Source organism: Thunnus maccoyii, chromosome 4, assembly GCF_910596095.1.
Source record: "Thunnus maccoyii chromosome 4, fThuMac1.1, whole genome shotgun sequence".
In the NCBI taxonomy this organism is placed as follows: Eukaryota; Metazoa; Chordata; class Actinopteri; order Scombriformes; family Scombridae; genus Thunnus; species Thunnus maccoyii.
Genome location: NC_056536.1, coordinates 7,511,083 through 7,638,325, shown reverse-complemented (window position 1 = coordinate 7,638,325; position 127,243 = coordinate 7,511,083). Strand labels below are relative to the sequence as shown.

At 40.1% G+C, this 127,243-nt stretch overlaps 6 protein-coding genes across 11 annotated transcripts in view; 1 reads left to right on the top strand and 5 right to left on the bottom strand.

The window, feature by feature from the left end:
* The window catches only part of htr6 (5-hydroxytryptamine (serotonin) receptor 6), a 6,550-nt gene extending 2,123 nt beyond the window's left edge, over nucleotides 1-4,427 (bottom strand). Inside the window, exons 1-2 of the mRNA XM_042410219.1 lie at nucleotides 3,436-4,427; nucleotides 522-656 (exon numbers count right to left, since the gene is read on the bottom strand). Of these exons, the coding sequence (XP_042266153.1) occupies nucleotides 522-656; nucleotides 3,436-4,350 (1,050 nt within the window). The 5' untranslated portion in view covers nucleotides 4,351-4,427. The remainder of the gene's footprint in view (nucleotides 1-521; nucleotides 657-3,435) is intronic.
* A 2,545-nt stretch (nucleotides 4,428-6,972) lies between these two features.
* micos10 (mitochondrial contact site and cristae organizing system subunit 10) lies at nucleotides 6,973-9,362 on the bottom strand. Its single transcript, XM_042410096.1, has 4 exons — nucleotides 9,063-9,362; nucleotides 7,838-7,885; nucleotides 7,310-7,416; nucleotides 6,973-7,194 (listed from the first exon to the last, which is right to left on the bottom strand). The coding sequence occupies exons 1-4, from the start codon at nucleotides 9,133-9,135 to the stop codon at nucleotides 7,186-7,188; spliced, it is 237 nt and encodes a 78-aa protein (XP_042266030.1). The 5' UTR covers nucleotides 9,136-9,362; the 3' UTR covers nucleotides 6,973-7,185.
* A 175-nt stretch (nucleotides 9,363-9,537) lies between these two features.
* On the bottom strand, nucleotides 9,538-12,624 carry sike1 (suppressor of IKBKE 1). The gene is made up of 5 exons (XM_042410095.1): nucleotides 12,193-12,624; nucleotides 11,596-11,701; nucleotides 11,346-11,488; nucleotides 11,099-11,212; nucleotides 9,538-10,683 (listed from the first exon to the last, which is right to left on the bottom strand). The coding sequence occupies exons 1-5, from the start codon at nucleotides 12,349-12,351 to the stop codon at nucleotides 10,537-10,539; spliced, it is 669 nt and encodes a 222-aa protein (XP_042266029.1). The 5' UTR covers nucleotides 12,352-12,624; the 3' UTR covers nucleotides 9,538-10,536.
* A 15,084-nt stretch (nucleotides 12,625-27,708) lies between these two features.
* Nucleotides 27,709-33,437, top strand: tmem106c (transmembrane protein 106C). Its single transcript, XM_042410139.1, has 8 exons — nucleotides 27,709-28,186; nucleotides 28,428-28,689; nucleotides 29,814-29,877; nucleotides 30,002-30,161; nucleotides 30,390-30,530; nucleotides 31,109-31,158; nucleotides 31,316-31,369; nucleotides 31,705-33,437. The coding sequence occupies exons 2-8, from the start codon at nucleotides 28,476-28,478 to the stop codon at nucleotides 31,811-31,813; spliced, it is 792 nt and encodes a 263-aa protein (XP_042266073.1). The 5' UTR covers nucleotides 27,709-28,186; nucleotides 28,428-28,475; the 3' UTR covers nucleotides 31,814-33,437.
* Nucleotides 33,438-33,500: 63 nt separating this feature from the next.
* Nucleotides 33,501-88,685, bottom strand: tns2a (tensin 2a). 6 transcript variants are annotated; one of them, XM_042408874.1, is made up of 28 exons: nucleotides 87,337-88,685; nucleotides 72,483-72,588; nucleotides 71,934-71,971; nucleotides 55,885-55,923; nucleotides 55,330-55,371; nucleotides 54,086-54,135; nucleotides 53,397-53,580; nucleotides 53,006-53,056; nucleotides 52,770-52,892; nucleotides 51,353-51,417; nucleotides 50,817-50,900; nucleotides 48,946-49,058; nucleotides 47,046-47,106; nucleotides 46,429-46,504; nucleotides 45,859-45,988; nucleotides 43,100-43,165; nucleotides 42,788-42,904; nucleotides 40,371-41,945; nucleotides 39,923-40,088; nucleotides 38,490-39,685; nucleotides 38,224-38,355; nucleotides 37,953-38,048; nucleotides 37,725-37,802; nucleotides 37,449-37,526; nucleotides 36,831-36,999; nucleotides 36,582-36,650; nucleotides 36,232-36,261; nucleotides 33,501-35,883 (listed from the first exon to the last, which is right to left on the bottom strand). In XM_042408874.1, the coding sequence occupies exons 1-28, from the start codon at nucleotides 87,463-87,465 to the stop codon at nucleotides 35,745-35,747; spliced, it is 5,202 nt and encodes a 1,733-aa protein (XP_042264808.1). In that variant the 5' UTR covers nucleotides 87,466-88,685; the 3' UTR covers nucleotides 33,501-35,744. The 6 variants fall into 6 exon arrangements, with proteins under 6 accessions (XP_042264808.1, XP_042264809.1, XP_042264813.1 ...); XM_042408875.1 differs by having other exon boundaries at nucleotides 55,330-55,368; XM_042408879.1 differs by lacking the exon at nucleotides 87,337-88,685 and adding an exon at nucleotides 81,149-81,270.
* A 34,157-nt stretch (nucleotides 88,686-122,842) lies between these two features.
* Nucleotides 122,843-127,243, bottom strand: part of LOC121895813 (keratin, type I cytoskeletal 18-like) — a 5,142-nt gene continuing 741 nt past the window's right edge. Inside the window, exons 2-7 of the mRNA XM_042409274.1 lie at nucleotides 126,575-126,657; nucleotides 126,258-126,414; nucleotides 124,349-124,510; nucleotides 124,130-124,255; nucleotides 123,374-123,597; nucleotides 122,843-123,001 (exon numbers count right to left, since the gene is read on the bottom strand). Of these exons, the coding sequence (XP_042265208.1) occupies nucleotides 122,884-123,001; nucleotides 123,374-123,597; nucleotides 124,130-124,255; nucleotides 124,349-124,510; nucleotides 126,258-126,414; nucleotides 126,575-126,657 (870 nt within the window). The 3' untranslated portion in view covers nucleotides 122,843-122,883. The remainder of the gene's footprint in view (nucleotides 123,002-123,373; nucleotides 123,598-124,129; nucleotides 124,256-124,348; nucleotides 124,511-126,257; nucleotides 126,415-126,574; nucleotides 126,658-127,243) is intronic.

Sequence of the window (127,243 nt, the reverse complement as noted above, 5' to 3'; positions counted from 1 at the left end):
GAACTTAAAAAGAATATCAATTATAAATGGTACTTTGGTGTGTTCTTTTCTTGGTTTTGGAATGAGTCAGTTGTACCAAGCTGAAATGCCAGTCTATTTCCTCATTGGATAGCTTAGCAAGGCTTTGACGCCAAGACTGGCCAATACAAAAATAGATCGGTATCCAAGTGTTTTTTTTTTTTCTCTTTCTTTTGCATTTATTTCACACTGTTTCAGTGCCCACCACCCATATAAATTTGTGAGAAAATTGACAAAACAACCTCTGAATCACTGGGATAAATGAAATAGGAGAGCTGTTCCAAATAAGACACATAACAACATCAGACTTTTTAAATGGTGAGGAAAATGGTTGCAAATGTTTATGGTGAAGAAAGCACACTGGCATGAGGGTTTACTGAAGGTGAAGGCAACCTGGATGAGGCTGTTCACCCCTTCCAGCTCATCTACCATGTATCTCAATTATAAACAAAGTTACAAGTGTTAAAAGTATATCTCTGGTAGTGTCTGGTACCTTTACTGACCTGAGCCATGTTGGTGATGAAAAAGGGTAGCCAAGCGCTGAAGAAGAGTCCCAGGAGGACTCCCAGTGTCAGACTGGCCTTCAGTGCCCTCCGACCCTGCCTGTGAGCCAGACGACGCTCACTGTTCACTGACGGCTGTGGACAACAGTAGAGTGAGAGAGAAAATCCCAGAATTATAGATAGAATATCAATCTCCCTCACCTGCATTTGTATTTTTGGAAAAGCTTCTCCGGGTACATCAATGTGGCCTCTTTGACAAGCTAGTTAATGGACAGGTTCAAAGTTTTTTCTAGTCGGTCTTAAAACAGATCAGGTGGCCATGTAAACACTGGAAGAGGTTTTCCTCGCTGTAATCATTCCTCCTGTTCATACTGGCTATTAAAAGATCCCCTTCAAATGTGCTTTCAATGTAAGTGATGGGGGCCAAAATCCACAGTGTGTCCACACAGTCATTTGTGCAAAAAAGCATTTAAAAGTTGATCTGAATCTTATATGAGGCTTCAGCAGTCTGAGTTAGTCATATCAAGTTGATATCTGCCACATTTAGTCTTTTTAGCATCAAATTCCCTTTTTGTGTTTCCTCAGACAGTGTTTCCCTGTAGAGCTGTGGTGGAAGTCTATAAACAAAAAAAGGGACTTTGGCACTAAAAAGACTGTAACGTTGAAATATATCTACTTGATTTGACTCATTTGAATGGCTGAAGCTTCATATTAGCTTCAGATAAACTTTTAAATACATTATTCCACAGGAGGACTGTGGATTCCCCCCCATCACTTACATTGTAAGTGCATCATGAAGAGATCTTCTAATGGTCATTATGAACAGGAGGAATGATTACAGCAAGAAAAACCTGTTTCACTGTTCATTTGGGCTCCTGACTGTTGTTTTAAGACAGACTTGAAGAATTGTGAACCCATCTTTTAATAGTCAATTTTGACTTCCTTTATGGATTCGCGTATAATTTCAAGCTAGTTTAAAAAAAAAATCAAGTTAATGAATTAAAGTATAAGAGTTAGATGAGAAGATCAATACCACTGTCGCTAAATGTCAAATTGGGGCTAGCAGGTGATTAGCTTAGCTTAGCACAAAGTCTGCAAGCAGGGGGAAACTGCTAACTTGGCTGTATCCAAAGGTTAAAAAAATCCACTTACAAGCACCTCTAATTATATCTGGTTTGTTTAATCCATACAACCAGTGTAAAAACAAAAAAGTTTGGTTGAAACAATTTCTTGGCTGTAAAACCAAACTCTTAGTTTTTACATTTCTTAAACAAATGAGATATAACATGTTAATTAGAGGTGCTAGTAGGCAGATTTTTCTTACCTTTGGACAGAGCCAGGCTAGCTGTTTCCCCTGCTTCCAGTCTTAATGCTAAGCTAGGCTAATTGTTGCCAACTGGCTCCAGCTCCATATTTAGTGTACAAACATCAGAGCGCTATTATCTGATTTAACTCTCAGCAAATGAGTGTATTCCCCCAAAATGTCAAACTATTCCTTTAGAAATTTTATTAAATACAAGTATTTTCATTCCTTTTCTTTTTCATTTCTCAAGAATATTTATAGTAAAAAAAATATTAACCCCTATTACACTTGTTAGGCTAAATGTAGTTTCAATGAAGAGTTGGAACGAGGTACTACATGTTACCTGTTAATACATGATGCTATGAGACAGAATAAGATGATTTTAAAGCTACTTAGGGGGGAAATTTTAAAAACTGTATGTTAATTCACCAAACATATGTGTGTGTGGGGGTTTTACTGCAGGAAAATGTGGCTATGAGGCTGTGATCCTTGCAGACAGGGGAAGCACATCTGACACTATACTTTTCTCACCATGATTTCTGGGCAGGTTTTACACCTCTTCCCTTTTACTGGGTCAAATGACAAACTGGGTTAAAATGACTAAAGAACAAAACATCTCCAGCTTTACATCATGTGCTGTGGTGTTATATCTACATGGAGACTGCATCTCTTCATTATTCTTCATGATTCTTTTTATAGCCTGATGATGATGAATACAGTTTTAAATTCATATGAGCACACATTTGTGCAGCATTCCCTCTATTGGTCCTTACCAATAGAGGGAATGCTCTACCTTTGTTCTGTAAATTTTCCTTTGCTCTCTATGGGTTCATGTTCAGTGACATCTGATGCATTATAATATCAGCCTTTAATATCATCACAAGCTCTTTGCCATATTGACATGTCAACATGTCTTTATTAGTAAAAAGCCTCAGTGGAAAAGCTGTAAGCCTCCACTCTGGTCATGTTCATTGCTAAACTCAAAGGTGGGTCAAGAATCTGTATGTCTGTATGCAATTGTGCATCTTTCTAATTGCAGAAAACAGCTATCTGCTTTTCTTTTTTTTTCCTGGTAAAAAATATTATAATTTTACAGGAATTTACTCTTAAATGTAAATCTGGCTGCCTTAAATTCTTTCTAACAGCATATTTTAAGATGTTCATGTTTGTTCATATGGTGGCCTTTAATACTAACCATAACCATCTCAATGTGCATAATCGCTGCACTTTGATGATGATGCTGATGAATTTAGGAGTACATTTCAACAGTATAAATGGAAAGGTATGAGATGTAGGTATGAGCAGTATTATGTCAAAATTTTAAAATGTCAAGAAAAAGTCAAGCATGACAATTCTTACAATAAATTAATAACTGTAATTTGGTTATTATCTTTGTGCTTCCTTTTCCACTCACATAATCAATCTTTTTAACTCCTACTCTCGTGAATGGCTGCTCCACTTAAGGGGCAGTCCACTATTTTAGAATCACTGATGATTTTTATCAGACATTTCATTTAGTAATTGTCCACTAGTTTATTCAATGTCTTGGGTAGGAGACCTGTATGACTGGCACTCATACACTTGCTTTACTGTCTGGTCTCTCTGTCTTACCGGTACATTTTGTGACACAGGAGGCTCCTGATGACTGCAGTCATCTCCGTCCTGGTGAGCTTGCCCTGCTGCACCCCCAGGTGAAGGAGGCCGGGAAGGTTCCCCGAGAGAAGGATGAGGGTGTGGTGGGTGGCTCAGTGCTGCGACCCTCTTCGCCTGCCTACGTGCTGCCAGAAGAATCCGACAGTAGGTGAAGCAAATGGCACTGGAGGGCAAAAAGAATGTGAGTACAGATGCCACAAGAGCAAAGGGCAGGGTGACCCGCAGACGGCACTGGAAGGAAAGGCCTCCAGATGGTGAATGCTGAAAGTAGGATGCTGGGTACAGTGTGTCAGAGTAGGAGCTGATGTTAGAACTGCTGACCCCAGGGACCGATGAGTGTCCACTACCATGACCTAAGCTGTGCCATTTCATCTCAATGGGCAGGAAGGAAGCCAGTGCTGCCAACCCCCAAGCAGCTCCTACCAGGAGCAACGCCCGAGGGAGGGTCATCCTCTGCTTGTAGCGTAGTGGTGAGATGATGAAGAGGTAACGGTCCAGGCTGATCACACATAGGTTGAGAATGGATGCGCTACAGCACATGACGTCAAAGCAAAGCCAGACCGGGCAAAAGGCTGGCCACAGCACCCAGGCACCACACAGCACATTGAGCATGGCTGGGGGCATGACCACCAGTGCCACCATTAGATCAGACAGGAACAGTGACACCAAGAAACAGTTTGAGGTGCAACGCAAAGAGCGATGGGCGAACACCAAAGCGATAAGCAACATGTTGCCACACACTGTCATGAGGATGATGACAGTCAGCATGAAGGACAGCAACCATGGGCCGCTGCCAGTAATGTTCCAAGCACTGGTGGTAGGAGAGCTGCTATTGTAGCTTCCTACGGAGCCAGACAAGTGAGCGTCAGCCATTGTGTTGGCTGGCAACAATCAATGTACCAGCCCCTGATGCTCCTCTTCAGGCACCACTCAATGATACAGACCTTAACCAGTTTGTCTGTGCAGCCAAAGTTCTCACTTCAGGGACACGCCACCGAGGTCTTGTGCTGACGAGCCATCCAACCCTCTCCCTGTCAAGGCTGAGTGGACTGTGCTCCACTGGTAAATATCTCCATCTCTCTTTGGCAGGAATTCGTCCTGGTGCTCTGTGCTTACTCCCACTGTCACCAGTACATTCATCAAAATTACCAACAGTTCCACTCATCTCTCCATCCTGGCTTGCATGTCCCTGCCTCATCCACAGCTAAGAGCCAGACTGAGCCATTCAATGCCTGCCAGAGGGTTTCGAAGCAGCATGTCACAATGATGACAGTCACTGGAGGAGGGCACACAGAGAGATAAGCTTCGACTAGGCATATGAGAGCAGTGTCGGTGACAGGAACTACTGAAGTTGAACACAACAAGGACCAATTCTCAGAATTATACGTCACCTCACAGAAGTGGAGAAGCGCAGCTTTCACAAGTCCTTTGCCGTGCTGGAGCTCTGCTGCTTTTTACAAGTCCTTTTATTCAGGGAAACAGCAAAATAGAGCAGAAACCAACACAAAATCATGCAGCTGTCATTTGTAAGCAAGGCTCTGTTTATGAGTGGTGTACAGGTATCATGGTCCTTGTAACGCTGCCTTTGTATCCCCCGCTCCTGTTAATCCCTGTGTCGGCCACTCCAGCGCGCCTCCCAGCCACAGCTTCTGAGAAGGAGCGTGTCAAAGCATTGAGCTGTTAATGCATAACCATGCACAATCACAGCCAAGAAATGCTAATTCTACATCATAGAACTGGTGTGGGTGGTCTTTTTCCATGTTTGGTCATGGAGTTTTTAAACTACTGAGATAAAACTTTTATTACATTTTTAGAATAAATAATCATAAAGACTTCATGTAATTGCTTCATCCTCAAAGTTAGATCTACAGCACCAGTCAAAAATTTGGACAAAGCGTCCAAACTTTTGACTGGTGCTGTATTTGAAAAAGAGTTTTCTCTGAAATTGTACAATTGACTTGAATTTAGATCTCATGGTATATGTATAATTAAAGACCTAATATTTATTATAGGAGTCATATTTCATGTTTTTTGCAGCCAAGTCCAGTATCAATAAAATGAATACACCATCTTGGATTTTTTCATGCTTTAATTATTTTCACGATTGAATCATACTAGAATTAATTAAGCTTTAATTACATCAGATCCGTGGAAATATTATTTTATTCTTCCCGATTCAATAAACTTGCATTTTTTATTTTTATTTCTGACACGTTGTTTTTGACAGATGTATTTATCCTCAAATCAGTTGTCACACCTGTGATTTCTGAAACAATTGGCGGCACCAGTTGACTTAGGTGTGTCGTTGTGAAGGGCGTATTAAAGGAGCACTTCACCAACTTTACACACAAAGTCCAGTTTACTCGTCATGGGTAGAACTACATTTCTCAGCCTGTGAAACCAGTTGAATAATATCATCTGTTGCTTTCTGTGACAATTTTCTAAAGATTAAAAAAACAAAAAACCCTGATGATGTCAGGTACTGTAGGAAATGTAGGATGTGTGTTTTGGGAGCTTGACCACATAGGGATTAAACATCGGGATGGCTCTACCTCTGCTGATTTGATTTTAACCTTTTTTTTTTTTTTAATCCCTTTTGAGTCCAACAACTTTATGGAAGTGCAATACCAAAATGCTGTAATACACCTTTTTGCAATCAATTATTTTGTATTTTGTAATTGTACTTAATTTACATCAATTGTGGACATTTGGAGATCAATCTTTTTTTTCTGTTATCAGTGTTAAAAAAAAGTCATTGCATCCAATGTTTTAAAACAATAAAACATGACAACTGGTTGAATAGTTTACTACAGGTACAATTTGAATGGACAGTGTAGGTGCCATAAATGGTTAATTAATAGTAGATCAAGGTTAACTTCATGAAATATTTTTCAGTGACTCATACATTTACCATTAGTGTTTAAAGTTACTCACTCTGCATTATTCTCAGTCCAAATAACAAGAAAGCATGATGATAATACTTCCCAATGGGAGCACTTGAATACTAAATGACAAAAACAAAAGCTTTTGTGGGTAAAATCCTGTACACTCCAGCATTTCAATAGCCTTGTCAAATACCAAACATAATATGCAAAGCTCTTACTTTTCATGCCCCCTCAGAACTGACTAATCTCATCCATCACTACTACGCCCGTCATCTGCCACATCAGATCGGCTGCTGCCAAACCTCTGACCCCCTTTCACCCACACTAAGCCCACCACCTTATGGGACAGCGCTTGCGTTGCAGCCCCCACTTTCCTCCCCAACACGTTTCAGAAAAATCACTCCCACTCACATTCAGAAATAAACTGAAAACCCACCTTCTCAAAGCCGCATCAACACTTGACTCCTATTACCACCATTACATCTGGAGTGTTCATTGTGTGAAGTATAATATGAGGTTGTTGTTTTTTTACTACACAGTAAAATTTTTTTACATGGTTTTCATCCCTTAAAAGGCATCTGAGGAAAAAAATAAACATTTGAAATCAGCATAATTTTTTTGTTGTTATGATGATTTTATTAAATAAACACAGACTGTCCTGATTAGGCACATACAAATCATACAGAGTCATACAAGGGAAGGATCGTCCAACAAAGAGACAAAAAATCTAACTGCAGAGCAGTGCAAATAGTGACTCTCCTACAGACAAAACAAAACAAAAATATCCCAAAAATTAAAAAGACAGTCCCTCGATGACTTGTAGTTATTGTTCCTGTTGAAGAAAATGAAAATCAGTTACATAAATCTTGATTTACATGGACAGTGACACAGGATTGTTGCTGTGAGTTAGAAATAGGGAATGATTTCAGTTTGTTTCACAGACTAACCTTTACGCCTCTGTGCAGCATATAATGTGACCTCAGGTCATTCTGACAGTTGGCATAAGCCATGCCAAGTCCCGCTCCTGAGCCGAATGAAATCGGCCATGTGTGCCCTACAAACCAAACAGGTACATTATTTCTTCTCGTGCACAACATCACAATGTGGTTAACAACAAAACAGAGATGTTGCTGAAGTTCTCTACATACTCTAGTCTATTTTACATTTTTTACATTACTGGATTTTACTATTCACAAGCTCCTTTGTGTGCATTTTGGGTGGATGAGTGTTGTTTGTGGTCTTCTCACAACAAAAGCAACAAACAGACCAGATTCAAATTTTGCATAGAATAATGTGTTGAGTTGGAAAATACAGCTGCTGTTGCATAAAAGAAAACGCTTTTTAGCTGCTAGCAGTAGCTGACAACTACTTGTACATGCTGGGATGGAGCATCACTCTTAGCTATGCTCCTCCTGTCAAGGATCTGTTAAAGGTTCAAGATGCAGTACAGAATCAAATCCAATGAAACTACTTACGTTTGAAGAACAGAACAGAAAACACGATTCCTAACCCGAGCCCAGTGCCTGAAAAAAAAAAAGAGTAAACATTTAGAAATACATAGATGACAATGTACAGCTGTTGCTTTATTTCCATTTATTCAAAGTTTGCGTATCATGTTGGTAATTGTGTCATTCTTTCTCTGAATCATATAATATGCACTTATATTGTGTATTATATGTTTTTCATGTTATACATGACTGGGACATAACCAGAGAACAAGCCTTTTTTGTTGCTTAGGAATGCAATACTTTCTAATACACACGACATTAAACTTTCACACTTGAACTTGTACTCTCATTCATACAATAGGATGGTGGGAAGCACAGTATCCCCAAGCCCCACCCCAATATTTTTCTCTGAAACTGGTAAATAAGGAGATGTTATTTCCTTTAACTGTTCCAAAGATCATCTGTAGTCTTAATAATACACCGACTCCCTTAAATGAAAATGTGCCAGTCACCTCTCTCCAATAGCTGATACACTCAACAACATCACACCAAACTCCATTCAAACATCTGGCAATTTTATGATCGTTAGTTTATCGGGAGTATATACATGACTATGGATTTTTTTTGCGATATAACAGGATCCACAGTTCTTAATACCAGTGATTCATCAAGTAATATCGAATTAATAATTAATAAATGAACTCAACTTTCCGCAGCTCCCTGCCGCCGTCATTTCTATCTAGTGTTATCAGCCGAGACAATTAAAGGCTTAACGTTACATGGCTTTAAAATTATGTTCATCGGTATTTTTAATGTATGCCGAATTCAAGGGTGGACATGCTGTCTCCAAAAAAGTCTTACTTAGTGTCCTAGTAAAGATGAACGTATCGATAAATTAAAAAAAAATCTATATTAACATTTTCTGAGTGGTGTTTCCCCTTCGCTTCTTTCCAACAGAGAAATCTAAGCTAAACGCGGCGTTAATTTTGAGTATCATTCAGGCAAATGTATTAGTGTTTCCCTTTATTGATGCAACTGTACAATGAACCCTAATTTTACTAAATAAAAAGATCAAGTCATGGATGTCTGACTGGTCACTGAGTTGTCCTTTACGACACCCTTTATGGCTAGCTAGTTAGCCTCTCGTCCAGTCAATGACAGCTGTGGACGACAGTAAAAACTCCTGCTTTTTGTTGCTATTGTTCTTGGACATTACAATGCCGTTACACAGAGAGGACTTTGGGATATTTACCGAATTTAATGGCACCGTCTGCCAGGCATCGATCCCACTTTTTCCCCAGCTCCTTCTCAGACATGCTGAACATTAGCTTGAGGCAAAGCTAGAAGTGTCAAATCCAGCCCTGCTGATGCCTTCACGGTCTGTCGGAAATGCTATGCAGTGTCGTCTTGAACGCAGAGGAAGAACAAAATGACAGAGAGCGGGAGGTTTGTTGAAGTCCAAGGTTTAAAAATGGTACTTTGTAACGGGAGGATATGGATAAAATAATTTATATCCGAAATAAGCGCTGAACTAAGTGAAAGGCCGTATGTGCCTCGTCACTTGAACGCCGCATTATGACTATCATTCTTGCAAACCTCGCGATGCGTTCAGTCCAACGCGGCTCAATGTCGCCATCGTGCGTTTAGAAATAGAAGAGCCCAGTCTGTTATTCATCCTCCTACATACAGTATGTTATCTCAGAAACAAACATTCACAGACGCACAACTATTTATTGCAAATTTATTTTAAAGTTTCTGAATGAAATTTCGTTTGACACGAATCAGTACACTGTCATGAAGTCATTACAGCATGTTCACCCTAGTAACACTGATTTCCTGAGATGACAATGTACAATTTCAGTGCCCAAACATTTGATATCCGTTACACAAAAAGTTGGCATATTTTGAAATTGTTACCATAAAATAAAGATGTGCCATCAACTGGGACACGTGATTACTCTGCACACAAATCTGAAACTAGAAAACTGGTGTCGAACACACAGAATCAAAATACTAAACATGGAAATTGTGTCATATATGAATTCTATGAACAGACAAACGTATCAAATTCATATAATGATAGATAATCACATACAAATGATCCATCACCACTACTCAGCAGGCAAACTGTGTGAAACAGCCAAAAGTCATCTTGTTGGCAAAGGGATTATCAAACACAGCCTCTTAAAATGATGCGACCTACGAGCGAGCTGCTTAATAGACTTCAAGTGAACTCATAGCAGGGGTGGTTATGAGCATTTTAAATATATTGTGAGCGTGCGTGAACAGCAAAGGGGCACCAAAGAGGTAGAAACTGTGTCCTTGAAGACTAAATGTATCTTTGGCCAAAAACAAACAAACAAAAAAAACAACCTTTTACTGCTTTTACTGCCTTTTACTCCAATACATGTGTTTTACATTTATCTGGAATTCACTCCAACACGACTGCAGTGACAACACACATACTGTACATATGAAAATATACAACAGCTACCATCCATATATACCTGCTGGTAAATGCTTCTTTGAGCCAGTTAGATTATTGAGTTTAAGTGGCCTTCACTACAAAAAAATATGTTGTGGTTTGACTGAATTCCAGCTTATGTAAAAAAAAAAAAAAAAAAAAAAATAACGTAGTGAACCTAGGTGAAGACACCATCAACCCTGTCTACTGTTCTTTAAGGACTTTTTGTTACCCCAACCACAGTTTACACTGAGGCTGCTGATCACTTGTTAGACCCTGGCTGGGGGGTCTGTTCTTGTGCTGCTGCTGCTGCTGCTACTGCTACTGCTGGCTGGTTGGTTTCCTCTCTCGCCGCCTTCACGGAGCTTTTGCTGATGCTCAGGAGGTCTCGCAGCTCCTTGTTCTCAATCTGAACAGGATAGCAGATTGAATTTTTATATTATTTTATATTTTCTCACTTACTGTACCTTTAGTGGTATCTAGTCATGCACAGTTGTGATTTAAGTAGAAAAATTTAACCAAAGAAATAATTACTTTTTTGTGGGGTTTTTTCAATGCTGCAAGATCCACAAATGAAATTAATTTCATTGTGATTGTATTAGATGGCAACAGACCTGAGCAAATAAAACCAAAACTATCTGTATTCCTAGATGTTTGTTTTGCAACACACCTATTATTCAGTTACAGTACATCTCCTTCTCTACATACATTGCCACATATATAAACCATATCTACAAAGAGAGTATCAAAGAGCAAAGATGATTTTCAGTAATAGCTACCCAGAAATAACTAGAATTTGAACCAGACAGTATGTTCTTGCTCACCTCCAGTTGAGCGAGCCTCTCTCGAACAGAACAGTAGTGCTGATCATCCACCTGCACTGCTCTTCTCATCACCTGGCCCATCTCGCATATCCGCTCTACCTGGCTCTGCACTTCCTAGATAAAAATAAGACCACAAAATTCCCCAAAATCCCAAAATGAATGGATTTTTAGCTCTACGTCTATCACTGTGAAATCCTATTGTACACATGACTGAGAATTTTAAAACATTAAGAAAAAGCCACTGTACTTTTGCGTGGTCCTCGTGGAGGCTGAGCACAGGTTTGGTGTCCAGCTCTTTCTTCGCCATCATCAGCTGGAGCATCTGTTTGCGGTACCGACCCATAATCAACTCTAGCGCGTACTGATGCTCTTCAAGAGACAACCATAGTTCTGTAAAGACAGTCATGAAGACACCTCAGCGGATTGGCACATATATAAAACACTAGCAACATAAACAACAGAATAGTGTTAATAGAGGTTGTTTTGTTTTTTTAAACCTTTATTCTCCCGCTGTAGTTCCTTGATTTGAGTGTTTTCCTGAGTCAGAAGGACATGAGGCTTGTATTTGGTCAGCTCCTGAATCTCTGAAGTGTCTTCTGTGTGCTGAGAGAAGAGAGAAGTAAAAGGCAGCTGAAATAAATTATAAAGTATAGAGTCTATGACAATATGCATTTAACACCCTACATCAAAGAATAATGAGGCTACAACAATGAGTGTGATGGTACAAAGCCATTGTTTAAGTTGATTTTTTATTTTATTTTAAGAGACAACATTATGTCATTATGAAAAGGTTAAGTACAAGAACATTATTCGGCTACAGAGGAATATTTCCATGACATGTTACTGAAAAATAAGTTAATTTAACATTGTTGTTATTACCTCAAACGTACCAATTTTACTGATTTTTTCATACATACACATTTTGAAAGTGATAAGTATCTTCGGGTAAACTGGAAACTGAACTGACCCAGCAGGTAGCACTTTGATTTCAATATCATCTCTGCTTTTGGTTCAAATGTGCTGTGCTTTGATGGGATGAGACGAGACATTATCACTGAGCTGGTTTGATGTGTTGTTGACATGTCTGTCCTTACCTTGTCTGGAAGGGCATTTCCCACCTCTTTCATGCCCTGCACCCTCTGGCTGAGGGCCCCGGACTGCTCTATCAGCCCCTCGGCGGCCGTGTCGTGCTCTTTCAGCCTCTCCAGAAGGGTCCGAGCATCGCCCAACACTTTTTCTAAAGTGCAGGCCATTTACTGGAAAACTGACAACTGTATGTAACGTCAACAAACTACTTCACACCAAAATTACCTCGCGGGCTACGTAGGCTTAGTTAGCCGCAGCAGCTACAATGCATTTACAGCAACGAGTGCAAACTATTAAGGTTACGGGTATCTGGAAGTACTTGTCAGTAGACAGAGTGAGTGCAGTAGGTACAAATAAAAAATGAACTACTCTGTGTTGTTGTCAAGTCAGCCGTTTCCGTGTGAGGCACAACGACAACGTCACGTCCTCATTTCTTCTTCTTCTTTGGTTTAGCTGGCGGACTACACACCAACGTTAAAGATGAATGCCGCCACCTACTGTATCTGAGTGTATAACATCATGACTTTAAACAAAAACTAACAAACAGACGAAAAAAGACTTTATCAAGAAGTTATTTTCTGGATATTAAACCTGTTTCGTTTAAATATTTAAATAAAGCTCTTTGAACCTGTAAATGTTTCTCCCCTGTCTCTATGTTGCCCTTTGTTGTTAGTTATCAATAAGTGCGTTTACATGCACACTAATATCCTGGTTATGATCAGGTTTTTGGAGTATCCTGGTTATGTATGTAAACAGCTTATCCCGGTTTCAGAAACATGGATAAGACCTTTTCCTGATTTTGATAAACCTAGATATACTTCCTGGAGTACCCCGATAGAAACCAGAATACTGTAGCACGTAAACGCCTCATCCAGGTTTCTGAACCATCTCATAGTGGCTAAGATGATGAAAAATCAAGACACACCTGCAGGCAGACCATCAGAAACCTGGATACTGTTATGATCATGTATACAGGGATATGAATAACCAGGTTCTTCATGTTCCATATCCCGAATATAATTAAAAACAGGATAAGACTCAAAACCAGGATACTAATGCACATGTAAACACACTCAGTCTGTAAAAACAAAATATGTATTTCCATGGCTGTTGTTGTGGATGAATTAGTAATCTACTTCTGTCCCAGTCCAAATTAACTTAAACTGCCATGTTTAGCAAATCAAATTAAATTAGTCTGATAGATGTTTTTGTACTGATAGAACCTGGTGGAACCTAATTTTCGCTTTATGATTTTCATAGTATTTAAAGAAAACTATCTGGATGTTGTATAGCATAAGCAAAACTAGTGAATGTCCAGAAAGTACGAGTCCACAGTGAATATATGACATTGAGGCTGGCAGCTGGGACTAAAGTGTCAGTTATTTGGAGGGTAGAGTGGTCTCGACCAGCATGTTGGATTCTGATGTAGGCTGGTCATGTCAGAGTTATGGCTTCTGTGGGAGTCAGGGTTGAGGTTGTTGGTTACAAGGGCGTGTGCAATACTATACCAGCTGCGAACAGCTGCAAGAAGTGAAATAAGTCTACATCTGGCTCTAGAAATGTACAACAATGTTTTGCATATAGTCTACAGTTGTGAACACAGGCTTTGGAATAAAACTTACATTGTAAAATCAATATTTGTGGAGGAGCCAGTCCATCTATCTATCTGGAATGGTGTCTGCTGTTTTATCCTCTTTGCTTGACATGCTACTCTGACTGATTACACTGATTACTGACTACAGTTATATGATTAGGTGATTTAAGTGATTTACCTTTTCTACTGTTTGCTTAATTTCAATGTTCATTTGTGCGTATGTTTTGTGTTTAGTCCTCTAAAGAAAGACAAAAAACAACACAGAAATGGATGTGACAGAACACAAGACAAGTGAGACAAGCATTCAGGTAATTCACTTAATTTAATAATTTTCAAAAATCAGTTTATTTTTGTTCCACATAATCCATGTAAGAACAGACAGACAGAAACATGCTTTATTAACATGCTTTATTTCCATACAGGAGCCTTGTATTTATCTTTATCTTCTGTGTCAGTTGCTCAACACGCTGTTTAAAAGTCAGACTGCTATCAAGCCAAATTCCCAAGTATTTATAAGTTCAGACAAGTTAATTTCAATATTTTAATAATTTCATATGAGGAACTGATTTATTTTAATTTAGTTGTAGTCACTTTGACTGGATTCAGTTCAATTCAGTTCAGCTCTGTTATGACCTGGTTTAAGTTGCCACAACAAAAGAGAGTGATGGATGTGTGTGTGTGTGTGTGTGGGGGGGGGGGGGGGGGGGGGGGGGGTGTTGTAAGGTGCAAAACCAGGCATAAAAATAAATTTAAAGCAACATAATAACATAATAAACCAAATGAACAGCTATTTTTTAAATATCTGAATGATACAGAAACCCTGAAACTCTAAAATGAAACACAAATATTACACAAGCTCCATTAAGCTCATTACGATGTCTTAATAACTGCTTGTTAAATTATATCTAAAATACAACAACATAGCATCAAAGTGACTATTTGCATGAATGACTGTGCTGATTGGGGTTAACAAGGTTTGGGGCTGGTAGGAGAATTGCATTCAACATTATTGTTCCCTCTGAGTTCAGTGTTTCCCGTCTGTAGACATTTAAATGTCTTCATTCTTTCTGCTATTTTCTGCCAAATGCTCTAATCTTTTATTGAGAATTCACTGTTAAAAATATGTCATTTAGCCTATATAAATTTTGTCTAACTTCTCATTTTTTATTTTGTTCTCTGTTTGTCTTGTGTTTGTGCTGTTTAGTTGCTCTTTGTCCCAACTGTGTTCTCGTGTAATCGTTCTAAACTGAGTCAGGCTCCACTGTTAAAATAAAATGAAATTATTGATATATTTTCTTTTCAAAATGATTGAATACTAAATGTGTCTAATTTTAGATTTCATCTTACTTTTTGTGTTGAGTTATAATGAGTTCACCTGTATTGAACTCTTTGTAACAGAGGTACAGATCTTTAGGAGGGTCTAACCCTCCCAAACCCATTTGACAATGTTTCACCCAAATATATGTTTCCTGTTCTTCATTTAGTGATGTTGTTTAACAGTCTTATCAGAGGGAAATAGCGTCTACTGCTCATCAGTTAACATACTGAGATATGACCAAATTAAAAATAAGTTATCAATAATGATTATAGGATTTTTCTCTCTGTTTTTACTAATGATCTATAAACAACAATAAAGAAAATTCAAATGGAACATTGTCTACAGACCCTCTTAAAGATCTTTCCTTCTCACACAAAATCAAACATACAAGGAATTTGAAGTTATTAACAAGTTACAAAATGATTTAATCAAATTAAATTACTTTTACACTTTAACAGCTACTACTAATCCATCTATGACCTGTTTTATCACTCCTGACCGATAGAATTGCTGCTACTGTTATTATCAATACTCTTAATACTTTCTACATGACTTTTTAATGTCTTTATTAGATTCTTTTTTTAGATTATTGATACATTTTAAAGTTTCCCTTTCAAAAGGTATTTCAGTACTGCTGTTGCTATTGCAGCTACCAAAGTTATAAAATCTGATACAAATATTACAATAATATTATTATATTAAACTACTGCTGCTCATTAATGAATTAAATGTTCCATTTAAACTTGTTGCGTTATAACAACTTAACCTGTGTTGAACCCTTTGTTACAGAAGGAAAGATCTTAAAGAGGGTCTAACCCTCCCTAACCCTAACCCTCTGACAATGTTCCATCCAAATATATGTTTCTTCATATTGCAATGTCATGACCTAACAAGACACTTGTTAAATAAGCTATCAAACACCGGCCTATTTTCTGGCAAAATTTTAAATTGCTCATCATTCAATATATTCAATCATAAACAAAAAAGTAGTTATTATTTAGAATTAGTATGAATGAACATTTTTCTACTTCTTTTGTCATTAAATGCTGAGCTGTGCACAGTAAAAAGATTTGAATGGAACACCGTCTACAGACCCTCTTAAAGATCTTTCCTTCTTTTACAAAGTTATTATGACCAGTTCACCACAACAGAGAAAACAATATGGACAAAACTTAGTTATTACAAACACTTTAAGTGCTACTACTGCACTAGTCCATCTATTAGTTGTCAGTAATGTTATCACTTCTGATTCTGAGGAGCCAACAAGACGTCCATCACAGCTACTAATACTGTTTACAGTCTCTTACTACTACAGAGAAAACAGCTGAAATGTCTCTAATACTACTGATACAGCTGCTGCTACTGATAACATCACCACTCTCATACTTTTCATGACTTTTTGAAATCATTTTTTAAAATTGTAGAAATGCTACTCATCAGTGAAATAAATGTTTATATTTTTAAGCTGTATCAACCTAAATTCATTTGAGGATTTCATCAGACTTTGCACAAGTTCCTCTGGAACCACAAAAGGCTTATACAACTTTTTTAAACATATGCAGTAGTATTCCCCAATACCTGTAAAGATGCTCTATGTGTAAATTTCAATTTCCTCTTTCAACTGTAATTCTGGGTAAAATTATCTAGTATAATATATCTATATAATAATAGTAATAATAATAATTATATATTAATATAATAATATGTAATTATCTATATAATAAACAGCAACATTATCAGATAATGTTTTTCACTTCTAAAGTCATTAAATACTGACCTGTGCACAACAGCAACAAAAGACTTGAATGAAACATTGTCTACAGATCCTCTTAAAGAGTTTTCCTTCTTTTCACCACAAGACAGAAAAAATATGGACAAAACTATAAAGCATGTTTGACTTATCATTACTTCTTTTGTTTTTCAAAGAATGTGTAGAAGCTATCAGAGACTTAAGACTTAATACTTATCTACATGCTAAAAAAAATGAAATAGTTAAAAAGAAAAATCTGTATGTATACTAAAAACAAATGAAATCATTAAAAAATCATCTATATAAGACAAAGAAATGTATGTAAACTGTGAACATACTGAGGTTATTATTTCTAAAATGTTTTTGTAGAATTTGTGGAGTTTTTTTGTTTTTTTTTTAAACTTTAGAGGTAAGTGAAAGTTTGAAGAAAATGAAAGAGTTAAAACTTATTTACATACTAAACATGTATAAAACAATTCAAATCTAAATACTAAAAAGGCATAAAAGAATTAAAAGAATTAAAACTTTTTTTTGTTTTCGTTTTTTTTTTTTTTGTTTTTAGGAATCGTAGAAGGAAGTGAAAGTAGAGTTGGTGTGTGTGTTTATGCACTAAAAGAAATGAAATATTTCAAATTTATCTACATACTAAAAAAAAGGTATGTCAACAAATATACTGTCATACTAAGAGTGAATGAACTTGTATAGTGTATATAGTGAGGTTATTATTTTGTGTGTTTTTTTATTTTTTACTTTTAAAGGTTAGATTAACTAAAAGTTTGAAGGAAAGAGTTGGAACATGTCTGTGTGTAAAGACTTACCATCACATCACCATCACCATTTCAAACAAATCGTAGAACATATCAGTCAAAGAGTTAAACAGACTAGCAAAACTTATCTACATGCTGAAAAGGAATGAAAGAGTTAAAACTTATCCACATACTGAAAATGTAAAAAAGAGTTAAACCATATCTACATACTAAACATGTATGAAAGAGTTAAAACTTATCTACATACTAAAATTGTATAAAAGAGTTAAAACTTATCTAAGGGTAATATTTTTTTTTAAAAGGGAGAAAGAGGGAATAAAAGGTTTGCACAACGTGTGCAGTGTGTGTGTGTGTGTGTGTGTGTGTGTGTGTGTTACATCTCTGGGTCGTACGGAGAGGAAGTCATCCATGCCATGACCATCTCTGCCACTGCATTAAAAGCAGAGGGTGGGAGTCCACCGGGCTGGGGTCCGTAAGGGCCGGGCCAGAGGGGCGTGGCCGTGACATCATCATGCTGAATGTCATCTACGGGCTCCTGGAGGACTCTGGGCTGGATCTCCTGCTGCCTTCCTCCTGCCGTCCTTCCCTGAACCTTTTAAGCACACAGAGAGGAGGAATCAGTTCAGACTAGTTCAGCTACACCCTTTAGACTGATGCAGTTTTGCTGTTGAACCAGATGGATCATGGATCAGGATAGAATGGTTTGGACCACCGGGGGCACGTTCGGACTGCTCACCTCCAGCTGGACACCCTCCAGGCTAGCCTGTGGGGCAGAGGTGGAGGGCTGGGGGCTGGGGCTCCTCTCTGACAGGACAGCAGCATTCTCACGGAGTCTTCTCTGCGGAGGCTCCTCCAGGGCTCTGGAGGTGCTCTCCTGCTCCCTCCGTCTCTTCCTGCTCGCACCAGCCTGTTAGTTACACAGATAGACAGAGTTGACTCAAACTGGATGATTAGACTATTAATAATTAAAGGAATACTACAGGCCTATATATCATGGCAGAGACTTCATGTAACAAGTAGGCTTACTCAGTACGTTACATGTAATTAAGTGATTACAAATAATTGTCATTCAAACGTATTGGATTCATATTTTCGAGTAAATATCTGAAATCAGCTACATTAAGTGAGACTAACTTTTGCTGAACAACGGCTACTGTGGCTACAAGTGGTAATTACAGGGTAATGGGGAATGATAAACATACAGTAGAATAAGTAGAGAATACTCATGAATGAGCAGACTCAGTAGTTAGTTATGCAGCAACATTTATCTAAAGGTTGTCCAAGTGAAAAAATAATATATTTGAGTGTATTTAAAATGTATTGAAATGTTGTATGTTTCAAGAACATTTACATAAATGAGTACTTATTCTAAATAGATTGAAAGTATATGAATATTATGCTATCATGAAATACTACAAAGTATATTTCTACCTCACTTAAGTTAAATTGAAATATACTGTACTTGTAATAAATTTTTAGTAAAATTTGAGTACAAAATTAGTTGTTCCATTTTAAATACACTATTTACTAGTCTGGACACAAGTACACTTTAGTGTGCCGTAGCATGCTAACATTTAGTTTACTTTAGTGTATGATTTTATCATTAGGGTGCTGACATTAGCTGGCAGTGATGGCAGGCACCACATTTCTTTATGCAATCTTTTGTTGTAAAATGATAATAAATAAATCTTGAATCTTGATCTTGATCTCTTCAAAGTAAATATCACCCAACAATGTTTTATATCCAGCTAAGAAATGTTTTTGATCCACAAGATGAAAATGGAAAATCCCCCAAAATAGAATATGAATTAACAACCACAGAGACACTTGAGGATGAGATACAATTTCTTGTCCTTTGTCTGTCCTTTGATTTAAGGTAGAGAGGGATAAACTTTTGCTTACATTTGTTTTCCAGACTGTGCTTTAAACAAATAAATTTAAACAATATAGCAAGTAGCTTATATTTCATATTAAATTTGATTAGGCATCAGCATCATGACTTCAGTCTGATCTGACTCAGAATAACTGAGTATAGAAGAAATAAAAAGTCATTAAGGCGATACTTCACAGGATTTGAAATTTGTCTCTTAGCAACAGTAGGAGCCACTGTGGCACATCCCATAATAATCTAATTAACAGATTAGTGCCACCTGCTTGACATTTAAGAGCTTCAAGGTTTCCTTCTGTGTTTTATAGTAGATCTGAATCACAAGACTTCCTCTGCTAACATCATAAACATGAAAAAACACTTTCATGGGCTAAAACATGAACCACTGAGGAAAAATAGCAGAGCTGCTGTTTCACACAGCAAATGTCACATATTTCATGAATGTGTCTGTTGTTAAAGGCACTTAGTACGAACTCAATTGTAACAATTTTTAAAGAGGGTTCAGTTATGTAGTCATGAGTGATCTGGTGCTTGTTGTTTTATGAAACTTTTATGGTATCGTTTGTGTTTTGTGCTGCTCTGTATGTACTTTCTTGTTGAGTTTTGTGCTTTAACTTATGTATTTGTATTGTCGAGTCTTGCACAGTTCCATATATATTTTAATGTTGAGTTTTATGTATTTTAAAGGCCCATCTAGGGATAGGCATTGCAAATTAGCTTAGGATATAAATGCTGTGGTATATGGCATTAGTTCATGCTACATACTTGTGCCTATACAAATAAACGTTAAATGAACAAAACTGATCTTGAGGCCAGATGTGTGAGGATCTTACCACCCCAACTAAACTATTTCCTGCTGGACCTGCTAGAGCCCAATCTACAAGCCCCCACTGACTGCAGTCATAAAGGAAATCAGACTTGTAACACTCCAGCACATTCGGAGATATCAGACAACCACTCCCACTGGTCTCTGAAGCAGCAGCGACACATCAAACTTACTGATGACTTAAAGCATAGACCGAGGTGGAACCAAACGCATCGTCAGCGGTACAATACGTCATCGTCCAGGCGGCGCATGAAGACCTGCAGGAGGACAAACAATCAGTGGGTCAGCTGCTTGTAGTGCAAACAACTGCTGCTGCCAGGAGAAGGAGAGGGGACAATACGATACCTCGAGCAGAACCGGGCTCTAGGTTGGTTGGTTGGTACATTTACTCAAGTACTGTACCTAAGTACAAAATTTGAGGTACTTGTACTTTACTTGAGTATTTCCATTTGATGAAACGTTACACTTCCACTCAACTACATTTCAGAGGGAAATATTGTACTTTCTACTCCACTACATTTATTTGACAGCTTTAGTTACTTTTCAGATGAAGATTTGACACAATGGATAATATAACAAGCTTTTAAAATACAACACATTGTTAAAGATGAAACCAGTGGTTTCCGTTTTTGGCTTTTGACGTCTTACAAAAAGCAGTGTGTAGTCGGGGTCACATTTCATTTCAGATGTCTATGAGTTGTTAACAGCTCCACCAAATAGTGATTTTTCCCTCTAAACTTCTCACATGGTTTCATTTCAATAAATGTTCAAATGATCCAATATTTCACCAAAAATCAATGATTAGAGAAAAAGTCGGGAACCACTGGACTAAACTAGCTAACTGTATATAAAGTAGTTGAAACCAGCTACACCTTCAGCAGCTACAACAGTAACATGCTGCTCTAACACTTATGCTTCAGTGTTAATAATCTAATGATGTCATATATAATAATATATCAGTCAGAGGGACCAAACCACTACTTTTACTACAATACTTTAACTACATCAAGCTGATACTACATATGTACTTTTACTTAGGTAGGATTTTTCATGCAGGACTTTTACTTGTAAAGGAGTATTTTTACATTGCTGTATTGGTACTGTTACTTAAGTAAAGGATCTGAATACTTCTTCCACCACTAGATGTCATCAAAAAGACAGTTTCAGTGTCTACATGGTTTCATGCTTGTCTCAATGTTATCAACATGACACCCCGTGTGACTGAATGTTGATTTCCCTCAATCCTACATTACACAATATCTAGCCTGCATATATTCACTGATGTTATGGACAATAACACTTATAGTCACTGTTTTAAAGTATTACACAAAAAACTAAAGAAACATTCAAAATTATATTTCAAATGAGCACAAGCTCCTGAAAAATCTAACAGGATACACACTTTTACAGTCTGTTTTACCTTGTTGGTGTTGGTGCTCGTCTGGCTCCTGCTGGGCTCTCTCCTCCAGTAGATGTGATCATGGAGGTGAGTTGGCACATCACACATCTGTAACCATTAATGTACAGTTTAGGATGGGACTCTACTTAACACAACTGAACTGAACTGAACATTGAATAAATTAGTTCATCTCTTGAACCTGCTGAGCACACTCATGCTTCCCTTAAAGGATAGAGGTTTTACAGTTTTTCACTAGAAGAGGTTTTCCTCGCTGTAATCATTCCTCCTGTTCATATTGGCTATTAAAAGATCCCCTTCAAATGTGCTTTTAGTGTAAGTGATGGGGGCCAAAATCCACAGTGTGTCCACACAGACATTTTGTGCAGAGATGCATTTAAAAGTTGATGTGAAGCTTATATGAGGCTTCAACAGTCTGAGTTAGTCATATCAAGTGGATATCTGCCACATTTACAGTCTTTTTAGCATCAAATTCCCTCCTTGTGTTTCCTCGGACAGAGTTTCCCACTAAAAAGACTGTAATATTGAAAGATATCTACTTGATTTGACTCATTTGGACGGCTGAAGCTTCATACAAGCTTCAGATAAACTTTACACATACATTACAATACATTTTTGCACAGGAGGACTGTGGATTTTGTCCCCCATCACTTACATTGTAAGTGCATTATGAAGTGATCTTTTAACAGCCAATATGAACAGGAGGAATGATTATGGCAAGAGACACCTGTTTCAGTGTTTATTTGGGCACCTAATTGTTGTTTTAAGACAGATTTGAACATTTGCGAACTCGTCCTTGAAATAAACAAGCTATTTTCTACTCTGCATGCACATATGCATAACAGCTTTTCTGTTTTTGCTGCGATAGCACAGAAAGTAGACATTACTACAAAAAAATATCAATCACTCATGAATTGTTTAATTGAGTAATGAATGAGGGCTATATCTTGATAAAATATCTGGTTCAAAGTAGAAACTTTGGCATCTTTAAACCAACAATTTGCAAATTGCTGTTACACTGAGTTGTTCAGTGTTTCAGCAGTTTACTGAAGGTGGTTAAATGCATCACTGTGTAATAAGCAATATTTTATTTTTGTGAAGAAGTTTGAACAGTTACTGCAATCTGTATCAGTTTGCTTGCAAATCAGCAGTCAGTTCAGGATTTTGCAGTTAACGTTACTTCTGCCTTCACATTTCAGCAATGTATACACTGAAGATTTTACTTTAACATTGTATTTATGTTTTACTGAACAAACTTCCCACTGTATGAAAGTCAGTTGCTTTTGTCGTAACTTATATTCGACGCCTCAAGGCTTCAATACAGCAGAGGCGTCGAATAAAACGGCCTGAAAAAAGTCTTTGAATGATTTTAAACTCCCTAAACTCTCACATTTTCCATGATGAAACAGTAATAGGGTTGAGTTGAGGTCAGTGCGGGTCCGTATTTCGCTGGTCACTTGTACAATTTTTCAGAAATCGTCGAGTGAAGTTTCTCCTTCAGTGTCTGAAAGTGAAATGGTGACTTTGGAACGAGTGTCTCGAATATAGACGCTCCATAGCAACCAGCATCCTACGTCAGCACCAACATCAAACTGGTTTAACTGGCAATTTACAGTATTGTTTTTTTATTGACATTTTGAAATTATAGAAAATAAAATATTTTTAAATGAATTCCTTCAACACGGATTAAACAACGTTTTATAGAGGCGCAGTGCATACACTACTTTTTAGTCGGCATCCATTTCATCAGTTATACAGCAACATTTTGGCAATTTTGGTTTATTTTATGTCAATTTAAGCTTCAGACGAATTAGAGCAGAGTCAATAAACGTGGTCAATATTGTTATTGAAGGCCCAGCAACAAATATCTAGTCTGTCACTAGTTGAAAGGCATGTGAAAATCCAAAAAACTTCTTAAAATGTAATTAGCCTAAAAGTTAGCTGTAGCGGTTGTTAAATAGGACTCTGTTGTGTTTGTTAACCATATTTAAATATTTTCCTGTCAGTTGCCAGGTGCACCTCACTGAGGAGTGATCAGATGAAGACCTAGACGGAGCAAGAGACGAGAGAGGAAAAAGGACAAACAGCATAGGTAACACATACAGTTGTAACACCATGGATAAAAATCAGAAAAGCTGCAATCTGGAGAGTACCAGCCCAGGTAAAGTAACACTTACAAGGGGAGTCGGGCTCGCACTTTAGGCTGTACGAACCTGAGTTGACCCAGTTTGACAATCTAATAATTTTACACGTATCATATTGTGAAACTATTGTTAAACTAGTGCATATGCATGATCAGTGAATGGAGAATACATAAATGTGAATGTTTTACTGTTCTGCAACTTGGGCTTGCATTGGCGCTGCATTAGAAGGATTAAATAGACATAACATCTAAATATTTTATTTGTGGAGCCGCACTAAAAAAGTGCAAATAACATTGTGCAATCACTGAAAATTTTATAATCCAATAGAATCTCCAATATGAATATGAATTAAAGGACCAGTGTGTAAGATTTAATGAGATCAACTAGCAGAAATATTGGCAGAAAAGGAATATAATATTCATAAGTATGTTTTAATTAGTGTATAATCACCTGGAACTGTGAATTGTGTTTTTGTTACCTTAGACTGAGCGCTTTATATCTACTTTATATCCTGCCCACCTGCCTCACGCACCCAGCCCCTAGTCCACTTTTTAGCATTTTTCAAAATGATGCAGTGGCTGCAGTTAGGATCAGACCTTGGGGTGAAGTTAATTAACAGAAAACTGCAAAAACAAAATATGTATTTCCATGGCTGTTGTTGTGGATGAATTAGTAATCTACTTCTGTCCCAGTATAAATTAACTTAAGTTGCCTTGTTTAGCAAATCAAATTAAATTAGTCTGATAGATGTTTTTGTACTGATTGAACCTGGTGGAACCTAATTTTCACTTTATGATTTTCATAGTGTTTAAAGAAAACTATCTGGATGTTGTATAGCATAAGCAAAACAAGAAGAAGAAGAAGAAGAAGAAGAAGAAGAAGCCATGCCCCCGAGAGCCTTGCAGGTTCTCAACGTCCTGTCAAGCTCCCTGCGGGGCCCCAGCTGTGCCCCACTTTTGAAAGTGTGGATGGTGCCCTTAACAGGCCAGAACTCTTCAATGCTAAATTGGATTGCAACCAAATTTAGGAATGTTGTACATAAATTCACAAGTGCACAAGTGTGTAACATTTGATGTAATTCTGCCCACAGTAAAGTAACATTATAACATATTTCTGCAATTCTAATGTCTTTAATAAAATGAAACTTGGTACACAAGTTCTTCATTAGAATCTGCATGATATACTGAATCATGGCACCAATAGCCCCACCCTGTGGTCATGAGTAAAATATCTCTTAAATGCCATATCTCTTAAATGTAAAATACCAGGGTAACCAAAATCTGCAAAGTTGTGCAGACGGGGATGCTGAACAAGTGTGTTCTATTTTCAGCAATGCTTTGCAAGTTATTTCAGCTGTCAGCATTCACACGCATTTTCCGCAGGAAATGCATTTCTGGTATTGCTCAATGATGTTAAGCAAATATTTCAAATGCTGACAGAAAAGAGTGATAGGATGTAAGCAGTGGGGGCTATTGTGCTTGAGAATGTCCTACACAGATGACAATGATGATGGCATTATTAACAGTGGTGTAGTAATGTCAAGGAAAATCTACAAAAGTGCAATACATACCATGTCATGATAGCTGTAATATACTGGCAGCACATCAACAAATATGTTGGCAGCATCTTTGACATACATGTGATCAATTAAATTCCCCTTGTCAGTTGTATTTTGTACATACTGGGTGTAATTATGTTCAGCAAAAAAGCTGAGCAGTGTACCGTTCTCCAGCGTGTTTTCATTGCAGTCTCCCATGATGATTTTCTTGCCAGGACATTGGTCAATGACGTCAGTTGTTTTTGACAAAAAATGGTAACAGGATAAATTGCGGGTCTCTAAAGAGCTGCAGCAGTCAAGTAAATACTGTTCACTTGAAATATCAAACATTCAATATTGTAGCACTTTTTAGGCCACATTAGAACATCTTTTGTTAGTGAATGGTATATTCCTATTCCACCATGAGAGTCTTTATTGAGGTGTTGTAACTGTGGATGTGTGTTGTCATAACTATTCCCACAAGAAAGATGTGTGAACTAGAAGCTTGTGAGACAAGGTTGCTGCAATGGATCATCAACCCCTAACCATGTTTCTATAAGTCAAATGCAATCAGCATCATTCATGTGAGCATTAGCTTGAACATCTGGAAAGTGACCCTGAGTGACACTTCAGAAGATGACAATGAAATACTGATTCTGATTTTTGAGGGTAAGAAATCTCATAGTGAATTTGGAAAACTAGGTAAGAGGTGAGATACTTATACTTCCAGCTGAACATTATATGTACTTGAGTTTTTCATGTAATTTGCTGAACTTGTAGTAACCTAAATCAAAATTTCCAGACCCCTATGTATTTTGTGGTAAAGAATGGCAGCTTTTCTGTCATGTCAGTGCTGTCTTTTGTCTTTGCCTTGTTTAAAACACTGTTCTCCATTTTGCTTCATGAGTGGTTCTTTCTCTAAATTGTAGTTCCTTGGGTGAGTGAAGGTGGTCCGCCCTGATGGATTACAGATCCTGGATGAAGCAGCTCAAAGCCTCAAGGTCAGCAGTTACTGTAACAACCACATCCTATATTAGCTGCTGCAACCAAAGCTGTAGCAGATGTGTGCAAGCTAAGGTATACTGGCACAGTTGCAATGAAGTTTTCTTATTGTGTTTGTGCAGTTTTTCCTAGAATGAATGTGTTGTAAGCTAAAATTCCAAAATGTAGTTTAAGATGCTGGGATTCTTCTGCACATGGGGAATCAGAGTCAGGTTTATTGCTGAGTAGGTTTGCCCATATAAGGAATTTGCTTTGATGTTGTGGTGCATTACAATCAAAACGTACAAGACAGAGTACCAATACAAAGTAAGAAGAGAATACAAGTAATCATAAATAATATAAAACAGATTTATGATAAAAATATATAAACATATTCTAAATTGAGAAGAGCTATGAGAGTTTAACATGAATGGAATTCATTGTTTAACAATGGAATATATATATATATATATATATTCACCAGGAATGTGCAAATATTCATTGTGTACAAATATATGCAATGTGCAAATAATAATAAACATAGAATTGTGTTAATGTAAGGTGCCATGTTATATGTGGCTGGTATTATATTCTAGTGGGAAACCAAGTTATCCTCAGTTATTGTTGTACTCGTGCCCTCTCTCTATTATTTCCATCTGCACCATCCTGCCGTCTTCACCCAAAGTCTTTGGCTTTGTGGCCAAACATCCTGCAGCAGACACGTACCACTGTTATCTGTTCCAGAGCAACAAGTTTGAGACTATTCCCAGTACAGCATTCACAAAAACATATTCACACAGTTGAATGGTGACAGTTCCTTAAAGGAACAATTTAGTGGTTTATTCAGGTTTCCAAAGTCTCTTCAAAAAAGGAGTAGAGCACCAGAGGGGGACGAGGCCTGATCAAATCAAATGTTTGTAATGTCCAGTAGTGCATTTTCACTGTTTCTGTCTCCTCTTTCTTGTTCTTCTTTGGAATAAAATGCTGCAGAGGGAGAATACTGAACTGAAAAGGAGGCTTGCAGGACAATTTCACCAACAATAACTCTGTACATTGTTAATTAAACCCAGTCCCTTTGTTTTGTGGATTTTCAAATAAGTGCTCTCCCTCAGGAAAATCTTCAAGCAGATTGGTGGAACACAGAAAAAAAAAGGACTGGAGGGATAAAATGAAGAGTGAAGTGACTGCTTAATGTTGAATCCACTGCAGGTGTGTTTCCTGCATCCACAACAGTAGAGGGCAGCAGCCGTTCACCCACTCAACAAGGCAGCTGCGTTAAAATGCTGCCTTCTCGTACTCGGGAAAATTGAGTATCATTTTTTCTTGCCGATATGAGGAACCAAAGAAAGTTTTAAATACACAAAGGAAGGTGGGATTTGATATGGCTGCTGAATTACTGTGTTACTTGAGTAAATTGTAGGGACTGTCTCGTAAGAACTAATAATCCTTTCAAGGTCAAATACTGGTAGAAGAATTGTTTGTAATGGTACAACAGCTGGATAATAAATATAACTTGCCAAAGTTAGCCAAAGTTCCCGACATACTGCGCTTTGTTGTTTGACTCTAGAAATATGACGTAATGAAGCTACTAGATGCTATAAATATACCTGGATGCGCCAAGGAGTCGTTTTTGATTATTGGATATTGGATAGCGAAGGTACACAGGGCACGTGAACGCAACACAATGTGAACGTTAACTCTGGTGTGACAGAAGACTGAGTATGTCCGCTGGTGTAAACATGTTTTTGTGATGGCAGCTTTGACACTTTCAGTTTGAAAGGTAAGCAAAGTTGGCTTAAGTAACATTAGAGACGGTTACAGTCTGTGGTAGTTAACGGGTAACTCTTAGAACACCTCTGTTAGCTCGTCAGCTAGCTCACGGACAGCTGATTTAACGTTATTACGTTAAGTTACTGGCTTTATTAGCAACCACAAGGCCAGTCTCTGTAAATCAGAGCTGCCATTTTGCTCCTGAGTCAGTTTGCTCACATATCACATATTTTGTTCTCATCAACCTGCAGGCGGGCAGTAGTCGGTGGGGAACTCCGGCTTGACCGTCTACAGACGCCATGGGGAACCGGTGGTCTCGCAGCGGCAGTACCCTGTCGCTCCTGCCGGAGAGGCACAGCTCTGGGCGGCGGGGAGAGGATAAAGATTCCGATAATGACTCTTTGGATGGGCTCGGCAGACGGGAGGACATAGCCGAGTTCCCATACGTGGAGTTCACCGGCAGAGACAGCATAACATGCCCAACATGTCAAGGCACTGGACGCATACCCTCAGGTGAGAAGAAACCGCTCAAAAGCAATGAGGACGTCAAAGTTTAGCGCTAAAACTTAACCAACAGTAGCGTTAAAAGACACTTTTACCTGACTTACAGTAAGAGATATGCAATTCTGGATACGTTAATTACACTTATTTACAGAGGGCGTGTAGACTTACAAATTTAAGGCCTAAAATTCACTTTCAGACCTGTTGAAAAAAGTGACGTGATGTGCAGCTTGTCTGCAGAGCTCCATGCACTCACCGGTTGATTATGTGCAAGTAGCTAATACAGTGAATAGCACACAGCTCTACTGCCGTTTGCATTTTATGTTTACTGTAATGATCTTTCATTCAAACTAATTCTGTCTCAAAACAACAGTCAGGAGCCCAAATAAACATTGAAATAAGTTTTCCTTGCTGTAGTCATCCCTTCTGTTCATACTGACCATTAGAAGACCCCTTCATAATGCACTTACAATGTAGGCCTAAGTGATGGAGGCCAGTTTCCACAGTCCTCCTTCTGTGCAATAATGTATTTAAAAGTTTATCCAAAACTAATGTGAAGCTTCAACCGTCCCAATGAGTCAAGTCAAGTAGATATCTTTCAACGTTAGTCTTTTTAGTGCCAGAATCCCTCTTTTTGTTACTATACTTCCACCTCAGCTCAACAGGGAAACACTGTCTGAGGAAACACAAAGAGGGAATTTGATGCTAAAAAGACTAAATGTGTCAGATATCCACTTGATATGACTAACTCAGACTGCTGAAGCCTCATATAAGCTTCAGATAAACTTTAAATGCATTTTTGCACAAAATGACTGTGTGGACACATTGTAGATTTTGGCCCCCATCACTTACATTGAAAGCACATTTGAAGGGGATCTTTTAACAGTCAGTATGAACAGGAGGAATGATTACAGTGAGGAAAACCTCTTTCAGTGTTCATATGGGCACCTGAGTGATGTCGTAAAACTGACTTGAAATGTAACATGATGAATAGATGCTATGATAAGTTGAACAAACCTTCTCTTACAGATATAGTATTCTATGTGTGTTACAGGCTTTGCCGTGTGTCCAAAAATCTATTTTAAGGGGAAACACTAATCAACATGTTACACAACCTGTTATCTCTTTCCTGACAGATCAAGTGAATGAACTGGTTGCATTGATCCCATACAGTGACCAAAGGCTGCAGCCCCAAAGAACGTAAGTAACCATTTACAACATATACTGTGATATGTATCAGGCTTCCTCTGTTTTCAAGCCATTTACAAACTTAATTAAAAGGGTTTTTTTTGTAAACGTTGAACCTACATGTTCTTTATTCTAGGAAACTATATGTTGTCCTGTCAGTTGTGCTGTGCCTCCTGGCTTCTTCGCTCGTGGCCTTCTTCCTCTTCCCTCGCTCAGTGATCGTGGTGGATGATGGGATACGCTCGGTGACTGTGCGCTTTGACCACTCCAACATGAAGGTCCTAATGAACATGACGGTAGGTTTTCTTTCGCACTCAGTGCAAACAACAAATTCCACTGACTTACAGTTTGATATGTATGGTGTAAGAAAACCTAATTTTAGCTGTTCCCTTTGTGTCATTTCCTAACACCAGAATGTCATTTTGAGCAAATAGGGCGGACGTACTGTCACAAAAACATGTTGCATAATATTTATTTTAATTTCATCATGCACCATTCAGACTTATTTACTTTCTTTTTCTCAGAGCACACTAAACTTCAGCAATCCGAACTTCTTCTCGGTGCTGGTGCAGAGTGTCAGCTGCCAGGTTCTCTACATGAAGATGGTGATTGGGACTCAACAGCTGGACAATGCCACAACCATCCTACCACTCAGTGAGAGTCAGGTACAGTGATGGAAGAAGTATTCAGATCCTTTACTTCTGTAAAATTACCAATACAGCAATATAAAAATACTCCATTTCAAGTAAAAGTCCTGCATGAAAGTATAAGTACATAAATATTATGAGTTTGATGTAGTTAAAGTATTTCAGTAAAAGTAGTGGTTTGGTCCCTCTGGTACTTAAGTACAGTACTTGAATTAATGTACTTAGTTGCTTTCTACCACTGGTCAGGTACAGGAACACAGTGAATATTGTGTATTTGTGTACGTAATGAACAGTATCACTGGGTTCTCCAGATACAGTCGAACTTCCTGGTACAGAGTGCAGTATGCAAACAAAGGTGTCAACACTGTTAAGCACACTGTCGGTGTGTCAGCTACAGGATGTGGTCTCTGTTATAACCAATTGAAGACACTGATGTAAAAACAGTAACAAACTGTCACTGACTAAAACTGGAACTGTACACATGACCTCATGCCCTTGTCTCACCGGTCATCTCTATGTTAGTCATATGGTTATTCCCTTTTCAGCTCAAGATAACACAGGAGAGCTCTGTTGTGTAAATTATCAATCTTCTGCAGGTAAACTACACCGTCAGCGTGGAGATCGGCAGCAACGCTCCCTACGTCTAGTAAGTGCCTCTGTTTAAACTGTAAACAGCTGATAATCAGTGTAATGTAGAAACACAGAATCTTCCAACTGTCTACAGAGTTTGGCATGAAGAGAAAATGAGTCAAAAGTCTTCCAGTGTAACCATCTAAAAGTTTTCTGCTTTGTGTCTTTTTCAGTGCTTTCTGCACCATGCCCAGCATTAAGGTCCACAACATTGTGGTTTTTATGCAGTAAGTATCTCTTTACTTTTTTAAAATCATTTTGTTCTTTTCGTCTTGTTACTCCTGTTGTTTTCTTTACTTTTATCATCATAATCTTTGTTAATCAGCCCACAGCCAAGATGTCATCTTGTTAACACCAAGAGACAATGTTATCACACAAACCACTTCCTTAAGGTTATTGCTCGTGTGAAATTATGATCACTTCTTACTATTTTTTTTAACAACCCTGTTGGTTGTTACTGAATATTACAGTAGAGAGGTTTGGGGGGAAAGGCCCCCTTCAGATCATTTCTCATCATTTTTACCCGTGGTCTTCATCTCTGTATCGTCCTGTGTGTTTTCAGAACTGCGGTGAAAACCTCTTACATGGTGCGAACATCCCAGAACAGCCTGGAAGCCTATCGCTACATAGACTGCGGTTCCAACACCACATACCACCAGAAAACCCATTAGCACTGGCACCTCTCCCCAAGCCGCTCCCCAGCCACATCCTTCAGCCCCCCCCCCCCTCTGCTGTGAGTGCACCAGTCCTGGAGGGGATGGATCTTTTTCTCTGGAGGAGGCGGGAGATGTCAGCACACACTCTCAAAGATGGATTTTGCTCTTCCTCGCAGACAAAACCACCACCAGCAGCAGCAAAATACCAAATGGTGCTTTTTTTTTTTCTAAGCTTGCACAGAACAGTAACAGTATGTTGCTGTCATATTGTGCCATTGAATTAAGCTGTTACCTAAAAAAACACAAGTGTGTGTGAAGGGAAGGGAATTGGATATTTCTTGCCACATGGAATGAGGGCAGCTTAGTAACATACTACTTTCCTACGATTGCCTGAGCTAACTCGTCATGTCTAAAACAGAACTATTTCAATCTTGCTGACATCATGAGTCACATGCTCTCTTGGCAAATAGAATGAGTCATCGGAAAAGTGGGAGTCATTGGCAAAGGGCTCTCTAAGGCTTTGTTTCAGTAGCAGGGCAAATGTCAGAGAAAGCTCTTGTCTTAAAGGGATCACGGCTGGCATTCCCAGCTGATTAATGAAGTTCCAGCGATGGCGAGCTTCAATTAACGCTACAGAGCTCTGTCTGTGTCTGCTGCATTCTTCAGCACAGCTGGAATGTCTTGAGACACTGTAACAATGTGTAGACTGGAAGCTGCTGACTTTTTGTTAACAATAAGGGAGAAGAGACGGAGCTGGCCTGCTGTTTCCAATTTGTGTTTAATGCAACCGCAGGAGGGATCATTTAGGGATTGTGTTGATGTATCTCGAAAAATGGTACACATCGATGAATTTATTGCTTTTGCTGTGTTATTTAACTATTTCTGAAGTTGAGACTGGTTTAAACAATTTAACATATGGTGGATGTTTTAAATGAGTGAAGAAGTTATTTTTGAGTACCTCTCAGCAAGTCTAAACACACTGATTTTTTATATTCAGGATGTGGGTCCATATTTGTCCAGATTTGCTTTAAGGCATCAGCAAAGCTTGTGTGTTGATGTGAGAGTATTCTGGTTAGTATGTTTTTAATCATTTACACTCCTAGTTAAGTTACTGAAAAGGGCTTTAATATATTATCCCACATATGTACCTCATATAATATGTTCTGTTGAGCATCTGTGTTACAAAATCTTCTCCACCATGGCCTTAACAGTCCAGATGTGCTAACAGCATTTTAACATCCCATCTGATGGAAGAATCTAGACTGTAATCGATCTGTCAGACTGGGTAGAACACAATAGATTTACACTGTTAATTCCTTTGCCTTATCCAAATTTGTTAACTCATCTCCTCAGTAGCTTATCAAACCTGAAACACCTCTGCAGAGTATTTCAGACATCTGCTCTGTATAGATTTATAAGGTTGACTTCCAACACAGAAACACAGTAACTGAAAGCAATAGTGATTTGACATTTTTTTAAAGGGATGGTTCTTTTGATGGTTTCTAAATTTTTGTTTCATAAAATGAACGATTTTACCAGATTTTTTTTTTTTTTTTTTAAAGTGTAGCATATATTTTTGTGCTTGATTCTAGTTCTCAAAAAGGCAATTTTGAATAAATAAAATGAATAATGAACACCAGTATTTGTTTCAGTTGTTTTTTTTTTTTTGTTTTTTCAACTCAAAATAATAAACCCAAAAGCATTTTAGGTACCACATCATTTCAGTTTAATTCTATTCTTCATTTTTGCATACAAAATAGCATAATATCCTTTTCAAAACAAATGTTTCCTTTTTATGTCTCATACGCGTTCCTATAGCTGCATGTGAAAATATATTACTACATAATATAGAGATCAACAAGAAAACAGACCACAATATATTATCGCTGTAATACAAGTAGTGTTTTTCTAGGTTTTACCAAACAAGGCAACACACTAAATAAATGCGTAGTAAAAATACAAGAAGCAATAAGTACAAAAATATAGCTGGATAAAAAGCTTATTAATACAAGAGTGCTTCGTCTTTGGTTAAGTACGTCTGTCTTTGAGCCACTGCTTTGCTTGTGTGTGTCTCTTGTTAACTTGATACATCGATACGTGACAGTTCTACACTGATGTGTGCATGTGAATAATAATGTGGTCACAAAGTGTGACTCAGTGAACGAACACCAAACATTTCACGGCAATGGTGCGCTTTAACACTGTACGCCCTTCCTCGTCTAGCTTTTTCCCCGTTTCACTTACGTTTCTTTAAGAGCGGACGTAACGATACTCTACCTGACATATTTACCTGATTACCCTCAACACACCAAAACCTTCAAAACACACGCACACACACACGCCTCTCCCTCTCACACACACACAGCGGTTAAAGTTAAAAACCTCACATTCGTTTTTACTTTCATTAGAGAGTTATTTCTCTCGCTCGCTCTGATTATTAAAGTGTGAACGGAAAAAAAAAAACAACCCATGATTGTCAATTGTGATTAAATGTGTTGTATGTTACACTGGTAAAGGTGCTGCAGAGTGGCTGTAAATATGCTGTACATACATCTGAATACCTGAACACCTCTACATATAGAAACTAAATTACATCATCAGGGCTTTGGTCACTTTTTAACAAAGAAAAATAAGGCATTTTGTAACAACACAAAATATAAACACCTGCTGTTTTTTTTTTGTTTTTTTGTTTTTTTAAGGCAGTTATTATGTGTGAAATGTTGAACCTGTAGGGCTTTGCTGCCCTGAAACAGTGCAAGGAAAGATCCTCTTTGTAAGCGCTCCACACAGCCTGCTCTGTGTGTCCGTAAGGCTCCTTTCAGTATTTCTATCATTGTTCAACTGGACACCAGTCTGACCAAGAGGATGAAAAGCTGCATTTAACCATCATTTAACCAGGAGCCTGTATCATGAAGCAAGTTCGGCTTAGTGTTGCTTTCTTTGAGCTACATGGCTTCAATGAGCCTCACATCGGTGACCCTGGATTACTGGTGTCACGAAGCTGCTTAGCAACTCTGGATTTTCCTATCCACCTACCTGCAAGGAAAGTAGGTATTACCAGAAAAAAATCATGTTCAATGAGGTAAAAGATCAATTCTTATCATACGACCAGAAAAAAATGAGAGGCTGCTGAAAGAAAAGGAACCAAATAGATAAATCCCTGATAACGTCTATCTGACTGAAACATTCCACTTATAATTTACTGTGCTAATTAACAGCATGAGATATTAATATGAAACTGAAGCTGTTAGTCTGTTAGTGTGTAGTTTTAAACTCGGAATGGACACAAAAATGTTTCCTCTATTTCTGATATAATTATTGTGGCAGATAAAGTGATTCTACTGATCTATAAAAATGTCTCTACTGCTCTTTCATACTTGTCACTTGTAAAGTCGGTACTTTTTGTCCATGTCTGGATCTTATACAAATGTTTACTCAATTTTCCCAGTGGGCGTATTGTTGATGGCTTTTGATTTGATCGTCTGAACTGAATCTGCTCCAAAGCACGTTAGCTTTACAGCATAGGTTACCATGGTGATCTACCTCGGTTTAAAGTGAACCAGCTTCATGATACAGGTCCATGGCAGATGTAGAAGATGGATTGTTGAATTTTCTCCTGAAGCCTCCTCATCCTTGGAGGAGTTGTAACATTTTATGTCATGGCTTTGTCTGTACACTGTGTTTTATTTAGTCTTTTTCATCCAACAATACTTAAATATAAAACTGAAATGTACTGTAATATTTTCAACCAAACATTTAGGAAAAGGGGGACTGCTGGAGCAGTAATTCCTAACAAGTAAATTATAAAATTTGTGTTGTTGCCCAAAGTCAGAAAAACAAGCACCAGCACACACAGGTGCATTCATGTACAGTAAATGCCTTGTCACTATATGCTGCATGCCACTGCTTGTATGCTCTGAGTTTGGTTTCCTGTCTTTGTCCCCATCTATCGGCGTTGTGACAACATGACCTTGTTGATAAAGTTGACGATGGCAGAGGCAGGTTGTTCGGGGTCCAGCTCGGCAAACAGGTGGCAAACGTTTTCTGCCAAGCTGCCCGGCTTCTTGGCCACGAAACCAAACACCCTAAAGAGAGGCGAGAAAGCAGATGTGAGGAAAAAGGAAGACACAAGAAGATGTAGGTTACTGAGATTACACCAATAGTGAATTTGTCTTGTCAGTAAGGCAATACCATACTGTCACTTTGTCACTACGATGATGGAATTAGTATTATGTATCATGGGGTCATGTAGGACTTGATTTTCATTATTAAATGTAAATAAAATGTTTGCTGGAAGGATTTTGCCAAGCCTCACACGCAAACTGACGCCATGCAGAGGCTCTAATTTCTCTAGCGCGCCTACACAGCCTCTTGGAAATACACACATACATACACACTCGCTTTCTCTCAGTCACCAAACACAGAGCACTTACTTAACAGTGGTGTTGTCTGTGTTAGTCCACCTAAAGCAGAGAGAGAGAGAGAGAGAGAGAGAGAGACCAGACTCAGACATACACATGCAGGCAGAGCTGCCAAACAAGCTGATGCAGCTGCAGCCTCAGCCACAGCTGGCATGCTCACAAACATTCACACGCACTAACAAATGAGCGATACATATCCATGCGAGGGCTCACAGCAACCAATGCATTAACTGATCATGGGTGCGATGAATGAATGGATGGTTGCAGTGGCGTGTCTATGATTTCTGCTGATTTTAGGTTAGTTGTACTGCTACACAGCTATAAAACCCAAACAAGATGCTTCTTTTCTCTTAATCACCTACCTCCTGTCCTTAGGGTCGATGCTGCTGAAGGTTACGCTGTTCACTGGGTAATGTCTCCTGAAGAAAACCCTAGAAGAAGAAAGATACAGTACAGATAGAGCAAGATGTAAGAGGCCTGTTGTCTGTGAGGCCTTTAGTTGCAGCAGCAGTGTTGTCCATCATCAATAATAAACTAGTGGGTGTTGAATGGTAAAACAATCAATGACTGAAAGAAAGAATTAGAATATTAATTGGTGGGATGTCTCTTACCTGCGCTGGCTGTCGGTCAGCGTGATGCCCTGCGATGTCACCTTGAACTGAACCACAGTGGCGGCGGGGCGCGGGTTACGACCCAGGGTAGCGTCTGTTGCCTTGGCGATGGCCTGGGGGCCGGTCAGAGACTCAGTTTCCACAGAGTTCAGGTAGAGGACATTACAGGCTGAAGGAAGAGGGAAGAAAATGATAAATGAATTGTCAGAGAGCTGTCCTGGCTGGCATCTTCAATCCACCGTCAATCCTGGTATTTTATGTAAAAAAGTCAAGTGTAGATGAAGTTATGTCTATTACAGGTTTAAATTGCAGTTTTCTTTCCATCTTTTCTTTTTATGATATTGATATTTGTAGTAATAGTGGTCGAGGTGATTGATACATTTACTGTATACTGTATGAGCAGTGTGTGCTTAATATCCTTTCATTTGATCTGTTTTGTAATTGTCAGATGTCCTTCAACTGATACTGCAACAGAGTCAGTATAAGAAATTACAGCTATACCTGAGACTGTAGAGAGTAATAATGGGCCTAATAATAATTACCTCCAACTGTGTAAAGTATATACTGTACATAATAATGTAACATGAGTGGAGATAGAAGGAAGGATGGTGAACTCACCTGCTCCTTGTTTCAGCAGGTCAGCAGCCGTGCTGATGTTGCTCACTGGTTGAACTTCCTGCACCTCTCCTATCAGATCTGACAACATGGACATCTGACTCAGTTATATCAGATAAAAGTGCATCTCCTGCCACTTTGAGGTTTTTACTGTAAGGTTTGTGTTTAAAGAAACATTTCATGCCTTGTTTGAGATGTCAAAAATGCATTTAAGGATATTATAACATTAACTTATCTTAGCTGTCGTGCAAAAAACTACCAGTGTTTAGGAGTACCAACCTTTTTCTGTGATCTTCAGAGCGCAAGGCAAAGAGATGGGTGTGATGGAGTGTTGGTAGACTAATGCAGACAGACTCCCTGTGGATACAGATAAACATCGAGTGGCTGATTAAATCACAGTCAACTGCATTCCCTATAGGCAACATGATTTATGTAAAAAATATCCTCCCTCCTTAAGTTGTCCCATTAGTACTAATGGACCTGGAAAGTCAGGGAAGGGCAACTTACCAAAGTAAGGCTCATTCTGACATCCTTTAATCTTAACTCCGCGAGGGCCTGTTTCTATGAGGAAATGTCTGACCAGCTGTTCCAGAGGGTCGCTCACTGTAACAGCAGTGATTTACTGTTAAGTTTGATACATCATTGTCAACCAAGGACAAAGCAACTTCTGAGTAAGTCAAATGTCATAAAATAGCCTGAATGGCTAAATTCTGCTGCTGAACATTAGGAAAAAAATATGAAAATGAGATATCTAAATAATGTAAACAATCATTTGTACCTTTGCTGCTGTGGTTGTTGACATTGGGAGGAGGTGTAGCCACCTTCAGTGCCAGACCGTAGGCCCCCTGGAAAGAGTTACTGTCCCTGATCAGGAAGGTTCCTGGCTCTCTTTCCTTCAGAGCTGCAATTGCTATAGTCAAACACAATCAATGTTAGGAATGCTTCATTTTATAAACTGTAATTCCAGGAAAAAACAAGATATTTCATTAAAGTTACTGAAAAGTACATCAAAGGAAATAAAGAGCTTTACCCTTTCAGACCTACCTTGCTCTCTGGAGATGCCAGGCTTGTACCAGAACTTTGAACTGTCCTGGACAAACTTCACACTGACCCTATTTTCAGCCTCCACCGATGACACTACATCATTTTGGCCTGCAGGGGGCGCAATTTCCCCCACTGTGGGAGAGAATGTGACATGGTGCTGATGCTGGGTGGTGCTGGTGGTGGAGGTAGGAGGCACATGGCCCATGGCTGGCCTCAGAGTCCCCACCCCATCGTTGGCTGAATCTTGCTGGGCGGGTGGGTGACGCTTCTCCGGCAAAGGCGGCTGTGGATGAGGAAGGGGTATGGAGATGGTGGAGTAGTTGGAAAAGGAGGACTGGTGGAGCTGCGGGGTGTGTGCCGTGTAGCAGTGCTTCTTGTTAGTGTCCAGAGCAGGAGCGTGTCCCTCCATGCCTGGGTAGTGGTGATGTGGGGGTCCCTGTTGCTGGATGTGGTTCGGATGGTGAGGATCTGACCCGCCCAACATCAACCTCCTGCCCAAGGTGGCAAAGCCGGGAACAGGGGCATCAGAGATGGGGGAGCCCTCCATGCTGCTGGATGTGGGCTGAGGGGATGACGATGAAGCTGTGGCAGGAGATGCAAGGGCAGCTGTGGAGTTGGGGGTGGGTTTTGGGACTTCTGGGTGAGAAGATCCGTTGACCTGCGCTGCGGTCGGTCCTACAGAGCCGATGGCCTGGCTCTGGCTCTGAGGCTGGGACACTGCTTGTGTCACACTGGAAGGCAGAGCAGCAGCCTCTGAAGGATGGGGAGTCTGCATAGTGAGAGGGCAGGGTTGGGGGTGTGTATCTGGCACAGAAGAAGTATGGACGGGGGATGAAGGGGCCTGGCAGTGTCCCTGGTTTGATGTGGTTGGTGTCACAGAGTCAAAAGAAGAAGTGTTCTGCGTTGACAAAGGTGAGGGTGCATCTGAGCTACAGTGCTGCTGTTGGGGCGTGGCAGGGGACGGGTCTGTTGGTGCAGTGCAGTGGTTGTGGGGTTCTGTTTGAACAGGTGTGGTTGTGTGTGGCTGTGTGTTTTTGGCGGCCTGCGGCAGGGATGACGGGTCTGTGTTGCTTCTTTGGCTTTCCTGGACGATATTATCTGCACGGTAGTGTCCATCCTGGGGCTGGGATGCCTCATAGTCACTGCTGATGATGTCTGTGGTCCGGATCTCATACTCTCTCCCTCCTGGACTGGGACTTAAACAGACAGACATGAATATTACTGTCACAGGCCTGCTTGTGATCTAGTGAACTAACTACCCCCTGTATGTTTATGGTCATCAAGTGACAAACACCTAGTCGGTAGCATTGCCCTTGGCTTGGATGTTTTAAGCACAGACTAGCTCTTAAAAGACCATAATTTATTTACAATTCAACTGAAACGTTCTTGCTGACACTACTCTCTCACCTAGTAAAAGAATAAAAGTGGAATACCTTTCCTGTGTACGTAGAGGGCTGCTGGTGTGCACGGGAGTGGGTGGTCCAGACATGTCAGATGGCGTAGAGCATGCGCCATGGCCCTCTCTGTGGACCCTCTTAAAGGAACCATGGGTAATGTGATCCCTCCAGCCCATACTTTCACCAGAGCTACGAAGGCCATCTGAGAAAGGAAGGGAACAATGCACAACATTTACAAAAAGTAACCTCAGTTAATTTGATCTCATAGTTACTAAAAATTTAGATTCTTGATTTGAACATATTAAGCCTGTAAAACCCAAGAAAAGGTGATTGTGAGAAATGTGAGTAATGCGTAAGGCATCCGTCTATTTATGCACAAATGTTTGCTGCATGCTGTTGTTGATTACGGATAATTCAGCTCCTCCCAATTCTCGCTGCTGAAAGAAAACACATTTCTGAGTGTTTCTGTTTTAACATGACTCACCAGTGTGTGAGTCAGAGCTGTATGACTGCTGAGAGTCAGGGTGGTGATGGTGGTGGTTATGGTTATGCTCGGCAGGTCCATTGCTATGACTGCAGGGCCCCGTCATGGAGGAAGCAGGGGGCAGTGGGGATGTGGACTCAGACTGGTAGCCCGAGGCGTAGCCCCTGCTTTCAGACGGCGAGGGCTGGTAAGGTGAGCAGGGGCACACCTGGCGAGGCGTTTGGTAACCGCTGCTGCTGCTGCTGTATTTTAGGTCCAAGTGGGAATGAGCATGGGACCTCGACGCCTCTGGATAAGCTGGATGACCTGATGGCAAGGGGTCGAAGGTGAAGGCTGGGAGATCATGACCGTGTGGGCCGTAGGAGGCTACAGTGGCCCTTCTGTGCCAATATTCAGCCTCTCTCTCCCTCTCCCACTGCAGCTCAGCCTCCCTGTCTCGCTCCCAGTGGAGGGACAATTCTCTGCCTCGCCTCAGTCCAGGATCCCTCTCCCAGTGAAGCTCTGACCCTCCTCTGGGTATCTCTGGCTCCCTGGCTCTCCTAAGCCCCAGCTCCCTCTGTTGAAGCTCTGCCTCTCTGTCCCAGTGGAAGCTGTCGCCTCGGTCCAGCCTCAGGCTGTGATAGGCTGCTGAGTCTTCCCTCCTGATGCTGCAGTCCCGACAAGGGCAGCCAGCGGGCGGCATACCATCCATTAGCATTATGTCATGGTATGTTGGGCTGGTGGACGGTTTGGGGTGGTGTGGGTGGGGATGGTGGTGGCTGTGAGGTGGAGGAGGGTGGTGGTAGGGGCCGTAGTCGTCCTCTCGACAGCAGAGGCGACCTGATGCAGACAGAGAGTGGTGGTGGGGGTGGTTGTGAGAGTGAGGGGTAAGGTCTGGCGATGGGTAGGGGCAGAGATGGCGAGATGAGGGAGCCTCTGAGCAGGAGCGGTGCATGTGGTGTTGCGGGCCACTCTGGCGGTCCCACACCAGATCTGGAGGTGGAAGGGACTGGTGGGGGTTGTAGTGCTGGCACAGATCCATATGTGATGGAGGAGCAGCTGAGTTGGGGCTGGCAGAAGGGGTTGCCCCGTGGTGCCCATTGGTGCCGGGAGCCCGATCGAGGCAGTAACCATTAGGCATGAGGAGGGTGCGGTCACAGCCAGGCTCAGCACAGCGTTGGGACCGATAACCATCCCGGCAGGAACATGACCGACTGAGCCTCAGTGTCCCAGTTCGCTCTGAGGGCAAGGAATCGCCATCATCCAAGATGGCAGTCTCCCGCTCTCCATCCCGGTTTCCCTCTATGCCTCCGAGAAGGCGTTCAAGCTCCTCTCGTTCCTGTCTGGTTGGAGGTGGCGGACGAACGGGCTCCTCCTGGCGGTCAGAATGGTGTGATGATTGGTTTAAAAGGCTGGAATGGGCTGAGAGGGCGGAGTCAGAATGGTGAGAGATGACATGATCAGGCCTATCTTCTGCAAGGCCTGGCCCGGGGCTGCTGCCATTGGTTGAGGTGAGAGAACCTGAGCCGGGACCCCGGCGTTTCTTTATCTGAGCATAGAGACTGCCATCTAGAGGACCTCTGGTGTGGGCAATATCTAAGACAAAAGAACAAAGATAATCCGTTTTCAAACTGACAGTACACATTAGCTATGTATAGTGGGAATTAAAAGCCTTTTTAATTTTATTTAACAGCTACTGTGCTTGGTTTTTGACTGCAGCTGGTTCAAAATGCTGCAGCGCAACTCTTCACTGGTACCAAAAACCACATCACTCCTGTATTGGCCTCTCTTCTCTGGTTCCCAGTCAAATGCAGCATTGATTTTAAGATTCTCTTATTTGTTTTTAAAGCACTGCATGGACTGACACCTGCTTATCTTTCTGACCTCCTCACCCCCTACTCTACCACCAGACACCTCAGATCTGCTGACCAAGCACTGCTCGTCATTCCACGCTCTCAGTTAAAATCCAGAGGTGATCAGGCATTTTCCATTGTTGGCCCTAAACTGTGGAACACTTTGCCTCTCATTATTAGATCCTCCCCCTCAATTGATATTTTTACAACCTGTCTTAAGACCCACCTCTTTTCTTCAGCGTTATAATAGTCATCATGAAGACATGAATGGTCACACACTAAATTACTTTATTTATTCTCTATCTATTCTCTATTAATTATTTGTTCTCTGTGCAATGCTATTGTATTTTTAGGATTTAAATCCAATTTTGATTTATTTTATTCTACACTTTTATTAATTTTCCCTTTGATCCTCATAGCTTTGTCCGTGTTTTCATTTGATTGTATTACTCAGTCTCTGTAAAGCACTGTGGTCAATTTTTGTTGCTCTATAAATAAATGGACTTGACTTGGTTTTCAGTTCCACAACAATTGCACTCAAAATTGAGCTAAGATGGGATATAAAGAGAACAGCTGGTGTGTTACCCTCAAGGCTGTCTTGGTATCGCTGGTTAAAGTTCTCATAGGAATCCCAGCGAACCACTGGGTCAGCAGTGTTGTAGTCTACTGTGACAGCTGGGTCGTTCTTCTGGTACTCGCGGCCTGAGGAAAGAAAAACACATTTAATTTCCATTCATTTGCATTTGTTTCCTTCCTTAACCCAAAGCATTTTTGATTACAAGCTTTTAGATTCCAGTTCAGCATTTGCATCAATTTCTATTCTACCCCTTTGGCAAAGATAAACTGAAATTTCAAACTATAACAGATATGAAGAGGACTTCGAAGTAATGAACCGACCTTTGATCTTCTCAGGTCCGGAGGAAAAGACAAACTCTACTGTAGCGTCAGATGGAAAACGCTCATCTGGGGAGAAGAAAAGAAAAAAATGTTCAACAAAACAAAAGCGGGAATGTTACACATCAATATGTTTAAGTTCTCAAAGATCATGGTGAATCGCTGTCTCTTTCTCTTAAGCCGTGTTTTGACTACAGGAACTTTCCCCTAAGAACCTTTTGAGGAACTCAGTTCCTCCACCTGTGTTTCCACCAAAGGGACCAGGGTCTAAATTAAGTTCCAGGGAGTTTGTTTTATCCCCCCAAAAAGTCCCTGCTCAGGGGGTAGCACTTTCCAAAAGTACGGGAACTTTGGGGGTGGGGTTTGCAGGGATGACTGTTGCTGATTCATTCGTAAAAAGAAGAAGTACTTTAGTATCGATTTAGGACCAGTATAGGACAAATTGGGGGTGGGGGGGAGGGGGGCATTTCTCTTTGCTTGTTAACGTTAAAAGTGAAGTAAGGCATTGTTGTTGGCTTCCTGATTCATTCTAAAAAGAGCAAGAGAAAAAAAGAGAGATAACACCAGTGAGCTGAGAGCATGAGTGAGCGTACGAGAGAGAGAGACAGCATGGCGGTGGTCGAGCAAGCTGGAGAGTGAATGAAGAGAGGGAGCAGCGGTGGCGAGAACAAAGCCATGAATGAGAGAAATAAAATATTATTTTCTGATTGTTAGCGGTTACATTTTAAAGCAAAAATAAAACCAACGCTCTTAGTTTCTGATTCATTTTCCTTCTCTGCATTTCTTCCTTTCATTCATTCATTACATCCATCTCATGCAGCACTTAATACAAAGAACAGTGCGAATCTGTGTTGTTGTTTCCTCATCATGTGTTAATACTGCTTGTCTAAATGCTGCCATCATTTTTAAACTCCTCATGGGTCTGATTTGCATGATCTACCCGGTTCCTCAGATGCGGTGGAAATGCGAACAGGACTGTACAACAGGGACTTTAAAGTTCCAAGTTTAGTCCCTGAGATTAGTTCCTCTAGGTCCAAAGCACCTGGAACTTTTGGTGGAAATGGGGCTTTATACATTACATCCTCCAAATGTAAATGTAATCTCCTCATGAGACCTAGATTTATGAAAGTGTACAAGTGCTTCAGTGATGCGGGGGACACCCAGAAAGGAATCAAACAGTGTTTCAGCTCTAAACATACTAATATATTCCACAGATGTGTTTGAGTTACATGAACCCACAATGGTGTGCTTATGTACATTTATTATGCTTCATTTAGTGTAATGGATTGACCATCACGCTTTTACATGCATGCCTCTCAGCTACATGTAGTCTGTCATTTCAGAGAAAGTGAAACCAAGGAGGAAATGAAGTAATGATCATGTTCACTATGGACTCATGCAATAGACACCAGTGCTCACCTCCTTTACGCTCACAGGGATAGTTAGAGAAACCCTCTCCCTCCCTACAGTGCAACTCATTCTCACTCTACTCGCCTCCAGAGAGCTGTTATTATTTCTAGGATGGGGATTAAGCTACTACTATTTAGGGATTTATTCAATCACGGTATTATGAGGCCAGACCACTGTGAATACATTTCCACAATGCAAGTCAATTACTTGAACGTGGTGATTATCCTAGCAGTATAAACAAATTGTGCCTAAATGACAATTTAAGACTCTCCAAGGAAGGAAAATCAGGCAAAATTCACACTGGTCTTTAGGAAGCTATATTATTTGTTCTTGTACATCTAAAGTGAAACTATGTAACTTCTGAAACAAGAAACAACACATTCTTAAAAGTTGAACTTCTAAAAATAAAAAGCTTCCTTTCTCACTTCTGCACACTGAGGGATTTTGCAGCTAAAGACTTACTTAGTCTGGTATGACCAGTTAGCCTATTGTGGCTAATATCAGCTAACTTTGGATAGATGTTTCTGTGTAACTGACATTACTGGGTCAGTTTGGTGACTTCAAGACTCCTCTTTACTTGTGCTACTGTTACTCTGTTTTAGGATTCATCATAATTGTTACTTCAGGTCACAGTGGTTCAACAAATGTTACATGGTCATACTTTAAATATGCACTAACTGGTTGTTTGGAGCAGAAGCTAGTTGTAAACACGATAATGACATTTTATGACCTTATAAACTTGTTAGCCAACAGTTGTCTATTTATTAAGACATCCAGCAGATAACCTTAGTATTCATTTGGAGTTGTTTCACCTGAAACAACCTAATGAATAAGCACAACATTCGCTCTTGTTTTAGCTCTGTTTTGGTCTCTACCAACTCCACTGTAACTTTGTCTTTCTAACATTTGGTGCTGTGCAAGTAGTGTTCAGTGGGTTTGTCAAAGATTTTCTCAGAAAATAGCTGCCTGATGAGAGCGGTGAGAGTGAACCAAAACAGTAAAGTTGTGGGCCATAAAACCAAAACAATGAGTTTAAAGATGCTGTACCTTAAAGAGAAACTGTAAATTGGGGTGATAATTAAAAAGATGAATTACAGCTCATTTAAAAGGATGCAGATGCAATTGTAGTCATTGTCCATGGCCCATGCCACACAGAATAACTGCTCTACTGCAGGACTTCCAGAGGATGATTTTATCTAATATTGTAGTACCAATGCCAAATAGGTACAGGGTTAAAAGAGCTGTGACTTGCTTTGTCTTGAGTAAAAGTATCCTTCAGCCCTATAGTCAATCCCCTGTGATTTCTAATCTTTGACCAGTCGCTTCCTTTTCTACCACCTACATAAACGTACCAGTACAAGCTTCATCCAGCTCCCCTTTGCCAAACCAGAGCTGAGATCCGTGGATGGTGCAGGTGTGGAACTGCAGCCTGAACACCGTGTCTCTGTCAGCACTCTGGGCTTGCCTGTGGTAGCATTTTACCTGCAGAGGGCAGCAGAGGGGGGGAGTAGAAGCACAGATCAAACTACATGCTGGATAATGTGGGTTAGGAACAGTAAATTTAGGGTTTTGTGTTCCAACACCCACACTGCACAAAACAGACAAATTATGATTCCCTGTGGTTGATAAAGATGTGTGGTAACAAAGTGACAAATACTTATTCAGATTTGATCATTTATATTTTAGAAATGAGTTATGAATTTCAGTTAATTATTATTAGGTTTTCATTAAGATCTTGAGAGCAATGATAAGGACTGCCAGCTTCTCATTATTGTTCTTTTTTTGGCCTCTGAAATGTTGAAACACTTACAAAAAACTGAAAAAACCCAACTTAACTAAAGTATTTATGTGTTTGAAGAGTCACAATTACAACCCCACTCATATCTGGGGTCCTCTGCCATTTCCTTCCCATGTGAACTCACCATGATGTCACCCTTCAGCAGCAGTGCTGGTTCAATGGTCACACACAGTCGCCTTCCTCCAGTGCCTTGAAGGTCACTGTAGACAACACAGAGTACACAAACAAGCCTGTTAGATAACTAAAAGAAATCACAAGGGACACAAGCAGATAGACTTTGTGACCAAACAGGGACAAAGTGAAACAGATTGATTCACTTGTTTGTTTGCTGCCACAGACGACTGATCTTTTCATGATCACAACTTGTGACTGTATAATCATGATGATTTTGTTTAAATGATTGATTTAAGCATTATTTTGATTATGTTTAAATTTGAAAAAACCTAAATTCAAGGTGCTGGGTCACATATTTTGGTATTATTGAGGTGATGATGGCTACACTCCCATTTATTAACATAGAAAGGCATAAACATGTTAAAACAATAAAGCTGCAAGATAAGAGTTAAAAGCTGGATTGAAAAACATGATTTCTTTTGGGTAATTCTCTTCACTCTTGTCTCTTTAATAACACTGTGATGATGTTGAAACCTCAGCTCATGAAAGAAAACACCCTTAAGCCAACAAATACGCTCTGGCTTATCTGTGCAATCATTTGGCCATATGACAGCAAGAGAGACTCACTATATGCCTGAAGTGTAGACCAACTGCATGGACTGGTAGATCTTCAGGAAAGGGTAGTAACCTGAGGAGAGAGAGACGAGGGAGAAATTTAGACATAGCGAGCATTATCAACATGAAGACAGAGGAATGTGCTGACTGCCACCCCTCCTTCTGGACTTGATCATTAGATTAAAAATAAACACATGAGTGTGTGTGTGGGTGGAGGGTGAATGTGACCGTCTATGAGTTGTGCAGTGGGTAAAACTGCTGTGATTCAGGAGGAAAGCATGTTAGAGCATCACATCAACACAAATATCACATCACACACAGTGTACAGACGCAGTCTTTGGCCCAGACTTCTGTACAAGTTTCCCTCCCACTAAAGACGCAAGTGAGGGACAACTTAAGGAATCATGTTTTTCATGAATGAGGATAGACTGTATTTGCACATTGTGACATTTTGTGGTGTAATGCCCAATAATATTATAATATTGATAATAAAAGTACAGTTACTACAGCCACCGCTATAAGTTTTTTTAAATTGATGCTTCCCCTTAAAATAAACTTTTTGACAGACATCCACATGTTATTTTTACTGTGTACACATCCGTCTGGCCACAGTTTGTACGTGGACTTATAACTATTTATTTATAAATATTTAGTTTGTAAATTAATTATTTAATAATTCAGGTTATGATGAGAATGCCTCATGATTTGTAGAAACCATTTAGGATCCTAAATGTTTTAGATAAAGCGGACATTCTTTAAATATTTTTCAGCATCACATAAGATTAAAGGAAATTATGCTGACAGATGATTAAAATATATGAAGGACAACAGACTCTGCCGGATAAAAGAGGGAAATATTACTAATCCACTATTTTTCAATGAGATGTTGATGCAGAAACTAATGAAATCGAAAACTTGGGTGTGATATCAAACCTATGTTGGTTCTGTTATTTCTCTCAGTATTAAACTACAGTGTCCAATCACTTACAGATTTCTAGTAAAGGTGTCTGTCTGTCTGATAAAAGACTTCAGCAAAGGCTGGTCAGGAGTATCCTTGTAGGGTTGATGGGCCTCATGCAAGAACATTTTCATATTCTTATCCTAAAAATCCTAAAGACTTTTATCTGTGAGCTTTATTTCTGTACTGTGACAGAAATAAAGAGGGAATGCTTTGGCATGAAGTTAGATGCTAAAAAAATGAATGTCTTTCTAAAACAAATTGGTCCGTGATGGCAGACAGTCATATGACAGTCACAGAGATATTAGAGGAGACAATATTACAGGTGATGTTACACTGTCAGCTGCAATAGAAGATGATACTGGACAGAGACATGCAGAGAGACACAGAAGCAGCTGTCGGAGTGAGTTTCATAACAACTACTGAAATGTAGAAGTTGCTGTGCCAAAATATGATCATAAAAGTTATAAAATCTAAAAAATCTCGCAGGATATGATAATGTAAAAATGTTTGTTTTAGTTATATATTTTATTTTTGTTAATTTCAGTATCATATTTAAACTCCAAATTTATTCAAATGAGGCCGTTATAATCGTAAGTAAGAGAAGTGTTTCTCCCCTGTGAAGACATGCAGAGATGATCTATTCATGACTTGTACGACAGGTCTGGACCACTCGTAAATTTCATACGTACCCAAGAGAAAATTCTCAGTATGAGAAAATTGATGAATGCCACAAATGTTCTTAAATCACTCATACATGCCTCTTAAGAACACATCTGTTCGTACAACTGCTTCTTGCATGAGGCCCAGTGAGAGCATTGGAACATCCTTCATAATGGTGGATCAGATCAAGGATCAATCAGATAAGGGAATTGAGATGTACCCATGGAGACGCACACATTAGCAACAGGCCGATAAATGTGATGAGCCTAAAAACAAGTAACACACACACACCTCCTTCACCCTGGAAGTTGGGGAGTGACGGGATGAGAACTTGGTGGAGGAAAAGTGGGCTGCTGTTCATCTTGATCGCCCCAGACAGAAGGCCCCCAAAGTAATAGATATACCTGAGAGAGAGAGAGAGAGAAGGGAGAACGAAAGTGGGAAAGATGCTTATGATATGAGTGTGATAAAAATGGCGAATAAGAATAACAGATGGAGACTGAGATCATGTACAAACATCTTTAAAAGAGAGAAGAAAAATGCAAACAGCCCTGGAACAGACGATGCTGTTGCCAGATAGCCAGCAACAATGGTTTCTTCAAAAAAGGACAGAGAGGGACGGATGAAGAAAGCAAAAATTATCTTGTTTACCTAAAATATCTTCCCGTCAGGTGACTTAATATTTCATGTGTTTGTCACAGCTTAAGTTGATTTAGGACAATTCTCAAATCTTTTTCTTTACACTAGTTTTATGTCGTTAATCACAGTATAAGATTACTGTAAATAAGTGAGTCTGAATTTTCTGAAAGTATATTTCTGTTAAATAGAAGAGCAATCAAAAGAAATTGTTCGATATTTTGGGGAATGAGAAAACTTGCTTTCTTTCCAAGAGTTAGATGAGACGATTGACACCACACTCATGCTTGTACACTAAATATGAAGCTTGGTCAAGCAGGCAATTAGCTTAGCTTAGCATGAAGACTGGAAGCAGGGGGGAAGCAGCTAGCTTGGCTCTGTCCAGTTTAAAAAATATGTCTACTAGTACCTATTTTTACTGATTAACACATTATATCTCATTTGTTTAATCCCTACACAAACACAAGTGTGAAAAAGTCAAGTTGTGGTTTTACAGGGAGTTACATTATTGGCTGGGTCAGTGACTTCCTTCTGAGTCACTGTGAGATTGGAGTGGAAATTTGTAACTGTTTGTGTACGGACATAACAAACTAGATATAACGTGTTAATTAGTCAAATTTAAAAGTAATGATAGGTTTTTTTTAAAAATTGACAGAGCTGAGCTAACCGTTTCCCCTGCTTCTAGTCTTTATGCTAAGCTAAGATAATCATCTCCTGATGTAACTTGATTTTAGCATATGAGACTGGCATCTATCTTTTCGACTAATTCTCGGCAAATAAGTGTTTATCCTAAAATGTTGAAATATTTCTTTAACTATTATCTTTGACATTTTAAATGTATTGTTGCGTAACATTCTCTTTTCTATTTCAACTGGACATTTTTTGCAATGAACAAAAAGATGATGACATGCAGTTAAACTAGCCCACTGCATTTCATCTTATGGCTTTTTCTTAACTAATGGAATTTGTTGTAATTGTTTTAAATTATTTTATTGCTTATGTTTGGGATTTTATTCACTGTTAATTCTTTGTTTTCTGTTATTTCACTTTATCATCATCATTTTATCATTACTTTAATTTTATTGATTGTATTCAAGGACCAGCATCTTTGCATTTATTGAGACTGTTCCATAAGCCTTTTTTCAAAGCAGAGATCTTGACTAGCAGGAACTGCGGCGATATTATATTGGATATTCTATCCCCGTAAACCATGTTTACCATGTGACAGTGAGCCAGCATACACAATACCAAGACCTTGAAACTGAAGCAGCTAAATGGGATTCAGCAAATTTATTATTTACACCTGTGCTTTTCCTACTTTGACATGACAAATTTCTTACCTGAGGTTAAACATTAATCAAATCCAGTTGTTTTACAAATGAAGCGCTTCAAGCTAAAAGCTGTTTTCTCTTTCTTCTCCCTTTAACAGGATGCAGGAAGGATGCATTTATGTGGGATACCCTCACCCAGCCCTTCATCCCTTTACCCCCTCCCAGTTGCCCCTCAGATCATCGGGTGGCCTCTACCTGTTTTGGGACGGCTGGAGGGAAGAGGACACCTTATCTTCACAGAACTTCCTCATGGCGAGAGTACTGAGAGCCTGGTCCGCCCTGCACATAAATGCATGCAAACACACAGACACACACATGCTTTCAGCCATCAATTCCCATCATGGGACTTGCACCAGACTCTCTAGATCCCAGAAAGTACATGGAGAGGATACAGCTGGCACTGGCCACAGGATAGACCAGTTTCCACTGTTCCTGTGCAAAATCCACAGGGCTTAATTTATCAAATGACTTATCAACAAAGTCTGAATGGAAATCATTGTGCAGCATATACTTGAACTAGCACACATCAGCCACTAGACATACTGCTGTAATATTTGGCATGCACATTGAAGTATTTGCAGTAAAATCCAATATGTTTCTGCACGTCCATTCATTAACCTTTAATGTCTTCCATGTGCAGATATTCTGATGAAAAGGAAAATGTCAAACTGTGGCTTTGGACGCTTCATACACACACACACACACACATACACACACACACACACACTCACCCTGCAGAGATCTTGCTGTAGTGCATGTAGGCTGCAATGATCACGCCTGTTTTACCTTTGTTGCCCTGTAGGAGGGAGACAGAACAACAGCAAAGTGGTGTAAGACCATGAAGTCGTAATGTGCTGATTTCATCCCCAGGCACTGTGGTTTGTATGGAGACAGCTGATTTTCACAGTTTTCAAGACCTGACAGTTTTGACTGCGGGGGGGGGGGGGGATTTTTGATAGAGAGACAGGAAGATAGACAGAAAGCGAGAGAGCAAGAGAGATGGAGACTAGGCAGGGACATAGAGGGATGTGGACAGGCAGTGTGAGTTCAAATTAAAAAGCTCCCTGTGGTTTTTTTTTTTTTCTCACACCGGGTGCTCCGCACTTCCTGACACATTCCAAAGACATTCCAGCTTCAAATTCCTAATGTGACCCCTCCAGATACCAGTAAACAGGCTGCAACTCCACACAGTGAGCACAAATTAAAGCTTGTTTAGCAGAGTGCGTCTCTAAATGGAAGATTCTTCATTGACATAAACTTGTTTATTCCCGTCTCTGGCGTGATCTGCAGCTGGGAAAGAGTTGCCTGTAGCTGGAATGTCCTGGAAAGTCAGCAGACCACAGAAGTAGTCTGGTTTTAGTATTTAAATTCTCCTGACCAAAACCAATAAATAAAACATCCAGACAAGCCGTGGGAGCTCGGTCGCCCTCAGTGTTAGCTGGTCACTGTTTGGCAGCTGGGAAAAGTTAATTTTGAGTTGACATAAATGATCACTAAATGATGCATTACAGTGTGGATGTTTATTTTTATAAAACGTTTATTGAATTATATGGTGAACTCTGAAACTTTATTAAAGTTATGTTTTACCTGTAATAATTAGGCAAATTTATTGCATTTTAAATGGCGTTCAATGTGCCTTGAGCTCTCCATTAGCTTTGGCTGAGAAACTGGTCGCTGACACACTTCTCCTGCATTAATATTGTACAAGCAAGAGGAAGTTTTTATAAGTTGTGAATATAAGCTGTCAATGAAAAAAAATGTTGGGTAACCTGCTTGTGAAAAATCCCTTTGACCAGTGTTTATCATTTTTCTTTATATAATAATTAATAATATGGTGGGTTGGTAATCCAACCAACTGCATTCATGCTAATTCATTAATAAATGCTTATTAATGCTGCTTTACAGCAATAGGAATATCAGTGGTAATGTTATTGATTAACAGGTCTGTTTCAAGAGTAATGACATGAATCATGTTTTTAAACTGCTCACAATATTCTCTAAAAACTTGCAATACTACATCATTTTGCCGTTTTGCTACATCCTCCAAAATGTGCTCATTACTATATTCTGATACATCTGCTCGTTTTAGAGCCTGGGAAACAGACGGGCTTCCGTCTGAAAAACCCCGGCGGCCCCCTGAACTCTGACCTTGCAGTGCAGGACCACCACGTGCTGGGGGTCAGAGGTCAGCCATGTCTCCATGGCCTTACATATGGCACAGATCTTATCCAGCGGTGGGGCGTGGAGGTCGGGCCAGCCAAAGTCATGAACCTGTTGGTGGACAGAGACAGAGGAAAGGATCATGTGATTTCAGGAGATTTAATTAAAGGCTGCAAACTGAATTCTCAACACCAAGTTACGAGAATTACGAGAAGAAGTTATACCTTTGGATTTAATCGGGTGATATCGTGGCGCCTTTCGGAGAGATTCAAGAGCTGGAACAGAAAAGAAGTTTAATATCACTGCATCTCATCCACCCATACAGTGTATCCAGCCGGTTATCATTTCAGATATTTTGTCATGGGTGTGACAAAAAACAAAACAAATAGACCGCTAATATTCAGGTTTCTAATTGTATTTTGTGGCTTCAAATTTTCTGTGACTATATTGTTGTCTATTGTGCAAGAAGCATCTGGAGCTGAAGTCAACCAAATACTCTGAGGAGGGAGGCAAGATCACAGCTGCACGAAATACCACAAACAAACTATGTGACTTCTTGTGAAAGCCACTATAATTATTGTACTGTACTGTACTACTGTATATTTGTTCCCTCACCAGGAATTTGTCTTGATGTTTGGACTTGAGCATGGCTGCCACCTCCTTCAGGTTGATCCGGTATCGCTGCTCTTCCAGCTTTGGGGGGAAGAAGACAGAGATGATCCTCTCTGTGATGTAAGTCAGGTCAAAGTCGTAATGGCGCTCCATCACTCTCTCCATCACACGGTCCACACTGAAGCTCCTGGAGGAACAGAACAGGGGTCGGGTGGTCATGCAGAGGAGACACACAGAGAGAGAGAGAGAGAGAGAGAGAGAGGTGGACATGGGTCAAGATGTGAGCGTTACTACAGGTTGTTTGTGGCAGCTCGACATGAATGTGCTCCTTCAAACAGTTCAATGAAACCCCTGGCTGGACGGACAAAGAGAAAGAGAGGAAGGAAAAAAGGAAAAGAGAGAAACTGGATACTGAGTGTGACATGTGGGTCAGATCAAAAGCCAACTTGCTCCATCACATGGTTGACAGTAAACCTTGCGGTAAGAATGAAGGAGAGATGGTGATTAGTCTGAGGAACAAGTGAAAGAAGGCAGAGACAAAGAGGACACTGATTAGAGTGTAGAGCAGTGCTGACGTGGAAACCCACAGACATTATTTGTATTGAATGAGTCCTACAGAAAATTACTCTTTGGAAGAAAGCAGCTTCAATAACATCTTTTGTTGTACATAAAATGAATGGGATGACTTTTACCTTGGTAGGGTGTTTCTCTGTTTGGTATAGGTCAGAGACTTGGTGGACCCCTGTGGAAAAAACAAAATGCAGTTAATAATAATTAATAATTAATAATCAGTCAGCTGGCCAGTCAGGCTATCCATCGGTCCAACGCAGCTTTCCTCCGACACCGCCGTCAGGTCACAGTGAAATGGAAGTCAGAGCATCTGACAAGGCCTCCACCCACACCTGCCTCACCTGCTTTGATCAGGAAGAGGATGATGAGGATGAAAACATACTCTTTTGAAAATGTAAACAAAGTCTCTGACCCATGATATCTCTCTGCTAGCTACTACTGCTCACTAGCTAACAGTAGAGTGTTGGTTTACATGTTGGGCAGGGTTAACGAGTTCAAGATGAGTCGTCAGAATATTTTACATATAAATATTTTACAGGATAAGAGAGGGGGCCCCAAAATGATTTTTGACATACAGTATTTTTGTCCGACCAGGGGATCCCAAGCTCTTTCTTTTAAACCCCGTCCACTCAATGTTTCCTTTCATGCGTGTTTCTAGTTAGTTTCTGTTGTGCAAATGAAAACTGCGAGTTAAAACTGCAAAAGAGGCAAGTTGAGCTTGTCCTTAACATGACATTTTGGTTTCGGAATAAATTCTGCATTAGTATTGGAGCGATCTTGTTAGTTATGCAAGTGGCGTTTGTATTTAGTGCTAATTAGCAAATGTTAGCTGAGATGGCAACCACGGATGTATCATAAAAACTGGATACCAGACACAAATTCACTCAAATGAAACAAACAAAAATGCTTCATCACTTGTCTTGTTTGTTTGTTGCCCCTTGTGCCCCCAAGCACCTTCACGTGAACCCTTTCCATTTGTGACGCTACGATATTTTCGTGCCGTCGTCAGGCTAAAATAACAACATAGATATCTCATGATTTAGTAGGCAGTCATTAAATCTGCAGCATGCATTCAAGCTCCTGAGGGGACAAATCCTTGACAAACTTGTCTTAAGGGATTGTTCCTTATTTTCACAGTGACTCATATTGTATCTGGCATTGTTCTCACTTTGGTTTGTTTAGTATACGCTAAATCAAATTCAATGAAGCCGCAAATAGTTCAACCCTGACAGTTTGGGAAATTTCCAAGACAGATAACATGACACTATGGGGGGAAATACAGAGGAAAAAGGAAGCTGCAGGGATAAGGTATAAGGGTGAGCATGAGGAAGCCCGGCAGAGAAGACGGAGGTTAAAGTGTGCTCACCAGGTGTTGGATGTGTCGAGAAGGAGCGGTCCCTCTACGCTGCTGGATGCAAAGAAAGAGGGGTGAAAACATAAAGGAAAAAGGGAAGACGGAAGATAGGAGAGGGGGATTTTAAAGAAAGGAGGCAGGCGGGGGGGGGGAGAAAGAAGGATGAGGAACAAAAAGAATGATTGATAAGAGGAAGTAGGGTAAAGGGAAGAGGTTGAAAAGAGGTGAGAGAGAGGAAGAAGGATAAAGGAGAAAAGGAGGAGAGAAGAGGAGGAGGATACAGAGGAAGGAAAGGAGAGTTAATTAAACAAACAGACTCTCTGATGGATAAACATCACTACTTCCTACAGCAACATCAACATTTTTTTTTCTTCAGGACTGGAATCCTGCAGTGCTCCAGGAATGAACCGAGCTCAAACTGGGCTGAGGGCTCGACTTCCCAAAAGGAATTCAGCAGGAGGAAACCATACGGTGGTTTTGGAAAGCCATACCTTGTAACTAAGGATAGACAAAGAGGGAGAAACTAGTCTTTTGAGGAAAAGATATGAGTAAACGAAGGAGACTTACCAGATCATTGGAGGGAGCTGGGATGCACGCCGAGGTCACCTGGAACACACAAAGACAGCCACATCTGAATACAGGACGGAATCACACTTGCACAAACACATTTAAAAAAAGAAAAAAAAAAAAAAAAGAAACATCCTTTTTGCTTCAGGACAAAGGGCAGGGTCACCGCTCGGAGATGATTAAGAGCAAATGCTTCCTCAGACAGTAAGATAAAGACCAAAAAATCCACAAATAAAAAAACTATTTGTGAGCTTTAGAGGTGTTCATTGGTCTGCTCTTTCTTTTTATCTATGAATAGAGAAGGCTAGCTATATCCCCTTACTTCCAGTCTTTATACTAAGCAAAGCTAACCGTCTCCTGGCTGTCACTTCATATCTAATAAACAAGTATGAGTGTATCTATGATGTCATTTAATGCTTGGCAAGAAAGCAAGTCAGCAAATTTCCCAAAATGCACTCATACTACAAGGCCAAAATATCCACAAAATCTGACAAATAGAGTACTGTAGCTAATCATTTTTATCCTTTAAACAATTAGAGGACAATGAAACAGGTTTTTCTCTTCATAATGCACTAAAAATGTGAGTGACGGGAAACAAAATCCTCCTTCTGTGCAAACAGGTATTTAAAGTTTACATGCATAGAGAGAACGACATTTTTTAAGAGCTCCATTAATGACGGATTGAACACAAACAGTGTCCGCCAAACTACTTCGATGCACTCAAGTGCCAAATAAATACAACTACAGCTGACGTTTGAGAGCATGTTAACAAAATGTAAAGTATGCGCAGATGTGAAGCCAAACACACAGCTGGAGGAGCGCTGAGACAGAAACATATACATACTGAGAATGACACATCCGATTCCCATGTCTGTTATGGGCCTACAGGTCATTGAACTGTGACCAAAGGAAGCAGGAGCTGAACAGCAGCCCTAATGAAGGAGGCTAAGGGCCACAGTCATGCTTACGTAACTCACGCAACACTCGGACACACGCACACACACACACACACACAAATACAAAGCAGTGTTCCCGCAACATAGCCCTTTTTGGGACTGTTTATTTGGATACAGGAAAAGGGCAAGGGCTTGTGTATATCTCATTGTGCACAAAAAGGAAGTTACACAGGCCCTGAACCTGGGGGTGTGTCACCGCAGTGTGTGTGTGTGTTGTTGTAGAGGTTGCGTTGATCTTTCTTTCCTTCTTTCTTGAGCATCAAGCTTAGTCACTTATTGTTGCTCATACGTAACTAAAGACATCAACAGGAAGACGGAGGTACAGATAACGAGCTAAATCGAGACAGGTCTTGTGTGGCTGGAGTCAAAGGTTGAGAATCGGTTATCAGATGACTAACTGGACACTATTCCTGTATGACTCAGACTGAGAATTCATGTTTTTTTTCCATCTCTGCAGGAAAATTAATCTCAAATCTGTGTTGTGGTTTTTTTTTTATCCGCAACCTAATTCATGACCAGATAGGTTTGGGCTGGGTCAGGCTCTGATTTCTATTAATTCTCTCTGACTGGATCAGAGTAAGTCTAAAAGTCCCTGTTTAAAAAGACAGTGAGTTTGACTGCAGCGACATAAGAAACTCATCTGCCGTGATAAAAACATGTCTTTCAATTGGGTTCATGCTCCTTAAATGTTGCATGACCTGATTACGAGGCCCTTGCAGAACTTTACATCCTGTATCCTACTTCTGTCATTCTGCTTAACGACTCAGTTTTGAACAACCATGGCATGAATTACCTCCTTCCTGTTCATCAAAAACCTCTTTCCCTCTCTTTAATCTTTGACTCCTCCATTCCGAGGAAAGATATGTCTTTTTCTCTTCTACTGTCGTCTGTGTCATTCTGGGAAGAGCCAGCATAACTGCCAGCCTTTCCATCTTTCAGGCATTTAGTCGAAATCTTTGTGCAGAGCAGCTTGTAACAGTGAGCAGATGGGTGTTGAGTGTCTTCTTGAAGGACACTGTTGTTTTTGGAGAAACTGAATATGCAGCACATCTATAGTTGGGTTTAGGGTTGAACACCAGGACTTCAGAGCAAGTATGTGCTTGTTTATTTGTGCGTGCATGCATTCACATACTGTAGATTATCATATGTACTGACACATAGGCGCCTTCTCCAAACCTCATTAACTTTTTATGCAACTGTCATAGAAAATGACTTTAAATTCACAATATTTCAGTAATAAAACTGGATTTTCCATCTTTGGCTTTCAGTTCAGCTGTGACAAAATATTTTTTTATATAAGTGAGGGAAGCTGAGTGCAGGTTTTTATCAGACATGCACCTCTATCCCAAATCAGAGCAGTACGGCTCATTGCAGAGCAGCATTCAACACGTGGAGCATCAAGCCCAGAAGACGCCTGAACTTTACTAAACGCCCAAGAACAATGCTCTCATTCCTCAAACCACAAACCTAACATGTTGAAATTACTGCATGCAAAGCATATTTGTTCCCTGCCACTGAAAACAGCAACAACATCAGGTCAGCTCTCATACAACCATTCTGATGTGAAACTGGTGAGAGGATATGCTGAAAAACAGAGGATCATACAATTCTGTATGGTTCATGTCATGTTTTACCACAAGTACAGATATTGTACTTTTAAAAGGTTCTACCAATATGAAAGAATAACATCAGATATTTACAATGAACATTGTTTTATGAATCAGGGAAAAACCTTCAGCTCTAGTTGGGTGACAATCTAACGGAAAAATCAACAACAAAACAACTTACTAAGTGTCTTAGTGAGGTTTTGTTGAGATCTGGTGAATGTGAAGGCTAGACCATATGATTCACATCATCTTCATAGTCAAGCCCTCAGAATCACTTTAACCTCTTGCCATCTTAATTCAAAATCAAAGTCAACTGAGTCTTCTCAGCATTTTTCCATCCATTTATCTTACTTCCTTTAGTGTCTTACTTTCCCTCCACCCAATGCTCCTTATCTTTGGCTTCCCTCTAATTAAACACCTTAAATACACTCAAGCCAGGAGAAGATTCACCTACCGTATCAGTCTAGTGATGTTGCATAACCACAAAAATGCAGCGCCGTAACTTCACCTTCATCATTCATCAAGGTATTTTGTTCACAGAACATTACTATCACTTTTTATCCTTTCATTTGAACATCAAGTTCAACCCATATCGGCCAACTTTTTTCTTTCAGAGCTTTACATCTTTTCTCAGTCTGTAAGATCTACATCACTTAATCAGGATATTTAAAACTGTATACATACTTTAGGGCCTGTGATGATAAAAGAAGTATATTTTTCAGTGAGTGTGCTGCGTACAAGTGGAATTACTGAAGAATTGATGACCAAGGAGATCACCAAGAGAGGACAATGTAAATCGGGAGAGTCCTGGGAAAAGTGGGAGGTTTGGTAAGTACTATTTGTTACCGGGTCTGCAAACGCCTCATTCTTGCTTCGTGGGGCTTGATGTTCAATGAAAGCTATGCCACAGAACTCATGATGAAATTTGGTGGTATTGTTGGAAAATGCAGCAATCCATCTAGCTTCTAAAAAGAAAAATCAAAACCTTCTGGAGTCACCCACTGGTTCCAGTTTCTCTTCACTCAGCCAATACTGGAAAGAGCCAAGTATAGTCCACATTGTTTCGAATTTCAAGTTGTTATGACTACAGTTACCCAGTTTTGACCGTGTACCCTGCAGCACGGATCAAGCTTTACCCGGGTCCTGGTTCACCAGTTTCACCCTTTATTCACCTTTTATCCTGCATGTATCAAATATAAGAAATGATTTCTCTCATTTCTAATCTTTCCCTCTCCTCTGTTAATTCCTCTTCTCTCTCTCCCGGTGCCCAGTGAAGGGGCCTGCAGAGGGCGGCTGCTAAGCCAGAACAAACACACCACACCAGATTCCATCTCCCCAGGCCAACATTTACGCACAAACTTCCTGCTAATAGACCTCCACCCATTTCTCTCTTTCCCTCTCTTTCTATCCCTCTTGCCTCCTTTCCCCCTCATCTTGTCTATTCTCTAGTTGTTACTTAATTTCTCCCCCATTTCTTCCATCTGTCCCTCCATTTTGCATCCCTCTTCACTTCTCTCTCTGCATTTGCTTTCTCTCATGGGCTTTTTCTACTCTGCTGTTATATCAAATTTTGTACTTTCTACTTCCTCCTTCTTCTTTTTGTCCTTATCTCTCTTGTCTCTCTTCCTCTGTACTTTCCCTACCTTTCTTACCTCTTCCCCTCTCCCTCTACTTTTAACCTCTTCCTTCTTGTTTTGTCCATCACTCTAATTTCTCCTAATCACCCCTTCTCTTCCTTTGTTTATCCTCTCCTTCTCTATTTTCTCTCTTCCACTCTTCTTCTCATTTTCTTCCTGATACTTCCTTCCTCTTTCTCCCCTTCCTTTTCTTCTCTAATCTGTTTCTAACAAAAACCCTTCCTGTTTGCCTTCCTCTCACCTTTCCCACTTCCAACCTTGTTTTCAGCCTTTCTTTTGAACCTCCACTGTTGCTCTTACGTCTTCATGGTGCTGGTCTTGAAGTGTCTTAAAACTAGAAGGTCACAGGTTTGATCCTTCCTGTCCATCAGTAACCAAATATCCCTGAAATAGACAAAGACCCACCACAGCTAGCTTGTTTTAACTTGCTGTGGATACAAGTGTTGGTTACATGCCTGAAATGATCTTCAAAAATGGCAAAGTAAACACTAAACTAGCTTGAGAGAAGTAATAGTATACTTCAGCATAACAAATATGATAAAAAATGACTCATATCAATATGCATCTTTCCTCTGTTTTGGTATTCTTCTTCTTCTCTGCACATTCTATCCTGCACATGTTTCCTTTAGCCTCTCCTTCTCTCTCAATAAAACACTGCCCCTCCCTTCCCCTTCGCTGCCTCCTCTCAGGTGGGTCCAGCTGGCGACACTCAGAGCCCTGACCCCCATAACACCCCACCCCTCCCACCTTTCTGTATTCCCCCCCCATTTCTTTCCTCTGCCAGCCCTCTGTCCTCTTCCTCTCTGTTCATTTTGTTTTGCTGCAACGGCCCTTGCTCCTCCAGCTCTTTACATGCTCTTTGATCCATCAAAGCCAGAAGGAGCATAGCTAATGGATAATGCACAGCTCTCTCCTAAATGCATGGCTTAAGAGCTGTGGGCTCAGGGAGGGATAACTAGGGGGTGAGGTAGCAGCCTTGGTATGTTATTAGTATGGAAACGGGTATGTGAGTACAATGTTTGTGGGGGCCTGCGACAGTGTGTTTGAGAGTGATTCAGCGTATGTGTGAGAATACGGATTATGATGAATAAAAAGATGAGCTGTCTGAAACGTAATTTGTGGAAGCATGTTGGATTGGACAGCATAAATGGAAATATTGAGTATAAAGGTGAGGCTGTTGCTGACTTTTAAAAACACAACTGACTCACAGTAATGTTAGCTTGTTAATTAAGTGCTTAGCTGGCCTGGCAAAGGAAAAGTTCCAGCACTCCCTGTAAAACCACAACTTCTCATTGTTCCGTTTTATGTTTTTGTACGGATGACACACATATAACATCTTGGTTAGTAACATCTGTTGGTAGGTGCATATTAAGCTTTGCACTGAGACAGGCTTGCTGTATTCTTGCTTCTGGCCAATGCTAATCTAAGCTAACCGCCTGCTGACTGACTAGCTTCATATTGCGTCCTACATCCTTGCAGCAAGAATTGATAGCTGCACTGAGAGCAGGTACTAAGACATGATAGTCAGTACATCTGTGAACATATAGGTAGCAGTGCCAACCCTGGTTGAACCATATCTGCTCCTTGGTTACATATGAACACAACACTCATGCAGCACTTCCTTTGATGGTTAGCCTTAGTCCTAATAGCCTCTCCATTCCTTAAACTCCCTTGGGGGAGCCAGTCAGAGCCCACTGATGAAAACTGTAACCAATCGGCAATGAGAGCCGATGCTGGCCGTGACCTCGTGTGCTTTCATCGTCGACATCATCAGAGAGACTGCGGTGAAAAAGGCACAGTGATGTCTTATGTCCAATTCTTTCTCTGATTGAGAGAACAAAGGTGATGCAACAGGTATGTCAGCATCAATGAAGCACCAACAGACAACAGACACCACTAGTAGTACAGATTACAAAAATAAAGGACAAAGCAAGCTCACCAGCTACTGCCGTGCTCATTTGACCGGTCGGACTGCTTGAATGTTAAGACATGTTATAATAACAGCTGCCTCCTCTCAAACATGGGTTCTGGTTAATGTACCAAAGATACTAACTACGCCTTCAGAGAACCCTATACTACACTTAAGGCAACATGACTCATGCTTGTAAAGAGTGTAAGCAATCTGGTAGATATCTTTATTTCTTACACCTGTTTCCTGTCATGCCTCAAATTCCAAATAGATGAACGGTGAAAGGAATGTATGTTAAAAGCTGTCTGAGCCAATTGAAATCATTTTAAAAGGGAGCTAAAGAAGCAGCAGGAAGGTTTTTTTCATACCAATTTGTTCAAATTGAAGTGCTCGGCAATCACATGCTCTGTTTAATTTCACATACCTGTTGACTAAATCCCTATGATTGTAAGTGGGTGGAAAATACTACCTTTGCTCTTGCCCCACCATGTGTAGCATTCTGTTTTTCAAAGTAAGAGGACTTTCAGACAGTGCGACAACGATGATTGTGTGTATGTTTACTGCTTGTCATACTGTGCGAGATGGGTCGAATTAAATCTTGGTGGCAAACCGTGTCAGACTGTACGATATCAATTTAGGGCTGTGAAATTGTGTGACAAATGCGTGGTGAATCGTAACACTGCGATGTAAACGGACAAGTGTATATGAGGGCAGAGGCACGCTGGCAGTTCATCATCCATCTGTGTCGCTCTTATGTATTGAAAAGGCAGCAAAATGAGGACAGCTTTTTCCTCTGTCAGAGTCCCCCAAAGTTCTTTTTTGTCCTGTCACAATTGTTTTGGTTTGTGGGTACGTGTTTGTATTTTTTTCCCCTAAACTTTATTAAAAAATTGCACATATGAAATGTCGCACCAGCCAGTGTATTCTACATCAGAGGCTGGCCTCCCTAGGGGGGATCCAAACAGTTTCACGGGAGGCTCAGTGGATGGAAGTGAAAATATATGACATTAGTTATTAGATCATGTAGAGTAGCCTTAATCTGTGTGATTTGGTTAAAGAGATATAATAGTTATAGGGAATTTTACTGTTTTTCACACTTTTCCAGAGTCAGAAACTAATAAATGCCTCAGGACAGACTGGTTTTATGTATTTGGTGTAGTCTGAAGTTATGTCAAACAGCAATATTAGGCTATCTTGGCTCAACTCTTGAGTGTCTGTGGGATCAAATAACTTAATCATGATCCCACAGGCATCCAGGAATTGAGCAAGACTAAGCTAAAGAAGGGTGAGGGGGCCCACGGTCTCAGACTTTGAAAAAAACCCCTGTTCTACATCATTTCATGTCATATTTTGAGGGTTTGTAGACATGGGTTGTAGCAGCAGACACATTGTGAGAATTTGGTCTTTAATTCGTGACATATTTGGTTCTCTGTCAGAAGGAAATTGATGAATATGTCTCACAGTGTGATCTAGGACCATTTCGGATTGACGGCCAAAGATTCCACCACGTTTCTCTCACGATTGTCTGCTTTTGTCTCAGACAGCCAAAAATCCCACAGTGTAAAGAGGCCTTTAGGGGAACAATTTGGATCTCACAAGATGATAGAAATCCCACTTTCTTACATGCTCGCTGACTGCAGCTGTACTGGAATGTCACTCAAAGAGCCTTCGTTTGGGAAGTTGTTCTCATGTGGGTAATAAGCACAGTCAGGGAGGATTTTTGTATTAGTTAGCACTGCACTGTTTATCACGCTCTTGCAATTAACTATCTATGTTTTGAGCCCTGGCTTCACAAGTCTAGCAAGGCATCAGAAGTTTCATCCATATATTATCTTTTGTGAACCCCACGCATCCATGGAAATGGCTGAAGTTTGCTTGGCAATGTGAAGGTTGACAGCAACGTCTTAATGTTAAGACTAACTTAAAAAAAAATCTTTTTTTATGTATGTCTGCAAGTCAAAAATGCAGATGGTCTCTCTTTTGCACAAACCTGCAGGAATCATTTTATGGCAGTTTTGAGAGTTACCTGGCTTAGCCATATAACTATCCTTCAAATGCACCCCACATGTCTAATGCCTCTTAATCATCACAAGGTGGACTTCATGAGAAAACCAGAAAGCACCCAGCCTAAAACAAGGGGACTTCAAGGCCACGACTAAGCAAAACCAACACCTATGGGTGAAACACTTCTATCCTCTGGACTTATAATCACACTTTTAGTGCTTTTCTGTATGTGAGGCCAGCTACCAAAGCGTTTATCTGTGTTTTCTTTCTTTTTCAAATTTTTTTTCTCACTGTTCAGCATGTTTCCCCCTCTCATTCTTTTGTTTCTTGTTCCCACACTTTCTTTTGACCCCAAAAGGAAAGAAAGGGGTCTCTGTCTGTCTGCATTTCGTTCTCGCTCCAAGCAGCTGAGAGGGAGGTCGAAGATATCGCAGGTCACATGGGTCCCTGCGGTCAAGCTTTAATGACCGAGTGGGATGCAATTCCCTGTTATGGAGCTGGGGGTCAACAGTTATGACTACACTGACAACACACACATGCTCAGATATATCCATAAAGCTGCGCAGATGGAAGACACAAACAAGAATGCACACATGTTGCTGCTTGCACAGAGGGTTTCATAGGTGCATGTATACATGGAGGGCCGAAGCACATATACATACATAAAAAACACACACAGAAAACTGCAGCCACCCATCTTTATCCTCCTCCGAAGCAAAACAAGGGCTGAAAGCTGGAGAGCTGGACAAAAATAAACCTGAGTAAATAAACAAAGCAGGAAGACATGAGCTGAGATGAGATTTGGAGAGATCAACAATGGAAAAATCTCCTGTGAACTAACCAACACAGAGCTTTATTACAGATCTTCAATCCTTCCCTCCGTTTCTGCCCTCTGTGGTTGAGCTTCCCTCAAACGCAGCTCTGTCATTCATCCTGCTGATAAAAAGGCGCAGACACAATTCCCAAAGGCACCATGTCCCCTGCTCTTTCTATATCTGCAGCACTCCTCAGCCTAAACAGAGTTTACCATATGCACAAAAATGCATTCACATTCTTCAGACGAGCATTGTACATTGTCAACAGCTGCTTCTGGGCTCATCTCTCTCTGCAGCACACCACAGCACACACACAGAAGAAGGCCTTGTGGTGAAAGTTTTTACTGTCTTCCTGTGATTTTTTTATTTTTATTTTTTTGTTTATCATCTCATTGAGGCCTGAGGGGGAATTTCAACATTCGGGTTGCAAGACAGGAAGACACAAAGGCAGGAATACCCCATCAGTCAGAAGCACACATCTGGTAGAACTCTACCGGAATGTTATTTGTACTTTTGCTATTTTTAGTCAGATCAATATCACAGACTTTGGACTTCATTAAGTTTTAACTTAATAGTTATTTTTATGGATTTGTCATAATGTGAATTTGGCCATAATTTAAAGCCAGTACAAATAGTTACAGTGGATATCATTCAAATCTGTGACTCACGTCCTGCATCAGCGTGGGTGTCAATATTTAAGATCCCTGGTAGCAGAGATACCCAAACTGTCTCTTCCGGTGTTATATGGAAGACAGACCAAACCCACTGGCCAATTAGTCTGGCTTTTGCCCCTGCTGGTGCACACATATACATACACACACACACACACACAGTGCTCTGGCAGAGTACCAACTTGGCTAGGTTAGCTGTCATGCTTATGGTTTTAACTCTCATCAACATCGCTCACTCACTCACTTGTTCGTTCCCTGGCTCAGCCCGCACACTGCACTGACACACACATAGCACACAAGCGCGCACGCAGCGTGAACTCAAAACACGCCGGCCTATCTCGGCAATTACCAGAGCTGTCTGTGATAAAGTGGCGACTCCTTTAGCCAGCAGAGACAGACTTAGTCCCGGTCATGTTAAAACGATACAGTTGGATCCTGTTATCCTGAATGACTCACGCTGACTGCATGAATATTTGGTGAAGTGCAGGGCCTGCGGGGGGGGGGGGGGGGGGCGAGAAACCAGAGGACTGAGCTCAAGGCCACAAAGTGTTAACAAGAGATTACTCAATCAGAGACCCCAAACAACATTTCCATGATGCCTTCCACCAATTACTGAAATGAGTCAGAGTCTTGCTTAGAGTAAACTGTTCGAATGAGTAAACTGTTTATTATCAGTGTTTTTAATATAAATACAATAATTTTATCCATGCTTTCGCTTTGCTGTTTTTACAAGGATAAGGCTGGTGATATTCTAGTTTTCTTATGACTCACAAATCAAAACCAAAACCAACGATGTATTAGTCATCAACAGGCATTATCTGTGTAACAAAAGCCTGAATACTACTCAAACTATTAAAACCACATCAATGAACTACACAACTGCACTGGGTGACATGTCCCTTCGTTACAATGAACATGGGCACTGTAGTTTATTTTAAGTCAATCCCAAATACAGCATCCTTCTGCCTTAAATACTGAGTAGAGCGTCAAATCTGCGGCTGAAAAAAGTCCCCAACAAATGCACTTTCTACTCCTGTTTGAGTAACGTTTGCTAAAAATGACTGTACAATGCCAAGCAACTTACAAAAGTGTGATGTGGTAACCCGAAGCCTCAAGTGCACAAACACTGAGAACGGACTTTCCAGTGAAGTAGGAGACACCCTGTGTTCAGAAGTTAAACTTCAAGCTTAATACATGTCTGTAGGTCATCTTTAACTGTTTTTTTTAAAAATTAAATTACATATTCGTGAACAGTCTTTTTGCTTTTGCTTTTGAAGGTTTACATCTTCAGTAGGAACCAATGTGCTTCGACACAGGCAAGGTATTGAATATCGCTAGATTTAACCTTTAAAACTAAACTGTGGTTGACATGTTTTAACAGCAACAAGGACAAAGTGTAACATATTCCCACAGTAACAATGACATCACTGCAACAAACAGGGAGAGATTTGACCAGGAGGTTTTCCCATACAGGAAGTCTGAATGGTAAGGGGGATGTTGGGTCAGCTGTGATGTTGAGCTGCATGTTGGGAAAACATGGACTACGGTTACTCCATCATTCCATATCCTCATCATTTCCTACGTTATGTTTCTGCTTCACGGTTTTGTTCGGGTCAGTTTAGTTAATGTGAAGTTAAAAAGGAAAACACGATGCTGAATGGAGTGAAGTGAAGAAGTGAAGTTACTGCCTGTTAGCTGTGCAAAAATAAATATATGCCCCATGGCTTTAAGGAAAATGGCTCCACTCAAGAAAGAATCAGGTTTAAACAATATATGAAAAAGTGTTTCCCTATCCGTCTCTTTCATCTAGTATGCATTTTCTTTACTAAAACTGAAAAGAGGGCTCGGGAGGAGGACTCTAACCACAACTGTCCTGATGAAAGGGGTTTTATGTTAGAAAAACATCAGGCGGGGTTTGTTGTTCTTCCTCTCATCCCTGCATCCTCCCCCACTTCCGCTCTATCTATCTGTACTTGATTGTACATCCTCTTCTTGTAGAGAGGAGCAGGCAGTCTGAGCAGAACACGACTTTGTCTCATGTAAGATGTATTTTGACATGTTCAGTGGATAAGACGACTGACAAGGAGGAAACCTGATACACACAGAGGAAGCAGGGATTGTAATTACTGTGATACACAGCTCTGCCCTGCCAACATACAGCATCTGTAGGATGGCTTATCAGTCCATCATTTTTCCAGTCAGTACTATGAACTGGACAGTCTTAAGACTTTAAGTTTGTTGGTCTACTCATTAGGGCTGGATGATTAATAATTTTGATATCAAAATTGCAATTTGAAAGAGTACAATTTTCAGTGTCTTAACAAGCTGGAGGTGAAAGTTTAAACCAGCGACTGTTGATTTTGGCAGTTGTAATGTCGACTGTTGCGGACAAATTTCCTCAGCTGTAGCAAGTTAAGGTTTCTTCTGTAAATTGTCAAGTGTAACAGTTTAAAAGAGTTCTCTGGAGTCTGTCATTTATGCTCCTGTTAAACATTCAAGCACATCATGTCATTATTTTAAGCTTAAAAGTTTCTTAAGCTAACGTTAGCTAAAGCAGCTAAAGTGTAGAGCTGTCAACGGTATCGCACATTAGTCAGTCCCATGTCAAACACTGTCACATGCGACCAGCAGAATGTCTTTATTACCATAAGTGAACATTTATCCAGCAGTATTCATTCACATCTTTGAATGTCCAGATTATATTAACTAGCTACTGATCAATTATACAGCTAACGTAAACGTGAGCTAAACTTGTTCTTGGTCAAGCTAACTTGTCTCGACTGATAGATGAACCCCAAGTGCACCTCAACAACTAGAAACAGCATTATTTTATATGAGTCTATTCATTTAGAAGCGATATAAGTTTGTGATACAGCCTGCTGTAATCATATCTCGTTTAAAGCTGCAGTTTTATTTAAAGAAAATAATCACAGGTTACATTGCATTAGCAGTATCGGTCAGATTGGTCAAATGATTCAGCCCTAGTAGACACCATAAACAATGTTGAGCAACTAATAATAGGCTTAAGATGTAATCATTTGGTGTTTTACTGGGTGTGTTTTCTCTCCAAAGCACACGCAATGACACACCAACATGTGCTTTTAATCGCACAGACAACTCTGCAAAGCTGTTACCTTTAGTCCATACTTACGGTAACAGTCAGCCAATCACCACATCAATCAGTCTAGATGTCTACCACTCTCTGTCTATGATTCTCTGCCAATCAGCTATACCGTCAGTCAGTCAGTCAGTCAGTCAGTAAGTCAGTGAAGCTGTGATTTCCTGTGTGACTCAGTCTATGAGCAAAGCAGATAGCCAGTAAGTCACTGATGGAGTTTTTTCTCTAACCAGCGGAAATGCCTCTTCTTGCCTAATTAGACAGACAGACCAGTCGACTCGTCACGGGCTGCATTTCACAAATTTTAATCCTTCCTTCTTGCACTGTCCAACCTCCCCTTTCTCATTGTCTTACCCCAACCTTCTCTCCATCTCTTTGCCCCTGGGCCCCATGCACCCTCTCCCACCAACCCCACAATTCCCTGTGGACTAAATTTTCCACTTGGGATCAAGATAAGGAGGAACTGTTCTCTGAGAGAAGAACATACTGAAATAAAACTGTTTATGGCCTTCTGTTTGTGTGTCAGAGAGAGTCTCTGTTTTTAATAGAATAGAGATGGGCCAGCTGGAGGCTGTTGACCTTGTGGGCAAAGATTAGGGAACAGAGTGAGAGAGGACGACCAAAGAAAACTCATGAATTGTATAGTCTGTCAAACTATTACTACCAATCACTCTCTCTGGGACGAAAGTTTAAAAAATGGATATGTTTTTTTCCAGATAACTGGAGCAGACACACTTACAGGATACTGGATGGTGTTGTAATCAGAGGATTTGTCACCAAGCTTACGGCAACACAATTTGGGTGTGGGTGTAAATAGAACCCTGGTGAGAACAGGATGGCTTACAGATGACAGACGGTAGACCTCCAGATGTGTGTTAACACACACACACAAACAGGGTAAATAATTTCATGCAGCAGGGTAGAGGTGGCTGATTCAACACAAGGTTATGGATAATAACTGCCAAATGTGAATGAGGTGCAAGTGAGGAAACACCTTGAAATTAAAACACCTGTAACAAAGGTAACGACAGCCGTTTAGCACAGTCCAGGTCTTTCTTTATAGAAGACAGACTAAAGCTAATCAGCAAGGCAGACAGCTGAAATCCATCATTTAGATTTATAACAGTACCAAATCTCGCAGTCATTAAGAGACATGGCGTATGCATTTCAGAATTTGTAGTATTAGATAACATGGACACAGCAGCCAGACCCCCACGCCCTGCCTTATCCGACCTCTCCCTTCCTGTGCAGCAGCGATGGATATCACTGTCTAACAACCACACATAAGATGGTTACAGTAATGCTATCAAACAACATCCTGCTGCTTTCTGGAATCAATCTCAACAAGGAATTAAGTTTGTCCAGCATTTCTCTGGAACTGTCATAAATCATGTTTTTTCATAAAATCCATGGAATATTTCAAGGATGTCTCTCCAAAAGGAGATAAACATTAGAAAAATTAGATGTTCTGGTAAGATGACTGCTGCCTTTTAGTGACTCTACTTATCTACTGAACCTCTTGCACCATTTAAAATATCTACAGCAAATAAGGGAATGCAAATACCCACACTAGCCTGGCTCTGTGCAAAGTTAATAAAATCGGCCTACCAGCAGCTCTATATTTCACTAATTAACATCTTATCTCTTCTGTTTAATCCATGCAAGGTGTAAAAACATATGAAAGTCACAGTTTTAACTAAGCTAACCAGTTGTAGCTTCATATTAAACGTACAGATGTGAGAGTGGTATTGATCTTCTCATCTAACTCTCTGCAATACGTGTGTTTTCCAAAATGTTAACTATTCCCTTTAATTACTCTATCATAATGAAACATACTGCTAGAAGACACTATGTTCTCCTACACTGGAAGCCTTTCAAGATAAAAAAAAAACAAAACAAAAACTACTAATATCTATCTTCCTTCATATCAAACATACTGTACAAAGAATAATACAGTATGTCCAGAAGCAAACCGACATGTAAACCCCAAGCAAGGATAAAATCACAAGGTGCACTGTAAAGCCTGATAACCTATTTAACTTTTTTTTATTGCGTTTTCCTTTTCAAAGCCACCCTTTCATTCCTGAACTCATCCTGAGGGCTCTCCTCTCTTCAGATAAAAGACAAGAGAACGGAGGGATGCTGGTGGAATGAGCCTCGTCTTTGCCACATGCCTTCGCCCTTGGCTTTCTCTCCTTCGCCCGCTGCCTGCCAAGGCTCCCTGCCTCAGCCTCTACCCCCTCTTCACCACTCTGGCCATGGCTGGCATTCTCCCCCTCTGCATCCCTCTGTCTATTCATTACACCATCCCTCCATCAATGACCCTTTCACTCAGGCAGCAGGGTGGGGTTTGAGCGAGGAATGCAACGGAGCTGCCTTCATATTAGCAGAGATCTCGAGACTTCTGCCCTCATGGTGTCACCGTCATGGGTCTTTTCACACCTCGCTGTGTGAATAGCTATGTGCTTAATCACACAACTGAGAAAAGAACTTCTATATTATTCCTACTGTCCAGTACAGTCACATCGATATTTATGAGCACGGATCTCCCAGGAGCTGTTTCATCAAGCAAGATTAGTGGGTCAGTATTTGGACTTAACCCTGAATTAGAGGGGTCATGGTGGAGGCTGGAGATGACTGCACATTTAACCTGCTCCACAGCACGTAATGTTCACATTGTTGACTTCAAATATTTTAAATTAATACAGTAATCGATACTGATTGATTTATTTTATATTATGTTGTGATGATGTAATGACATTTATATTTTATGCAATAAGTTGCCCTATATTTCTATCACCACAACCTTAGAAAAGATGACAATAGAAATGCTTCAGCCTCTTGGTGACAAGATAATATTATTTAAATGACAACTATGTTCATTATACTTATTTATATCATCTATGTATTTATGGCTAACAAGTAGCATTACCTTTCACTATTATGTTTTACATTCCTCATATTAATCCAGTTGATCTTTGTGAGATAAAACCATTAATGTTTCCTTCCCATAGTTACCACTTCTGCAGTCAAGTTAAAACATTTTGGCAGCATTATGTTTATATAACCCCAAAGTGTTCCAAGTTTCCTTTATTATTTATTATTTGAGTGTTTTGACCTTTGCTTCATAAGATCAGATCACTGATCTGACTTAATGGGTCCATGTGAATGCATTTCATTCATAGTTTGTACCACAGTTTCACACAAAACAATAGATCTACAGATGAGACAGTACTTTCAATACTTCCCATGATCATATCACAATTGATTTTCTTCTTCTGTTTTTTTTTTTGAGTGTTCTCAGAAGGGGCAGGGCTGAGGTTGATCCTTACCTTGGCCTCGCATTTCCTGTGGGTGGCCGTCTTGCATACTAAGAGGAATGTGAAGAGGGGAGGAAGGAGGACAGAAAAAAAGAAAAACAAAATTGAGTACTGTCACAGCTGCATTGTCCTGTTACTTATATTGGCGTGAAAACTACATCTGAAGTAATGAGATCAACCTGCCAACTATAATCTCCATTTTCACTGTACGCCAGGTTACACATCACGATCCAAGTAAAATATTGGTATCATTCCGTTGTATTACTATATGAGTCTCTCCCCATCCCACATGTTTGTCTGATATTCTAAAGGGATACACACGACTGGTGCAGGTGTATGTCAGCACTCCAGAGAAACAGCTATTTTGTCTATTTTGACTACTTCTTTTGTTGGAATAACACATCCAGTGGGGTCAATTGGTTGATTCCTCCATCCTTTGTCACATCATCCTACATGCTGCTGGCTGTCTTTTCTCAGTGAACATATGCTGGACATACTGGTCTACCAGAGTCTCTCAGCTGTGAGTGAACGAACAGTAACACACGATCATACAACATTTACCTCTGCAGAAGGAGCCTACGTTGTCGACGTTCTGGCGACACACGCTGCACTGCCGCTTCTTCTTGAAGGTCTTTTCCTTAAAGATATGGGGCTCTCCCTTCCCCGCCTGCTCACACACACACACACACACACAAAGAAAAATGAGATTTACACTCAGTTAGAAATTGGATACGGGACTAGACGTGGTTAATTCAGTATGCGGAGCTGCATGCTCTCAGGAACACTGAGAGAATCCTTGTTTGACCTTGTTTGATCATCCAAGAGGTTGACTTGGCAAACGTTACATTTCATTTGTTAACCGGCCACGCTTCAATCTGACAGGATGAAAACAAGACACACAAAGTGGTTCGACTGCTCCGACTCCTTCCAAGAAAAGACAGAAAGTAAGAAAGTAGATAATGCTTGAGTTGGCGAACTGTAATAATGACAGGAGCTTAGACCTGTCAGCTCTAACCGGGATGTATGACAGACCAGGGTGCATAGTAATGTGTGTGTGTGTGTGTGTGTGTGTGTGTGTGTGTGTGTGTGTGTGTGTGCATGTGCATGCATGCTACATTCATTCTCTACTGATTTTGCCTGTTTAACTTTTGTTCTGGTTGTGTAACTCTCTTCCAGTAATAATCCTTGTGGTTCCCTCCCATACCCCACTATAATCCTTAGTGTGTGTGTGTGTGTGTGTGTGTGTGTGTGTGTGTGAAGGTTTGGGAAAGAGAAAAAAGGTGCACATGCATTAGTCTAATTCTTAAAAGTCAGCAAGAGAAGTTGAAGGCAAAAGAAGTCTCACCACTTTTTTTCTTTCTTATATCCATGTGTGTCACTATGTGTGTTTTAGTGTGTACATCAGTGTCCATGTGTGTTACTTCATATGGTAGCCATTCCCGCCCAGTGCCTCTTTGTTTCCCAACATGGGATCAGATCCGCAGATGACTGGGCCTGACGTGACTCCGCTGAGGCTTTGAACATGAGAACGCTAACGACCACTGGCTAAGTACGGGGGTTGCTTAGCATGTTTTCATGCATGGATACATAGCGGGAGAGGGAGGAGGGGGAAAACAGGCAATGTCATGCTGAGAGGCGGCACACGTATTCTGGAAACAGGCTGCAGACAAAAAGGGTTTCTCTCAGTACATTTGGCTGCATGTGTTCATCTAAATGCAAATGTGAGCACACACATCAACATCATCACCCTCGAAGAAACAGCAGCTATATGTGAGAAAGGGATCCTGCTGCTGAGGCTAGTCTGTCCGACTGCGTTTCCATAGTTTTGGATAATTAAACTGATACATACACATAAAGGGGTTTTTGTTTCCTCTGTGTGTGCTTTTCCTCCTTGGTAACAAAGAAATGGGGCTGTTTGCACACTTTTTCCATTATCCTGCTGCTCTGACTGTGTGCTAGGGACTGGACAGTGTTTGGACAGCTGCCTGCCTGGCATTACCCTCTGCCAGCCATGTTCAGTGGCTCCGGTACAAGTGTACTGTGACCGCAGCAGCCTGGACGGTGGAGGTGGACCAGGTGGGTGGTGCTGGGGCTGGTGTCTGTGATGTAATATGGTGTGGTTGGGAGATTGACGTCCCTCTTTAAGAGTGTGTAGTCATTGCTTTTGGAAATTTTTTTTATGTTGGGGTTTTCATTTGACTCAATATGACTTGCATTATTCTCATTTACGCAACTTTTCTGCAGTAACAAACCAAAATCTCTGTAGGCTTCATTAAAGTTTTATGTTATGTTATCTTGATCCTGTTTTGATGAATCCTTCATTTGGCAGTTCTCCTGTCTTACTCCAAGTCCGCCCTCTCCTGAACCCCAAACACAACAAATGCTCCTCATGACCAGTTTAGCTACCTCATGTATTCTTTGCTCATTAGCTCTGCCTTGACATTCATTGTCTGGTGACCAAGCATGTTAAAGAGCTCGACACAAACAGTCACAAAAGAAAACCAAGCTTCATCTTACAAACTTCTTCATGTACTTGTGGATATAGTCTGTAGTGTGTCCTCATTCTCATCTATGAACTTGTGCAATAATCTCTGTGTGTGCAAGCACTGGGCCCACGGTGAGTTTAAAAAAGTAACCAGTTACTGTCAGCTAAACCGCGTTGGTGATGTGGGCTGAGAGATAAACACATACAGAAGAGGAGAAGCTGGCAGCTTTCTTCCTGTTTCAGACACAATCAAAACCGCTATATAGTCCAACCACACGCAATCATGGTGAGACAGTCCTACACGACTCTGCTACGGAGAGCTGTAAGGTCCCGTATGGATTGACACCAATACAAGCTGCTGCACCCTGGTTCATGTGAGGGAACAGGAAGGTAAATCTCCACTGACGTAGATAAAACCACTTTATATTTCATGCAACTGACATCATCTGGTGGCGTAGGGGTGAAGGCGCCAACCATGAGCCGCAGTGTCCCCATTTGGCGTCCAGCAGGGGATCTTTGCATGTCATCCCTCGTCTCTCTTTCCCTTCATTTCCTGTCACTACTTGGCTGTCCAATAAAGTACTCAAAAAATAAAATACTCAAAAGATAGTTGCTAAGAGAAGTGGCAAGTTACTTTTCTATATAAAACGCAACAACCATGGAAACCACTTATTACTCAGGGTGACATATTAGCCAAGTGCTTAGAGTGATCACTGAGTTTTCCAAAAGTTTCAGGTTTGATCTCTCCAAAAACCATATCCAGAAATATTCCTGGAAACAAATACAGTATCAAAAATGTAAAATGTAAATGCTATAACTGGAATAAATAGATACAAGTCTAACACTTTAAAAAGTATTGACTGTTTCAGCAAACATGCCTTGTAATGATCTCCTTGAGGTTCAAACTTCATTCTTGACCTTGGAAACAGCAGCTGAGAAAACAATCTCACTTCAAGGTCCATTTAGTAGAACAAACTCATCTTTTATAGCAACATGGACAAGAAGTCCTTCTAGTTCTCCGAAAAATGGAAATTTGAACATCTACAATTTCATGACGACTGAGCAAGCTCCATCTGCTGATGAAGATCATGTGATATCATCAAAAGCTCCAGAACAGCTTCTTAATGGAGGTTGAGGTGAGATGTGTAATAGTCTCTGTGAAAAGGGACCGTTATCTCAACTGTAAGGTTGAGTGTTGTTAAGATTTGCACATCTACTGCTATCATTGCTCTGAAGCATATTCTGTTCAAACCAGAGCTGTCACAGCTTTTCTGCCATTTTTGTAGTTTCTCGCATTAAGACCTGCAGCAGGTAATGGATACATTTTTCAACTTTTGGAATGCTTTATGCAAACTAACACAGGCTACAACACAATATTCTGCACGCTGTGGAAAATGAGCTTAAGTTAAAGAAAGTTAAAGGATTCAAAGACGACACTCTCCACTGGACAAGTTCAACAATAGCCAATAATAAAACCTGTAACTAGCTGTTCAAATGCATAAATAAGTGTGTTAGCCATATGTGCATGGAAATACCGTTCTTTGGAAAATGCTATGTTAGCAAGCTCAGCTAGCCACTTGGCCTTACAAAAAATGATGTAATGTGAAATAACTAAACAAAAGCCTTTGACAAGCCAAGCTACTCCGCTCATTGTGCAGGGGAGTACAGTTGCAGTTTCCAATGAGATGCTCAGTGCTCTGCCATCTTTGTTTGAGTAATTTCAACATAATTTCAATTAGTTTGCTGCCATAAAGGGCAACAAAATATGTAACTGACTGAAATATGAATTTCAGTTTTAACAGTGACCTTTTTTTTATCCATTTGAAAGACTGCAACTGCCACAACACTGGTAGAAAAAGGGGTGCATTTTAATATTCACATTTTTAACTATTTATACAGTATTTAACATTAATATATGTAATTACACTAAGTAAGAAAAACAAAGGTCCCTTTCAGAGCAATTGTTAGTTTTGCAGTTTGGAACCTTCCAGGTATTGATCCTGTATCATTGGGAGACTTCCAGGACAAGTGCACACTATGCAAACCGAGTCCAGTGCCAAATCTATCGGCACACTCCACTCAGCTCAACCTGGGAGTCCAGCAGAGGAAACCACAGTGAAGCAGGTTTACAACTTCAAGGATTACAACAGAGGAAGAAGAAAACAGCTGGTAGAGTGAGAGTATGAGCACTGCAAACAACCTGTGATGCTGGGCCTGGTCCCCAGGATAGTAATTACTGTCACCACTGTAATGGATAAAAAACATCTTCCTCTGGTAAAACATGTGTTATTCAGTACTGTCTATGAGCAAATAAAGAAGCTGTTACTGGTTAGATCATTTCTGCTGCCGGAGAGAAATGAGCTGAAGATCAGACGAGAATTTAAAATTTTAAAAAAACATTTGTCTTGTTTAGCAGGAAAATGGAAAAATCAATTTATTCACTCACACTATAGATGGACATTTCCACAATCACACAGGTTAATCAAACTGAATCCATCTCTCATCACTGATAGTTAGTGATGGATAAACCTGCACAAGCAAACAGTGCATGTGACCATTTAAGCTACACAACCTCCGCCAGCTGGGACCTGCCTAAATTTCCACAGAAGTGACACTAGATGTAAACAGCTACCTGAAACCTGAGAAAGAAAACTCTCCACACACACACACACACACACACACTCACGTGCTGATGCGTATCCCTGCAGACAGTCAGTGGAAACCGACAGCCTTCCCTTCCCTTTCCTCTTCCCGTCCCCGTGTCCTCCCGTGTACCAGGACAGACCCCACCTCTTCTACATCTGCTACGCACAAGAAGGTCCTTTTTCTAATATTTTTAGCCTTCTGGCAGAAAAAGGAACCAGAAGTTTCTGGAGTCAAAGAGATGCTTTCTAACCAGAAATCCCCCCCCCCCCCTTCCTCACTGCACGTCTGCCAGCCGTCACAGAACAGTAGCTGGATTGAATGAGGGAGGGGTTGGATACATGTACAAGAGATGCACACAGAAGCAGAGGTTTATGCATACAAACGTAAAAACAAATACACAGAAAGCCATTCGTGCACACACACACACACACACACACACACACACACACACATTCAGATCCCTGGAAACTTGCTCCTTCCCTCTTGTTTCTTTCTAAAAATAGTCTTGATATTTAGACAATGATGGGCATTGTGTGGGAGTGGTATATTACAGACTACAGGACTGGACACTGTGACCTCAGCTTCAGCTGCAGATGGTCAGTGAGGGCACACATTGAAAGTACCCTTAAGGGAAAGACTTTTTACTGATTTTACCATTAGAAGAACTCTGTGCTGTTCAGTTATAACGGGACTTTGTCTTTAGATCTTTTGATTGTTATTTGCAGGGCAAGCAGAGCCATTTTGCTGTGCGTCGTGTTTGCAACGGCAGGTGTTTCACGGTCTGCTCTGCTGTGAAGTACTGGAAGAAATGCTTGGTTTTTTAACATTATTTGATCACGCCTAACCTATTTTGTACGTCAAATGAATCTACTTTCATTTAAATTTGATTGGCTTTTGCACCATAACAACACTTTTTTTTCTTATTCCATCACTAGCACGGTTGGCCCTTTCACTGACAAAGAACTAGGGCTGCAACTAAGAAATATTTTCTTTATAGATTACTCTATAAATCTAACAATTGTTCACTCAGAAAATGTGTGAAAATAGGCTGGTGAAAAGTGCCCCAATATCCAAGGTGACAAGACAAAGAAAAGCAGCAAATGCTCACAACAGAGAAGCTGGAACCGAGGAATGTTTGGCATTTTTGCTTGAAAAATGACTTAAAGAATTCTTTGATCATCAAAATAGTTGCTGAATAATTTTCTTTAAACTGACTAACCGAATAACTGTTTCAGCTCGATAATGAATAGATGGGAACCATTTGTCGGGTCAAATCCCATCTGGTGTGCAAATGGTGTGAGTGCAAAGCAGGTTTTCCCATTGACATTCACCGACTGAGTCGACTGCAATAAGGGGAAAATTCTTATGCTCTTGAAGGAATTTACACACTTGACCCTCAGTTTCAATGGAAATGCCCCCGAGGCTCTCTTTCTGTGAGGGGAAATTTAATGTCTATCAGCACTGGACTTTATCTTCAAAAGACAACAACCTCAAATTGTTAATTTTGTGTTGGTTGCTAATTATAGTAGTAGTTTGTTGGTTTTACACACGTACACATTCATGGGTGTGTTTGGGACTTCTTGTGTATGTGTACTTAAATCCCACCCTCCATTGAGAGTATCTCACATGAGCCGGTATCTGGGTTCCTGCATCATTTGTTGGTATCAAGGCCAGCATGTGTGTTAATACATGTAAGTGTGTGTGTAAGTGTGTGTGTGTGTGCGTGTGTGTCCAAAGGGTGGGACAGGCAGTGGAGGGAACAGAGACTGCCTGTTCCCGAGGTGAGGTCAGTGCGCCGCCATGATACACTTCCGTTCCCTCGAACTCCTGCTGCAAACACACACACACACACACAAACACACACACACAAACATTTACACACAAACACACACACACACACACACACAGAAAGGTCTTATTGCTCCAGCGTCACCACCAAAACCCCCTCCTGCAGTTGTTCATATTTACTGGCAAACCATCTGTTTCGCCTCAAAATGTACTGGGAAGTGGCCCCAGTAAGAGGATGACATCATCTGGGGGTCATGATTAAGTGATGGTTAAACACGTGAGTTAAGACCAGATCTCATCAGACCTACTCATGCCTCTGCTGGAATAGGTGTGAATCAATCGCGTCCGTCGCGTTTTAATGCTGCAGGATTTTCCAGGTGAGGGTGAATAGCTGCTACTGTAGATGTGAACTCAGTGTAACTGCATCTGGCACATGGGAATGTGAACCAGCCTCTGTTTAAGCCTCTTGGCTTGGCAGTGAAGAGGGGGTCTCCCATGCAAGCGAACACAGCCCTCCTGTGCCATTTATGGGCCGTCAAACTTCTCAGTTACACCCAATAAATGCAAATATAGATACTGTACACTGAACACAACAACAGTATTGTACTGTTAGTCACTGGGCATCTCCAAAGGAGGAGCGGGTATACAGGAAGTGCCTTGCTCAAAGGCGACAGAAGTTTTTCTTGGAGGATCATTACTCATTTTTATTTCCTTCCTAGGTTTTCCCAGAGAGTCTGATTTTTTTTTCACCACAAGTTCCCAATCTGATGAAAACACAGGCTGACCGTATGCATTAAATATGGTTTACATAGGATGAACTTTGCTAATGACCACGCTGTTATCAGTAAAGGAAAGGTTGGAGGGGTTGGACAATGTTATCTTGTTGTTAATCCATAACTGTTTTCCTCATGTTGTAAAGCAGGATAGGAGCTCTGACAAGGGATCATGATATGGAGCCAACACTAATTGGCCAGTGTATGAACCACGCAACAGTCATTAGTCAGTGTTGGCATGCAAAAAAACACACAAACAGTATGACGTGTGTACTACCACACTAAGCACCCACTTATGACTTTTGTTCACAGCATCCTTTTAGTCAACTTGTAATTTTAATGTGCCTTTAGGAAAATTTCACAACAAACACACTCCCCCTCCTCTCTCTCTCTCTCTCTCTCTCACACACACACACACACACTAAACCCCAGCTTGTCATCACAATCTGTCAAGGCTGGACGTAACAAATTGCAATCTCTTGTGTAATGTAAACCAACTTTTCTAAAGTCACTCCTTTTTAACCAAATTAAACTTTAAATAAACTATTTGAGCACATTTTATATTGCAAAACGCAAACTTCAGCTCCCCATTACAGTAAAAAACTGGACATAAGTGATGAGAAAAGTCAATGGCAGCTGAGTCTCCAGCTCTTCTCCTTGACCTTGACCAATTTAGATTTACAGCTGGGTATAAACTGACTGAAACTTCGTGAAAAAAATAGAAAAATCATCTTCATCTCATGCTAAAAACTACATTCATTCCGAATACTTGTAACCTATAAATAAGTTAGGCCATGCACCTTATATGCAATTACATATTAATTAAAGCACCACTTGTAGCGTCAACACCGTGCACGCACTCTGACACCATTAGTGACGCGTTTTTTTTCTTCCTTCGACATGACTTTGCGACATTAACAATAACTGACTGGCGCTGACGCAGTAACAGCAGGGATGGAGGGGGCCGCTTAATGCATCATATGACCCCATTCAGAACATTTTATGTCAGTTTAATGAAGTGCGACGCATCAAGCCACTTCTCAGAGCACAGCAACAAGTCCCTGAAGGTTTCTAATGAAACTACTATACTTAAAGCACAGAGGATAAAACCTTCATCTAAATGTGTGCTCTTCATGGAGGATAGTGTAAGTAAACATACGGCCAGGTGCGGCACAGGTCATGTAAAATCTCTTATTGAACAGCACAGATACAGCAGCCTGTCTTCGTGCCAGGGAGCCGCCTCCAAAAATCTGGTACTGTGTAAGTTTTAATACCAGCCTGAGGTGGTCAAACATTAAAAGATTGGACAGAGTGGAGAGCATTCACGGCCGAAACTTAACGTCATGTTAAAGTTCACACAGAAAACAGTCACATTCACAAAGTGCGCAACTGCACAGCCACCACATGCGCATAAAAACACCAACATACATCCAAAAATCCTTCATACAGACTCTAAATACTGACTGAATAAATCTAAGACAAACAATATCAAACCCTAACTCTCTCTCTAGACTAACGATACTTTATGATCTTACCTTGTTCATTTTCCCGCTACTCATATTCCCTGGATTAAAAGTTGCCTCTCATTCTGAGGAAAGCCATCAATAACATGGCCTGCGACTATGAGATAACTTGTTTTCTTTACTCCGGTCCACCCTCCGTGCTGGAGCTGCGGGGCGGAGCCACACGCAGCTAGAAGCATGTGGGGAGTACTATTACTAGATATTCGACCACTGATTGGTCGACTTCTGGAGGGGAGCGTGAGGATACCCGATCCGGATTGGCTGAATTAATGACTATAATTCCTAAAGGACCCACCAGTATAATTGAGGTGATCGATCACGAATGCTCGTCACCCTTCATGGTATTTATTCCATCTCATATGCTGCCTGTACAGTAGGCTATTCATACATTGATTTCTGATATGTCAGTGGTTCCCTCCAAGCATGCTTTAAGACATATTCAAACATGAAAAATAAACTTAGTCTGATATGAACTTTCCCATATCAAAGTTTATATTCTTAAAGGTATATCTACTCTGTTTATACCGTTAAACAAATCTGTATTTTTCATTTGAAATGTTTAAAAGCTCGATACAAGATGTCTCCTACTCAATTGTCAGTGTATGTGCACTGGAGGCACATACATCATATGTAAAGACATTTTTTAGTAGAGGGGGGCTTTAAAAAAGTAAGTAGAAAAAACATTTTAATAATTGTAATTTAATAGCCACGTTATAGAATCACTTGAATCACTTTACAAGAAGCAGTTCACATTTAAAAAGTCCATTCCATATTGTATGGTAGGTGGACCTAAGGTATAGTAGGTGGGTCATAAGGGGGTTGCTTATAGCATTTGGAATCTGAACATGTAAATAAATGTGTAAAAATGTAGCACACACATGCATGTATTGAGGCATCTTAATTATGAGCCCCATATGCTTGAGGTGATGTGGGCCCCCTCTTCTCTTCATTTCATCCTCCAACAAACCTTTATTAAATGTGACATACACGTCACATTTTAGTCAGGACACCAGAGTTCCTACCTGAGTGTATGGCTCTGTGTGCTCAATGCCCAGATTCCCTCACTATATACCTCCAACACACACAAACACAGATGTGCCTTGATTAACATCTGCATTGACACTTCTGCTGACTGACTAGTGTGTTAGTAGCAGCACCTAGTGGTGAAATAAGGGAAAAGCTCTAGGTGAGGCAGAGTTGTGCTGTGTTGTCAAGCATCTCTTGATATCAGTCATTGTGTTTATTGGACACAGCTGCTCTGCATCCTCGGATTCTCAGAGAAATTGTGATATCTTTCCTCAGCATTAGACAGTCATAAATACAGACTGACACTAACCAGCTTTTTGAAACTGTGAATGGACAGGTGATGCTTGAAATCAGTCTGAAAACATACATAGAGCAGTTTTGCATTTCTTATTTTTTAAAAGTTTAACCAGACAGCTCTCTGAGTGGATTCACTGTAATTGAAACAAGCCAAAACCATTCTTACGACAAACACAGTGATATAAATCTTTGATTCCTTGCCAAGCTGCCTATATGTGCTTATGGTTGTGATTATACTCTATATATCCATGTATGCAGATAGGTGCATTCCTTATTGTTCATATTGTTACCCATAATATTCCCCAGCCTCAGACTCCTAATGCATAGAGCATTATTTCTGTCTGCCGCCTCAATCTCTTAGTCGCTTCCATATGTGTTAGACTGACGTGCAGGTATGAAGGCTGCACAGTATATCCCTACCAATCAGTGCAGAACGTGACTGTGAGTCATGACATGTACAGTAATGCAGTCCATTCCTAAATTATAAGCCAGGAATTTCCGGCTTTTGATAGGAAAAAAAGGAGGATTGATGGATTGGAGTCTTGGGGAGTTTAATTGTTAATGGAATTTTCGGCTCCCTCTCTTTTGGATGGTGGAAGAGTGAGGAGAGAAGAGGAGGGAGTTGAAGAGAGATGGATTTAGTAGCGGTGGACAAAGTAGTAAGGTGAAAAAAGGTAATGGGAGGGGCAGAGAGGCCACATGCGAGACTAACAAAACACTGGGGGACCACGAGAGAGAGAGAGACAGGAAGCTGGCGCTTGGGATTGGAATGAGGGGTTGAGTCGGTGAGTAAAGTGGGGGAGGGTCGTGTTGGAAGAAAGATGGAGATGGGGAAACGGGGGAAGTTGTTGTGGGTGCAGTAGCAGAGATGGCAAGAGAGGGAATTGGGAACTGACACTTTTGCAGTGTGGCAGACAAGTGAAATGACTCCTGATTCAAGCTTTCAATACACTTAGGCAGACCAACATTAAATGACCTCAGTCAAATGCAAGGTGCTTGATGAAAGTAAACACTGCATGAAATATTGCAGGGAAGCCAGGTGTGTTTTTGTCTAGTCTGTCCAGAACACTGAATTTAGAGTCACGAGGAAGCGGAGGGACTTGGATCAAGCTTGGAGGTAAATGAGAAAGAGGTGGACAGAGTGGGGACTGGGGCCAAGAGGAAATGAGGGGAGGAGGCTAGAAAAGGGGGCTGTGTAGCTTGAGGACGGATTGTGTAAGACAGCACTAAGCCAAAGGCTGATAAGGTGCAGCTGTTGAAGGAGCGAAAGAGTGAGAAAGTAGTGGGAAGAGCGAGTGAGACAGAGAGAGATACTGATGACACAAATGTAGCACATGTTCACATTTATTATGTCGATGAGTTCAATAAAATCCCCTCTGTGAGCCAACGCTGCTCAGTCCTAGAGACATTTTCTCAGCATACTTTTCAAAACTTGGACGAACGTCCAGCTCGACATTTTTGCGTGTAAGAAAAGAAAATATTTCATGCATAGTTTGCTGTGAGGTGTTTCTTTTGAGGGTGGTTCTGGGATATGTTGGGGGGTTTACCAGGGGAGGAAATGGTTTATGTCTTTCCTTTTTCCCTATATCAGTTTTTATCTGCGTGCCCACTACATACAACAACAAGCATTCCGCAAATCCTGCTCAGAGTTTGGGACAGATCATTGTTTTCAAGCCACAGGAATCTAGTCTGTGACAACCACCCCCTGAGTCTGGACTTTACATAGGAATTCACCTTTTTGCTAACATGCAGGAGTGCATGAACTGCTTCTATTCTATTCTATTCTATTCTATTCTATTCTATTCTATTCTACTCTATTCTATTCTCTTCTGTCCTGGATATTGCGGGGGTCTATATTTACCGCTGGTCGGTCAGTGTTCCTTCCTGTGTTGGGTGTGTGATTGTAGTGAATGCCTGTGGCTCAAGGCCTCAGTATTGGTCATGGCCAATCTAAACTTTGTTGCTCATGAGAAATTACAGGGAAGCTGGACAAATACATATAACTCTACAACCACTGTCACAATGCCAGGTCTCAGTGTTTTTTCTACAGCCAGCTGTACGAAAAGGGAGAGATATTGTGATTATATTTACTTTTTTATCCTCAACGGCAACAAAAAGTGTGTTGACTAGAATAACACAAAGCAGCTGTACTTAACTGCTGAGGGACAGCGGTGATTCGCGCTGAATGTCAGCACAACAATATGCTCACAGTGACAATGTTGACACAGTGATATTTATTAAGTAATGTTTACCATGCCTCACTGTCTTAGTTAAGCAAGTTAGCATGCTAACACAAATCACAGCTGAGGCTGATGCTTTGTCTTTAGCTTTGCAGGTATTTGGTCATAAACCAAAGTATTGGACGAATTTAAATTTTGACTTGATGGTGGCGTTAGATGAAAAGTCAAGGGGTCAAAGTTATAACAATTCATCCTGTGGGGAACATGAATGTCTGCACCAAAATTTCATGACAATCCATCCAAAAGTTACTGACATATTTCAGTCTGAACCGTGTTGGAATGACCAGCAGACTGACATTGCTGCTAGCGTGGCCTCAAGATTCCTGCAATTCTCTGGAAGCCGTGAGATAATACATTTCATATTCAAATTTAACTGCCAAGTGATTCCATTAATAATTCTCAGGCTTGAACCCTTGGCTCTGCATCTAGGTGAATTAAATACATGTTTATTATGATGCCTGCCAAGATGTTAAAGACATTTAACTTTCAATGCCAATGGTCTGTTTGTTATCATATAATACACAATAGGGCAGACTGGAAAAATAATTTCATGACAAGGATATAACCCCGAGGTGGCAGCTTCATTACTTCTGTCCAAGGCTCATCTATTTTGATTTGTCTCACATGAATTCTGTATCATTTACCAGAGCCGTAGGCTTTTTTTTTTTTTTTTTTTAAAAGAACCATATGAACTTTTACGAAAGACAGCTACAGACCTTTTAACTCCCACTGTCAGGAATTGTTTATTTCAAGAATCCATTTATAGAGGGTTGTTTATTGATGCACAGCTACTCTACATCAACAACTTTCCAAGAGGCAAATTTAGTATGTTTTGAGCACGGAAAGCACATTTGGGTAACATAAGGTGATAGAAAATGTCAATTCATGTTAAGCCAGTGGAGTAATCCAATAACAGGAACAAGTGAATAATGAAAAAAATCCACCATTTGTAAAATACTGTAACGCCAATACCCACAAAATCATTAATGACATAAAATCAAGACAGCATTCAGTACTTTCTGAAAGATGTTTTTCAACAACACTCAGCAAACTGAAAATATGAATCTCACTGAATCAGTACAATAAATGGATCAAAGGTTTACGGTGTGATATTTTGTCAAAAACACCTTGAAATTATCAATTTTGTTCTCATGATACAAAAAGAACGGTAATAAAACATCCCTTTCCCGTGTTATTGACATAGCATCAGCAAATTATATAATCACACTGAGAACTGCGTGTGGAACATTTCTCGTTGCCAAGTGTTTCCAGTAAATACTTGGCACGAGGCAGGCCGGGCATATATGTGCATGATGTTTAACAGGGTATTAAGACTTTCAACTCTTAATCATATTCTTGTCGCATCCTCACTGATGCTGATACTGATGCTCATGAACTACAGTACTTCACACACCTATGATTGTTTGCAGGTCCATCAAAAAGAAGTGAAAAAAGAAGGATGAAACAAGATAAACAAGAAATGAAAAACAAATACATAAAAAAAGACCATAAATAGAGACAACATCTTCTCCTCTAGTGGGATCTAACTGGTTCCCACACCCATGTGGTGGGGTCAGTCACAGCTGGATGACGTAGTCCAGAGGGCTCCATATTCCCACGCTGTTCTGCATGTGATATGGAGCCACTGGGACTGTGGTGCAACCAAGCATGCCCACACACCCACACACACACTCACACACACACAAACATGGATAACAAGCATGGATGCCAGAAGACATACATGCACATTTAGAAAAATGCATACAAACATACTCAGACACTTTCCACATCTGGATAAAAAGCCACCAGCACTCATGACAGTATTGTATGTAATCACATGTGATGTAAACTGATGGACAGAAGTCAAGGTTCTCAATGTTCTCTTGATGGCTCATAACACTTTAAGATCCCTCCAGGCAGCCAGCTAGTTAGTCTGCCTCTGTTGACATTATGGTAATTCTCCAGCTGTGCTGAGGCCATCACAACACTGCTATTGTATCTGCACAGATATGGCCCCAGCTTGGAGATGCCATCGTCATCCACATCATCTTTTAAATCAAAGCCAAACAAACACGCACACGCACTGCTTGTAAGAATCCGATATAGACAACAACTTCTTCTAACTTCAAATCTCCTGTGCTTGTTTATAAGAGTGACATAACACTACATATATTTTCTCAAATTAAAGAAGAATGAGAGGTGTATTGGCATTTTTTCAGTGACACATGGACCTGATATTTGCCAGCTCATGCTGACCTTTGACCTTTCTGTAGAACAAGGCAGGAGGTTCTCATCAGGTGTTCATGGCAGAATATTAAATTAACTGATTTTTGTAAGAGCTCAGGCCATTGCAATTGGATGTTAAGAAATGTTGATTAGAAGATTAGCATAAGATCCTAAATATACTGTGTGTATTTCCATTAAAATTCACCCTATCCATAAATAACAACTAATTTCTAACAAATAATTCTTACACATTTTTCTCAAAGATTGCAGTTATCCTACAACCACAAACGTTCTGGATGGATGCCCAAGGTGGTGCATATAAACAAATGCATGCCCAGTTGCAGTGAACATATTTACCTTTAATGTCATCACACATACACACACACATGTGAACACTGCTTGCACACTGACCTTTGTCAGCCTCATCCTGCCACTGTCACTCCTCTCCACACTCCTTCTCTTCACAGATGTTTTTCTGACCACCGGCACTGGTTGCACCTCTTGCTCCCCGCACCAGTCCGAACTCAGGACGCAACCCATATAGGTGGACGGGTCCTGGACTTGGGGACTTTTTCCTCCTCCTCTTGCTCTCTCTCTCTCTCTCTCTTCTCTCCTTCTGTCCTCCCTCCTCTCTGTCCCTCTGTCCTCTTCCCCTCGTCCTCTAAACAGGCTCCAGCCCGGGCTCCTGGGCAGCTGTTTTTGTCAGCTGGAAAGGAGGAGAGGGAGGCCCTTCCCCTTTTCCTGGCTCTCGTTCAGCCTCGCTGTTACGGGGACAGAGGGGAGGATATACTCTCTCACTGCCTCCCCCCCTCCTCTCCTTTCTACGCACACTTTAAAAACACCTCTCTTTCCAACTCGGCTCCGCAGCAGTCACACATGTGGACTCCCCATTTTTCTGCCTCCCCCGCCCCCCTCTCACTGCTCCTCTTTGTTTCACACCCCAACTTTCTTAAACTCACTTAGTTTCCCAACTTTACTTATTCCTTCACGTGACCCTTGGCTCAAATGCCGATGCTCAAGGATTCATCTTCCAGTCCAGTAAAGCTGTAGCCTGTCTTCACCCTTTTCTCTCCTTTTCGTCTTCTTTTGCAATCCTCCCATCCCAGGAACACGCCTCTGCCTTCCTTCTCCCTTTCCTCTTGCTTCTACCCGTCTACTAGGTTGCCTCACTCTTACATATACAATTACCTCTCTGTTCTCACCCCCACCCATCTCTCCTCCTCAGCTCCCCTCTGTTTCCTGCTTCCAGATACAGGCAGTCTCTCCTCGGCTCAGGCAACTCATTGTTGGTATTGTCTAGAAAACAACCAAGAAACCACAACAGTGACGGCAGCTGTTGGGATCCTTGGTGAGCCAGTGATTCAGCCTGGACTGAGCCTCCCCTTGTTTACAATGCAACAGCCTGTAAACAAGGTCTCTTTCACCTAACATGTAACAAAGGATGCGAGGGGCTGTAAGCAGGAATGTCAGATGCATCCTCGTCATTGTTTAGATGATTTATGTCTTAATAGTGAAAGAAAAATGTCAAAATTTCAACACAATGAGTCTCCCTGCATTTTTAATATTGCTACAGGGTGTGAAAAATATTAGCATTACTCATGTTTCTTTCCCTCTTGGTCTCTTTGCTGTTGTTTATTTCTTCTCCCTTGAGTGTTTTGGCTGCTGCGCAAGAGCTCACAAGGCTTGGAAGAGTGAGACTGTACCCCTTAAAAGGCAAATTCTTGATGCTCCTCCAAAAGCCCCCCCCCCCTTCTTTGTATTTACTCTCTACATTCCCCCTTTCCTCTCATTTGTTTTCTTCTTTCTCTCGTTCTCTCTGTGTTTCCCTCTTCTTTCTTTTCTCTCTTCAGACGCAGAGCAGTGGTGAGGCAGTCTTGTTGTTGCAGGCATTTTGCCCCAGACAAGCCTTCCAGGTGTCCTTCCTTTCCTCCAGCCTCAGCCCCCCCTTCCTATACCCTACCATCCATCCATCCATCCATCCATCCTCCAACCTTCCCTCTACCCCAATTCCTTGTTTTTTTTTTTAAAAAAAAGTCCGCCTTCTAGTCGACGCCAACCCCTCCTTTTGCTTTCTCATGATTCCTCCCCTATATGTATGTCTCTGCTTTCAGGCAAGGTTTCAGACATGAGCTCAGGCTGCAGGCAGCGTTTACAACAAACCCCCCTCATGGTTTTACATGCCGTGAAATTAACTCCTTCTAATCAACTCAGGTCCCATCAGAATCCTAGTTTCGCATCTGGAAAATATGGAGACAGACAGGAGTTTAGTTTGCAAAGACGGAGCAGTTAACTACTGCAAATTTCAAAGCCAGAAAGAAAGATCCAAATTTCATCTGATCAGAAAGTAGATTGTACTAATACTAAAACCATCTAATACTTGATCTTTTTTGGCATCTTCCATTGCAACATACTTGGCACTTGTTAGTAGACTTGGCAGAAATCACTTTAAGTCTGGATCAGGGAAGATTAATGACGGATCTCTGGAAGATGGGGTTTATTGATAAGGAGGAAAGGAGAAAGGGATAAAGGGAGAGAAAGGACACCGAGAAGAATTGAGAAAGACAAGATAAATCAAGGCCAAATATGGAGAAACAGAGAAAAAAGGAGGGGATTGTATTCTGAAGAAACAAATGCTGAAGCAACAAAGGAGTACAGAAATAGACACAGTTGTGATGATGTCAGGAATGACGCTACTCAAATCTTCTATAGGCCTTGTTCCATATCACAGCTTCTTTTCTCTGAGAATGAAAGCTCATATCTCAAGTTGATGACTTCCATCTACTCCAGTGGTTGTAAACATATGTTACACTTTCCCAAAGTTGTAAAACAGACTTCCACATTTCTTTGCGCTAAACAAACCTTTCTCACCCTCTCTTTGGCCCCTTCGCTGTGTCCAAGCATCTGTATTCATGGTTCAGTCTTGAACTACTCATAACCTCACTGTATGTTTGTGTGTGTTAGTTAAATGTGCATGGCAAAAACATGCAGTAGTTCTTGAGCTGCAGACAAAGGACAGCCATGCCAAGGGTGTATGCACTGGTTAAACTTACATCTCATCAAGCACAAGACCCACAGGATAGAAAGGACAGGAGGATTATTGCAGGGCAACATACAGACAACCTGATATACTGTACTAATGGTGTATCGAAGCTGTGTTTTTCTGGGTTTGTTTTGGAGACTGTCTGACCCCCAGTGGGCAAAAATACCTCAATGCTACTTTAACATTTTAAGGAAAAGTCTGCTGTTTTTCTACATCTTTCTCATTGTTAGCAAATCCAATTAGAAGACCAACACCAACAAAGAACTGCTCCTACTAACAAGTCTTGTCAGTGTAGTAAACCTGATATATCCTTATTCCTCTGTGCCATAGAGCTTCATTGTTGTCCAATAACTATTAAAAACACCTAAAAGAGTCCACATTGCTGCACTGGTTTGAAATGGTCTTTCTCTGTGATGAGCATGGGGACTGTAGCTTATATTGTGCCTGCTGCTGTAAGCATCAGATGTGTATTAATCTGCCACTGAAAAAAGTCAAACAAATGCACCATTTCCTTCTCTTTCAGTAACGTTTGCTGAAAAATACAGCACCCAGCTTTTTTAAGAAATCATTTAGCTGCTTTTAAAACAATGAAACTATGTATTTATGAGCTGTTTTTACACATTTACATCTTTAGTAAGAACCAATGGAATGAGTGTAACAAACAGGGGAGTGAAGTTAGAAAGTGCTGAGAGACAAACCAGTGCATTAGCTTTTAGTTGTTAAAAATACATAGCCTATCACCAGCCTTGTCCTTTAAATCACAGTTAATCCAAGCTGCATGTGAATTAATCAGGATTTTAACTGGTTTTTGAACTAAAAGTAAAAAAAATATCAAGGTACATACTGAAAAGAGTAAAAATTTATAGGATCAAGCTGGACTGGATAAAAAAATTTCACACCTGTGTTGCCCTCTGTGCCCAGTGGGCGCCACAGGCTCGTGAACAGAAAAGAATGAAAACAGGGTCTATAATAATTGGATGAAATAATAAATCATGTGGCTGTGAAACAAACTGATAAATCACTGCTGAAAAATATGAAGGTGTGGTGTAGATGATCCTTTACATTTCATGGTCGGGAGGATATATCCTCATTTTTGTGATTGACGTCAGATTTGACACAGAGCACACTGAATACAAAAGCAGGAAACAGGGTCTAGGACTGAAGGGCTTCTAGCTTAGTCATCATGGAAAAGACTGAAGGAAATTGAAATAAAAGCCAAGCCTGGCTAGAAATCTGTCATACCCAAATCACCGTGATGATCCTGCAGATAGAAAATAGTGCCCAGTGCTGCTCTCTTTTTCCTCTGCTGCATGAATCAACGGACTCAAACAGGAAACCAAGTAAAAATGGCCAATAAAAGTTTATAGCCGCTCACGCTTTAAATCTACAGTAGGTTACAGTAAAGTGATGGTATTCTGTTCTGTGAGGCCACAAACTCCCGCAGCAGTCAGGAGGATACTGCTATGTTAAAAAAAACAATTGAGGTCAGACTGTTTAAATCTCTGTGTCAATTTCAACATAAACTTTGACCAGTGCAAGAGATTTTACAAATTCATCACTGAAAACTGTCTTAACTGCCAGTTTTCACACACCACTGTTTCCATCAGTGCCTCACATAAACTGGTTAACAAGGAAGACACGAAGACTTCTCACGTCATCTGGTACAGTAAATAAGGCATCCCGCATGGTGTGACATACTGAATGCAACGACAGTCAATAGTTTCTGGGTTTTTTTGTGCATTTATCATCAACAACATGTCACAACATGCTGTGACATTGGATCTCTGACCATTTCTCAAACCTTTAAAAGTATACAGAGTTACTATCGCCCATAGTTTACAGCCTTAAAGGATTATAACAGTGCTGTAGTATGTTTTAGCACATTTACTACATATATACTTGTAAATTTCTTCAACCTCTCTTTCAAGGCACATGTAGTGTTTTGGAATTTAGTTTTTCTGCGAGTCAGATGTTTCCATTCAGTTCTTTATGGTATATGCTTGATATCAATAATCTATTTTTACATAAACACATATCATTAGCATATTTTGAACATTGTTGCCTTTTCTGTTATAAGCTAATATTGGCCAGTAATATCATCTGCCTCCACTAGCCTGACTGTCTGAAGGTATTAAAAAAAATCCCCCCAGCTGCACCTCCAAAGCTCCCCAATCATCTTGTATTATGTGTAGTGACCAGCAGATTATTCAGGAAGTTACTGTATACAGCCAAGACATAGTTCAGCACATTACCCCCAGTAAAACTAAACAAATGTTACATAACATGTTAATTATTTAGCTTTTGAGGTGCTGGCACATGTTTGTTTTTTTGTTTTTTTATACCTTTAAAGGAGGGGTTCAGAGTTTTTCAAGTCTGTCTTAAAACAACAGTCAGGAGCCCAAATGAACATGGAAATAGGTTTTTCATGCTGTAATCATTCCTCCTGTTCATACTGTCTGTTAAAAGATCTCTTCATAATGCACTTACAATGTAAGTGATGAGGCCAAAATCCACAGTCCTCCTTCTGTGCAAAAATGTATTTAAAAATGTATCTGAAGCTAATATGAAGCTTTGTCATCCAAATGAGTCAAATCAAGTAGATATCTTTCAACGTTACAGTCTTTTTAGTGCCAAAGTCCCTCTTTTTGTTAATATACTTCTACCGCAGCTCAACAGAGAAACACTGTCCAAGGAAACACAAAGAGGGAAATTGATGCTAAACAGACTGTAACAGTAGCAGATATCCACTTGATATGACTAACTCAGACTGCTGAAGCCTCACAAAAGCTTCGGATACACTTTTAAATGCATTTGTGCACAAAATGTGGACACACTGTAGATTTTGGCCTCCATCACTTACATTGAAAGTACATTTGAAGGGGATCTTTTAACAGCCAGTATGAACCGGAGGAATGATTACAGCGCGGAAAACCTCTTTCAGTGGTCATACGGGCACCTGATTGTTGTTTTAAGACACACTTGAAAAATTGTGAGCCTATCCTTTAACAGAGACAGTTGTTTCCAGTCTTTGTGCTAAACTAACTGCGTGTTGGTTGTAGCTTCATATAGGCCTATAAAGATAAATCATAAGAGTAATATCTTCTCATCTAACTGTCAGCAAGAAAGTGAATAAGCGTATTTCCCAAAATATCTAACTGTTGTTCTTTGGTTGTCACTAAAACACAAAATCCTAACTTTAAAGCATGGCTAGACACCAAATAATTTCTTTGTAGAGGGTTGTGTGGAATAACAGAAGCTCAACATACAATCCCCATACTTCAAGGGTTGTAATCAGTACATAATTTCTGGGTAAAAATGATAATTACTTCTGTTTCTAGAACACAGTGGCAATGACAGTTGTTTCTTTTTTTGGAGATGGCATTCTGACATGAATTAGGCAGGAACCTGCTGACGCTGAATCTCAGTGGATTGGCCACAACACTGGAAACAGAGAGGAGAGGCTGGGAAAATGTCTTTGTGCTTACAGTGGATCTAAGTGCAGGCAGCTGTTCTATTAAAGACCAGTTCTCTCTCCTCGCTTTTAATCACTCAAACTAAAAAGAAAGGATAACATGGTAGCAGAGAAATTGTCCAAGGTTTGATATGAAATCAATTATTAGTTACAGCTTTAAATATCAGTAAAAATGTGTATGAAAAAGTCTAGAAACAATGTTTTAAAATCACTCTGCAAGTGATTTTTACTGCGGTATTTTTTTTTTATGAGATATCTTGGTACATGGCATTGGAGCCACAGGCCTGCATAAACTTTAAGGGTCTACAGTCTGCTACATGGTTAACTTCACCATGGTTTTAAGATGTGATTTTTTTCTGGGTGACATTGAAGTAATTTGCACAAAGTGACTGAAATATGTCCCTTTCCTTCAGTGGATACGTAAGTAATAAATACCTCACATTCATTTTGGTTAATCTGGGCCACTTGAAAACAGGCTCATGATGAGCTGATCAAGAGAAATTCTAAAAACTCCCATGACTGTCTAGTGGTGCAAGAAACATATTGAGGATCTTATGAACACTATGGATAATCAGGGAATGTTGGACCATATGTTGTTGGATAAAATGTATCTCTAATTAAATTTCTGCAAAATAATACCAGGCTTATGTTGACATCATAGGTAGTCTATTACCTTTTATAGTTTACAAAATGTCTTTTATAAGTGATTCACAGTTTAGGTGATTAAAACAAAAAACAAAAAGTGGTTTGTATATATCAGAAAGCCTATTGTGCCCTCTTGTGGTTGAACTGAGACATTGTTTTACATGCATAATTGCTGGAGATCGGCCGTGTAGGCATGAAAAGTCGCCCCCTCATCTAATTACTTAAGTTTGTACGTTTGTGTGGATAAAGTATGAATTTCCTCATCCTTACCTAAGGTGTGTCCTCCTGTAGGTGTTCATGTTGTAATTTGATATTCCGTTTTCCATGAAACTACTAGCTACTTAATTGATAAGCTAATGAGAGCTGTTGCTAGCGCGAGCTGTCGGCATTTCTTTGATCTTGATGTGACGCAGTTTTTATTTCTCCACTTGGAACAAATTGCACTTAAAATCTTTCCCATTTGAGGTCCCTCCCAGGATTAAATTGGGATTTGCTATGTGGGGGCGGGAGGAGGCCATGGGTGCACGTGTGTGTGTGCATAGACTGCAATATTTGACTGGTATCATTTGACAAACTGTAAATAAAATATAACAAGGTGGGACAACCCTCTGCTAATCAAAGTTATTCTAGATACTGTTGGCAGTGTGCAAAACTACAGCTGCTAAACAGTAAAATCTTTCTGTGCACTCCCCTGTGTATCTGTATCAAATAAGAATGGTTGTTGCCACTAAAGGAGATTATAATTATAACAGAAGTCTTTTTGAGAGTTACATTAACTGGTATTAATTGACATTTTACAATATTATATACACAGGCTGCCAACACCTTTTCAATTTTCCAAACCTTTCCATGAAATTCCATAAAATTTCAACCACCATTTCCTCGCAATTTTGCTAACCATAATCTATAGATAGGAAAAATGGAGAGGCAACTACATGTGTACTCACTGAAGACACATTATCCTAACTAGTTAGATTTAGAATTTTAACTTCCAAATCAATACTACAGTGGAAATGATAGGCTAATATTACAGTTAATTCCATCATAGAGAACACAATCAAACTAATAAAGTATCAGTAAGACCAGCATCAGATCCCAGATGGGCTGATATGGAGAAGCCTGTGTGGTAGTGAATCTTTGTCTACATATTATATGGTCTGCAGACCTTCTGGTAGCTACCCACTTCCTGACATTTTGTGGCATCCCAAGAGGTAAGAGGAGGTCCAACAATTTCAATAAACATTAGAGACATTTCCAAGAAACCTCTCTCCCACTCTGCACTGCTCACAGCAATGGTTCCCACTGCATGTTTAAGTTTCAGAAGGGACTTGTGCATTGATACACTGGCATTCCTTAAATCCTTATAAGTCTGCTAAACACCAGAGAATCCTATTTTCAAAAGACTGCATATAGCTCTTAATCTTCCCCATCAAATTTGATTTGATTTGACACATTAATGATAGAGGGCTCGGCCGTGTGTTTTTATTCAACACATTGACTTTGTGAAAGAGTGGTTCCTCTTTACTTGTGACCATTCTTGTTTGCATGTTTTTGCATAGCGCTTCATAGAACATTCTGGGATCTATTACTGTCTGCCTGCTGTCACTCTGTAGTGTTATGCCTTCAAAGGAACCTTGTTGCACAGCCTCACATGCAGTTTTACAGAATGGACCACTGTCTGGGTTTCTGTTCATGGTCTTGAAAACATCTAGCCGCCTTTTTTATCAGATTGACTGATTGACACAGTCTAATGTCTCTGGACTGCAGAGACTCAAACAGCTCCTCATGCGCGTCCATCATCAGCCCAAGGTTTTTAACAAAAGCAACTACACTCAACTTTGCTGCTAGCCCCTCATACATACATCTTTTACTTGAATTTCAGTTCACATCTTTACTTACAGCTGTGAGTTGATTGTAGAGTGCAGAAAACATTGTCCAAACAGCATTTACAGTTTTGAAAGATGAAGCCCCCCAACTTATCCCTGAGACTTGACCAATCCCTCTCAAACATACACCTACTTCAGAGACTACAGCATCAAATTCTCTTAAGGTGTTTGGTGAGTGATTATACAGACAGTATAACTTGTCAAGAAAAGCTGTGAAGTGGTTCTTCTCTGTGCAGTGTTTGACTGCATATGATACACTCCAACTCCAACCTATGGTTCAGACCATGCCAGCCAATGAGGCCTAAGAACTTACTTTTCAGTTCTGAGTACACTCCTTTTTATTTGCTTACCGTTTATTTGTATACCAACTGCGCAGAATCCCACCAGACATTCTTTAAGAAACACATTATCAAGGCCATTTTTGAGCATCCAGTTTAGTAGTTCAGTACTGATTCAATCTGTGGTTGTATTCTCTAGTTCAAGAAGATCTAAGAAGAAGGTCAACCACTCTGAGCAATCAACTGACATTGTGAGGTACACAATAAGACAAGACTTTTTGCTTAACGAGGTGCTTTCATCCACAATAACAGTGAGCAGGCCACTCTGACCCCTGGGACACACTGGATGCGTGAGCAGCGCGTGTGCGTTGCGGAACCTCTTGCTTTTCATTTCGGCGCCCATGTTAACAGGTTAGAGCAGCCACACTGCCTGCGTGAGACGCGCGTGGCTTCATCTAGAGATTCGAGGTCTCACCTACGCCTGGGACACACTGGATGCGTGAGCGGCGCGTGTGTGTCGCTGAACTGCTGCGTCTCTCACGCTTGCAGAGTCCACACTGGAAGCGTGTCTGCTGCGGTGCTTCTGCCACTGGTAGCCCTATCGCCTGACGAGAAAGATAGGGCTGCCAGTCGCAGAAGCGCCGCAGGTAGGCTGAAGCTAAAATTTCAGCTTGTGTTTTAAGAAAACTTGACTCTAGAGCTTTCTCATCTTGTCTTTTCAGTATGTCTTCAGCTGATTTGTTACTATGTGAGACACTCTACAGTTCTGCCATTGGCTAGAGAATGTGTACCGCAGTTTTCCTGCTGTCATTGCCCCAAGTGACCCCGCTTCCCTGCATGATTTGTATCCCATTTTTTTATTTTTCACTATAAGAAATGGGTAAGTCTTGATGAAATATTCAAATTGATTTCTATTCCAGCAGTCAGGTAAGTTCTCACTTGCTGCTCCTACACTGCTCCCCTCTCCTGCTCCTCTCTCCTGTGCAAGCTCTTCTGCTCTGCTCTCATCACCTGCTACTTTTATATCAAGAAATGAAATCATGATTGGATTACCTGGTGAACATATTAAAAAAGGTACAAATGACTTTGGCACATGTGCCTAGCTAAGCTAGATCAGTATGATGTCTGACGTACCTTTTGAAGAAGTCTGTAAGCTTCCTCCTCTTTGCTTCACTCATTTCCACATGCAACTTTAACCTATGAAACTTCAAAGTTTCAAGGAAATACATTTACGCATCATACACAAAATATGTAAGTGATAATAGGAGAGTAAAAAGCTTAATAAACTAAAATTAAACAAAGCTTTGTTCCTATGAGGGGCAAGACAAGGACCACAAGCTAGTTCCCTTTCATAAATGAATGTTATAGCTAGGAAAAGGTCAAACTAGCCTGCATTACCTAGCCATGGTGTAATTTGAGTTGTTCTGATATTAGGCTCAAACTACGGTTGTCCTGACAGTGCTGAGAGATTTCAGTATGTGCAAGCTTGCTTGACAGTTTAACTCGAACTAGAGCTTGCCAGCTAACTGTTAGCTTGCCAGCTAACAGTTAGCTACCAAAGATTGGGGGCAACCTGCTTAAACTATTTTGTTAAAGTTATAGTATCATTTTGTAAAATCGAAATAGCAGAATATCAGAGCAATTTACATTCTGTTATTAAGGTCGGTTTCTGACCTATTTTTCTGCCTACCTTGCCATCCACCTATCACTCTGCCATCTGTTCTGTCTGACTGACTGACAGACAAGTGACAGAGGTTGCTGATCTGCTTGGTAGCTTTTAAGGAAACTCATTGACAGAAAAAAGTGTAACCCTGCGAAAGTTCTGATGTTCACAAGTTCTTACATCACCTGATTTAGGCCTATGTTCTCTACAGCTATGAAGAAAACATGTTTTAGTCATCCTTTGAATTATTAAGACAGAGAAAATGTAAAATATATACATTGTTGAAGATGTGCAAAGCTAGGTGTCCCCTGATGACATAGAAGAACATAGTCCTATGTGCCATATTATAGGGTAAATGACCAATTGAGATAATAATCGTCAAAATAACCAATAATAATAATAATTATTATTATTATCAATTAACAATTAAAATTATTATTAATTATTATTATTATTTTTTGCAGCACCAAAACTCCATCTGCTTAGAAAAATCATTGAGAGAATCCAGAATAGCTACTAAATGGACCTTGTAGTGAGACTTTTCTGTTTCCAAGGTGAAGAATGAACTTTAGTGAATCAGATTTGATCTTGTGCATTTGTACAACAGTTGAAGAAAGTATGTATACAGTACCTACCTATGTACTCTACAGTGTATGCTGAGACCACATCATCATCACATCAGGAAGTGTACTACAGTGGCATCTTGTGGTTGAACTCAACATCTTGATGATACAGCCATGTTAAACATTTTTACTCAAACATCACTAGGGAGCAGTGCAGGCAAAGAAATAAGCGGGAAGAAACCCGAGAGTTATTTCACTCATGCTGCCTATTTCATCAGATTTCTTTGTCTGAACCTCTGTTCTCAATTTACTGTAGTCTCTACTGTAGCAGTTCATTATGCCACGATAATTATTATTGACCAAGAATTTCATTTTCTGAAAATATCTTCACCTTTCAGCAACAGGAGTGTCGGTCTCCTGCTTAATACTTTCTTTAATGCATCTTGAACTATTAAATTTACAGGCGACGTGTATTACATAATAATAAGTCATATTATTACATAATTCTTAAAACTATTTCTTTATTATACGACTGAATGAGTGAAAGTTTGAATGAGTAATTATGTTCTGTGGATTTATTGTACCCTGTGACTGAAGTGATACTGGACTAAGGTAAGGTGTCACAGGACTGCCAGGTTCATTTCACATCCAACTGGTTCAGTGACTAGTCTGTTTTGCCCAAAACCTAACCATAATACTCTTGGCAACGGGTTTTGCATGGTTCCTAAAGGACAAGTTGTGTATTGTGCACATGCAAATGCATGTCTGAATGGGGAAGTCTATAAAATTCTGTTTATAGGGGCTAATTCTGTGTGGAGATGAGGGTAAACCTGAAAGAGGACAAGAGAGAGAAGAAAAGAACACCAGCTATGGAGGATTTTCTTACTCCTTCACAGATTTTTCCTTCTGGTCATCAAAACCAAAGCCTGAAACTCTTGGTAACTCCCAAACAGTTCAATCATTGTTTTGACAACAGTGGCACCCCCACACATTCCAGCAGTAGCTGCTGGATCTGAAATCCTGTAGAGTTGTCAGTTTGAAATGGTTTTTATTAATGTATTACCCCGGAAAAAAACGTTTTTTTAATGTGACCTGACATTATTTGGTGATAACTCCTAGACTTATCAGTTTCAATTTGGCTAGTCATTCACTGGTCTTGTCATTGGCAAAATAAGAAAGGAAAGGGAAGTTAATTCAATGATAACAGAGAAATGTTACTATATTGTGAAAGAAATTCATCGTTTACCCTGATGTGTTTTTAGACTGTTTGGATAGACGGGGCAGTCCCATGTACAGTTTTTTTTATTCCAAAACTTAAAATAAGAAAGCAAAGGGAAGTTAATTCAATGATGACAGAGAAATGTTACTATATTGTGAAAGAAATTCATTATTTACCCTGATGTGTTTTTGGACTGTTTGGACAGACAGGGCAGTCCCATGTACAGTTTACTTCCCATTCATTTTCCATTGTCATGACAACCACTGAAAACACAACTGTCTGTCAGTTACTTGTCAGTGCTAGACAGGAAGTAAGTATTAGTAAGTATTCTAAGGGGTTTTCACATTTGTGTGTGTGAGAGGGAGAGGGAAGGAGAGAGAGAAAGCTCTGACACTAATATAGATGAAATGTGTTTTAATAGCTTCAGACAAACTCATTAGTTAGTCTGACAATGCTGTGATTTATACCACACATAAGGAGCTTTTATGGTGCTTGATAGCTCTCCAATTATTAGACTGGTGGTACAATGTCCATAGCCAGTTCTTGGCCCTGTGTCTAAAGCTTTAGTTAAGGTTTCTAGTGATAAATGACACTTTTTAAGTGCTGCAATAATTAAAAAGATAGTCAAGTGTCAGCCCTTTTTATATCAATTAATATAATATATTAATAATACCAATAAAGATAGTGAGAGATGGTATCAACTCTTTGTACAGTTCCCTCTACTGATTGTGAAAGCTAAGGACAAGGAGTCTATTATTTGTTGGCATATACTGAACATATATAATTGTATAGACATGTTTGCCATAGTTTATTCTGTATCTGGCCAATTTAGAGTTTTTAATTCATTACAGAGATGCTTCTTCCCGTGTCTTTACCCCACATCTGCTAGTAAGCCGTTAGGCCTAAAAACACATGGAGCTTGGAAAGGAGATGGGTAGACATAAATTACTGTGCTTTGAATAGACTTTGTATGTGTGTGTGTTTGTGTATGTATGTGTGTGTGTGTGTGTGTGTGTATTGGCTATGTGTCTACCATTTCCGTGGAAAATTTCCCAGAGTGGTTTTGACTCTGTCACTTTTTCCTGTGCTGTTTTTTTTATTCCAAAACTTAACTTAAGCAGAGGCCTGTCATGTGGTGACACAATTCCAGAAACGTCATTCAGACTAAGCTAGACGAAACTAAAGGTTAAAGCCTTCTTTCAGAGTAATACTAATTAAAATGCATTAGTGACAAAGCTTCAATCATCGCCTCCCAATTGAACTCTAGACTGACACTTTCAACAGCATCTCATAATTAGTCTTATATCGAACCTATTAAGTTTACATCATCAGCTCATCTGTATTTAGAATGCACATAAAAGCTACACAATTTAAGTTACATTGTATTATACCTGGTCTAATGATGATGGGAATAAAAACATGATGTGTTGAGATGTGTTTGAGGTTATGTTGATGAATGGTTGAAGGAAGTGCAACAGCTGTCCTCCCTCAGTGTTCGCACTTAGTAAATACACCTCTGCAATACTAATACTAATACTAATACTAATGCATTTTTGTTAAAGCTATAATATGTAACTGTTCTGCATTAAAATGTCTAAAACCAACTAGATCTATGTTATATATTTTGTTGAGTTATGTATTTACATTATCCCAAATGTTTCCAACAATTTTCAAACCCAGAGAAATCCGTAATTTTAATCAAAGTAACAGTCCGTTTCATTTGGTCGCCTGTCAATGGCGTCATATCCCCTCTACCAAAGAGTATATGTGCACAAGTATGCGTCGGCGTTGTGGATGTCCGCCACAGGGGCGTCTACCAAGAGTATACGCGTACAAGATAATACGTTGTGATTGTCCGACAGTAAGTGTCATAAATGGACTTTTATTCAGTTTTAAGCCACATTTTTACGATAAACTTTTTAGATTTTGGTCGTTTATAATTATATCTTTTCACCAGATTAAGGATTTTAGTGAATCTTAGTTTAGTTGGGATTTTAGTTCGACATCTAGATCTTAATTTATCAGAGAAACAAGCTGAGCAAACATCAGCGCAACTCGGCTCACACAGAGCCCCTACCGGATGTCCTCTGCCCATTAAACAGCATCAGAGACACACTGATTTTTTTTTTAATGTGAAACTACTTTATTCACTGTTTTTACCGGTTTGAATCACTTGGTCTGTTTGTTCTGGAGAGGAGGAGACCTCTGTGGATAATTCGGCTTCCAATAAAAACATCCTGAACGATGAACACTGAAGCAATCCTAACCGTGAGAATCTTGTTGTTTAACAATGAAGACAACAACTCCCATGATCCCATGCTACATCACAACGTCATCAAACTCTGTCTTTTGTTATTGTTTTGATTGAGAGACCCCAGGTGGCAGATAGTACACATTGTGTGTTTACCGCTGCACTAATCAATATTTTATTGTATTATATAACTATGTGTTATGTGAGAGGGTTTGCGATCGACCAACAGGGAAATTGTCATCCAACTTGGTAGTTTTCCCTCAACTCTACAAGGTGTTTTAATGTGTTCCAGATCATTGTTTTGGGGTCACGCCACAACTTTACTGTTGTTATTCACTCTCACCACTCAGCTGATTTCAGCAAAAAACAAACGAAAAAACTCCCTGTGCACTTCCTGCTCAGCACCAAACAATAGACAAAGTTAGCGACTAGCTAGTTAACACAGAGCTTTTAGCAGCTAAGGATATGGATATTTCCCCTAAGGAAATACCCATATCCTCGAGACAAAGACAGAGTTTAAAGGAGAGTGTATACTAGACTAACATTAGGTGGGTGGCCAGAAACCCACACTATTGCCAGACAAAAATGGCAAATAAAATATGGTTAACATATAGTTAGGTTTAGGAAACTTAAAACTTAAGTTAAAGTTAAGGTTGGGAATAGTTCATGGTTATGGCTAATAAAAAGGAAAATGTCAAATGCTATGGACTTGGATGGGACACAAACTCAGTTCTTCAGCATGAAAACCAAAAACGCTAGACTGCATCCACCATCCCACCCTCCACACCCTTACTGTACTTAATATAAAGTAATACAAAAAATAATATAAAATACATAAAGTGCACAATACTTCTTGCATTTGCACAGAATGTTGGCATCTGATATAAATCATGAGATGCAGACTTGTCCAATATGGACGTAATTCCTAGGGATACTGAGTTATCAGAAACACAAATTAAAGCTAATGTTGCTCTATGTTTGCTGGATGTGTACCTGTAGATTGTTTGCTAACACGTTTGCCATAACAAATTCATACAGTGATAATATTTCAAAACTGGATTCTGCTCCAGCACTGACTGACTGCAAATTGGCAACATGGCTTGATTTGAGTAAGATTACTGTGCGGTTCCTGGCAGGGTGATCCCTTAGATTCCTCAGCATGGAGACATGCAGAAAGACTCTTTGCTGAACTTGAACTGAAGGGCTTTCAGAAATTGAGATTCACCCAACCACATTACCCCCTCTAGGCAAGCCAGGCTGTGCTCTGGCCAAGCAGTGAAAGAACTATATTGTCTGCATCCTTTTACGGCACATTCAGAACAAGTGAATCAGCTAAATTGTTCCAAAGTTTTGAATATTTTGGTGTTTGAGTTTGGTCGGAAGGATACAATATGATCTTTGAAATATTTGGTTTATAGTATATATAGTCAAAGTGAAATAAACACTCATAATTTAGCACCTGGAGGACTCTTAATGCCATGCTTGTAATCCACTGGGACAACTTCCTGATGTGATGGTAGAATTCATGTGTGTATATAGAGTAAGACTTTTATACCTGCAGGTATCCAACATCACATAAACAAAAAGACAAAAACAGGTATTCATTAGTTTTGCAGTTGTAAATAGTAAGCGTATAAATGCAAGAATATGAGTTACTGTGAGCTCTGATGGGGTCACAAAGAAAATGATTAAAGTAATGACTTGGCTGCTGCACAATGGGAGGAGATGATGTCATACTTGACCTGACTGGTTACATAGAAGTTTGCTTTGAATCATATCAGCTAACACTGGGTTAAATAAGGATACAAGGCCAATATAGCTGCTCAAAATAATGTCCTTGTGCTTATTTCTTGCCAACAGTTGGATGAGAAAATACTAAAAAAGCTAAGTCCACATGCTCTGACAGCCTTGTCATAACACTGATTGTAGCTTTACAGTGATTCCCTGCAGAGGTGCAACTTGTTTACGTTTTCAATACGCATCACATGAAGCGGTCAAGTGAAAGGCTTACGATGGCGCTAAGTCATTTTAATTAACAGCATAATTACATCTTCCCTTATCTCAACACTTTCTCAAACTCCCTCGTCTCTCCCGTACCTGCCTTCCTCCCCCATTCTCTGCTTTTATTCACACACTTGGCAAGCAAACAGGTCTCATGAGGTTTTCCAGAGGTCCAGCTCACGGAAATGTCAGTTTGGTACATATTCTGCTTGAAGTAAAGAAAGACAAGAATCAGAAAGGAGGAATTAGATGTCCCATTTATTGCCTTGAATATTTTTATGCCTGATTTGAGTCTAATACCGATCATTCCGGACTACCCTGAGTTCAAGTTCAAAGATCAAGTCAAAAGTGGTAAGTTTATATATTTGTGAAGCTGATGTCATTGCCAGGTTTATGGATGACATCACCTGTGGACACACACATACCGTGTGAACCCCTCTTGTCAAGGAAAGCTTGTGGGATTATAGTATCATGCAGTGATGTCATTGGGAGGAAGGTGCTGGGTTATACAAACTGACATCATTATTTTGGAAGGATTTCCTTAACATTCTTGTTATTATTTCATTAGGTGACAAACCAACACCCTCTTTGAGACAGGTATACGTCATGCAATCCAATTTTATTACCTGTGGGTACAGTACAGTATTTTCTTTTCATCTAAATCCTTCATTTGTTGACATGAGATACAGTAGTAAGACCCAACTGCTTTTGTTTGATAGCCTGCATTTATTTGACATGTCAGTATGTTGTCTGACATGCCCAGGCTTTGGTCAGGGCTTCATCTTTGCTGTTATGTCTGGAGACAGCAGACAGTGATCTCAGTTTAAGGTTGGGCCGGCATTATCCTGCTCTCACTCTCTGAGATTGGGTGGATTGTCAGTTTGAATTTGGGTGAGGTCCCATTAGATTGTGTGTGTCTTGGGTTTAGATAAATGTCCTTTTGTCTTCACAATTCATGGGATAAAGGACCACCGTGAGTGCCAATTTTGGGATTCGTGGGGTTTCCAGGTAGAAGAGGCTGGTTTAAAAGAAATCTTCCAGATAATCTTGTCCAGTAGCATAGATGAATGGGAGAATCACAAGACATGGTGGTAACATCGGTAGAAATAAATAAAACAACAATGTAGAATGAGGCGAGAGGCCGGAATGGGTTTAAAATGGGTCCTCACTCTTATACTGTGGTTCAAGTAAAGATGGGCAGCAGGCAGCTGTTTGCAGTGAAAAAGCTCTGATAAACCCACCGTACACTACTTGCCCAGCACCAAACAGCAGACAACATCAGCAACTAAAGCTGGTGAACATAGTGGAGCATTTAGCTGCTACTAGCTGCTTACACTCACCACACAACTCCAAATAAATGATAATCTTGCTTACCATCAACTTATGTGTAAACAGGCCACTGTTTGCTAATGCGTTCGCAGCATACAACTTTATAAGGTGATAATAAGTCAGAATTGTGTTTACAGCTTGTTGCTCTGCTCCCAATTACTGCAGGTTTAGGCTTCAGCATGCTAACTTGCAGCAATGACAATCCTACAGTAACATGCTGATCTTAAGCAGGGTTTTTGCAAGTTAGCATGCTAACATTTGCACCAACATTTGCTCTATTTACCACTAAACAAAATTAATGTCAATCCATCCAATTGTTGTCGAGATACAATTTTTCACTCTGAATTAAATGTGGCGCAAGATAAAAAGTAAGATCTGGATTCATCCTTTGGGGGCCATGAATGTCTATATAAAATGTCATGTCAGTCCATCCAGTATCGAGATAATTCAGTCTAAAAGTAGTGTTCTGACTGACCAATCAACCAACATTGCCATCCCTAGAGCAGGCAACATTACTATGATGAGTAGAAAAATATTTTTTCTTCTTCCCCTTCATTTTGATTGTGCGTCATACATCTGGTTCTGGTTTTTGGATTTTGGTGGCTTGAAATGGATCAGGTTATCTGTTATCACTGTGCATTGAACCACGAAAGTTTAAATATTAATGCGGTCATATCTGTTTGAGTCACATTTTGCGTCAGAAGCGAACTAAATACGATATTACTCCTTTCACACTCTCCCAGTGGGAAGCTCTTCTAAGTGGCACTCTCCTCTCTGCTCTTATAAGGACGGCTTGTTGTGAAGTTAGGCAGCCTAAATTGAACACAGTGGAGGATGAAGAGCTGTGGCTATGCAGAGGTGAGCCAACTCCCCAGAGGCGCACCAGATTAGGCAAAGTCAGGACAAAACATTGAGGGGTCGACCTAGTCGGCTGCCTTTACAATGAGATCACTCCGGGAGTCTCCCTTACATAGTCTCAGCTTTTTCTGTGTCCAGAAGCACAAGTTGGCCCCAAAGACCACAGGAGGACCAGAGCGCTCTTTAGCCTGCTTACGTAAGAACACAGTATCTGGGCCAAGACTGAAAGTTTGATGCTCTTTAAGAAGCTGTAATCAAGCTGTCTACTAGCATTTTGTATTAATTTTCTCTTGCTCTGCCTCAAGCTCTCACACTCTTTCGAAGTTGTTCCTCATCATATTAAGGACTTGTTTGCACAATGTAATTAAAGAGAACATTGACCAGAGGAAAAGGTCGGCGCCTGGTTTGGTTGTTACCTCAGCTAAGGCCATAACTCTTATATGTTAATACTATATTTGTCATATCAAGGTAATTGCCAGGGTTTGTAAATGTTTAACTGTTTTCTGTTCCCACATACCTGTCAGATGGTTAATAATTACACGACCTGTGTTTAAGTGCTCCGAAAGGTCTCATCATTTACCTAGTTGCTGTCAAAGGTCACAAGCTCACATATACACGCATAATTGCTGTTACCTCCCATCCCATCCTGTCCCATCCTGTCTTCCTCATTTGTTGCAATTTTTTCCAAGTGTCCTATGTTAACCTTTAGCAGAGTTTTGCAACAGTCCAACTCCATGTGGGTGAGAGATAAGGGCTGGATTCCCAGTAGCAGCGAGCACTGAAAGGCCTTTTTTGGTCATATCACAGTAATCCGAGGCCAAATAAGCCAGCTGCTGGGAAGAACTCTGTAGACTCAGCACTGAGCTTCATTACTGCTGCTTGACCTACCACTGGCAAAATTCATCAGCATGCATGTCTGAGAGGGGTTGTTTTGGAGATTTGGATTAAGGAAATAGTTTAGATCCCGATGATTAAATGAAGATTTATAAAACAGTAGACTTTCTTTCTCCAGGGCATGACATCAGAAGAATTTTATTTGCTTTCTTGTGGGTTGTGTAATGACCAGACTTTTGTAGTTACACAGACACAAGGGGGAGTGAAGTGCAAATATTGACCAAATGAGGGATAGCTACGTAAACTGGCTTTGGAGTGATGGGTCCCATTATTACCATATCAACTGCCTCTCATCTATTTCAGAAATGAAAGTTATGTCAGAGTGGGGAGAGTGCGCTGTCCTGTAGCACTTGTTAAAATCCAGCAGCACATCCGGTATGGCACTAACAGATAAAAGGAGCAGATTGTGGCACTTCCTGCCTATTAGTCATTGCTAAAAGTGTTTCCTTGGGGAAAACACTTCCTCTGGAGAGGATGTGTTAAAGAATAGGGGAATGGGTCGACGTTTACCACAAGATGCTGGTAGATGGTTATTCCTGACCCAGTTGAAGTAGTTCAAATTACAAAAAAAGTACAATCTCACATTCTATTTTCCATAATTTTGGAGAAACTGGTTCGAGGTAACCTGTATGTTTGTGTCTACCTCAGGAGTTAAGAAGCTGTCCCGCATGACTGGCCTGCAAAGGACTGTGAAGGTTTTGTCACTCCCCCCGCTCTGTGAGGTAATAGGGAGGTGTCGATGTGATGACAGACACTGGCTGGCCTCTGTCGACTGTCATGTAAACGTTGACTGTCATGCACAATTGGCTACAAATGCAGACACAAAAAGATCAGATACGTCACACACACATCCACTTGAATAGATTCTGTTGCATTTACAAATATCAAGGATTCATTGGAAAACAGATTCAAAAGAAAAAGAAAAAGAAAAAAATGGCTCTTCATATGCCGTCCAGCTGTCAGACATGTGAGCTTTCTCCACGCAACAAAACCAAACAAACCCCAAAAGTCATGATTTGCTGCAATGTTTAGCATACAATTTGACAGTTTCTTCCTGTCAGCATGTTACCATGGCAACTGAGTAAACACAGCGCAACAGGATCCCTGAATGAACCCAACCTTCGACCTACAAACGTACCACCAGCCAGTGAGATTAATTGCTGCTTGTTCTTTCTCTGTTTTTGAGCTTGTTGCCACTCACTAGACACCCAACCCCCTCCAAACATCCTGGTAAACCATGATGTCAGGTGAACATCCTGTGGCTTTCTCTTCTATGAGAATATATGGGCAAGTAAAAGGTTTCAAGGAGAATACCTCTTCGTGAAAGGAATGCTTGTTTGTGGTTTTTTAAGACCAAGGATTTTCACAAAGAACAACAAATAACAAACTCTTCTGAGTGCTTTAAAGGGGGGATGGAATGCCAAATCTACTCTCTAATCTCTCTTGACCACCAACAGCCTCATAATGTAGCTCAGGCCTCCTGTGTGCTTTGACAGACTGACATGGGAACTGACTGCTGTTTTTCTGCTGGGTAGCTGTGTGACTATCCTACTTGTCTTTAGACCTTAGTATACTGTGACACTGGGATCTGCATATACAGTAGATACTGTATATTTGTTTTTCAGCAGTTGTTTTACATATATTTTCATACCTACGTGCCTGTATATAATAGCTATCTTCTTATCTCCTCGTAGCTTGTTACAGTGTATACAGTAGCCTATGTTTAGCTTTTTAACCACACCAGAGGTGTGGCTCTAGAGATGGCAGTGTTGGTCTGTCTGATGGTCTGTTGGTCCATAACTTTGGTCCACAATGAAATAGCGCGACAACTTTTGAATGGATTACCATGAAATTGTGTTTATTCATAATCCTCAGAGGACAAATCCTACTGACTTTGGTGATCCTCTGACTTTTCATCTAGCCTCACCATGAGGTTAATGTTTGTGATTTCGACTCAAATGTCTCCACAACTTGGATGGATTGGCGCGATGTATGGTACAGACATTCATGTTCCCACGGTTTGAATTGTAAGAACTTTGGCGGTCTTGTTTCGGTGCAGTATTTGCATCTTAATGTAAATTTGTTATCGATGTGGTGTGTAAGTATCGAAAGCTACTGATAACTGGAGTGAAATTTGTTTTATATGTTATCTTAATCGGCCTGAAAAAATGTGTAGAAGTGTTTTGTCTTTCAGTCAGCAATGTTTGACAGAAATCAACAGAATAGAATGACATAAAGTCTGTGGAATGTTGGATTTAAACATTGGATCATGAAAATCCCTTTAAAGTTGCAACCTGCTGCTGTATAACAGGTAGAAAAGAAAAATCCCTTAAGGTCTGCATTCAGACCGTAACTGAACCAGGGATTAAGATATAGAACACGGAGGTCTGTCTTAAAACATCACTCAGGTGGCCATATATGAACAGTGAAAGAGGTTTTCCTCACTGTAATCATTCCTCCTCCTGTTCATACTGGCTATTAAAGACCCCCTTCAAATGTGCTTTCAAGTAAGTGATGGGGGCCAAAATCCACAGTGTGTCCACACAGTCATTTTGTGCAAAAATGAATTTAAAAGTTTATCTGAATCTAATATGAGGCTTCAGCAGTCTGAGTTAGTCATATCAAGTGGATATCTGCCACAGTCTTTTTAGCATCAAATTCCCTCTTTGTGTTTCATCGGACAGTGTTTTCCTGTTAAGCTGCAGTGGAAGTATAGTAATAAAAAGAGGGACGCTGGTTCTAAAAAGACTGTAATGTTGAAAGATATCTACTTGATTTGACTCATTTGGACGGCTGAAGCTTCATATTAGCTTCAGATAAACTTTTAAATACATTTTTTGCACAGAAGGAGGACTGTGGATTTTATTCTATTTTATTTCAAAATTTAAATAGAGGATAAACCTCTTGAGATGCACCATCTCATTTTCGAGGAGGTCGTCAGGCACAGAAAATAAAGGTTACAACATTTTAACAAAACAAAATACATTAGCAACAATAATGATAATACATTAAACAATACTCAGATAGGCTGTGGTACCATCACTTACATTGCAAGTGCATTATGAAGGGATCTTCTAATGGTCAGTATGAACAGGAGGAATGATTATGGCAAAAACATATTTCAGTGTTCATTTGGGCTCCTGACTATTGTTTTAAGACAGACTTTAAAAAAATTGTGAACCTATCCTTTAAGTCACAGAAATGTTTCAGTTTATCAAATTGTTTGGGCAAATGTGCCAGCAAAACACCACCTATTTGCACATATAGCAGAACAATATGATCTTACACTTCCACCTGGCAAATGTTAGTTCAATATTCACTCTCCATGTTGCTCATCAGCTGTTTTTTGCTGGGTGGGTATTGTATACCTGATTTGTCTGAGCTTGTTTGTTGGAAACCACTGTCTATAATATTACATGTACAGTACAAAAAGAGGCTACAAACTATTTAAAACTGTGGATTTGGGTGTTAATTCTCAGGGTTCAGCACCTTGAGCTACCATTTTTCAACAGAGATGAACAAATGGTATCAATTCATATAGTTTTAAGCAAATATGCACAAACACAGTCTTGCTCATATGGTAATTAGGAATTTTACAATTTAGACCCAGGATGGAAATTTAATTGGTATTTATCTTTGGATTTAATGTGATGAAGAATCTTTCCCTGACCTTAACCACTTTTAGTTGCATAAATGTAACAGATTAAAAAACTTTTAAAAACCACACAGTGTGTATATTAAGTTGTTTTGTATCCATTCCTAACTTTTATGACACATCCTGTATGAGATGGAATGGAGCTAACTCAAAACATATTCCCGTCCAGCCCTGTTGGGAGATGTAACACACAAACATAGTATTTATTTATTATGTGGGAAACAACTAGATGTTAACTGATGATTCATTCTTGGTCCCAACCAGCACTGGTCTATTTGGAGACCTCATTCCCCACTTAAATCCCCCTGGTTCTACTCCTAACCATTAGCGAGAAGCCTCAGTAGTTTAGTTCCCAGAGTCACACCCCATTTTCTCTCTCCGTCTCATTTACTCTTACTTACTTTACTTAGATTTCACCCTGGCAAACAAACCGAAACTTTGTCAAGATTATGTGACATACGCCTTTTGTGCTCTAGCACAGTGCAGGAAAATGAGGTATGCAGGTGTTCCTGTGTGTGTCTTTGAACTGTCTGTATGTGTGCCTATATATGTTCATGTGTCACCCTTCCTGGGCATGCTTATTATGACAGAGGGTCATTCCAACCTTTGGGGCCCTTTAAATGCGGACTCTCCCTTCCTGTGGAATTCCTCCTGTCAAAAACAAAAATTCCCCCAAACAGTCTCTATAATTAGAGTGCTCTCACAAACAACATTGCAATAAATGGATTATCCAGGATTAAATAAAGAGAAATAAAGCAGCCTTTGTACAAAGTGTCATGATCATCATGAAAAACTCATCAAAATCAGGTGGTGGTTTTAATTTATTTTTCTTCTTTGACCAAACCTTTTTCTTGTCCCAAGTTGGCATTGTGAACATATTAAAACCATTCAAGAACCACAGCATGACTTCCTATCACACTATCACATTAGAAAAACTGTGGTAGGAGAGAGAGGGCGTATCTTACCAAAGGTTCTACCACTTATTTTGTGCCGAGGCCAAACGTACCTCATTAATGTCCCAAAATGACCCCAATTTTATTTGGTACTCTCCATAAAATAGAAGCCAATCCTCCAACAGGAAGAAAAACCACATATGTGATCAAATGTGTATTTTCTTTGCTGTCACGTCATCTCAGGTTCATAATTTACATATTTGTCAGTAATTTCTCTGTCTAGCCGTTGAGATGACCACATTTTAAAAACCAGGGAACCATTTTAAATGAATCTGGAACAAATGAATTTGTTAAACTGTCTGTGGTTTGTATTTTTCATGGTGTAAATATATTTGGGGCTATGTGATAACAGTTATACACATGCTGTACTGTATAATGACATTATGAGCTTAAGCAGATATAAAATAATTTTCTGTAAGCAGACTGACACCTTTTCCTATGGTAGAAATACACTCAATTAGACATTATTAGGAACACCATACTGATACTGGGTAGGGCCTCCCTTCGCTCTCAAAACAGACTCAGTTATTCGTGACATGGATTGCACAAGATGTTGGAAACATTCCTTCGAGATTCTGGTCCATTTTGACATAATTGCGTCACATAATATCTGAAGATTTGTCAGCTGCATATTCATGCTGTGAATCTCCTGTCCTACCACATCCCAAAGCTGTTCTATTGGATTCAGATCTGGGGCCTCATTTATAAAAGTGTGCACAGGATTCACGTCAAAAGGTGGCATATGGATGAAACAAAGGAAGTGCTTGTCACAATCAACTCAATATTTGGTGCACGCGAGAGAGCGTCTTCTCCCATTCTTGTAATGCACATAGTTGCCCATAAATCGAAGTTCTTGTTAGGGAGGTTGAGGCAAGAAAAAAAATATTGTTTAGTGGAGTCAGTGCGGGTATTACAAATGCCAGACAGGCTTTAGAGTGGCAGCATGTGGTGAACACAGTGAATGCTGCTGGCTCAGAAGGTCGGATCCTCTCCAAAATAAAAAAGAAGTGGTCCGACATAGAAGTAGAGTGTTTGTGCCACTGGCAGGGGAAATGGGACACTGGAGCTCACCTCCCTTATGAGTGACTTGCAGGAATTATCGGGGAATCCCTCCTGAATAGTGACGGATATGGAGGGGGACACAGATATGCAAGATGCACCGGTTGACCCTTGTACATAATTTGTATTCCCTTGTTTGAAAAGAGAATAAACCAAATGCCTTCAAATTGTGTTTAAACATTTATTTATAAAGAAATTAGACATTTTCTGTTGTTTTCAGTCACTGCGTGTTTCAGTGGGCTCGTTGGTGTGGCTGCTGAGCTGAGTGCACCCAGCCCGCCATCTCCACTGCACTTCATGCATCTCAACTCTCCAGCAGCCATGTCCTCAAGAAATAAGACTTATTATACTGTTACTTATACTGTTAGCTGCTCCTCTCACACAGAATATATGTAAATTCATTCTTTTTTATATTATTTTAGGATTACTTAATTTTTGTGTATTTTTGTGTATATTTAAGGCTACTGTGCACCACAACACCAAGGCAAATTGTGCTTCCCTTTATGTACTTAGCAATAAACTCGATTCTGACTCTGATAAGCTTTACACTAAAAGATCTACTTAATAAATAGTGTTATGTTTATCCATATGTTGTGTTTTTACAAGCGATGCATTACATCCACACGCTGGCACACAGCAGTGGCGTTTGGCTCAAATGCATGTGAGGGTCGAGGGGTTCTTTTGCAACAACAGATATCTCTCTATATTTATGAGTGTACACAAGGGACAGAGTTTCCGTGGAGGACCACACATTCTCCCGTTAAGTTTGTTTTTTTTATAAATCCTAAAGTTTGCTTAGAAAGTGGCATATGCCTTCTTTTGTGCATACGCAACGTTTATAAATGAGGCCCCTGCTGACTGGGGAGACCTTTGAAATACACTGAACTCATTGTTATGTTTGTGAAACCACTTTGACTTTTGCTTTGTGACATGATGCATTTTCATGCTGGAAGTAGCTACTGGAAGACTGATGAATTGTGGCCATAAAGGGATGCACATGGTCAGCAACAATACTCAGTTAGGCTGTGGTTTTCAAATGAGAAAACATTCCTCATACCATTACACCACTACCAGCCTGGACTGTTGCCACAAGGCAGGTTGGGTCCATGGATTCATGCTGCTGATGCCAAATTCTGACTCTATCATCTGCTGCCTCAGTAGAAATGGGAATTAATTGGAGCAGGCAACAGTTTTCCAGTCTTCAACTGTCCAGGTATGATGAGCATGTGCCCACTGCAGCCTCAGATCTCTGTTCTTGGCTGTGGTCTTCAATACTATACTATACTTAACAATATTAAAGCCATGGTCTTCTGCTGTTATAGTCCATCCGCGTCAAGGTTCAAAGTGTCGTGCATTCTGAGATGCTTTTCTGCTCACCACAGTTGTTAAGAGTGTTTATCTGATTTCCTGTAGCCTTTCTGTCAGCTCCAACCAGTCTGGCCATTCTCCTCTGACCTCTCTCATCAACAAGGCATTTCCGTCTGTGGAACTGCCACTCTCTGGATGTTTTTGTTTTTTCGCACCATTCTGAATAATCTCTAGAGACTGTTGTGTGTGAAAATCCCAGGAGATCAGCAGTTTCAGAAATACTCAAACCAGCCCGTCTGGCACCAACAATCAAGCCACGGTCAAAGTCACTCAGATCACATTTTTTCCCCATTCTGATGTTTGACGTGAACATTAATTGAAGCTTGTGACCTGTATCTGTATGTCTGATGACATTATTTTATGCATTGCACTCCTGCCACATGATTGGCTGATTGAATAATTGCATGAATAAGCAGGTGCACAGGTGTTCCTAATAAAGTGCTTGGTGAGTGTATGTCTAGGATGATAATAAACAACATATTGATAGTAAACAGCAAAGGTATTGTTACTAGCCAAAGTCAGACAAACTAGACCTCTGGTCTAGCCGATAGCTGAGCTTTGCTAGCTTTTGATTTTATATTTTAGGCTTGTAACAAACATTGGAATTTGAGTACATTTCTCAACAACAGTAATTGTATCTTCTTGCCTAGCTATTCATGTCTCATGTGAAAATGCAGGATGGTGCGTTCTGTCACTCATACTGTATAAATCTATGGGCCACCCTGCATCATGTGGACAGGAGGGTGTGTGAGTGAGGTTGGAGAGAAAAGTTAGGGTGGAGCTGGGTTTGTGGCCTTGAGTAGTCAAGTTTATAGCTCCTACTTACCACCGAGTCCTGCTAAAAACTCCACTGATTTTATACCTCACACATGTCTGTAGTTTAGTGATTCTTCATTTTGTTGTAGGTAAAATACTTGGTAAAGTTTGCATTTAAAACAGAAATCATAATAAGAATAGCATACAAGCACAGTAAAGTGACGCAGTTGTTCAGCATTAATATCTTTGGAGATTTTATAGTTTTGTAGAATCTATTTTAAGTTCTTTTGACATTTTGTCTTTTGTATGCAGTATTATGAAATTGTTAAAAGCATGAAAATGTAATGTATTATACCTTTGTGATATTCTTTATGAATTGGTCCCTTGTGAGCTGGGATCTGCATGACAGTTGGATAGAAAGCTATCTTAAAGAACTTTTTTAAAGAAAGTTTTCTACTGTTCACCTCAGAACAGGGAAGCACAGTCCCACTTGCTGTTTTAATCATTTACCCTTTGCTCTGGAATGTGAGTTAGTTACTCATTCAAGGAATGCCAAGGTTAATGAAACTGTTTTGTATAAAGAGATTCATTTTGTGAAAGGAAAAATCTGCTCAGCTATTTCATGAAGATTAAGCATTTGCTTCATCATGGGCAAACTTGGATGCTTTTCTCAACTCAGGACTTAGCTGTGGAACTTCTTTCTGCAAGACTTGTTTTAGTGTAGATTCATCCACACCAGAGAGCTGCACCGCTGTATTTTTAGCAGAGGATAGGCAGTAATCATCTTACTCCTTTGAGTATACTGCTTGCGACTTTCTTGGTCACCAAGTTCTTTTGCTTAGTTTCCATGGAAACCAGACGAATGAGTCACTCAAGTTCAGCCAATTCAGCTCTTCAGCTCAGGAGGCAGGCCTTGGGTTTCCAGCTCACTCCCCATGCAACAGGAATGGAAAATGAAAATGGAGAGAGAAAAACGGTGGTTGGATGGTGGCATGCTGCCCAGTTCTCTCCTTACTTAATCTTCCCTTTGCTCCTCCTCCTTCTCTGCCTCCTTCACATTTCTCTCCCACACTCCTGATTTCCCCTCTTTTCATTTGTCTTAATTTTTCATTTTCCTCCGTTCTCCCTCACATTAATTCTTTTCCCCCACCCTCCCTTGGATCTTTTTCTGTCACCTTTCCACTGCCCTTAACCTCCACAACCCTGAGCAAATATTGGCAGTTCCAAATAGTGTCAGCAAGACTTATAGTAACTGTTTAAAAAAAAAATTCTGTTCCCAGTAGTCATTTAAGGTGATGTTATAATGTTTACTCATATGTCATGTCTTTGATGCTGTGAGATCTAATGTTGGTGAGTCAAGCTTTTCCTGTGCAGAGCATTGACTCACCACTGTTTGGATTTTGATTGTAGGTTTTGATTATGGCTACTTCCTGTGGGCAGTCTGTTGTAGTTATCTGGCACAAAACGTTTACTTTGTGCCAGTTAGAGTACTGATCCTACTGCAGTTTTTATCAATTATGTTATTGTTTTTCCACCAGTGTATTTCCTTTATCTCACCACTGCCATTTGCCGTGGAAAAATGACCTTGGAAAAAAATGAATGTTGGGTTAATAATAGTAATATACTACATCTGTCCATCAATCTACCCATGAGACACTGTTAAACTGATTAAATTCTTTCCAGAAATCTTACTTTTCTTTTTTCACTTAACTTAACTTAACCATCACATGTTTTCATTATTTATTATCATGTTATTATTATTAGGGAAAAATTTGACTGGAAAAATGTCTTCCTCATCTTCAACTTCGACCTCAGATACTGCAAATGAAAAAGACAAGGAGAAAGTGCCTGTACCATTTAAGGTACAGAGGCGTGATATACTCTTCAGGTGATTTTAGTTTTAATTCAGTTTTAATGGTGAAGGATGTTTTGGCAAAAGTTTTGGCAAAGTTGTCAAGTGTGTTGATTTAAAAAACGGCTCATCCAGTGGTAATCAAGACCCACAAAAGAAGTGAAGATTCCGTCATTCAGCGTGAAGTGGACATGCTGCAGACCATTAGGACTCTTGACCCAGAGAGGAAAAACCTGGTGAGTTTCATAGACAATTTCAAGTTTCAAGGCCTTTCTTCCCTCGCCTTTGAGTTGCTGGGCAAGAGCCTTTGGGACCTGATGAAGGAGAGAGAGTGGATGCCATTGACTCACAATGAAATTTGGCCTGTCACACGTCAGCTAATTGTGGCATTTGAAGCCTTGAAGGGTATTGGCATCATTCATATGGACCTAAAACCTGACAACATTATGCTTGTCAATCACAAAGATCAGCACTTCAGGGTGAAGTTGATCGACTTTGGTTTGGCTCTTCCTGTGTCCAAAGTACAGATCGGAATGACTGTGCAAGCTTGTGGATACAGGGCTCCAGAGGTGACCTTGGGCCTCCCCATATCTGAAGCCATCGATATGTGGGGACTGGGATGTGTCATTGCATTCCTGTTCTTTGGGACCAAGCTCTTCCCTGGAGAGTGTGAATACCACTGGATGAAAGTTATTTGCCAGCTGCTCGGTCAACCAGGAGACCACCTGCTAAGTGCTGGGAAGAACACCAGACACTATTTTAGCAAGCAGCAGGGCTCTATCAATTCAGAGTGGAGACTTGACTCACCAGACGAATACAAGGAGGCAACAGGTGTCCAGCCCCAAATTTCAAGGAGGCATTTGGATAGAGGTAGAGATTTGGAAGATGCAGTGAAGAGATCCAGAGAAAATGGGCCACGCTGTTGAGTTTGAGGACAGGATGGCATTCTTAAGCCGTAAAACACCCTTTTATTACAATGGCTCTCCTGGAAGCCTACACTGACACCGGCACCTATGTAGATGCTTCCCTTTATGAGATGATCATCTCCCAAGTTGATGCTTTGGACATAGAGCCCATCACTGGCTCAAATGCTGAGGTGTCAGACACTGACAGCTACACCTATGAGGGTGACGCTTCTGCAAGAGACTGTTACGACTATTCAAACCCAGCTCAGGAGACTTGGTTAAGGAGAATGACAGCTCACCTTATAACCTCTCTCATTGCCTCAACTGATGACGTCTCAGGCACCTATAGTTTCACACATGAAGATGATGACCTTAGAGTTCTCATCTCCGGAGGTGAATACTCGTGAATAATCCTCTGTGGATTTCGGCATCTTAGCTGCTTCCCTCTCTCATCCCCCTCCCCCATGGGAGGGAATTTTTATATATATGTATAATATATATATATACACATATATATTATTGGCTGGACCACTACATCAAATGGGGATATTTTAGATTTCTTTTGCATAATTTTATACCTATTTACTTAGAATTCCTTGGAAACTTTGGAATGACCACCACAATTTAAAATAAAAATTTGCCTATTGGCACTATAATGTGGTCAAAGACAGTCTTTGGTCCTGCAGTAGAATCATTAGAATCATCATTGAATATCACTGAATCATAGAATGATCATTTTATTATTATCATTTGTTAATCACGTATACTGTATTTTTAAACTACTTGTATACACTAGCCTTTCTTAAGAACATGACAAAGGAATAAAATAAAATAAAATGAAACAAGAAGAGATGCATAAAACAACATATTAAAATACCAATATAGCAAAAGAGTAAATGACTTGTGCAAGCCTCTGGGGACCAGGCAGAGAGAAAGATAGAGAGGGAGTGCTATAGAAAAAAAGAGTGAGCATGATGTGACGTTTATAAACCCACTACCGAGTCTTTGACCTTGTGTTTGAGAGTGTTTGTGCATGTGTGTGTGTTTGTGTGCAGGAAAACAGAAGGTGTGATAAGAGTATGGCAGATTCTGTCCATGGGGAGTCTGAATGGGTCGATGCACAGGTGGGACAGGTGGGACAGGTGACAAGTGCTAAAGCATTTGACTGAAGGACAATTAAAGGGTAATGTGTGTTTAAACAATAGCTAGTATGAGGCTATACTGATAGTATCTATAATCATGGATGCAAAGGACATACAGAAGAGGGATCTTAAAAACTATAGCAACAATCTTCTCCTCCACAGACATTTATCAACAGCATGTAAAGACTAAACTTCCTGTCCCACCACTGCATCACTTTTTCTTTGTTGGTTTTCCACAAATCGCTCTGGAGTTTTCAGGAGAATTTCACAAATTCAGCTTTTTGCAACAATTGTCAGGTATTTTCAGTTGCAGTGATTTTAGCAGTATGTGTGTGATTTCTGTATGTTCCATTTTGAATGAGTTGTGAAAAGAACAAAGAACAGGTGAGATTTTTGAAGCAAATTCTCAAGTGGGTTTAAAGTGTTAAATCAAAGTTTGGGTAATTTTAGACTGTATTTTATTCAGGTAAAATGATTTTAGGGCTGCATTAAGATGAAATTAAACATGATGCATCTGAATTCATTTAAGTTTGATTTATTTTGTTTAATAGTAAAAACAAAAACATGTTCAATATCACATATCAAAAGTATCAATATTGAAACTCAGGTATTGTTTTGGCACCTGTATCAAAAAGTTCTAGATAATTTGCTGCCCTAGGTTTAGCTCCAGTTCAGTATGTTCTGTTTACTTAATACAGTATTCACTATGAAAGATGGACAGACGCACACATACACAGAAAGAGAGTAAAGTAAAGTAATCAAGTAGAGGAAAAATAATACACAAACAGGCACGCACATGCACCACACCCTTCTCCTTCCATCACTCGTCCCTCACGTCTCCCTCGCTTTTGCTGTCACTGGGAGGAGTCCCAGCGAGTTGGGAGCACTGGATGACTGACTAACTCACAACCAACACACCCAACAGATGTGTGGGGTAGAGGGAAACATCAAGAATGTCTGTTTATGCGTTTGTTCGTGAGCGTGACAGGGAGAGATGATTCATGGTTTATCTATGCTAGGCCTGTTAGCTGCTTTTCTAGAGAAAAGAGAGGAAAAGGTTATACAGTTTGTAGAGTAAGCCTCTGTCCTGTCATGAGTGACTCATGTGTGGCTTGGAGGAATTCTGAATGGACTCTAGCTAAAACAGTTTATCTTAACTCATAATAGCTACTGATAACCTCTTACAGCCTTGCTCTCGTTCACATTAAATAAAAAGTTCTGTAATTCTGTCAGATGAAAAAAAGGAGGCAGAACATGGATTCTGGCAACACTCCGGGTGATGCAATGTGCTTGCAACATTGTGGATTTCATCTTTAACATATAACATTCACATTTTTTGGTGATTGCAACACACATGAGCGGCACGTTGAGGAACACACGTCACCACTTTATAAGATCATAAGATTACAAGCCTTTATTATTAGAGAATTTGGATCAGTTTAGCACAAGAACCTTTTCTCTTCAGTGTCTGTGGAGGTGTCCTTGTCTCAGCTGCAGGGAAATGTGTCGAATCCCCCCTCCCAACAAGATGACAAAATTAACACAATTTCAGGCTGAATGAATGATGTGACAGCAAATAGCGAATCATTCTGATTATCAAATGAGCGTTGAAATGCATTTAATGGAAATAGTGGACCCAAACCATTGCCCATTTCACTGTATCTACATTGTAAATCCAGTTCAGAGTCAGTGTTTGTGCATTTGCAAAAATGTGAGGAAACCTAAACTGCTTTGACAATGGATTCAAGATTTTAATCATTTATCGCCATGCTAGTGACATGGTGATGGTAATGTCGGTTGGTCAGTCTCTTTGGTCCAGACTGAAATAATTAGATAGATTGCTATGAAATTTTGTAATTCATGGTCCCCAGAGGATGGATCCTACTGACTTTGGTGATCCCCTAACTTTTCTCTATTGCCAACATGAAGTATGAAATATCTTAACAACTATCAGATGGGTTGCCATGAAATTTACAACAGATAGTCAAGGTTCCTGGAGGATACATTCTAGCAAATTTGGTGATCTGACTTTTCCCCTACCATCACCATGAGGATCAAAGTTTTTAGTTATGCATCTACTTGAAGTATTGGCACAATTTGGTATTTGGTATATATATTCTTGGTTACCAGATGATGTATTCTAATTACTGTGGTGATCCTAGCACCACCATGAGGTTAACTTATTAGTTTTTTATTGATATATCTCAACAGCTATTGGATGGATTGCTTCGAAATGTGTTACACTCACTCATGGTCCTCAGAGGATGAATTGTAATAACTTTGATCTTAACTTTTCATCTAATGCCATCATCTTTTCAAAGTTTCATTTTTCTCCAATAATTGTATTGGTTTATGATAAATACCTGCAGAACTCAGGACATTCCTGTCAGCGTCAGTTGTAGTTTGTGTTTAATGCTAATTAGCACATGCTTGCATGCTAACATGCTGCCAAACATGCCAAACATCAACATTCTAGCATTTTCATTGTGAGCAGGTTAGCATGATGATGTGAGCATTTAGCTCAAGTACAGCCACACAGTGCATGACTGCTTCTTGGCAAGTAACATGACTGAGCAAAGTAAATCCTCTGGATATCCTCTCTCCATTCAGGAAAAAGGTATTGTTCTGTTACCTCTTCATGGGGCTCACTGAGGAATTGCAGGCATGCAGTAGAAATATGCACTTGTGTCCTTTTTACTTTCTATCTTCCCATCTATCTCTTATGTCTGTCAGTTCATCCATCCTTCCTTTTCTTCACCTTCTCTGGAATGGGATTGCAGAGCCCTGCAATGAAGGCTTAGAACATCAGAGAGGACAGCTTTACGATCACTCACGGCACACACACTATCACGCACACTTTATACAATAACAGCTGTAGCATACAATATTGTACTGAAAACTGGCACAAATTAGAAAACTATTACTGGTTGTCAGCTGCGGTTGGGAAACCAGTCGTGATTAGAATATGGCAGAATGATTAACAGTGCTGTCTGTGGAATGCTGCAATGGTGCATTTCCTAAAAGCGTGACATTGTGAAGATGAATAGTGCATTGATTTTTAAAGGTTGCCTGCAAGCTGTATAATCATCCCCCACTGTTGAGAAAGTTCCCAGCCCGTTACCAAACTCTGTCGCCCCCCACATATCTATAAACAACATATGAATGGCCTGTTAATATAAAGTTATGTAGTGATTCAACTGAGACCAAAAGAGGTCAGTTTTTATCAAACAGCATGCAGGAATTTGATTAAAACAAATGTAAATAAACAGAAAGCATAGACACAGGACAGAGTGGGTCTGCTTGGACATGGCATGGGAAAAGGGGCCTTCTGCCTATTATGGGACAAGGCTAAAGAACAGCGGGTCAGAATGTGAATTTCTCAGAAGCTAAAAGAATTTCCCGCAGTCAGTGCAGACTTTGGTGTGTAGGAGGATTATGGCAGGAGGCCAGACAGCCATCAGTGTGCATAACAGGGGAGTTGTTTTACATGCAGATCTGTGTTGCAAGTTTATTAAGGTATGAAACTTTGTTTCATCATAAAAGTTAATGCAAGCTCATTTGAATGTGAAATTTGATATCCGACTTAAAGCACTAGTTTGATATTTTGGGAAATACACTTGAGTGTTAGATGAGATGATCGATCACCACTCTCATATCTCTCCGTTAAATATGTAACTAGAGCTATGAATGAATGAAGAATGAATACAGGGGTAAACAGTGAGCTTAGCTTTGTCCAAAAGTAACAAAATCCACCTATAAGCACCTCTAAAGCTCAGTAATTAACACCTTAAATCTTGTTTGTTTTATCCATTTAAAAAAAGAGGTGTAACAGGTTGTGGTTTTATGGTTGGTATGGTTACATGGGACTATTTCCTGGTGAGCTAAACTAACGAGTTGCTGGCTGTAGCTTCAAATTTAGCTTACAAATATGAGAGTGGTAGCAATATTCTCATCTAACTCTCAGGGAGAACTAACTATTCCTTTAAGGGAATTATATGAATATAATATAATATTTCTTATCATCAGTGAATCATAGGCAATGACAGCATAGATCATATTTTTCTGTCTTTTCAAAAACACAAAACTAAAAACAGTCACAGACACAGACACTTTTTGTTGATCCTTTTATTTTTGTTACATAGGTTTTAATTCAGTTTTTAATCAACCAGTTACATGTCACTGGATTTGACGTCCTTGCTCTCTGCCACCACTTTGCCATCCACCAGAGTCCGAGTGACTGTCACCACTTCGGTGTGAACCTTCTTATTATCAACTGCATCCTCAAGTCTGGAAAAAAGGACAAAAGAGTAAAGGCAATTCAAATTTGGAATAAGATCCTTCACATCACTATTTGGATAAATTAAAATATATTTTATGTCTTGAAGGTATCCTCATGCTGAAGTTGTACAGTTGAAATGTAAATGATGGGAAGAGTATTGCATTGACGCAGATAAATTGCTTTTACTTTCCATATCAATGTAGCTTCAGGTTTGCATGGCGCTAATTTGAATCAAATTTGCAAAAGCTTCCCTGGGATGAACAAGGCTCTAATACTGGTCAGCTCACAATGCAGAGCATTGAATGTTGGCTTTCTGCAACGGTATCAACTGCACTTGTATGTTCTGCCCCATGCTTTCTCCATCCTCGTCTCATACTCACTTAAAGTCTGCACCGCCGTCCAGCAGCCTCCTGTACTCAGCGATCTCGGCCTCCAGTTTCACCTTGATGTTGAGCAGGTGCTCGTACTCTTGTGTGTTGTGCTGGATGTCAGTGCGGAGCCGAGTGAGCTCCTCTTGCAGCCTCAGGATGATCGCGTTGTACTTCTCCACCTCCATGTTGTAACGCCTGTCGATGTCATGGAGGTTGGCCTCCAGGGCCGCTTTCTGTCAAGAGGTGAAAAAGAAATTTGATCATCTGGTTGACTGATGCAGAAGAGGAATTAAATCACTCAGCTGTCTTACCACTAATGTTTCTACAATACAGCCAGTTAGCTTAGCTAGACTGGAAATGGGTAAACAACTAGCCTGGCTTTGTCTTAAGGTAACAAAATATGTGTACCAGCACCTCTAAAGCTCAGACTTATTAGATTAAACAACAGGTTTTTTAAAAACTTTGTACAGAGCCAGGCTAGCTGTTTCCCCCTTCTCCCATGTCTTTATGCCTGGCTAAGCTATTTGTCTCTGGCTCTGGCTCCATATTAAATGGACAGATTTGAGAGTGGTATCAATCTTCTCATCAAACTCTTGGCATGAAAGTGAATAAACTATTCCTTTAAGCAACTTACAATTCCCAATGAGTAGAATACTTAGCAGATGCCAATTGTAAATGTATTAGGCTATCTGTAGCACAAGAGCAAGATGTTGTGGAAAACTAGCATGCGTAAGAGTCCAAATAAATGAGCACAAAGATTCTTACGAGACTAAGCTCTGACTGCAGTTCAATGTCCAGTCCCTGATGCCGCCTCCTAATTTCAGTTATTACAGTTGTGGCCTCCTTCAGGGCTGTTGTCTTCTCAGCCACTTTCCCCTGCACCTCTGTGATCTGGATACAAAATGAAAATACAAATGGTACTTAACTAACACAGCCAGTCAACCAAGAACATGTCATGCATTGATGTTGACTATTCAGCTGTACCTGAGATTCATGCCATGCTTTGAGATCCTCCTGGTTCTTCAGTGCTATCTTCTCATACTTAGCCCTCATCTCATCCATGATCCTGGCCAGGTCCTGTCCTTTAGGGGCGTCAACATCCACATGGACGCCATAGGTGATCTGGGCACGCAATTCAGCAACATCCTGTTGATGGGGAAATAGCTTGGGAGTGATTTCCTGAACAAAGCTAGAGGGGTTATCCTGTGCAAAGAGGTTAAGGAACAAACTGATTGCCACAATGGTGCTGTGACAAAGTGGGTGAGAACACACCATTTGTCACCATTTTCACCATCATTGCCATATTGCTTAATAATTTAACCATGCTGTTTAATTGTGTGTTTTAGCCATAGTTCCATCATTGATCTGTAACTTGCAGACACTAATATACTATCCCAGCTTTGGTTGTGTTTTGCATTATGTTCGGTTACACTTCAAATACCATCAACATTTCTGATTAAAATTTAACACGCCACAGGTGGTTATTTACAATTCTATATACGGTAGTATTGGGTTTATATTTAAGCAATATTACACAAGAGGGTGTATTTTACCATCATTGTTGGCACAACAGTGATGTGGTTAGGAACAAGGCGCTTGCGCCGCGTTCCGTAAGCATCACTGAAGTGCAATTATACAACATTTACCAACAAAATAAAAGATATAAACAAAATGTATTCATATTGTGAGGCAGTTCACTCTAAAAATAAAATAACTTTTTGCTTGTGTTATCTCCGTTTCCATGGAAATACATGGGGTATGACTAATACCTGGAAAACAATCACTCACATCAGTAGACTCCTATATAATGAAGCCTACTTTACTACTCCAGCAAGAAGGCCGAATCTTAGTAACGACCCAGCAACAGAGATGACTTCTAGTCCCTGCTGAGTCAACCAGCCAACTTGAGCTAATGCTTTCTGGAGATCGTGGGATTTCACAAACTGAATAAATACCACATATATAAACTCAAAACTGCTTTACTAGCTCAGTCTTGTTGTAACAAAGATATTCCCTGAAAAAAATTAATTTTCCATGGATAGATTTAACTACTACGTCCGCAAACTTCACAGACATTTTTAAGCTAGTAGCGCTGTGTCACTGACACACTGGCACAGCTGATGGAGGATGCCGGAGTGGGAGCTGAGATATACTCTCAACTGAAGGGAAAATCGCTACGTTTTGCTGTGTAGTGGGGTAACGATAAAGAGTGGAGAAGTGTTTGGGTTTTTCAGTGTGTTCAGAGTGTGTGCATGTGTAACTCGTCTCACAGTCTCAGAGTTCAATCCACTTGGTAAAGGGTCTGTTTTGTTTTCCCCACAATCCCTAATCAGTTCAGTTCAATCCAGTTTTACAAACATAAAGAAAGATAACTCAAAAACTCCGCTCTGGGTTTTAAATGCAGATCCCCTCACAAAACAAAACAAACCAAAGACACTAGCAAAGCAACACAGTACATAAAATAAATCCAGCAGAAATGTCAGATAGGTCAGACCACCATATTTAACTATATATCTTCAAACGTTACAGTTACGGCTGAAAATGACAACAGAAAAAAAACAAGTTAACCAAGTTAACATATCTCCACAATTCAAATCAACCACAAGTTGCTCAGAAGTGACTGCTGTTGTTCGCGCGACGTCACAGTCTGTAGTTCTAATGAATGCTGGAGTAATATTTTTAGTGATGAGGCTTTTTTCATTTGAGCACGGCTAGGTGTGCTGTCATGCTGATTTGAGCACGTTCTAAATGTCTAGTTGACCAATCAGATTGCTTGGTCGGAACAATGTGTTGTATAATGGTTTTTAATCTTTGATTTACTAGCACATCTTTTAGTTGGATTACGCTGGTTGTTATCATACAAATTATTTCTGACAAATGGTCCCTCCCTCACCGTCTCATGGTTCTTTGTCAGGTTGATCAACTCTTCCCTCAGAGACTCGATGTCAGTCTCCAGGTGCAGACGAATAACGTTGGTGTCATCCAGAGCCTTCCTCAGTCTAGCAATATCAGCATCCACTGCCTGACGCATGGACATCTCATACTCCATCCTATTGGAAGAAAGCAAAAATAACTTCATATTTAGGTTCTCCTGTTTGTTTTACCACTGAATTATTTCATACCCATTACCAACATAGCTTGATAATAAAATATACTGTATGCCAGGTAAGTCCAGATGGAGAACCTGTTTCATACAAAGCTAACACTCACTTGGCTCTGAAGTCGTCTGAAGCCAGGCTTGCGTTGTCCAGTTGGATAGCAAGATGTGCGTTGCCCTTGATCATGTCAAATATCTGAAAGAAATTACATAATTTTTTGCAAATGTGTGAAATATAAACAGACTGTGTATATTCAATGGCACTTCCTGTATTCTGTTCTCCCACACTCAGTTTGATGGACAGCAAACTGTAATTTTCACTTTGATGAATTGTGCAGGTGAAAGAATGGCCTTTGATAACATGCTGTACACCATAAAAGAACAAAATCAGGCTATCATTTTGATTCTATCTACAGTATCATAGCTCAACACGGAAATAAAGATAAGAGTCAGACTACAGGTAATAAATGTTGTGAAATTGGTCAATTCGAGAGACACATGAATACTTTGGAGTGCTGGGGGTATGATAATAAAGGAGTTGAACTGATTCAGTCTGGACTGACTTTTGCCCCCAACATTATGTGACATTTACAAGGTAAAGGAATAGAAAGTTCTGCATAACAAATCTTTGAAATACTACCATATCACAGATGCGCATACACTTCTTTTTGAATGCTGCTATATGCTATAAATACAACTTGTTTTGATCTTACTTTTTTGGTTTTCTATTAAGTTAATAGACTAAATAAGACACCATCCAGAAAATCACAAAGTATGACTGA

What these genes read in the sequence shown, in the direction of transcription:
- tmem106c (XM_042410139.1), top strand. Translation starts at nt 28,476, where the DNA reads ATGGGGAACCGGTGGTCTCGCAGCGGCAGTACCCTGTCGCTCCTGCCG. An exon ending in TACCACTCAGTGAGAGTCAG is followed by an intron (nt 30,531 to 31,108) that starts GTACAGTGATGG and finishes AATCTTCTGCAG; the next exon opens with GTAAACTACACCGTCAGCGT. An exon ending in AGCAACGCTCCCTACGTCTA is followed by an intron (nt 31,159 to 31,315) that starts GTAAGTGCCTCT and finishes TGTCTTTTTCAG; the next exon opens with TGCTTTCTGCACCATGCCCA.
- sike1 (XM_042410095.1), bottom strand. Translation starts at nt 12,351, where the DNA reads ATGGCCTGCACTTTAGAAAAAGTGTTGGGCGATGCTCGGACCCTTCTG. An exon ending in ACTACAGCGGGAGAATAAAG is followed by an intron (nt 11,489 to 11,595) that starts GTTTAAAAAAAC and finishes CTGTCTTTACAG; the next exon opens with AACTATGGTTGTCTCTTGAA. An exon ending in TCCACGAGGACCACGCAAAA is followed by an intron (nt 11,213 to 11,345) that starts GTACAGTGGCTT and finishes ATTTTTATCTAG; the next exon opens with GAAGTGCAGAGCCAGGTAGA.
- micos10 (XM_042410096.1), bottom strand. Translation starts at nt 9,135, where the DNA reads ATGTTCAGCATGTCTGAGAAGGAGCTGGGGAAAAAGTGGGATCGATGC. An exon ending in AGACGGTGCCATTAAATTCG is followed by an intron (nt 7,886 to 9,062) that starts GTAAATATCCCA and finishes TTTTTTTTTCAG; the next exon opens with GCACTGGGCTCGGGTTAGGA. An exon ending in TTCTGTTCTGTTCTTCAAAC is followed by an intron (nt 7,417 to 7,837) that starts GTAAGTAGTTTC and finishes TTTGGTTTGTAG; the next exon opens with GGCACACATGGCCGATTTCA.
- tns2a (XM_042408874.1), bottom strand. Translation starts at nt 87,465, where the DNA reads ATGGGTTGCGTCCTGAGTTCGGACTGGTGCGGGGAGCAAGAGGTGCAA. An exon ending in CAGCTCCCTCCAATGATCTG is followed by an intron (nt 55,372 to 55,884) that starts GTAAGTCTCCTT and finishes CTTTGCATCCAG; the next exon opens with CAGCGTAGAGGGACCGCTCC. An exon ending in AACATCAAGACAAATTCCTG is followed by an intron (nt 53,057 to 53,396) that starts GTGAGGGAACAA and finishes TTTCTGTTCCAG; the next exon opens with CTCTTGAATCTCTCCGAAAG.